The 144,179-nt window shown below is 33.5% G+C and overlaps 12 protein-coding genes, 1 long non-coding RNA gene and 1 pseudogene across 20 annotated transcripts; 10 read left to right on the top strand and 4 right to left on the bottom strand.

The window, feature by feature from the left end:
- Positions 1 to 2,036: 2,036 nt before the first annotated feature.
- On the bottom strand, positions 2,037 to 3,272 carry LOC150032777 (uncharacterized). The gene is made up of 3 exons (XM_090307016.1): positions 3,058 to 3,272; positions 2,776 to 2,917; positions 2,037 to 2,108 (listed from the first exon to the last, which is right to left on the bottom strand). The coding sequence occupies exons 1-3, from the start codon at positions 3,270 to 3,272 to the stop codon at positions 2,037 to 2,039; spliced, it is 429 nt and encodes a 142-aa protein (XP_090163142.1).
- An 11,244-nt stretch (positions 3,273 to 14,516) lies between these two features.
- LOC150032778 (uncharacterized) lies at positions 14,517 to 15,506 on the top strand (annotated as a pseudogene).
- Positions 15,507 to 18,398: 2,892 nt separating this feature from the next.
- Positions 18,399 to 20,800, bottom strand: LOC120089929 (uncharacterized). Its single transcript, XM_039047373.2, has 3 exons — positions 20,530 to 20,800; positions 20,007 to 20,428; positions 18,399 to 18,987 (listed from the first exon to the last, which is right to left on the bottom strand). The coding sequence occupies exons 1-3, from the start codon at positions 20,692 to 20,694 to the stop codon at positions 18,546 to 18,548; spliced, it is 1,029 nt and encodes a 342-aa protein (XP_038903301.1). The 5' UTR covers positions 20,695 to 20,800; the 3' UTR covers positions 18,399 to 18,545.
- A 1,688-nt stretch (positions 20,801 to 22,488) lies between these two features.
- On the top strand, positions 22,489 to 23,082 carry LOC150032779 (uncharacterized). Its single transcript, XM_090307017.1, has one exon. The coding sequence runs from the start codon at positions 22,489 to 22,491 to the stop codon at positions 23,080 to 23,082; it is 594 nt and encodes a 197-aa protein (XP_090163143.1).
- Positions 23,083 to 36,281: 13,199 nt separating this feature from the next.
- LOC120090130 (uncharacterized) lies at positions 36,282 to 39,187 on the top strand. The gene is made up of 3 exons (XR_016524302.1): positions 36,282 to 36,417; positions 36,599 to 36,806; positions 38,908 to 39,187. It is a non-coding gene; the product is annotated as an uncharacterized LOC120090130 (long non-coding RNA).
- Positions 39,188 to 49,532: 10,345 nt separating this feature from the next.
- Positions 49,533 to 52,012, top strand: LOC120090176 (uncharacterized). 2 transcript variants are annotated; one of them, XM_090307673.1, is made up of 7 exons: positions 49,586 to 49,914; positions 50,022 to 50,169; positions 50,512 to 50,640; positions 50,735 to 50,855; positions 50,938 to 51,019; positions 51,364 to 51,517; positions 51,610 to 52,012. In XM_090307673.1, exons 2-7 carry the CDS (start codon positions 50,164 to 50,166, stop codon positions 51,724 to 51,726), a joined length of 609 nt encoding a protein of 202 aa, XP_090163799.1. In that variant the 5' UTR covers positions 49,586 to 49,914; positions 50,022 to 50,163; the 3' UTR covers positions 51,727 to 52,012. The 2 variants fall into 2 exon arrangements, with proteins under 2 accessions (XP_038903627.1, XP_090163799.1); XM_039047699.2 differs by having other exon boundaries at positions 49,533 to 50,169.
- Positions 52,013 to 52,066: 54 nt separating this feature from the next.
- On the top strand, positions 52,067 to 55,755 carry LOC120090177 (Rhodanese/Cell cycle control phosphatase superfamily protein). Its single transcript, XM_039047700.2, has 2 exons — positions 52,067 to 52,786; positions 54,184 to 55,755. Exons 1-2 carry the CDS (start codon positions 52,341 to 52,343, stop codon positions 54,383 to 54,385), a joined length of 648 nt encoding a protein of 215 aa, XP_038903628.1. The 5' UTR covers positions 52,067 to 52,340; the 3' UTR covers positions 54,386 to 55,755.
- Positions 54,438 to 56,155, bottom strand: LOC120090175 (putative pyridoxal 5'-phosphate synthase subunit PDX1). Its single transcript, XM_039047698.2, has one exon. It carries the CDS (start codon positions 55,634 to 55,636, stop codon positions 54,710 to 54,712), a length of 927 nt encoding a protein of 308 aa, XP_038903626.1. The 5' UTR covers positions 55,637 to 56,155; the 3' UTR covers positions 54,438 to 54,709.
- Positions 56,156 to 70,817: 14,662 nt separating this feature from the next.
- LOC120090044 (GDSL esterase/lipase WDL1-like) lies at positions 70,818 to 75,785 on the bottom strand. Of its 2 annotated transcripts, XM_090307675.1 has the most exons (9): positions 75,646 to 75,785; positions 75,388 to 75,538; positions 74,794 to 74,871; positions 74,231 to 74,371; positions 74,068 to 74,144; positions 73,827 to 73,973; positions 73,577 to 73,729; positions 71,318 to 71,362; positions 70,968 to 71,187 (listed from the first exon to the last, which is right to left on the bottom strand). In XM_090307675.1, the coding sequence occupies exons 2-8, from the start codon at positions 75,496 to 75,498 to the stop codon at positions 71,344 to 71,346; spliced, it is 726 nt and encodes a 241-aa protein (XP_090163801.1). In that variant the 5' UTR covers positions 75,499 to 75,538; positions 75,646 to 75,785; the 3' UTR covers positions 70,968 to 71,187; positions 71,318 to 71,343. The 2 variants fall into 2 exon arrangements, with proteins under 2 accessions (XP_090163800.1, XP_090163801.1); XM_090307674.1 differs by lacking the exon at positions 71,318 to 71,362 and having other exon boundaries at positions 70,818 to 71,187.
- A 20,289-nt stretch (positions 75,786 to 96,074) lies between these two features.
- Positions 96,075 to 115,238, top strand: LOC120091046 (vacuolar cation/proton exchanger 3-like). 3 transcript variants are annotated; one of them, XM_039048849.2, is made up of 12 exons: positions 96,075 to 96,585; positions 96,708 to 96,775; positions 96,926 to 96,954; positions 99,207 to 99,403; positions 108,988 to 109,200; positions 109,273 to 109,401; positions 110,684 to 110,800; positions 111,610 to 111,663; positions 111,821 to 111,937; positions 112,917 to 112,998; positions 113,105 to 113,180; positions 115,161 to 115,238. In XM_039048849.2, the coding sequence occupies exons 1-11, from the start codon at positions 96,328 to 96,330 to the stop codon at positions 113,146 to 113,148; spliced, it is 1,308 nt and encodes a 435-aa protein (XP_038904777.1). In that variant the 5' UTR covers positions 96,075 to 96,327; the 3' UTR covers positions 113,149 to 113,180; positions 115,161 to 115,238. The 3 variants fall into 3 exon arrangements, with proteins under 3 accessions (XP_038904777.1, XP_038904775.1, XP_038904774.1); XM_039048847.2 differs by lacking the exon at positions 115,161 to 115,238 and having other exon boundaries at positions 113,105 to 113,341; XM_039048846.2 differs by lacking the exons at positions 112,917 to 112,998; positions 115,161 to 115,238 and having other exon boundaries at positions 113,105 to 113,341.
- On the top strand, positions 115,169 to 123,395 carry LOC120091047 (putative envelope ADP,ATP carrier protein, chloroplastic). 3 transcript variants are annotated; one of them, XR_016524482.1, is made up of 12 exons: positions 115,169 to 115,304; positions 115,404 to 115,770; positions 116,101 to 116,157; positions 116,592 to 116,654; positions 116,844 to 116,900; positions 116,982 to 117,065; positions 117,318 to 117,386; positions 117,487 to 117,599; positions 117,683 to 117,852; positions 118,605 to 118,683; positions 119,959 to 120,130; positions 123,017 to 123,395. XR_016524482.1 is itself a non-coding variant. In XM_039048851.2 (11 exons), exons 1-11 carry the CDS (start codon positions 115,267 to 115,269, stop codon positions 123,129 to 123,131), a joined length of 1,212 nt encoding a protein of 403 aa, XP_038904779.1. In that variant the 5' UTR covers positions 115,169 to 115,266; the 3' UTR covers positions 123,132 to 123,395. The 3 variants fall into 3 exon arrangements, 1 of the variants encoding a protein (XP_038904779.1); XM_039048851.2 differs by lacking the exon at positions 119,959 to 120,130; XR_016524483.1 differs by lacking the exon at positions 115,169 to 115,304 and having other exon boundaries at positions 115,311 to 115,770.
- Positions 123,396 to 123,524: 129 nt separating this feature from the next.
- On the top strand, positions 123,525 to 128,432 carry LOC120091048 (uncharacterized). The gene is made up of 2 exons (XM_039048852.2): positions 123,525 to 123,662; positions 125,813 to 128,432. Exon 2 carries the CDS (start codon positions 125,857 to 125,859, stop codon positions 126,481 to 126,483), a length of 627 nt encoding a protein of 208 aa, XP_038904780.1. The 5' UTR covers positions 123,525 to 123,662; positions 125,813 to 125,856; the 3' UTR covers positions 126,484 to 128,432.
- Positions 127,095 to 127,910, top strand: LOC150032780 (uncharacterized). The gene is made up of 2 exons (XM_090307018.1): positions 127,095 to 127,486; positions 127,646 to 127,910. Exons 1-2 carry the CDS (start codon positions 127,095 to 127,097, stop codon positions 127,908 to 127,910), a joined length of 657 nt encoding a protein of 218 aa, XP_090163144.1.
- Positions 128,433 to 133,647: 5,215 nt separating the features above from the next.
- On the top strand, positions 133,648 to 135,087 carry LOC150032781 (uncharacterized). Of its 2 annotated transcripts, none has more exons than XM_090306851.1 (3): positions 133,648 to 133,780; positions 133,860 to 134,009; positions 134,087 to 134,517. In XM_090306851.1, the coding sequence occupies exons 2-3, from the start codon at positions 133,965 to 133,967 to the stop codon at positions 134,369 to 134,371; spliced, it is 330 nt and encodes a 109-aa protein (XP_090162977.1). In that variant the 5' UTR covers positions 133,648 to 133,780; positions 133,860 to 133,964; the 3' UTR covers positions 134,372 to 134,517. The 2 variants fall into 2 exon arrangements, with proteins under 2 accessions (XP_090162977.1, XP_090162976.1); XM_090306850.1 differs by lacking the exon at positions 133,648 to 133,780 and adding an exon at positions 134,763 to 135,087 and having other exon boundaries at positions 133,870 to 134,009; positions 134,087 to 134,687.
- The last annotated feature ends 9,092 nt before the right edge of the window (positions 135,088 to 144,179 follow it).

The raw sequence follows: 144,179 nt of genomic DNA on the forward strand, positions 1-144,179 counted from the left end.
CACTGCATTGCAACTCTGCTTGTTGCTCGTGTACCTCCGTTATTCACTGGCAGAAAAAGTTATGTTGATGAGAAGAAGAGAACGCATATCAGCAAGGTCAACAGCTAAGGTGGCAATGGTGGGTTTTGCCTACGATATTTCACCATCAGTGTTTTGGGGTTGGGCAAAAGTGCCTTCACCCAAATCATATGGGTCGTTAACATGCGGTGGTGGAGGGAAAAATTGCGATGAAGATGAAGGGGAGGAGGGTGCTACTGGATATGTGTTGGGTGAAGCAGAAGCGAGCACGAGGTTAGTAAAATGTTCGAGGAGTTAGGAGAGGGGTTCTATAGGAGGGCTTGGAGGACGAATCACTAAAGGTAAGGGGTCCAAGGGTTCTTGATCTTACGGTGATGGCTCTTGGACTTTTTCCTTGCCTTTGTCAACCTTGCGTTGTTTCTTGGGCTTTGGTTGCTGCGGCAAATTTAAATCGATGATGGGCCTTTTCAGTGGAAGCTTGGGGCAGTGGGGGGAATCTTTGAGAAGCATTCTCAAAATCTTGACGTTGATGAGGCCATGGACTTCTGGCATTGGTTCTTCCTCAATACCTACACCCAATGAGAGACATAAGCTTGAAACTATCCAACGGAAGAAATACAGGCCTCTTATATGCCCCACACAACCTCGAATCTGCCTTGCGATCAACTGGCCCACATCTATTGGAATGCCATGTGTGATGCAGTATGCGTCCATGACTCTATCCCTTGAAACTATTTTGTCATGAGAAGTCGGGATCAGTCGCCGTTTCACCAAATACACCCAAAGCTGCGCCTCCGGAAGCAGTTTATTGGATGCAAGGGTTCTGATGCCTTTCATAGATACCGGCCACTAAGTGCCCGAATGCGTTAATATCTTCAACACATCTTCCATCTGTTCTTCTGTGGGATCATCAATGATTTTATTACCCGACGCCTCTGGGATGTCCTTCATTTGATATAACTCATTGATGTCCTTTGCGCTGAAAGGCACTAGCTCTCCTTTCATGGTCACTGCATATTTGGTGCCATGAAGTCTTCCATTATAGAAAGCTCGCACTACCGTTGGGATTACAATGGATGGGCACTGGCAGAATATTTCCCATCCATGTTCCAGTACAACACTTGTGATTAAGTCCGGTAGTGGCATTGGCGCAGGGAAGAATCCCATCTCCATCATCATGTCGTCAGTTTCTTTCTTCTTGGATGGGCATCCTTTGGCCAACGCAGGCTCACTGATTTTCGCTATTGCTTTGCCCTTTTCTTTTGTCAATGCAAGTCAGGATCTTTGTTTTTATTTCCTTTCCCTTTCCTTGCACTGTTCTTCCTTCTCCCACTCCGCAATTTCATTGCTTTTCTTTTCTCGAATGTGCTGAACATTTGCTCTACGCCTCTTCTCCTTCTCTTCCTTCTTCTTCTTTTCTTCCTCTTCTTCCTCTCTCATTTCTCTTTCAAATTGCTCTGAGGCCAACAATATGCGCTGTTCTTCCTCGAGCCTTATTCTCTCCTCTTCTGTCGAGATTGCGTTGTTGCAGCGCACTTCTTCATCGTGTAATTTTCTTCTTGAATCGCCTTTTGCGATGATTTGTTGTGCCCGCAACATCTTCTCTTGTTTTTCTTCTTCCTCTTTTATTCTCCTTTCCTTCTCTTCTACTGCACTTTGTAAAATTAGGGGGTCGATTGTTGACCCTTGCGGCGCATTCTTCAGTAGTAAGATTACCTCGAAACCAAATCTAACAAAATTAATCCACACCCTCCTTTAACTTAGTAAAATTCTTGAATCACACCCTGAATCAATAATTAAAATTAAGCCCGACATTTAGGACTAAATTTCAAATATGAAAATACCTCAAACTCCACAAAACAACTTACCCAAAATATGTACTGAACCAGAAATTTGTTCTAAGTTTAGCACGGAGATATCAATCTATTCATAATCCACAATTAGGAATTTAAACCAAATTTCCAGCATATTAACCCATTCCAAAGAGCTTCAAGTTCACATTACTTACCAATTACGCTTCAAAATGCCCTAGAGCCAAACTCTAATCTTACTGGACAGCAGTTCCTGGCCCCTTGAAACTTCAATCCAGGCTTCACAACATAATCAGTATAAGTAAATTAAATCAAAACACAATGGGTGGCCAAACCCGTTCAAGAAAAACATAAACTTTAGATCTTACCCTAGATTCCAAGTTTCTGGCGAAAACCCCACAGAATGGCGGCGGAGGAAGAACAAATTGAAGGGGGGGTGCCGGCGGGTGCGTGAGAGAAAAAGGGGGTGGGGTTTGACTTTTTATAAAAAAAAAAACAATAATAGTAATAATAGTAATAAAACAATAAAGGAAATAAATATAATTACATTTAATTCCTTTCCGTTTTATACTATTAAATTCCTTTCCGTTTCAAAAGAAAATTAATTCCTGCCATTTTAATTTTCAAATTGAATGATTTCACCAACAATTAAATTTCCGCACTTACACTTAAAGTCCAAAATTCCAAAAATGCCCTCCAAGTAATAACAATTACTAAAAAATCCAAAGAATAAAGTTACTGAAATTACATTATTACTAAAAAAATATGCGCGGTGTTACATTCTTCCCTCCTCAAAGAACTTTCGTCCTCGAAAGTTCATTCTTAAAAAAAAAAAAAAAAAAAAAAAAAAAAAAAAAAAAAAAAAAAAAAACTCCAGGTACTGGGACTTCATCTCATCCTCTCGCTCCCAAGTAGCCTCCTTGAACTGGTGATTCTGCCATAGAACTTTCACAAAAGCAATTTCCCAGTGGCACAATGTTTTTATCTCTCTGATGAGGATCTCTATAGGCTTCTCCTCATAGCTCAAGTTGTCATTCAACTGTAAGGGCTCGTAATCAACTACATAGGACGAGTCTGTTACATACTTCCTTAGATCGAAACATGGAAGACATTATGAACAGAAGACAGTGCTGGGGGCAATGCCAAACGGTAAGCTATAGGGCCAACTCATTCCAGGACCTCGAAAGGTCCAATTAATCTCGGACTCAACTTTCCCTTCCTACCAAACCTCAGAATACCTTTCATAGGTGTCGCCTTTAAGAACACTTTATCACTAGTCTCAAATTCCAGGTCCTTACGTCTCACATTGGCATAGCATTTTTGTCTGCTCTGAGCTGTTTGCATACGAGCCCTGATCTTCTGTGTTGCCTCATTTGTGGTCTGCACTAGCTCAGTTCCTAGCAACTTTCTCTCTCCTACTTCATCCCAACAAGCAGGAGACATACAACTCCTTATATAAGGCCTCCAATGGCGACATGCTAATACTAGTATGGTGATTATTAATATAAGCAAACTTCATGAGATGCAAATGAGAGTCCCAACTCCTTGAAAACTCTACCCACAAGCACATAACATATTCTCCATTTTTTGGTTCAAACACTTTATTTGACCATCAATCTGTGGGTGGAAAGCTGTAATAAATTCTGACTGAGTATCCAATACCTTCTGAGAGACTCTTCCAAAAAAATGGATATAAAATGTGGGTCGTCGTTTGACATAACTGAAACTAGTATAAAAAGAGGTGTGTCAATCCCCTTCCATATATAACTATGAAACTTAAGATGCCAAAAACCAACAATACTTTAACACGTTCAAGCTGAGAACTATGAAAACTATCGTGAGCTTAAGAAAGTCTTATCCACTAAAAACATATATCTGAGCTTACCATTCTGTCACAGGGAAAACATCATATGTGTAGTGGAGAAACTGGTCATGCTATATAATGCATCATCTGACGATACGTACCAAAACAAATCTGCTCAACTGAATACTTCTTCTACTCTAAAAGCACCGACTGTGATGTCTCTGCTAGGGTCTACATGTCTGAGAATAACTCTGTCTAATTAGATCTCACATTCAAGAGAAACTCATCATGAGGCTCTATACTGTCATGGGCTGTAAAACTTGATTGAGTCGATCCTCATATTATCCTTTAGCCTTAAAACAATCACATATCAGTACTTAGACCCTACTGCGGATGAGTCTAAAATTCCCTCTGAAAATGAGGTTTTGAAATCCTTAGAAGCTAAAGCATCAGTCAATTGATAACACATTTCCATAATATTGTAATAACCGTAATTGATCCCTAAAGTTAGTTTTTACGATAAAACCTTCTTGATTCATAAGTCCTAGCTTGGATTACTCGTACTCTCTAACGCTAGTTAACTCATTGCCCATGCAAGAGAATACATACTATCTTGTAATGCTCCAAACCTACTTTTAGTAACTTCTTACTATCAACTCAACTTTATTACCAATCTATCCCTTATGCCAATGGTGATATTGGAAGATCCAACTTACTTACTTTTGTGCATATACCACTTTTGTCTACCTCGAGCTAGATTAATTTCCTCTTTCAATCAAATTGATGGTCTTACTAGTTCATGTTTCGAACTTGCACACTACATCAAAATCCCTTAAATCTTACTAATGCCCTCAATGGTTTACCTCTTAACTAATGAAACCTCAACATACCATGTCATTAGTTCTTGAACATCTATTGTTACTAGTAACTCCATTTTAGCTTATCCCTTCTCAAACTTTTATTTTGGTAATAGATTCTTATGTTAAAAAAAAAGTTCCATACCGATCACCTATGTAAGATATCTTTCTATCCAACTCATATTCTCCTAAAGTTCCACATAATAATGAGATATTTTTCTTTTAAACCGAAACAAATTCCTTGTAACCCCTCATATCATACCTCCAAACCATACATAACTAGGAGTTTTGAACATATTAAATTCCTTTCTTTTTCCAAAAGAGTAAACTTTCTTGGATATTTTTTTTTTCACTTTCCAAGTGGAACATAATCTCTTTACTAAAGTATATTTACTTAACTCCTCCATAAGTCTTATCTCTCTTACTAGGAATTTTCATCATGTAGAATTCTCCTTTGCCTATTTTCATGCTTTTAAACTCCAAAAGACTTTCGTTTGTTCAAATTTGTCCAACTTTAATCTCCTCATCACAATAAGGCTATGGATTTAATTAATCTAGGTACTCTAAAATAATCCTTCAACCGAAACAAATAACACTTTGCTTTATCCCCTTTAAGTTTAAACTCATGTCCAACTATTTTGGCTTCCTTTAATGACATCAACTTAGCTAGATATTCCAAAAGAATCCTTCATATCACTACACATATTTTACCTAATCCATCAAGTCGTAGTATTACCAAAGTGATTATCTTATTAATTCTTTCCAAAATTCCTCTCAAAATGTTTGGTTTTAATATCTCAGAACCTTTAATAAATTCATAATCTCTTCTTTTTCTCCTTCTTATCCATAAAACAACTTTTAACCTTATAATTGTGTATGTGGCCTATGAAGAAATTTATTTATACCGCCTCTAATTGCATCACAAAACAACACTAGTTCTTAATGAATTATCGTCAAGACAATTTCATTCCTGGACTTAAACATATACATACCTATATTTCTAAACTGTCATAACTCAACATAGTTTCATCAACCTTTAACATTGTTGAACTGAGGTATATATTTGTTCGTTTCTAACATGATCTCCATGAGATTAACTAGTGCCAAATGACCTCATAATTTATTCTATTTTTTTTCTCCTTTTGTAGTGTCGTACCTGATAATCCTCTTATAATAACTTCTAACAAGTCACTGGCCTAGCATTAGAACATAACTGGTGCATTTAAGCTAAACAAATATTTTAATGCACAACTATCATAAAACTTGTAAATGATAAGACATACCTGGCGATGACGAGGAATCCATTCATGGGCCACAGGGACAATCTGGACTTACATAGTAAGTCAGTCTACAAAACCCAAAACATGGTCTCTGATACCAACTGTAATGACCCAACCCCCTAGGACTTAAGTTAGGTCGTTACTAAACACATGCATGCATGGAACTCAAAACGACACTCGGTTATGGTGAAATAAATGCTAATTAAATAAGGTAAGTTCAAAAGACTTTCATTAAATTCAAATACTAAAACAATAGTAGGGTACCCATAAATCATAAAGAACAATAAATAAGTCTGAAAGACAATTCTTAAAAGTAATTTTTAAACACCAAAACTAAAAGTTAAGAGAAACATGAAAAGAACTTTAAAACTCATGATGCGAAAGCATAAAAACTAGTCCCAATGGCTCAATCATGAATTCTGTTTGTCCATCATCGATGCATCTAGAAGAAATTGAAGGGGGGTGCTAGCAGGTGCGTGAGGAAGAAAAGGGGGGTGGGGTTTGACTTTTTATAAAAAATAAAAAAAAACAATAATAATAGTAATAGTAATAAAACAAGAAAGGAAATAAATATAATTACATTTAATTCCTTTCCGTTTTATACTATTAAATTCCTTTACGTTTCAAAAGAAAATTAATTCCTGCCATTAATTTTCAAATTGAATAATTTCATGCCAACAATTAAATTCCCGCACTTACACTTGAAGTCCAAAATTCCAAAAATACCCTCCAACTAATAACAATTACTGAAATTCCAAATAATAAAGTTACTGAAATTACATTATTACTAAAAAATGTGCGAGGTGTTACATTTTTCCCTCCTCAAAGAACTTTCGTCCTCGAAAGTTCATTCTTGAAAAAAAAAACTCCGGGGGTATTACAGCGGTAGTAAAAACAAATAAAGTGGATAGTGTTTTGATTGAGAATTTTCCTATGCGACGGAGTTGAACGCAGGGTTGATGAAAGCGTAGAGTTACAATGAGTATGCGATGAAGAGGTTGAGAAGGGGTTTAGCTAACATTTCCTAAGATTGTGCGCAAGTTATGCGATCATGCTACACACAAATATTAGTACTACATTTCTCAATGCAGAATGCCATTATTCCTCTTTCTAGGACGCATGCGATATGTATATGAAACAGTCGATAGGACTTATTTCTAAGCCTCTACTCTTGTCTATGCGATAATGAATGATGCACACATAAAACAAGGTGACCGCATACAATCATTCCTATTTCTAGGGTGCATGCGATGTGTAAATAGCAATAGAACTTATGTCTAAGTCTCTATTTCTTGCTTATGCGATTCTAATCTGACTCTCTCAAGTTTAGATTCTAATCTGACTCTTTCAAGCCTACATTCTATCTTTAGACCACTCTCTCAAGTATGTCCAAATGATGAATGATGCATACATAAGACAAGATGATCACATAAAATGTTAATCTTAAGTCATGCTAGCTAAGTACTTCTCAACCCATTCAGAAATTTAGCTACTCATGCATGGTATGGAGAGATTGAACATAGATTGAAATGAGATTTCCATTTTCTATAAATAAAGTACTGAATACAAAATATCAAATGGATTTTAGAGATAAGAAGCCCGATAAGCAATGTCTTGCTTCCCATAGCCTTTTACACTACCCTTTTTCACTCCAACTTTGTTCTAGATGTGTATTCTTGCTCTCGCAAGTGTTGGCCCTCTCTCTCTTGTAACACTTTTTGGAAGTCTCTCGATCTGTCCGGGAATGATCTCTCGGCTTTCTCGTCTCCTTGCTCTTCTCCGTCCTCTAAGTATATGTATGAGTATGTGCACAAACAGACTAACTGATTCTCTAACTCGTTAAGCTCCTTTTACACTGGTGGCCTTCGGTATTTATAGATTTCAAGGTGAAGTAGCCTTTATTTATAGATTTCAAGGTGAAGTAGCCTTTATTTATAGATTTCAAGGTGAAGTAGCCTTTCTTGCTAATGATTGCAATGATGGGCGGCATTAATTCTCCTGCTCTGATGCGCCGATTAATGGTCACCAAAAGTTGAGTGTACTTGCTACAGTGTGGCTTTTAACGGCTTGTCAACAAAATTCGGAATCGACCGTTATTAGCTTTTCGTCCCATCATAATTTATTATGTTGTCATCTTGATGTGAGATCTTTATGTGGCCGCCTTTTAAAGAATCTTCTCACAATCGCATGACTTGCGATCGCAATCTTCAAACGTGCTGCCGCATTGTGCCTTTGGATTGCAATTTCATATGCGCCATCGCATTGTACCTGCACAAAAGTAGGTAAATTAACTACTTTTATGCGATGAACACTTGCGATCGCAATTCCTTTTAGTTTAGCACTTTTGGACATGATATTGCCTATTTTACCATCGCATTATCTCAATATTTTACTTATTTGAGCTGTAATAACTTGTATTTCTACTAGTTATCAATGATCCACTTGTATATCACATATATATGCTTAAGTTTACATAAGATACCCATGGAGCTTTGTTTATTGGATATGAATAAATACCAAAATGAAATAACGGTTATTTTATTCATAAAACTGAAAGATCTCATATCTAAGAGTTCCATGAGCACGTTCGGATTGCTCCGATCTCACCGTGACCGAAATAGAACAATATACATTCAACATATAGTTATGCAATCAAAACTTAATTAACGGCATGCTATGAACAAGATAATAAAAAGGGTGAGAGTTTCATACCAGTTGAAGACCGTCTTTGAAACTCCAGAACTCACCGCAACGGAAAACTCCACGTGATCTACCAACGCCCAGCAGTAGTGTCAATAATTGCAGCACGAACGACAACGAACACAAACTTCGTGGGGACGACACCACCACTAAAGAGCCCTGGGTATTATCGGAGTGAAAACCCAAAGGGTGGGCTTTGGTGAATTTGGTAGAGGAAGGAGGAAACACGAATCGTGTAGGCGATAAGCAAGTGGGAGGGAAAAAGCCACTATCGCATAGCAGAAATGCTTATCGTTTAGGAGGAGCTACACGATCATATAGGATTTACTGAACGAACTTTTAGAAAAAAGTACACGATCATTTAGTAAAATTGGCACACTATACGATTGTTTAGAGAAGCTATCTGATCGTGTAGGAAATAACGTGTGATCTTTTAGGCGCGCGAAGGACGATCGTTTAGGCGGAGAGTGTTATTGTATAGGCTCTCGAGCGATCGTTTACTTTCACCAACGCGCACTTCCGAATTCTCTTCGAGCGATCTGACGACGAACGATCAAAATGAAAACCTTTTTCATGTTAATTCATCGGTTACATTAACCGACGCTCCCCACTAACCCATGTTCGAATTGACAAGAGGAAGTTCGATTATATTATATATAATCGAACTTCCTCTTGTCAATTTGAACATTTCAAATTAACCCAAATACTGGTTCTTGACTTTGTCCAAACTACCCAGGGGACTTTATCCAAGCTACGTGAATAGCTTACTATACTTTTAGCCATGAGATCCACCTTCCGTCAACTATCAGGCATTCCACTAAAGACTAACAGTTGAACGCTTCTTACCATAAATATATTTATGTGTCCATCGGATATAACCAATCATGAGTATGATGACCCTTTACAGATGCTCGTAAGTACAGTTGGGCCATATTACCGTTTTGCCCCTGTAGTTACATCTCACTCCTTAAGTACCACTGATTTCTCTAATGAATAATACAACATAGTCCAACTATGTGTGAACACCTCTCGAGCCAAGAGAAGGTGTGTGGCACCACATCGTTCAAGCCCCGGAATCAGCCTTTAAGGGAGCTATCTATCTACTTACCCCTGCCTTGGGGAATAAGTGAATTCCATCTTGTGTAGCTGAGTTCCCAGCTCCCAAATCAGACAAATCCCCAAAATGGTAGGTTTGAATCGGCGAACTGGCCACTCACACCCATACAAATCAAAGGACCGCCCTCAATGGCAGGAGTTCCCAACTCACTCAGGATTGAGGTCATGTTATCTATGATCATCCTAGTAAAGCGAAGTCACTGTTATGAACGGTGCTATATAACGAGACGTTAACACTTCGTGGTCAGGTCTTATACAAACTCTTTGTATAGGGCGCCCCCGCTCGCATGTCCCCAACACAAATGATCAGGATCAGACCATCTGTGACAAGTCACAACACTTTTGATTATTCCACAAAGCAGACCGCATCCGTAGCGTTACCAGGATAAGGTTTCCCTCCTATATCCATATACTACAGACCATTTTGGTTATCACTCAAGACATGATCCACTTGTATGTCACCACATACATGTTTGAGTCACATATAGATAACCAAGGATTTTGTGTTTATTGGTTTTTGGTAAAGCAAATAAAACAAGTAACTAAGAAAAATACAAGATGTGAAGTAAATATCATATATTAACAACACAATCATTCGTACAAACTGTTTACAAACTACAGGACACGAGACTTTAGGGCATCAACCCCAACAATCTCCCACTTGTCCTAAAGCGAAGTGGGGTGTACAAAAAACTAGTACAAAACAATAAACTAGGGCATAAAAGCCCAGTACAATAAAATCTCCCGCCTGCCCTAGTCCAACCGCGGGTGATCCTGTAGACCCATGCTCCGTAGGTGACTCTAACACACCATAGCCGTGAGAGTCTTCATAAACGGGTCAGCAACATTAAAATGGCCTGGGTTAGACTGATACCAACTGACTCATCTCCTCAACCTCTTGAGGCGTCTTAGGACACATTTCCTTAGACAAAGTGACTCCATGGCTCCATGCCTAAATGGTAGTAGGCACCTCCTAGAGTCCTGCATCTAGTACTTGAGCAACATCTTGTCAATGTACGATGCTTGAGACAGTGCTAGCACTTTGTTCTTACGATCCCGAAAAATCTGTATATCTAGAACAAACTGAGCCTCTACCAAATCTTTCATTTGGAATTAGGTCGCTAGCCAGTTCTTAACTGCAGTCAATAGACCTACATCATTCCCAATGAGTAAGATATTGTCCACATACAACACTAAGAAGACTACTGAAGCGTTGATGATCTTCTTGTAAACACAAAGTTCATCAACGTCGCCATCCCGGTCAACATGCTCCATTGCCTTCTTATAAGACAACGGATCCTTAACGTCGCCATCTGCTACCATAGCAAGGATTTCCGTGAAATCCAGATAGCGAACGGGTGGGTTCGCAACTTCCCACTACGTCGAGGTTCCCTCAACTCTTGAGGTGGAACCAACCTACTGGATGAATTCCCATCAACAACTCTTGTTGATGTAGCAGGCTCTTTAACAACTCTTGTTGAAGTTTCAGTAGTTTCATTGGAAAGCTCACGCAACACGACTTTGCTTTGTGGACTGTGCTCCCTTATATGATCCTCCTCCAGAAAAGTAGCATTTATTGAAACAAACACCCTATTTTTCGTCAGATCATAAAAATAGCCCCCTCGTGTACCTTTGGGGTAGCCTACAAAGAGGCATAACCTCGACCGTGGTTCCAACTTCTTGGGATTAGTCTTAAGCACATGTGCAGGGCAACCCCAAATGCGGAAGTGATGTAAACTAGCTTTACGCCCATTCCACAACTCTAGAGGTGTGCTTGCAACACTCTTGGAGGGAATACAGTTGAGTATATATACTGCAGTATCCACTGCAAAACCCTAAAACGAGTCCAGTAAGGAAGTGTAACTCATCATCGAGCGAACCATGTCTAACAAGGTCCTATTTATCCTCTCCGATACACCATTCTGCTGAGGTGTACCCAGCGCTGAGAATTGGAAAACGATTCCATATTCTATCAAATTGTCCTGGAATACAGAGTCCAAAAACTCTCCACCTCGATCCAATCGAAGTGTTTTAATCCGTCTATCTAATGCGTTTTCAACTTCAGCCTTGAACTCTTTGAACTTTTCAAAGGATTCAGACTTCCGTTGCATAAGATAAACATACCCGTACCTGGAGTAAACATCAGTAAAATTGATAAAATACTCATAGCCACCTCGGGCTTGCACATTCATAGGACCACAAAGGTTAGAATGTACTAACTCAAGAGGCTCCTTGACTCTATAACCTTTTCCAGTAAAAGGTCGTTTAGTCATCTTACCTTCAAGGCAAGATTCGCACACTAGTAATAAATTTTCTTTTAGCTCACTTAGAAGTCCATTCTTCACCAATCTCTCAATCCTATTAAGATTGATGTGCCCTAAACGAAGATGCAAAAGATGGGATTTTTTTTTTTTTTTTTTTGGAGAAATTCGTCGACGTTTTGATTGAGTTACGACAGTTCTGAACAATTCAGTATTATGGAGGGAATTAATGGCTAACGGCCTTAGCACATATAAATTCGATTCCATATTTGCTGTGCAAATAAAAATACCATCTTTATGAATAAACGCTTTATTCACATTAAACGAGATAGTATATTTATATTGCAATAAACACTTTACAGAAATAAGGTTCCTCTTTAGTTCAGAAACAATATATACATTATTTAAAACAAGAAACCTATTCTGTAAAGCTAACTGGAGTCCTCTCACTGCCACAGCTGAGACGACGTGCCCGGTGCCTACTCGCATCGTCATCTCACCAGTCTTCAGCTGTCATCCTCCAACCACAATTGGAACATTCTATTCTCTAGGGTTGAGAATATGGCAAGAGAGGGGAAACGTTTTCTTCTCTGAAAAGAAAAAAGAAAAAAAACCAACAACAACAACAACTTCAGAGAGTATTATAGGGTGTGTTTTTTTATCCTACAAAAATGGAAGAAGATGACTAGCCTTGATTCTCCATCATCCACTGCATGTAAAGTGCTGGGAGAATTAAGAGGACGAGGGGTAACTCCCTTCCTTTAATTAAATTAAATTAAATTAATAATAATACATACGTACGTACATACATACATACATACATACATATATACATACATACATACATATATATATATATATATATATATATATATATATATATATATATATATTGTATATAATCAAATATAACATATAATCTAATAACCTATAGTTTTATTTTCTCTCAACAATATATGTCATTTAATATAGATTATATTTATACTAAAATCTATTATATGAATCTCATCCATATAATTAATATTCGAATCATATTCAAATATTTAATTCCTTTCAACTATTTATGGCATTTAATATAAATCATATTTATATTAAATTTAATTATATGAATCTCATTCATATAATTAGTATTTGAATCATATTCAAATTCCTCTCAAAATGTTTTATATTAAAATGTATCAAATACATTGTATTAATTATATCAAATATAATTAATTCCCTCACTTAATTTGAACACTTCAAATTAATTCAAAATTAATTCTCAATTAAATCTTTGTTGAGCTACAGAGGGGATCTGTAGATTGAAGCTCTAATGGTACTTGGATAATTAATTAAACTCTCTAATTAAATTATCCAACTTCCATTAACTGTCAGTCACTCCACTAAAAACCTACAGTTGCACTCTTCGCACTACAGATATATTTCTGTGTCCATTGGATATAACCAATCGACAGTGCGATGACCCTTCACAAATTGCTCGTACGTACAGTTGGATCAAAATTACTGTTTTGCCCCTGTAGTTACATCTAACTTCTTAAGAACCACTGGTTCCTCTAATGAACAATAAGTCATAGTTCAACTATGACCAAGTCCCTCTCGAGCCAAGAGAGGGTGTGGCCACATTGTTCAAGCCCCGGAATTAGCTCTTAAGAGAGCAATTTATCTACTTACCCCAACATCAGGGAAGAAGTGAATTTCGTCTTGTGTAGTTGTGTTCCCAGCTCCCCAATTAGATGAATCCCCGAAATGGTAGGCTTATTGAGTTGGTAATTTGACCACACTCACCCATACAAATCAAAGAACTGCCTTCATGAGCAGGAGTTTACAGCTCACTCAGGATCAAGTCATGTCATCTATGGTCATCCTGGTAAAACGTAAGTCTCTACTATTAACGGTGTCATACAATGAGACTAACCCTTTCGTGGTCTGGTCTTGTACAAACTCTTTGTATAGGATACCCCCGCTCACATGTCTCCACATGAATGATCAAAATCAAGTCATTTGTAACACTTGACAACACTTGTAACGTCTACGAAGCGGGTCGTAACTGTAGTGTCACCAAGATAAGGTACCCAATCTTATCCATCTACTATAGACCGTTTAGGTTATTATTTAAATCAAATCCACTTGTATGTCTCTACATAGTTGTTTAAATTACATAAAATAACCTAGGATCTTAGTTTATTGGATTGAGTGTATGCTCATAAAATAACAATTATTTTATTAATAACAATTTGTTTATACAATGTTTACAAACTACAAGAGTACGAGAGATTTTGGATACCAATCCCAATAGCCTTCTGCACAGTCTTATCAATAGGGATGACTAACAATGAACTGACCGAGGATTTGGGTGAGGTGGATTCAAACTTTGTTACAACTGGGGAGATGAGATCAATTATATTGAAAGTTCAAATGAATGGACCTAACAGAGGGATGAATTGGCGCAACAGATGTTTACTGAATGGAAGTTGCTTAACGTGTAGTGCCTTTATGATTCTTTAATCAATTAGAACGCTTATTTTCTTTGTTGTGTATTGTGAAATGACTTCATTCGGAACTCTCTTATATCATTATGTTTACTATATTTTGTACTTCACTTTACCCATATGTTTCATATTTTTGTTTATTGTTTAATTATATTAAAATGTGTACGTGTATATATTATAATGTCAAGTTCCTCAAGAGTCTCGAAGCACACTTGGACTAAAGTGGACAAAGTAGAACTGGTTGAGTGCTTAGTGGCGTTGGTCGCATTTGGTGGATGGAGATCAAACAATTGGATGTTTCGACCTGGGTACTTGGCATAACTACAACGTATGATGGCTGAGAAGTTGTCCGGCTGTAATATCCAAGGAGCTCTATATATTTTCGAATCAAATCCATGAAAAAAAAAATTACCAAGCGATCGTATAAATGAGAGGACCGGATTGTAGTGGATTCAGCTGGAATGAGGAATTCCAATGCATCACTACAGAGCAGAAGTTATTCTATGGATGGTTGAAGGTGCAATTTGTCTAAATTGATTTATAAATATTGATAACCTAATTATAACATCCACTTTACCCTTCATGCAGAGTCATCCTACAGCAAAAGGGCTTCTACAGAAGTTGTTCCCATACTATGATTATCTAGCCTATATCTTCAGTAAGGATCGAGCTACGGGAGGATGCTCAGAGACCTTTGCAGACGTCGAGTCTAACGTGCTAAACCATATGAATAATGGTATTCCTATTCATGAATCATAGGATCCGAACATCCCCACAATGTCTAGTTGGGGAATGGACATGTCACAGGATGACATGCATGGAACATGTACTGGTCGAAGCACTGAAGAAGGAAATGCTTCGAGAGGACGTAAGAGGAAGCGAAGTGGGAATCAATATGAAACGGCAGAGATTGTTAGGAATGCAATGGAATTTGCAAATGACCAATTGAAGGCAATTGCAGAATGGCCAAAAGAGAAGCGTGCAACCAAGGTCGAGCTGCGTGTGGAAGTCGTAAACCAACTCCAAGATATTCCTGAATTGCATAACTGATTGAGGGTGAAGTTTATGCAAATCATACTCCAAAGTATGCAAGATACAAAGAGCTTCTTATCCATTCTCACAGCCCTGAAGTTGGACTATTGCAACCTCTTCCTTCAAGAGAATGTTTGATCAACCCATGTTTTGGACTCCTTTTCGATAATGAATAATGATTACTTTATTTCAATTATCATTTAAGTTTGTAGTAGATTTGGTATGAAATCTTCCTAGTCATTTAAATCATGCAATCATGAGTTAGTTATTTTGTTTTACATTTTTTTTTACCTCCAAAAAAGAGAGTTTTATATATGAAACACATGAATTGCATCCAAAAGTTTTTTTTTTTTTTTTTTTTTTTTTGCCATGTTAACTAAGGTACTTCCCAAAATGACAAAAAATGGTGTTTAGCTTTTAACATAAATTAAAATCAAATTAATTTTGTATAAATTGGTGGAACATATAGTTTTAATTATATTTTCAAAATATGATATTTCATATGCATAATTATTAGTATTATAAAATATGGTAGTAGAAAAAGTTATACATGGTCTAAAATAATCTACATTCAAATTACAGACTGTTATAATTCATACTATAATAATCTGCACTGAAAGCACCGACTATTATAACACAGGTTACAATACTCTGCACCCCAAACGCAAACTACAATACCCTGCACCCAAAACACAAACTACAATACTTTGCACCCCAAACGCATACTATTATAAACCAGACCATAATAGTCTGCACCTCAAACACAGATTATAATAATACACAATTTATTATAACCCACAAATTATAATAATACACAATTTATTATAACCCACAAATTATAATAACACATACTCTGCGCCCTGAACGCCCCTAATTTTTACCACTTTTTTAACTCTTGTATTTTCTATCTTTAATTTAAATCATTATTTTTCTTTATTTCCGTAAGTATCTGAGCAACCTTACACTTACCTCAGGGACAACTCAACTTACCTTACAATATTTGGATGTCAACAAAACTCGTAAAATAATAAATCTTACATACCTGACCACCAGAGATTAAATTTAAATCATTATCGATTATATATATATATATTTGAGAGACTTTCGTTGTAGGATTAACTAGAAAAAAAATATATATTCTTCATATATTTGGTAATTAAACTTTAATACTTAAGAGGATTTTTTTTTCCTTAAACCGTAAGTGTTTTTCAAATTTTATTTAATAGTCAATTTTGTATGATGATTGAGTTTAATTTTGTCCAAATCTCAATTTCTTTTGGTAGAATCATTCAGTTTGGAAGATTTTACCTACTATTTGATAAAACTTGTCAGTGAATTTGAAACTAATCAAATGGAGTCGAAAGCCTAAAGATAAAAGTGTATACGTAGAAGCTCAGTAATTTATTTGTATTATATCTTTGAATGTCCAAACCGATTTATATGTAATTCGACTAATCTTAATTGTATGGCTCTACAATATTTAGTTGTCACTATGAAAAATTAAATCTTAGTTAGGCTATTATCTTTTTTCTTGAGGTAAAAAGATTCAAATTCTAGTATCTCACTCCTTAGAAAATAATAATTTATTTTTAAAAAATGCATTTTTATTGGGGTCGTCTGTTTTCACTTTTCCCCTTTATTTTTCCTATTTCTTGAGCTTGTGGCAGCTTCATTTTCACCCGAAATTGGGAAATATCAATGCAAAATGAATTAACAAAAGTAGGATTTTAAGAACGTAGCCTATCGCCATACGAGGACATGAAAGCCCACCACAAAACTAAGAGTACATCATTATATAGTATACATATACATAGGAGTGTATTAATAATACAAGTGTAGTAGTAAAATCAAATATAACTTAATTAACAAAGAATGTATTAGTAACCACAAGTGGGGGTGTGCAGCTGTCTGTCAAAGTCAGTTTTCACACCAAATCACCACTAAACCGACTATGGTCAGTGTAGTAAATATTCAAACCAACTTTGACCGTCGAGGAATGCAAACCGACCATTGATCGTTTTATCAATTTTATTCTTTAATTCTTTTTTAAAAAAGTTGTCGATTTAGAACCAAACGAGACATTCCTTTTCTCTAATCAACCACCTTTGATTTGATCGATTTTCATTGGTCAACTCAGTTTTCGATCTACAATGCTCATCCCTAACCACGAGATTTATGCTTCGGATCCCCTACTCCTATTTATACTAAAAAAATATACCTATAAATAAATAAATATATATATATATATATATGGAAATATAGGGGATCATAAGGTGAGGATGCAATAGATATGTGTGTATATATATATATTTGGATGAGGGAGGGAGAAAGAAAAGAAAAAAATTATTAGAATATGTAATTTTATTTTATCATCAAAATAAAAAATAATAAAAATAGATAACAAAGAAAGAAATTTGGAGGTGAAAGTATGTCTGTAGGCTTAATTTTCAAATTACCAAATAAAACTTTAATATTTCAATTTTCCACGCACCCCTAGAACATACCATAGCATAGGACCAGACCCACTTTAACATATTAATTTTAGTGACAAAAGACCTACCAAAGGCTAAATTATAAAATATACCTCTAAATTTTACCATTTGTTTAAAAAATATCTCATGTTTTTTAAAGTTGTAATATGAGCATGACCTTTCATAAAGGTTTCAAAACTATTCTAGAAATAGAAATTCTTTAGAATTTCAAATGAAAATTAAGTTTGAATCAATGTCATGATGACCAAGAATAGTGTGGTGTGGTGATTCAAATTTCTGTGATAGTTTTTGAAACATTTGTGAAAGGTTAAAGAAATATTTTAGAAATAAATGGCAGGATCCAAGAGTATAAAAAAATGAAAAACCACAACAGATGATGTAGCATCTTCCACGTCATGAATGTCTACATCCACTAATGATCGCTACCAGAAGCGATGTTTGTGTTGGTTAGGAGGGGACATGGAAGTATTATAGTAATTTTCCAGCTACACCACCCACCACTTTGAGATATGACAATTACTCAGATTGAGAACTTGCATTTAAGAAGAAATGAAACATTCAATTTCAAGCTCCTAAACTCAGCATCTGATTCATTTATTAAATCCAACAAAACAAGAATTTACTTCTTAAAATACCCTATAGCAAGGAAATAATATATACGACAAATAGAATGAGTTACCATCTTTTATGAAGAGGTTAATAACTGATTGATCCCCATTCTTTGCTCTGACGTTAGTTTGATGGGGAACATAATGTTGAATTTGATTCTCAAATTCCCTTTTCTTGAAGGCTCCTTGGGGATTGGCATCCCTTCTCCCATGACAACTTCTTCATAACTGGGCCCGACGATCGAATCGATTGGAATCGTCAGGTCTCGACCAATAAGAGTTGTTAGATGCACAGTGTATCCTGTTAGAGCTTCGACCAGAGTGATATCTTGGGTGACAATAAGATCGTTGCCATCCCTTTTGAAAACTCTATGAGGTATTTCATCAAGAGTAAGCACAAGCTGCGAGGGTATTACTCTTGATTGCGGATCTCCTATTTGTGGAAAAGTAATTTTAGTTCCCTTCTTCCATCCAGGCTTGATGTCTACTGTGACAAGTTTCTCCACTGTAGTTGGTCTCCTGTACATAGCAGCATCTTAAAATTATAGCAAACACAATATTTAAGCTGTTGCTAATTATCGAATAATTTATAATTATGAACAGTGAAACCTCCTTCCTAATTGATACAAAGAGAGGTTACCAAGTTTGCACAAATACGTTGCCAGTCAAGAAATTTAGGACTTTTCCTATTCCCAAAAGGTCCTTGCGTTTTTCTAATTTCAAAAAGTCCAAACAGCAGGGGGGCCTTAAGCCACTAGGCCATATCAATTTCAAACAGAAGCTAAGTTTAAATTGAAGAAAGGAATTTAGGCTGCTTTCAGAACAGATAGCCTCCAAGGAGAAAGCAAAGAATATTGTTTGCGCTTAGCCAAATTCCGTGAAAGTTATATCCCAAAACCAAGGGGCCAACTTCGAGAGAAAAGGAAGATGGTCTTCAGTCTCTACTTCAGCTTTGCACATGATAGGGCATTGGGAGACAATTTAGTAAGTTAGTATATGTTGGAATTCTCTTTTGGATACTAGAGTTGTTTTTACTCCAATCAGAAGCTCCCAGACAAAAACTTTTAACTTTCTTGGAAATCTTTCCTAACCAATTCACACAAGCTCGGAGAAAATTTTCAGAAGCAACGAAAAAGAAGGCATTAGAAGTGGCTTCCATTTTCATGTTAGGCAAGTAAGTCCGTGTTTAATATTTTATCTAATGAATAGTAGAAGGTTATGCATTCAAAGTTCTCAAATAAGTGATTTAAGCACTTTGAAATCATTGACAAGGCCGTGGACCTACAAACAGAAGCAGGGGAACAACAACGACGACTCACCTTTTCTCATTATCAAGATTCATAATATCATTTACACCATAAGAGAAGTAACTAGAAACACGTATAGAATGACAAGAATAGAATCCTAATCACAAGAAAACAGAAATAGCATCACAATAAAGTCAATCTTAATCTAAAACTGGGGAATTGGGTTTAATCAGACTACAAATAAATGAAAACTCAGAAAAGTCTAACTAAATAAATCTTGTAGAGACTAACCCACTATTATCGATGGCATCCCAAGCAATCTTCATCTTCTTCACGCAACCCATGTATAATTCTTCCAAACTACACAGCAAAGTCCTCTCTATTGTAGCACCTTTCCTCATATAATTGGAGCCCGTACCAACTCCATTACTAACGGAAGCAGGTATATTATCACCAAACCAACCACTTGAAAGGCTATAAGCAGCAGCACGAGGATCAGGCATGTGTCCCATCCCACCAAAAGGGTTCGGAAAACCGAACAACTCCATAAATAAATCATTGGAACTTTTCGCGTTAAAGCAAAACCTAGTCGACGAAGCATGACTTGTACGGCTACTGCAAGAACCACTTGGCGATGGTGTTTCCATCTTCATGTTCAAACCCTCCTCTCCTAACTGATCATACACAACTCGTCTTCGAGGATCACTCAAAACCTAATTACAGACGCAATTAGTAGTATTCAATATGATCATGAAGTGGAATTGAGATGAATGCCAAATTAATATAGAAATCGAAGAAGAATAGTGTATCTTACATCATAAGCCTCAGAAATTTTCTTGAATTTGGCTTCGGCGTCAGTTTTGTTTTCAGGATTCTTATCCGGATGCCACTTCATGGCGAGCTTTCTGTACGCCTTCTTCAAGTCATCGTCATTGGCATTAGGATCAACCTGAAGAATCTTGTAGTAATTAACGCCCATTCCTCCGTCGTCTTCCTCTGTTTTCTCTCGCCTGGACTACGGCTCTGTAATTTGGTACACAACCCCCTGCTCAGGAGTTGCAAACACCTTGAATGGTAATTGGAATATCTATATATATGCATGTTGTAGGACAATTATACAAAATACACAATGTTTTGAAAAATAGCCTTCAAGATTAGGTTTTTGAAAACAATACCCCTTTCTTAAACTTTTTATTTAAAAAAAAAGTCAGAAATCTGAAACAGAAATTGATGATGAAATTGAAGATTTTGTTAGAGAATATAACATATGTTTAGTAGAGTTATTATTCAATACTACTATTCTTTTGACATAAAGTATTAAATGCTACTAGATATTGATTTTGCGAATTGATTTTTTATTTGTAAAGGTTAAAAAAATAAAGAAAAATCAATTCTTGATTTCACTAAAATCATGAATAACCAATTTTACAAATGGTTGAGATTCTCTCACAACTACTTTACATCTAATTACTTCCAAAAACACATTGAACCAATAAATGTGTAGTATTTCTAACTAATATAGTATACATATTAATTTAAAACTTCATAAAATATATTTTATGCATGATTTAGTTGTAAAAACTAAAATCTTAAATTAGTTAAAAATATATTTTGTTTTTAAACCAATCAAACTGCATTGTTTAATGAATCAGATTTAGATAATTTGTTCATCATAGTCAAAATTAATTAAAATATTAAAATTTAATTTCTCGATATTAGAATTGATGGAAACAAATTTTATTTAAATTTTGATAAAAGATCATTGTAATCTAGCTCTAGTAGTATAGTACAACTAATAATTAATAATAATAATAATAATAATAATTCAGAGGAGGAAGGAAGAAAAAAGAACTATGACTTAACTCGGGTTAAACAACTATCCACGCTAAATTAATAATTTAATAACATCAAGTTCAACAACTCTGCAACCAATCATATGCACATTCCATACACGAGTTTTATAATTTTAAATTAAACTTTACTTTCCATACTTGTTTGACAATTTCTTTTTTCCCAATTTCTGTTCTTTATTCTTTATTTATGGATTTTTTTTATTTTGAAAATTAGAAATAAGAATATGTTTGATAACTATTCTCGATTTTTATTTTTTGAAAAAAGAAACCAAACCGAAACAAAAACTTGTTAAATAACTATTTCTTGTTTTCGTTTTTGGTTTCCTTTTTTATTTCATTTTTCAAAGTAATAATATATATTAAAAGAAGATATGTTGTATATTAAATATCGAAAAATAAATTATTAAAAGTTTACCATCTTATAGAAACTATTAGAAATTAGTTTATATTCTGTTATAAATTTTGTTATAAGGGTAGTTAAATGGGTCACTGTTGTAAATATGCCTATTTATAGGCCTCTTTTGATTAATAAATGCATATAGCATATTTATTTACTTTGCTTTAATATGGTATCAGAGCAAATTAAAACTTTTTTTTTTTACTTTTCGTTTTCCCTCCATCCAGCCACTCTTTTTCCGTGACTTTTCATCTTCAGAAGACCTTTTTGTTTTCCCTCCATCCGGCCGCCGCTCCTCGTGATTTTTCCTTCTTCTTCTTCATCTGAAACGACGATTATGACTAGATCCGACAACCCAACCTCATCCGAAAACTCCAACTCCATGGAGAATGTTCGAGCTTCCCCATCTTCCATTCTTGAATAATATCAGAACCCTTATTTTCTTCATCCCTCAGACAGCACCAGCCTTGTGCTCGTTTCCAATCTTCTTACGGAATCGAATTACGACTCATGGAGTCAGGCGATGAAGATCGGGCTCACTGTCAAGAATAAACTCGGCTTCATCAATGGTGAAATCCCTCGATCTTCCGGTGAGTTACTTAGTTCTTGGATCATATGTAATGGTGTTGTCACCGCGTGGATTCTTAACTCTCTTTCCAAAGAGATTTCTGCTAGCATCAACTTCTTCGATTCCGCTCAAGAAATTTGGGCTGATCTGCAAGAACGGTACCAGCGTAAAAATCGACCAAGAGTCTTCCAACTACGCTGTGAAATTTCCAACTTATCCCAAAATCAAGATTCTGTCACCACATACTATGCCAAGCTGAAAACGTTGTGGAATGAACTCATCTCCTACCACCCATCTTGTTCTTGCGGAAAATGCGCTTGTGGTAGTGTCAAGAACCTACAGACTTACTTCCAAACAGAGTATGTTATGGCTTTTCTCATGGGTTTAAACGATTCATCTGCTTCTATCAGATCTCAGTTGTTACTAATGGAACCAGAACCATCAATCAATCGGGCCTTCTCTCTAGTTGCACAGGAGATTGACCAGAAAGCTTATTCTTCATCCTTTGGCAATCCGATATCTTCATCTAATGCACTGCCCTCCTTGTGAAAAATGGTTCTTCTGCTTCCCACCAGCCTGCTTCAAGTAATTCTCGCAACACCAATCAAAACAAAAAGAAGGATAGACCGATCTGCACCCACTGCAATATTCAAGGGCATACTGTTGATCATTGTTACAAACTCTATGGATATCCACCAGGGCACAAGCTTTACAAACCTCCCGAATCAGCAAGAGCAGATCATTTTGATTCTCTATCCTCTTTAACATCTGAACAATGCCAAGGCTTATTGGCTATGCTCTAGTCTCATCTCAACAAGTCCAAAACAGCCAGATTCTATCACTCCTACAGCTCACGTTGCAGGTATTTGTTCCCTTTCTGATATATCTTCTAATCAGTGGATACTTGATTCTGGTGCATCAGCTCATATCTGTCACAATAAGGTCCTATTCACTACTCTAAGACAAATTAAACCGACAACTGTTACTTTCCTAATCAGTCTCAGCTTCTGGTTGAATTTGTTAAGGATATTCAAGTCAGTATAGATATCATGCTACAGAATGTGCTATATATATCATATTTCTGTTTCAACTTAATTTTCATAAGCTCTTTAACTTCCTATCTACCCGTCATGGTCACATTTTTTTAGTGATTTTTGCCTCATTCAGGACAAGTATTCTTTGAAGAAGATTGGCAAGGCTAACAAATGGAATGGATTATACTTATTGCAAGCATCAGTTGATAAGTCCTTACATTCATTTTCACATACTACAGAACTTGTATGTTCTTCCACTACTACATTCTCTGCTTCTACTTGGCATAATCGGCTTGGACATCCATCATATAAACATCTTAGTTTCCTAAAAGACATTTTACATGTAGACATGGATAGTACTTGTAATAAATGCATGATTTGTCCTCTAGCAAAACAAAAACGACTGTCTTTTCAAAGCCATAATAGACTTGTTGCTCATGTTTTTTATTTTATACATTGTGATATTTGGGGCCCTTACAATGAACCTACTCATGTTGGATATCGTTACTTTTTAACACTAGTTGATGATTATTCTCGGTACACTTGGGTTTTTTTTTATGAAGAACAAAAGTGAAGCTATTACTATTATCCCTCGTTTCTTTCAGTTGATTGAAACTCAATATGGTCTTTCCATGAAAGCTTTTCGATCGAATAATGCATCAGAACTGGCATTTACTGATTTTTTTTGCTGCCAAAGGTGTTCTCCATCAGTTTTCTTGTGTTGAACGGCCTCAACAAAATTCGGTAGTAGAAAGAAAACATCAACATTTGTTAAATGTCGCATGATCTCTGTTATTTCAAGCTAGGTTACCTATCTTGTTTTGGGGAGAGTGCATATTGACCGCCTCTTATTTGATCAACCGCATTCCATCTCATATTTTGTCCTGGAAAACACCTTACTATCGTTTGAATGATGAACATTATGACTATACTTCACTACGAACTTTTGGTTGTCTTTGTTTTGCCTCTACTTTGCCTTCTCACAGGACTAAGTTTCAGCCTCGGGCCATTGCCTCTGTTTTTTGGGATATCCCACTGTATCAAGGGCTATCGCTTATATGACATTGAAAAGAAGTAGTTCTTTATTTCAAGGGATGTTGTGTTTCATGAAGACATATTCCCTTTTCATCAAATCAGTTCTCAAGTAGAGGTACTTGACCCTTTTCCTGATCTAGTTTTACCATTATCACTTTCATTTTCAGGTGATTTATCCAGCAGTGAAGCCTCTTCATCATCTGCTTCTGCTACTCTTGAGATTTCTGACCAGCCTACTTCACATGACGTTTCTAAACCTACTGTTCCCTTTGTTCCCTTTGCACCTACTGATGATGATGATGCAGTCACTGATCAGACCCATCTGTCTTTACTTGACAATTCTTCTCACTATCGCTGCTCTACAAGGACGACTAAACCACCTTCATATCTCAGGGACTATCATTGCAACCTCCTTTTACACAATCATTCTCAGCAGACAGTTACTAAGTATCCTTTGCATGCTGTTTTATCTTATGACAAACTGAATCCTATCTACAAGATGTTTGCCCTCAATATCTCAGCCCACATGAGCCTCAGTTTTATCACCAGGCTGTCCTTCATGAATATTGGCACCAAGCTATGGAAGATGAACTTCTAGCAATGGAAGCCAATCGTACTTGGTCTGTTGTGCCCTTACCTCAAAGCCAACACTCTATTGGATGCAAATGGATATACAAAATCAAGTATCGTGCAGATGGGACCATTGACCGCTACAAGGCACGGTTAGTAGCCAAGGGATACACGCAGCAAGAAGTCCTCGAATACATTGAGACATTTTCTCCTGTTGCCAAGCTTGTTACTGTCAAAGTCCTTCTTACTCTTGTTGTCTCAAAATGTTGGTCTCTACTTCAACTATATGTTAATAATGCTTTCTTACATGGTGATCTAGTCGAAGAGGTATACATGGATCTACCCTTGGGTTACAAGCACAATATTGTTCACAAACAGGGGGAACATCTTGTTTGTCACTTGCATAAATCCATATATGGCCTTAAGCAAGCATCACGCCAATGGTTTGACAAGTTCTCGAAGGCACTCTTTTACTTGGGATTTTCTCAGTCCAAGTCCGATTACTCCTTATTCACTCGAGGTTCTACTCAATCCTTTGTTGCTTTGCTTGTTTATGTTGATGACATAGTCATTACCGGTGCTTCTTTACTTGTGCTAGATGAGATCAAAGATCATCTGCACGAGGCCTTCAAGCTCAAAGACTTAGGGTCTCTTCGGTATTTCTTGGGCCTTGAAATTGCAAGATCGTCTCAGGGTATTCTTCTATCACAACGAAATTATACATTGCAGCTCCTAGAAGATCATGGTTTGTTGGCTTGTAAACCAGTTCCTCTACCTCTTGATCCGGCTTTAAAGCTCCAATTTGATATTGGTACCCTCCTTCCTGATGCAACATTGTATCGGAGACTCATTGGAAGACTGCTATACTTGACTATTTCTCGGTCCAACATAGCTTTTCATGTCCATAAGCTCAGTCAGTTTGTTGCTCAACCTAGACAGCCTTATCTTGATGCTGCTATGTCCTTACTTAAGTATTTGAAAGCTTCTTTGGGCCAAGGTATTCTGCTACAACATGTCCATACATTCCAATTGAAGGCGTATTCTGATGCTTATTGGGGATCTTGTCCTGATTCAAGGAAGTCTATAACCGGTTTCTGCATCTTCTTGGGTGATTCCATAATTAGTTGGAAGGCTAAGAAGCAGTCTACGATATCCCGTTCTTCTGCCGAAGCTGAATACCAAGCTTTAGCTGCTACTACAAGTGAATTGCTATGGGTTGAACAACTTCTTCACGAGCTTTCAGTACCTCTTATTCATCCCTATTTAATCTACTGTGATAATGAAGCTATTGTCCATATTGCTGAAAATCCGGTTTTTCATGAAAGGACGAAGCACATTGAAATTGATTGCCATTTTGTCCGAGATCACATTGTTTGTGGCAATGTCAAACTTCTTCCCATCCGGTCTCACTTGCAACTTGCTGATATCTTCACCAAGGCTTTGTCCAAAACTTTGTTTTCCTCCTTACTATCCAAGATGGGTATTCTTGATATAACCACACCATCTTGAGGGGAGTATTAGAAATTAGTTTATATTCTGTTATAAGTTTTGTTATAAGGGTAGTTAAATGGTTAGTCACGGTTGTAAATATGCCTATTTATAGGCCTCTTTTGGTTAAAAATGCATATAGCAGATTTATTTACTCTGCTTTAATAGAAATAAGTCTCAATGCACAACTAAAAACAAAAATAAAGATATATTTAGTTGTCCAAATTTGATCGGCAATGTCATCTTTCACTTGATTTATTGTTTTAAATAGTTTTGACACACATCTAACCAAAATTTAAAATTCAAAAGTTAAAAAAAAATATATTAAAATTTACGAATTCAAAATTTAAAATAATATACAAATCTAGATATTATAAAATTTATAGTCCAATATTAAAACAATACATAAATAAAGGAAAGTTAATAATTAATAATATTTAAGGAAAATAATAATATTTCAAAGCTTGTCATATGCATAAAAAATAATATATTTTATTACAATAAAGTTTAAAATTAAGAAAATATAATGGAAACCTACCCATGAAAATAAGATTTTAGGGTTTCTCAACTAGATAGATAATTTATTAATTTAAAATTAAAATAATAATAATAATATAATATAAAATAAACTAAGAGAGTAATATATATATATATATATAAAGAAAGATCACAATTTTTTTAAGAAAATAGAAAAAGTTGTTTTTGAATTAAGTTAAATATTCAAACTAATAAAAATCAGAAAATCAGAAAATCACTTAATTTGATCCGTTTCAAAATTATAATTTAGATTTATTTTTTATTAGTATATTATAGAGTTACTATCGAATTCTAAATTCTTATAATTATTTATTGTTTTTAATCTTTAAAAGATATCATCGGCTTTACCTTTTTTCCTACCTACTAAATTAAATAAAGTTTTTTAAAAATTATGTTATGGATTTTTTTAAAAATCACATTTATTCTCTAATTCATGTTAAATAAAATGAGAAAATTTAAAAAAACTAGATTTATCTCTATCTCATGTTATTTAAAACCTATCTTAAATTCACATTAAAAGAAAATATGTGTTTTGAACAAAAATATCGTATTATCTAAAAGCCTTTCATTCAAAATAAATGATAATAGATTTTCAAGGAAAAAAAAATCTCATTTTATCTCAAATTCATCTTAAACGAATATTTGTTTTAAAAAAACACAATTTATCTAAAATCTACACTAGAAGAAAAAAGTTTTAAATGATAAAATCCATTTTATCTAATATTATTATAAAAGAATGATCCACGTTAAATACAAAATATTTTTTTTAAATATCATTATATCTAATAATTTTGAGATTTGATTTAATTTTCTCCAGAAATGAATTAAATTGTGCTCACAACTTCCTAAGTATCTCCTTTTCTTTTTTTTCTTATGTTTATATTTCATTGTCGCTTTTTTCTTTTATAGCTCCATGTTTTTTTTTATTTTGTTTGAGATATCTACACCAACCTGATCTCGTAGAATTCTTTTTTAATATTATATTATCGACTTTGTTTTCTTTTTTCTTTTTTTTTTCCATACCTATAATTAGACATTGTCTCCATTTTTTTTTTTATATTTGTGGTGTACCAGTCTATATATATATATATATATATAAATAATAGCTCGGGAAAAGAGATTTAGATTGAATAATCTGTTTAATTTTTATTTAAAAAAAAAGTGAACTCAAAATAGTAGTTAAAGATATAGTAGAAATATGTTTATTTAATTTTTTTATATAAATGTAAATATTATTAATTGGTTTGTTTTAAAAATTTTTGGGAAGACATCATTGGATAGTTTTCTTTCTCATTAAATACTTAAGTTTACTTTATTATATTTTATATCTATAAGACTTTTATTTCAACTTATGCATATGAATTTCATTTTCGACATTATGAAACACATGCAACAAACGTAATTCCAACTAGTATACAAAAAAAAACATATATAAATAAATAAATAAAGGTAAAATTGTCCAAAATCATCACTAAAAGTCTTCTTTCAAAAAATAAAATTTAAATAGATTTATGAAATATATGGTCCAATGATGATTTTTCATGCAAAAATCTCATTTTATAGTTATTTAAATTTTCCTTTTTTTAAAAAATAAAATAAATAGTTGGCTATTGTTTTATCTAAAAATTGGACTCAAATTTACTTTTTCAATCCTCATTACTATTTACGTTGTTAATATAGTAATAATAATAATAATATTGATACCAAAAAAATACATGCAACGGAAGTTTTTAATAACTATAGGGTATACAATGTTGGTTTTCAAACAAAAAAACGGATCTTTAATGTTAGTTTTCTAGACTTATCTATAATGTCGGTTTTAAAGCGACATTGTAAGTGACCCTCTCTTTTGAATCCCAACCTTTTTTAAACTTCATTTTCTATTTCCCTCCCTTCCTATTTTCATTTTCCTCTCAAATTTTATTTTTTCCCTTTATTTGTTTAGTTGGTTTTTGTTTTTATTGTTTAAAAGAAAAAAAGAAAAGAAGAAAGGAAAAGTATTAAATAAAGAAAGAAAGAAGAAGAAGGAAAAAAAAAACCTTAAGTCTCTCCTCTTCCTCTCCCAATCGTCTCTCTCTTTCTCGTTCAGCAACCAGCCGAGCCACTTTCTTCCAATATCGTGAATTCCAATCCATTCGGCAGCTCTTCCTTGCACAGCTTCTTCTTCGACCAGCAAAGAGATAGTGTATTCAGGTGAGTGTAACCACCGGCGGCGATGCTTCCCTCCATGAACAACACCCACGGCTCCGAAAACCATAGCAGCACACAGGAGCCAAGAAAGCACCGGTGTTCTTCTTCCCCAGTGACTTGCGTGGCAAGATCCGACCTTTTGAGTATTCTGATAAGGGTCGTTATTTATAATTATACATTTACATTCAAAACATTTTGACCATTGAAGAAAATAAATTTTCATTAAAATAATAAAGACACTTTTCCAAAATAAATAACAAATAAGAAAAACCTTTGTTTGAACCCCTAAAATAATGAAGAAAAAAAATAACTTAAACAAATAAAATTTTGACCAACATCGAGTATCAAATCAAAACTTTTAAATAGCTTGAAAACATAAACTGAGCAGAAGCGATTCACATGTCCCATATGGCACGATTACAGGTCCTCTCGTCACCCGCCCGTTCCTATCCTTACTCGTCAAACATGAAACTAGACCCGTCGGTCCTCCAAAATAAAACATGCATCAAGGCGAGACGGTAAACTACCCTATTGGCTTATTCATGCATCACATAAATGATTAGAGATTCGAACATGCTCATAATACTTATAACTATCATGCAACAAGTATATCACAAAGACAAAATCAAACTTCTAAAGTCCACTAATTAATTTTGTAAATCTAATCTAAGCCGTCTGTCAGGAAGGCACCGATAATAGTACCACTTACCTCAACTTGGTCACAAAAGTCCACGCAAAACCTTTGGAAAACCTGAATCAACCCAAAGTTATGGCTTGATCCAAGACAAATTCCAAAACTTAGATTCAATTAGTCAATCTGATCAAGAATTAAATCCGAAATCAATAACTTAATTTTCCTACTATTACTCTCCATCCAAAAGAATAACCAACCAACAACTTAACCAAAACTTACTGATCTTTATCAATTTTCAGCAAAACGAAAAATGGTCTCTAGCTTGATGGTCAATGCTTCAAAACTTCCAAATCTTGAATCTAAATTTCACACCAAAGAGAAATTACTAATTTAACCCAAAATCAAATGGGTGAATTTCACCTCTAAATTATAAGGAAAATAAGTCTTACTCAAGGTTTTTCTCAAGATTCCGGCAAAGATCTGGTAGCTGATGGCACGGCTCGTGGCTACTATAGATAGGCAGCGGCGGTTTCTATCGGACGGCATAAATTGTTTAGGCTAGCAGTTGGTAGTGAGGGTCTTGCATGAGGAGGGTTTGCGAGAGTGAGAGAGAAGTGGAATTTCTAGTTTTATAGGTTTTATTCAGCAGTGATTACGAACAAACCATAGTATCAAACAACGATCCAACCGTTCAAAATGAAACTGAATATGTCTCAAATCGACTGACCAAATTTGAGCACGATCCAACGGTTCAAACTACAACAATCGATAATTTTGTAGAATCTGTCGCTAAAAAATCGAATTGTTTTCTCCCCAATTTTTTTGCTTTTTTCACCCTCATTTAATTTCGAAAAAATCTCCATTCTTCTTATTTTTTTTTATTTCAAATTTTAGAAAGATAAATAAAATATTTTAATTCTTCCGAATATTTAAATCAATTCAAAACTACATGAAATTAATTATCTCTTAATATTTTTTTTTAAGTTGCCCTAACATCCAAAATCAAAGGGAAGCAAAATTCAATATTTTCAAGATAATTAGTTCGAATATCTAATCAATTAAATTCAATTTAAACAATAAAAGTTTTTCAATTATTTCAATTTAATCCCAATTTTTCAAATGAAAGGAAAATTTAAAGTCAATAATTTTAGATAATTAACTTAAATTTTCCTGAAATTCAGGATGTTACGTTCTTCCCTCTTCCTTAAGAGACTTTCGTCCTCGAAAGTTCAAGTCCTTAAAGGCTCGTGATACTTAGTTCTTGTCTCATCCTCATGTTTCCAAATCACTTCTTCAGACTGATAATTCTACCAAAGAACTTTTAATTAGCACTAACTCCACGTTCTAGAAAGTCTTCACCTCCTACCATGAATTGTATAACTTATCCGAGACAATATCATGTTACTCTTTAATCTTAAAACAAACACATGTCACCATTTAGACCCTCCTATGCACGAGTCTGAAAATCTCACTTAAATGAAGCTTTTGAAGTCCCGATATACTATAGAGCATTTGTCATTCCAAAATACATCACCATAACCTCATGATAGTTGTAACCATTACCTGATGTCAGTTTCTAAGATAAAGACCTTCATGATTGCATACATCTATATTGAGAATGTTCACACTCCATAGAGTAGGTCACCTCACTGTCCATGCAACAGAAAACATATCTATCCTAGCATCTCAAGTCCAGGATTCAGAATTCGAATTTGGCACCTAATTGCCTTGACAATTCTCTGCAACCGAGATATGTTATCATATTGAATCCGTAATAGTTGATACAAAGTCGCGTGAATCATCTTTCTTTCCTAATAAACAAAGCTGATGTGCTCCAAGGCAAAACATTAAGGCACATATGAAACACTTTGCTAAATGGTTCTTGTATCAGTGACTTAGGCTATTCCAACTCTACTAGAGTCCTTCTATGAGCAGTCTTAAGGATAGAAGTTGCTCTCAACTCAAGTTCATCTCTAGTGCTAGGGGTCATTCTGAGAGATCAAATTTACTCAACCGTAATACTCATATAGCTTGTTTCTTACTTGGAACTAGATTACTTTCACCTTTAAATCAAATCGATAGCTTCATTAATTCCTTGTTCTAGATACTCGTGTCCACAATCAAAACCTCTAAACCTTACTAATACCTTTGAACATCTTCCCCCCTCTTTAATGAGGCTTTACCCCTTCCATTTCCATAGTTTCTAGCAATTATTGTTACTAAACATCCTTTCATAAAACGTTATTTCCTCCGACTCCACTATAATTTGAAGAGGATTGCTAAGCACTCTTCCAATGCGTGATAGTCTAGCTTAATCAAATTCTCATACTAAAATTGTGTTCCATGACCAATAGCTTAGACAGGATATCTATTCAACCAACAAATACTAAGAGCCATAGTTCCAAATAGTAACGAGATTGTTCATACCAACTCTAAAGGTTCTAAACATATATTTCCTATCTTGGACACCAAATCAAACATTTGTTCTTAATCTCAAATCATTAATTCTCGTTACCTTCTCAAAACAATAAAATATTTCTTAAATCATTTCATCTTCCCTTATCTTTTCCAAGACCAATAAATCCAGGAGGCTCTTTTTCACCTTCCTAGTGAAATATATATGTACCAAAATATGTGACTGTTCGAATCCCCTTTCATAGTCTAAAATCCAACAAACTAAGCAAGCTATATTTTTTTTTTTTCGAATAATGCCTACTACAGTCCAAAGTTCCAAATGGTAATAAGAGATTCCTAATTTACATTAAAACCAATGCCTTATATCCACCCATGTCATGTTTTAAAATCCAAACCATACTTAACTATTTGGGAGTCCTGAACACATTAATTTCCATTTACCTCTCCAAATTATAAAGTTAAAAAAAAAAACTTTCCTTAATTACTTACTTTTCTTTATATTTATCCTTGCTTAACCCAACTTGAAGGTGCACTTTTCACTTCAAGAGTGAAGCATAATCCCTAAACCAAGACATATGACCCTTTATAACTTTTCCATTAATCTAAAATTCCATTCCAAACTTTGAACTATAGTAGGGTATCCCCACAAGATAACATTGCTTTTAAACTTCAAAACGTTTATCCTTCCTCTTGGTATGGTTAATTAAACTTGAACCTTTTCATTGCAACAAACACATAGTTCAAAACCAAACATCTTAAGAATTTTTCAATCCAACAACTCGTTTTCTCCCATCTAAAGGCAATTATAATCTCAACCATCTTGTCATTCCTTGACCAATTCATTTTACCTAGGTCTTGTAAAGAATTCCTCATACTATCGCTTTATGCTCCTTCTAGTAATTCTTCTTCTTTTTAGGCACGTTACATAAAGAACCAAAACACCATACATTACTCGCTCCACCAACATCGATACCATGAAATTGATCATGACCTATTAATCCTCTCAAAATTTTTCTTGGGACATTTTGACTTTAATATTTAGTAATCATTAATAGAATTTATAGTGTCTTCTTCACCTCTTTCTTACTTTATAAAGAAACTTTAATCTCGTAACTAAGAATGTGTGCCTTGTGATAAAATTCCTTGTAGCACCACTAGTTTTATTCTCGTAATGCAAAACTTAATATTATTCCTCAGTGAATGTCCAATTCACCTACCTTATTCTATAGCTTAACCAAATACATCCATTTCTTTCTTTCACGTCATAGGTGCAAAACATTTCATAGTTCTATTAGGTTTCAATATCCCTGAACAGAAATATATGTCCATTTCTAACAGTCCTTCCATGAATTAAACTAATGCCAAATGGCCTTATTACGATCCTTCTTTCTTTCTATAATACCAAAACAAAATAGTCATCTCATATTAACTTCTTTCCGGTCGTTAAACTAGCAATGAAAATCAGTCAATACATAAAGCTTAGACATGAAGGCTTTTAAACACATTTTCTATAAAATATTTAATGAAAGAGCATGCCTGGCGAGGGCGAAGGATCCGTGAATAACCATAAGGGACACAAAACCAAGACTTACATCATAAGTCAGTCTACAGAACCTGAAACTTAGGCTCTGATATCAACTGTAACGACCCGACCTTTTGAGTACTCTGATAAGGGCCGTTACTCATAATTACACATTTGCATTCAAAACATTTTGACCATTGAGGAAAATAAATTTTCATTAAAATAATAAAGTCAGTTTTCCAAAATAAATAACAAATAAGAAAAACCTTTGTTCGGGGCCCCTAAAATAATGAAGAAAAAATAACTTAAACAAATAAAATTTCGACCAACATCGAGTTTCAAATCAAAACTTTTAAATAGCTTGAAAACGTAAACTGAGCAGAAGCGATTCACATGTCCCATATGACACGATCACAGGTCCCTCTCGTCACCCGCTTGTCCGTTCCTATCCTTACCTGAAAAACATAAATTAAGAAAGGTTGAGTATAAAATACTCAGTAAGTGATCCCATTATCGGGATCAGGCTATGCATCCACGAGAGAGAATGATGGGCTCGTGGCTCAAACAACTACATCTGTCTTAAATGATGAAAAGAAACCAAAGGACGTACTGTCTTACCTTGACAAGCATGTCTAGCGGCCTGTAGGTACACCGTCAAACATGAAAAATAACATGAACGTGAACCTGTCGATTCACACATGTCTAGCGGCCTGTAGGCATACCGTCAAACATGGAAAAATAACATGAACGTGAACCTGTCGACTCACACATGTCTAGCAGCCCGTAGGCACACCGTCAAACATGAAAAATAACATGAACATGAACCTGTCGACTCACACATGTCTAGCGGAACGTAGGCACACCGTCAAACATGAAAAATAACATGAACGTGAACCTGTCGACTCACGCATGTCTAACGGCCCATAGGCACATCGTCAAACATGAAAATAACATGAACGTGAACCTGTCGACTCACGCATGTCTAGCAGCCCATAGGCACACCGTCAAACATGAAACTAGACTCGTCGGTCCTCTGAAATAAAACATTCGTCAAGGCGAGACGAAAACTACCCTATTGGTCTATTCATGCATCACATACATAATTTCAGTACTGATTAGAAATTCAAACATGCTCATAATACTTATAACTATCATGCAACAAGTATATCATAAAGACAAAATCATGATTCTAAAGTCCATTAATTAAATTTGTAAATCTAATCTAGATCGCCTAGCACGAAGGCACCGGTAATAGTACCACTTACCTCAACTTGGTCACAAAATTTCACGCAAATAATTCCTTAAAACCTTTGGAAAACTTAAATCAACCCAAAGTTGTGGCTTGATCCAAGACAAATTCCAAAATTTGATTCAATTAGCCAATTTGATCAAGAATTAAATCCAAAATCAATAACTTAATTTTCCCACTATTACTCTCCATCCAAAAGAATAACCAACCAACAACTTACCCAAAACTTACCGATCTTTACCAATTTTCTACAAAACGAAAAATGGTCTCTAGCTTGATGTTCAATACCTCAAAACTTCCAAAACTTGAATCTAAGTTTCACACCAAAGAGAGGTTACTAATTTAACCCAAAATCAAATGGCCAAATTATAAGGAAAATAAGTCTTACCCAAGGTATTTCTCAAGATTCCAGCAAAGATCGGACAAGTGGCGGCTGATGGCACGTCGGCTCATGGCTACCATAGATAGGCAGCGGATGTTGCTGTCGAACGACATAAATTGTTTAGGCTAGCGGCTGGTAGTGAGGGTCTTGCATGAGGAGGGTTTGTGAGAGTGAGAGAGAAGGGAAATTTCTAGTTTTACAGATTTTATTTAGCAGCGATTACGAACAAACCAGAGCTTCAAACATCGATCCAATCGTTCAAAATGAAACTCTATATGTCTCGAACTTCAAAATCCGGCAAGTAACAATTTTGTGGGAAACTGTCGTTGAAAAACGGAATTGCTTCTCCCAAGTTTTAGCATTTTTTCACTCTCATTTAATTTCGAAAAAATCTAAGTTCTTCTTCTTCTTTTTCTTTCAAATTTTAGAAAGATAAATAAAATATTTTATCATAATATCTCCAAAGATTTTATTAAATTAATAAATCGATTAACTTTTCAAATTATTTTAATTTAGGCTTTAAAAACCAAAATTGAATGGCATAAGATCTATCAATTTAATACAAATTAAATTCTTTCAAATATTTAAATCAATTCAAAACCACATAAAATTAATTATCTCTTAATATTTTTTTTAAGTTGACCCTAACATCCAAATATTCAATATTTTCAAAATAATTAGTTCGAATATTTAATGAACTAAATTTTTTTTAATTTATAATTAATTTAAATTTTCGCAGGTTACAGCAAGAGCTGCAAAACCCATGGATTTTCCTCTAGTGAAACGCATTCCAACAGATTGAAGCAACTTTTTCCCTCTTTTGACAAGGTTCGACACGCATCCGGTCTTTAAGCTCATACACTCCATGTTTAGTTTTCGATTTATCTTTTAGGGTTGTTTCGTCCATTCTTCCTTTTCCCCTTTCATCTTCTTCTTGAATTTTTGCAATAACAACACAATCAAAGACCTATAATGGAGTAAAAAGGGAGTTGAGTTTCATAAATCTTAGGTCTCAACTGCTAGTGGAAATCCCAGGCTGAAATCGAACTAGAGGCATCAGAACTGCCATAGCCACGAAGGCTTGGCACTACGATGCAGTACCCAGGTGATTTCAAGGCCAAAATTTGATGGCACCATGGATCTGTAGCTGGAGCTGGAGCTTAACGTGGGTTTGCCGAATTGATATCTAGAAGTATGAAACTGTCGGCATAGACTTGGTATTGTTTTATATCTTTTACAACTCAATTATCATTCTTTTTCTTATTTTCTAATATTTGTGCTAAAATTGAAAAACTTGAATAAAAAATTGTTCTTTCACATATTTTCTTTTATACTGACCTATACTGAGTGGCGTTTGGCGCCTAAAGTTGAGTTAAGCTGGTAATTATCATAGGATGAGAGTAATTGGAGTTGATGCGAATAACGAAGTGAAAAATGTGAAGTAGTGCGAATAACGAAGTAATAAATCTCTTTAATAATTGGTGAACCAAACGATGGGTCACTCAACCCATTCCAATTTGGTTGGCCAAACACCTGTAATAGTTTACCAATCCTAACCAACCAAAGATGATGGATCGATACATACTACTGATAGTAACCGAGCGAAATAAGATGAGTTTTGGGGATCATTAGAAGAATATCATATATATAACATTCGGTTGAAACATGGATTCCTTGAAGAAAAACACGTCCAGCCGAACTTTATTTAAATCAAAGATTCCTATTAAAAGATTAATTAGATCGTTAATACCTCTACCTTATTCTAATTCCATTTGTGTATTCTTCTTTTTATTTTTTGATCTGTCTTTTGTTAACATTCAGTTTCAGCTCTGTTTTACATTATCTTTCCTTTGAGTTTTTCTTTATTTTTCCAGCTTCTTATTTACATTAATTGATGAGTGTCTAACCAAGACAAAACTACTCAAGTGTGGCATTTTGGTCACCAGTACAAATTTGAAGAATAATAATAGAAGGGATGGGATCTTGATTTCATGATACTGATAAACTACATTTGGTATTTATACAATGGTATCAAGCCTTAAGCCCTTTATTGAGCACAACATAGTTAACTAACAAAAATGAGAGAATACTATTGATTGAAATAAATAAGAACAAAACCAAAGCACTTTTTCAGGTGGAATGGAACTGATTTCTTTTTTACCTGATATTGTTCTTCCTTCATTTCCTTGTTGCCTTTCCTGTGAACACTAGTGTTTTGATGATGGTTTTTCAAACGTTTTTGCCTTTTACCTTTGATTATTGAAGTAGAGATGGGTTTATCTAGATGCTATTGGTTTTTATCTTGTACCATATTCAAGAAGAATTGGCCTGCTTCCTGTACCTGCAATTTTGGAAGTTGCTTATTTCATGATTTTAGAATCTTCTCTTCAATGGGAAGATTTGTTCTTTTTTGGTCTGGAATTAGAGTGTAATGGCTGTGAAAAGTTCTATTGTTGTGAAGTATCACTATTTTATTCTTCTTTCATGGCTTTCGGTGTGCAATGTTAAGTATCTGTTTACTTTCTTATGATTTTTATAGCTACTAGAATTCTTTGTTTGACGTGGATGCCATTGTTCGAGTTCTTGAAATCTTGGGATACAAAGTCATGGGAAAAACACAAATTTGAATGAAGTTGTTTATTCTGTAACTTTTCAATTGTTGGTTTCAAGTGTGTTAAAAAGATCACGAAGTTGTTGGATGCTTTATTACTAAGATTTGATCTTTTTAGTGAAATTAAAATTTCGATGTTAAAAGTAACTTGCTAAGGTCAATGAAGCTTCAAAAGAAGAGTTTCCAAGCATCTAAGAGGCTGGATATTCACTCTCTCTTTCTATAAATGAATTGCTATGACTATCCTGTCGTTATGATAGTCATAAATTTGTTATTGCTCAGTTTAGTTGTATCCTGCTGTTTGTTTTTTGCCTATTCTTGTTGATGGATTTTACTAGAGAGTTTAGGTGATGTGGTTTTTTTTTTTCTTATACTCAGAATTGAATTCTATTACGTTCATCTTCTAAAGAGAGAGGTATAAAATGGAGGAAAGAGCTTGATAACTAGATTTGTTGGAAGCTCTATTGATCATTTCTTTGTGAATAAGCTTGGATGCTTAGATTGCGATGTACTTGTTTTAAGGCTCTAAATGGTTGTAGACATACTATTAAATTTTTATCGACATGTCAATATTTTCATTGATATTTTCATGTTTTCATGAGTTTGATATTGACATGAGAGATGAATAATTAATTGAACTTTTGCAGTGATGTTTACTTTTTAAATGTAGTTTTTGATATGTTAAGAAAATGCATGTTGTTTTGCAGGAAAAACTTTCAGATTGACAAGATTTTGTTGGTATGACGAGATTTAGCTGCATGATTATTTTAGTTTAGTTGCGCTATTGTTTTTGTTTTGTTCTTTTTTTTTTTTTTTTTTTTTTTTTTTTTATGTATCTATATGATCCTCCAAGGTGAACCAACTTTCTAGATCTTTAGACTTTAGAGCTTTATGTATATATTTGTCAATATAACTTGTTGATAGGTTAGTTAAACAATTTGTCACTTTCTTTGTTGTGAATGAGTTAATTTTTATGTTCGTTTAAAATTAAGTTGTATATATAATAGCAATTAAGATATTATTTTGTGCATATACCGATAAAAGAAAAATGTTATTGATTTGCACGTGCGTAAACAAAAAAAGTGTATATGTATTTTTATTTTTTCAATAGCAAAATCATGCCAAACATTTAATAATGGATATTTATTGATAAAAAGTAAGTGAAAAATCGATATTAAAGATAATGTTCAGTGCTGGTTGAAAATCGACATTGAAGATATTATTCAATGTTGGTTAAAAACTGACATTGAAGATAATTGGCATTTAAATCTTGATCATTTATAATGTCGGTTTAGAACCGACATTAAAGATCTTTTATAATACGATCTTCGATGTTGAATTTCAATCGACATTGTACCCTTATATTGTCGGTTCTTCAATGTTGGTTGAAAACTAACATTGAAGATTATTGACATTGAAATCTTGATCATCTATAATGTCGTTGTTCGCACGAGATTTCAAGAGAAATTTATTTCGTGGAACTTGAATTTTGTATTTATATTAATTATGTGGAAGTGAGTACAATTTCTAATATATAATATTTTGATACTTTCAAAATAAATTATAATCTTTGAGTTGGTTGATAATAAATGATCGGTCTTTGGACTTTGATCATCTGGATGATCAACCTTTGGGCTTGAAGATCTTTTGGAGGATCGGCTTTTGGGCTTGATGATCTTCTTGGAGGATCGGTTTTTGGGTTTGATGATCTTCTTGGATGATCGGCCTTTGGGCTTGATGATCTTGTTGATCTTCTTGGAGGATCGGTTTTTGGGTTTGATGATCTTCTTGAACAATCGGCCTTTGGGCTTGTTGATCTTCTTGGAGGATCGGTTTTTTGGTTTGATGATCTTCTTGGACGATCGGCCTTTTGACTTGTTATCTTCTTGGACGATCGGCCTTTGGGCTTGATAATCTTCTTAGCCGATTGTGATTGGCCTTGTTTCGTAGAGTTGATGTTGAGATTGATTTGATGTGATGTAACATCCCCAATTTCAGGAAAATTTAAGTTAATTATCTAAAATTATTGAGTTTAAATTTTCCTTTTATTTGGAATGTAACGACCCGATCCCCTAGGACTTAAGTTAGGCCGTTACTAAATACATGCATGCATGGAACTTTAAATAAGGTAAGTGCAAAAGGCTTTCATTAAATTCAAATATTAACAACAATGGGTACCCATAAATCATAAATGATAATAAATAAGTCTGAAAACGATTTTTAATAGTAAGTTTCAAACATCAAAATTGACAATTAAGAAAAACATAAAAAGAAATCTAAATCTCATGAGCGGAAACATAAAACTAGTTCTAGTGGCTCGATCACGAATTCCGCTTATCCATCGTCAGTGCATCTCTACCCTTACTTGAAACAACAACATAAGAAAGAATAAGTATAAAATACTCAATAAGTAACCCCAATATGTCCTCTAGATGCCTACCTCTGATGGAACATATAAACTGTCCTAGTCCTCATGGGACACATACATACATGAAAAATCGAGTTCTATCCTACTGTAGCTAAATATGCCCATTACCGGTGAATCTCGAAGGAAACATAAACTGGTGAATTCTGAAGGAAACACAATATCTGGTGAATCCCGAAGGAAACACAAACTGGTGAATCCCGAAAGAAACACAAACTGATGAATCCCGAAAGAAACACAATATCTGGTGAATCCTAAAGGAAACACAATATCTGGTGAATGTCGAAGGAAACACAAACTGGTGAATCCCGAAGGAAACACAAACTGGTGGGCATTCTAACTAATCAGTAAAATCACTATCACAATCTCGACATCACAATCTCAACATGGTTCTATAACGTACATATACATCTCATCATCATGATTCTACAATATACATATAAATTTCTTCATCATAGCTTTACAACATATGTATGCATCTCATCCTCCTCAGATTCAGCAGGATCTCCAATAAAAACAATATATTCAAATCATACTAGTATTCAAACATCTCTATGCGCAACTAGCCTTTTAAACTCTCATATCAGCTAGGCGTACATAAACATCAAATTATCAATATATTCTCAGTAAATCATATTTGTCAATTCCTGACTCCAGTCATTTCAAACCTCAGTCAATGAAAGTAGACATAAATATCATGCTAACTAATAATCCTCAATAAATCATAATTATCATTGTCGGGCACTAGGGTTGTTCCAATAGTAAGATTACTTACCTCAGCTTAGTAAAAAACGCAAAACAAAATCTCATTAAAACTTTAACACAATTGAATCAACCTAAAGTTGTGGCTTGGTCCAAGACAAATTCCAATACTCGATTTAATTAGCCAATCAATCTTCACCAATTTTCTGCAAAACAAAATGGTATCTAGCTTGATGGTCAATACCTTAAAACTTCCAAACCTTGAATCCAAGGTTTTCCTCAAAATTCCGGCAAAGATCGGGGCAATGGCGGCCGATGGCGTGTCGACTTGTGGCTGCCATAGATAGGTAGCGTGTGTTGCTGTCGGACGGCATAAATTGTTTAGGCTAGCGGCTGGTAGTGAGGGTCTTGCATGAGGATGGTTAGCGAGGGTGGGAGAGAAGGGGAATTTCTAGTTTATAGATTTTATTCAGCAGCGATTACGAACAAACTAGAGCTTCAAACAACGATCCAACCGTTCAAAATGAAACTCTATATGTCTCGAACAGACTGACCAAATTTGAGCACGATCCAACAGTTCAAACTCTAGCAATCGACAATTTTGTGGAAGCTATCACTAAAAAACCAATTGCTTTCTCCCCAACTTTTTATCTATTTTCACTCTCATTTAATTTCGAAAAAAATCTCAATTCTTTTATTTTTTCCAAATTTTACAAAGATAAATAAAATATTTTATCACAATATTTCCAAAATCTCCAAAGATTCTATTAAATTTAGAAATCAGTTAACTTTTCAAATTATTTTAATTTAGGCTTCAAAAACCAAAATTAAAGGGCATAAGATACATCAATTTGATACAAATTAAATCCTTCTAAATATTTAAATCAATTCAAAACTACATGAAATTAATTATCTCTTTTAATTTTTTTTTTAAGTTGGCCCTAAAATCCAAAATGAAAGGAAGCAAAATTCAATATTTTCAAGATAATCAGTTCGAATGTCTAATCAATTAAATTTAATTTAACCAATAAAAGTTTTTCAATTATTTTAATTTAACCCTAATTTTCCAAATGAAAGAGAAATTTAAACTCAATAATTTTAGAAAATTAACTTAAATTTTCCTGAAATTCGGGATGTTATATGAAAAATGGGGATTAAATTGAAATAATGAAAAACTTTTATTGGTTAAATTTAATAGAATCTTTGGAGATTTTGGAGATATTGTGATGGTGATGCATGGACAGGGAGGTGATCCACTCTATGGAGTGTGAATATTCTCAATATAGATGTATGCAATCATGAAGGTCTTTATCTTAGAAACTGGCATCAAGTAATAGTTACAGCTATTATGAGGTTGTGGTAATGTATTTTGGAATGACAAATGCTCTACCGTATATGGGGACTTCAAGAGCCTCATTTAAGTGAGATTTTCAGACTCATGTATAGGAGGGTTTAAATGGTGATATGTGTTTGTTTTAAGATTAAAGAGTAACATGATATTGTCTCAGATAAGTTATATAATTCATGGTAGGAGGTGAAGACTTTCTGAAACTTGGAGATAGTGCTAGTTAGAAGTTTTTTGGCAGAATTATCGGTTTGAAGAAGCGATTTGGAAATATGAAGATGAGACAAGAACTAAGTATCACGAGCCTTTATGGACTTGAACTTTCGAGAATGAAAGTCTCCTAAGGAGGAAAGAATGTAACCTCCCCAATTTCAGGAAAATTTAAGTTAATTATCTAAAATTATTGAATTTAAATTTTTCCTTTCATCTAGAAAATTGGGATTAAATTGAAATAATTGAAAAACTTTTATTGGTTAAATTGAATTTAATTGATTAGATATTCGAACTGATTATCTTGAAAATATTGAATTTGCTTCCCTTTTTATTTTTGATTTTAGGGCCAATTAAAAAAAATTAAAAGAGATAATTAATTTCATGTGGTTTAGAATTGATTTAAATATCTGAAATAATTTAATTTGTATAAAATTGGGATCTTATGCCCTTTAATTTTGGTTTTTGAAGCTTAAATTAAAATAATTTGAAAAGTTAATTGTTTTCTAAATTTAATAAAATATTTGGAGATTTTAAAGATATTGTGATCAAATATTTTATTTATCTGTTGAAAATTTGAAAACAAAATAAAAGAATTGAGATTTTTTTTTTTAAATTAAATGAGAGTGAAAAGAGGCCAAAAATTGGGGAGAAAGTAATTCGGTTTTTCAGCGACAGCTTTCACAAAATTATCAATTTCTGGAGTTTGAACCGTTGGATCGTGCTCAAGTTTGGTCAATCTGTTCGAGACATATAGAGTTTCATTTTGAACGGTTGGGTTGTTGTTTGAAGCTCTGGTTTGTTCGTAATCATTGCTGAATAAAATCTGTAAAACTAGAAATCCCCTTGTCTCTCACTCTCGCAAACCCTCCTCATGCAAGACCCTCACTACCAACCGCTAGTCTAAACAATTTATGTCGTCCAACAGCAACACCCGCTGCCTATCTATGGTAGCCACGAGCTGACGCACCGCCACTTGCCCGATCTTTGCCGGAATCTTGAGAAAAACCTTGGGTAAAACTTATTTTACTTATAATTTGGGAGGTGAAATTCACCCATTTGATTTTGGGTTAAATTACTAACCTCTCTTTGGTGTGAAAATTAGATTCAAGATTTGGAAGTTTTGAGGCATTGACCATCAAGCTAGAGACCATTTTTCATTTTGCAGAAGTAAGTTTATTGATTTTGGATTTAATTTTTGATCAGATTGACTAATTGAATCAAGTTTTGGAATTTGTCTTGGATCAAGCCGCAACTTTAGGTTGATTCAAGTGTGCTAAAGAAGTTTTAAGGAGATTTTGTTTTACGTTTTTACCAAGTTAAGGTAAGTGGTACTATTATCGGTGCCTTTGTGGCAGGCGGCTTAGTCTAGAATTATAAAGTTAATTAATGGACTCTTGAAGCATGATTTTGTCTTCGTGATATACTTGTCTGTGCGTTATCTTGGGTGCCTTTGCTATCGAGTAGGTTAAAGGCTGGGGACTGTGCCCCGTTGATTCATAAGATTACTACGAGGATTAGAAGTTAGGTTGCAAGATCTCTCTCTTTTTCGGGGTGCATGCAGTTAATCCAGTCAGTGTTGCAGAGTTTTCAGGTTTACTGGTCTAGCATTTTTGTGTTGCCTGTTTTTGTTGGTCATAAGGTGGATCGTATCTTACGGGTGTACTTGTGGCGTGGGTGGGCTGATGGTAGAGAGGGTGTGTATGTTGCTTGATGAGGTTTGTTTGCCAAAATCTGAAGCAAGTTTGGGGTTACGGTAGGGAGATCCTCTATTTCTATTTTTGTTTATTCTGGTTATGGAGGTCTTATCCTGTATGTTGAACAATCCTCCTCCCTCCTTTGTGTTTCATCATAGGTGTGAGAAGGTGAGGCTGACTCACTTGTTGTTTGCGGATGACATCATGACTTTTTGTGCAGTTGATTATGCCTCGTTGACTTCTGTGAATTAGGTGTTAAATCAGTTTGTAGGGTTTTCTGGGTTGGTGGCTAATGTTGGGAAGAACTTTATGTTTGTGGATGATGTTTCTGGTGATGTTGTGAGGGACCTGGCTAGAAGTATGGGGTTTGCCCTAGGGTCATTACCTGTGCATTATCTTGGGTTGCCTTTGTTGTCGGGTAGGTTAAATGCTGGGGATTGTGCCCCGTTAATTCAGAAGATTACTACAAGGATTTAGAGTTGGGCTACGAACTCTCTCTTTTTTGGGGCGCATGCAGTTAGTCCAGTTAGTGTTGCAGAGTTTCCAGGTTTATTGGTCTAGCGTTTTTGTGTTGCCTGTTTCTGTTGGTCAGGAGGTGGATCGTATCTCGGGCGTACTTGTGGCGTGGGCGGGCTAATGGTAGAGGGGGTGTGTGACAACCCCACCTCCTAAGACTACTAAAAAGGGGATCGCTACTGCATGTATACATAAATATTCCCATTGAGAAAAATAAAGTAAATTAAAATAGAATAATCATGATTTTTGAACTGCTTTAGGTATATAAGAAAATGTTCTGACATTATCTCAAGATCTTAAATCGTTCAACCCGGGCATCCTTTTTAACAAGAAATAAATTATATAAAAAAAAATTATAATAAAACCATGAATGTAATAAAAACAAAACATGAGAAAATATAAAGGGTCAAATGCATAAGCGAATTCTGGTTCCTTTGGCACTGTCACAGATTCCTCTTGTCAGTCGCCCGAGTGTCCTTGCCTTTACCTGAAGAAAAAAAATAAAGATAAAGGTTGAGTATAAAATACTCAGTAAGTGATCCCATTACCGGAATCAGACTATGCATCCACAAGGAGAGAAAGATAGCCCGTGGCTCATAGCTACATCGGTTTTGGATGATGAAAGGAAAATCAAAAGACGTACTATCTTGCCTTGAAATGCATGTCTAGCGGCCCGTTGGCACACCGTCAAACATGAAAATAACATGAACGTGAACCTGTTGACTCACGCATGTCTAGCGGCCCGTAGGCACACCGTCAAACATGGAAATAACATGAACGTAAACCTATCAGCTCATGCATGTCTCGCGGCCCGTAGGTTTGCCGTCAAAACATGAAAATAACATGAACGTAAACCTGTCGGCTCACGCATGTCTAGCGGCCCGTAGGCATGCCGTCAAACATGAAACATGAAAAAGTAACATCAACGTAAACCTGTCGGCTCACGCATGTCTAACGACCCGTAGGCACACCGTTAAACATGGAAAAATAACATGAACTTGAACTTGTCGGTGCACACATGTCTAGCGGCCCGTAGGCACACCGTCAAACATGAAACTAGACCCGTAGGTCATCTGAAATAAAATATGCGTCAAGGCAAGACAGTAAACCGCTCTACTGGTCTATTCATGCATCACATACATAATATCAATACTGATTAAAAAATTCGAACATGCCCATAATACTTATAACTGTCATGCAACAAACAAAACATAATGACAAAAAAAAAAATCATGCTCAAGAGTCCACTAAGTAACTTTATGGGTCTAGTCTTGGTTTCCTGGCACGAAGGCACCGGTAATAGTATCACTTACCTCAACTTGATCTCAAAAGTCTGCACAAATAAATCCTTAATAGCTATTGGATAAAATTCAAATGAACCCTAAGACATTAACCACAAGTTTAGTTTAGCAACTATGGCCTAGGAAGTTTGTCAAAAATTAAGTAAGTCCTCAGGGTCCAAGTCCAAAGGATAACCAACCAACCTACACAAAACTTACCCAATCCAAAATTCTCCGTCGAAAAGAATAGTCTCTTCTTTGATAGCAATGCCCCAAAATCTTCCAAAACCAAATCCTAAATGTCGACACAAAGGATAATAACTAAAATTGTTTCCAACACAAAGTGACACTCCAAAAATCTCAAACACCAACCCTTACCCAAAATAAACCAACTCTTACCCAACTCAAAAAGGCAGTGGCGGACGAATGGCGTCGACTTGGCTGGGCGCGGTGGCTTGCGGTCAACCCAATGATCCAGGCAGCGGCGAACGATCGGCGCTCTGTCGTTGTGACGGGACGGCGCTGGGGCTGGCGAGGCGGCGAAGCAGCGGCAACTGCTAGGGTTTGTAAAGGAACGGAAGAAGAAGAATAAGAGAAGAAAAAAAAGGACAGGCACGTGCATGGGCTTGAGGAGAGAGAGAAAATTTGTTTTCTTTTTTCTTTTTCCTTTTCTTCTTTTTTTTTAACCTTTCCACAAGTATATATAAAAAAACTAAACTTCTTCCTTTTTCCTTTAATAAACAAATTCCTTAATCATTTTTCAAAATATATATACTTATATATTTTTTTCTTTTAAAAAAATCCAATAAACACATTTAATTATCTCCATAGATAATAAAATCTCCAAATGCAAGCCAAAATAAAACTCAATTAATTCCAAATAATTAAATTATATTTTAGCTCAGCCAAAAAAAACATAAATCTCATATAATTTATCCAAGTAGCCAACATAAAAAAAAAACTTAATTACAAAATAAATCAAGATGTTACAGGGTGTGCATGTTGCTTGGGATGAGGTTTATTTTCCGAAATCTAAAAGAGGGGTTTTGGTATACACCATACATCTTCCTAGAATGTGGTAGCTATTTTGAAACTGATTGCTGGTGCAGTCTGGATCTTTGTGGGTTGCTTAGATGGAGCTTCGGGGGCGATCTCTATGGCAATTCGCTCAGAGTTGGGTGGTCATGGGGTCTAAGGGTGATATTATGTTGTCAGGATTGACTTAAGCCGCTTGTCAGGATGTAGGTTGGTAATGGAAGGAGATGTTTTGCTTGGTGGGATTTGTGGTTGCCTATGAGGTCTATTTTGGAGAATTATGGGGAAGGGGTGGTCTATGATGTTGCGAGCTGTCATGAGGCTAGACTCTCATATTTCTTATCCGATGATGGTTGTTGACATCGGCCTTTGTTATCTTGAGAATTATATGATTTGTGGGGTTTGGTTCAGATGTGGTTCCGAGGGTGGGTGAGGAGGGTTGTTGGGTTTGGGTTCCGAGTGGTAATGATCATTTCACTATTGCCAGTGCATGGGAGAGTTTATGTCCTAAGAGTCTTAGGGTGGCTTGGGCTTGTCTGGTTTGGTCTGGGGGTAATATTCCAAGGCATTCATTTTGTGCCTGGTTGGCGGTGAAGGATAGGTTAGGCACTCGGGATTGGTTGAGGAGATGAGATAAGTCGGTGGATAATTCTTGTCTGCTCTATTTGAGTGAGGTTGAGTCAAAGAATCATCTGTTCTTTGACTGTGTGTTTGGGCGTGAAATTTGAGAGGGTTTGGTGCACTTATTGGGTTCGTCTCATCGTGTTGTTGGGGTAAGATGTGGAGTTGAGTTAGGTGTGTCAGGTGGGATCTGGTAAAGGTGTGAGAAGTAAGTTATATAGAGTCTTCTGCAGTATGTTAATTTACTATATTTGGCAGGAGAGGAACCATCGGTTACATGATAGTCAGCCGAGATTGGCATCTACTGTGTTTCAGCTTATTGTCTCTATGGTTTGTGCACATGCTGCTTCGTGGCGGATTGATTTTCATGGATTTATCTAACTTGTCTGATTTCTTCGTTTTTTATTTGGATGTTTACTTCTGTATGTCCAATTTCTGAGGTCCCCAGGTTGTGGGGTGTTTTTTGTTCTTCTGGATGTTTTATTATTTGTTCGTATTGTCATTTTTGTTAGTTTTGTTGTTCCGCCATTGTGCGTCTTTGTAGGTGCTCTTTTTGCTCTGATGCCTTAATCTCAAGTTGTGGGATCTCTCTTGTTGTTGTATAATAATATTACCTATTCAAAAAATAAATTAATTAATTAACAAATGATTCAAGGAAAACAAAGTTATAAATCATGTTTTCATACATGTGTTTGATAGTAGATTCATAATTTAAATTTTAATTTAAACAATTTTTCAAAATGTGTTTGATAATATATTTCTACACTATAAAACTAATTATAGTTACTCACTAAATATTAGGTTAAATTTAAATTATTACTAATTAGTTTATATACTTGTTTTATGTTAGAAAATTTGCACAAGTATAATTTTATAATATCATATAATATATTATATATTTTAATTTAACAAAAAATAATTGAATTTAAAACATGAAATACTATATTTCCTAATGTTTTTATCTTTTTTAGTATAATTATGTATTTTAAAATATTGAAATGTATATATAATGAAAATGCAAAAATGTATCACATAATCGGAAAACCGTTTTCGAAAACCCAATTCAAACGGCCAAATGCACATCCACTAAATTTAGTAAATTTCAAAACATAAAATATAATGAGTTGTCTACTAAATACGTCATAAATATTTCAAATTTTTGAAATAACAATGAAAATGTTTAATTAGTCCAAAATGAGAGTAAATGCTATTATCGAAATAATTCAAAATCTAAAATATTTATAACATTTATGTTGCAAAAAGAATTTTCGGTGTAAGAATCTACCATAGCAACTCTAACTTCATCTTTTTTCTGGTTAATTGCTCTCAGTTTTAAAACTCAAAAAACATAATAAAAATAAGCAAATGGCTGGAATTACAATTCAACTAAGATACCAAATCCAAGTAAAATAAAACAAATTTTAGAATTATTTTATTTTACTTTATTTAAATTTAGTTGACGGCGATGTGTTGGGGGCTAGTTCATGAACCATAAATACTATTTTAATAATAATATTATTTAATATTTAATATCAATAAATTGGAATAAATCACAGCTATCTTTGGCTAGAACAAAAGGATAATTATTAATTAAGTCATTTTAAGAAAGGAAAAGTAAGAAGTAGGCCTTCAAGACGGACCAAGGCGGCAAAAAGCCACCGGCCACCATCACCGCCATAACTCCGTCGGCCACAGAATTTTCCAACTGCTTTATCGCATTTTTAATCCTTGTCGATTGTTGAAAATGATTGAGAGAGAGAAGCAGAATTGTGTATTCTTCCTGTAGAATTGAGTCAATTTTGGGGATCTCTCTGTTTCTAAGATTCACGGTGGATATGGCGCAGATAGGTCAAACGGAGGTCTGTACGCCGAGGTCTCTGCAAGTATGGCAAGCTTTCATGGATTGGCTCTCTTTCTTTTTTCATATAATTGTTCAGATCGTGCGCGGTGCTCCTTCTTTGCCTCAGATTTTGTCCTACGTCGGTTTCAGATTTCCTCTTCTTCCCTCATCTGCGCCCTCTTTTAAACCCTTGCCTGCTGCTGAGCTTCCTCTTCATCAGTTTTCAGCAAAGAAACTTAGCTCTCTAAGTGATGTGGATGGTGGCGGAAGTCAAGATCGCCCTCTCGAAAAAATGACGGTAATGTTCGTCGCGTTTTCTTCTTTCCTTCTATATTTTTGAAAAACATCTGAGGCTAAATCGATGATTGAGGACATAGTAAAAGCAGTCGACACTAGGAACTGGCTCTATTTCAGCTTGCGATTGTCTGATTTTCTGGTAGTTTAAGTTTTTTGTACGTGATTTCATTTTTTAGCTGTTATCATGTTGAATTGAATTCTCATTTCCGTTGGTAATGGACTTTTACCGTATTTGTTTTAGCTATCATTACTATCTTTATTCGGAGACCTATTGGTATAATGTTGAAAATGAATCAAGGTTACTATACAGTTTTTGCATTTAATGCTTCAATTGCTCATTCAGGTGGTTCTTGATTTAGATGAAACCTTGGTTTGTGCTTATGAAACTTCCAGTTTGCCAGCCGTTTTTCGCACTCAAGCAACAGAAGCTGGCTTGAATTGGTTTGAGCTGGAATGTGTATCCTCGGACAAGGTACCTCTAGAGATTTCTCTTTCAAGCCTACAGTATTTCTAAGCTTTCTTTGAAATATATATTTTATCGATTAACTTTGGTGGCCCTATTGAAGGAAATTGAAGGAAAGCCAAAGATTAGTTATGTAACCGTATTCGAACGTCCTGGATTGCATGAGTTCTTGAGCCAGGCTGCTGAATTTGCTGAACTTATTTTATTCACTGCTGGTCTTGAAGGTATGGCATTGATTTATCAGTATCTTTTGCAACTTTTCTCTGGCTATTTTATTGTCATATCTGGTCTCTTGCAAATGTACAGGTTATGCTAAACCACTGGTCGACAGAATAGATACAGAGGGAAGATTTAGCCTTCGACTTTATCGACCATCAACAGTTAGCACGTAAGTGTTTCTTCTTATTTGCAGGAATAATATCTTCGGCATAATATAGTTTACTTCTATTGAGTTTGGAATCTGAGATTACTCTTTGACTGGAATAGAGCTCAATTGAGCAAGCATTTCCTTTGATGACAGATTTTATGTTTTAAGGCATTGTACATGTTTTTGGCTTTAGGTTCAAAGACTACATATTTGGGTTCAAAATTTATTGATTCTTGGCAGCATCTTTTTCATCCGTTCTGGCTGTTAAATATAGAGTTAGGATATGGAAATAATGACTATCTATTTAGAACTTTAAGGTTCTTTTTTTCTTTCTCAATTTTTAAATATGTATCTTTAAATTGCAGAGAATACAGAGAACACGTAAAAGATCTAACCTGTATACAGAGAGATCTCTCACGAATTGTTATTATCGACAACAACCCTTTTAGTTTCTTGCTGCAACCAATGAATGGAATCCCATGCCTTCCATTCTCTCCAGCACAGCCTTCTGATAATCAGGTAGAAACTTCTCTTCCAATAACAACTTTCTTAACATAATTATGGATGGTCCATTAGATACTCACTTACCCTCTGTTATGTGCCTTCTTCAGCTTTTAGAGGTCCTCCTCCCCCTCCTCAAACACCTCGCCCTGGAAAAAGACGTCAGACCTATTCTATATGAAAAATTTCACATGCCTGAATGGTTTCAGATTCATGGAATTTCTTAGTTTGAGAAGTACAAGACAGATAGTAGCTACATGTCGAATGGAGCATGCTATAAACTATAAAGTCAGTCTGCACATTCTTTCCATTTAGAACTTTAGGAGATGGAGTAAGAAGAAACTCCAGATATGTCCACAAATGTATGTAATATCCACCTTAGGTCACTGTATTGATTCAGCAAGACTGCAATCATTGAAAGAGGTGTACTCTTAAATCTTAAATTCTTTTGTATAATTACACTTCAGGACATCATAAGGAAATCAGATGTTTTTGTAGAATTTTGTTACCCAAGCGTGAGTGTTCGGTTTTAGCTTAAAATGAGCTCCTTTGGAAACTTAATACCATATTCCTCTCTACTTCATAGTTTCTTTCTGTATAGGAAGAGCTTCAGATATTGTAAAACCGAAGACCAAATTACAAGTTCTCCTGGGCTTCTTCGTGGAAAGAAGAAGGCCCATAAATGGTTTTCATGGAGGAAAACAAGGGCCTGTTTGTTTGGTATCTTTTTAAACAGAACAGAAGTGACAGCGATGACACATTTTGATGAGTAACAGAGAAGTTGCCATTTGGCATTGGATAAGTTGAGAGACAGTTCGAGACTACTGTAAGGAGGGAAGCCATGGCGGTGCAGCTCAGCCATCTTTATGGTGTACCGATAAGGCAAAGACCACCACCGCCACTCACCGGCCAGAGGACCACCGTTTCTCTGGTGAGAGCCGTTGCTAAAAATGCTCAGGAGCTGCTGAAATCCGGCGAGGTTGAGGCAATTAGGCCAAAGGAAGCAGCAACGGCCATAGATTCCGAGGGGTATAGACTATTGGACATAAGGCCGGCATGGGAGTGGGAGAAAGCTAGAGTGAAAGGATCAGTTCATGTGGCGCTGTTTGTGAAGGACGAGGATTATGGTCTTATTGGTCTTTTGAAGAAATGGGTGCATTTTGGTTACATTGGACTTTGGACTGGCCAATACTTGACGACCTTGAATCCTGATTTTATTGGTGAAGTGGAGGCGGCTGTTCCTGATAAGAACACCAAGCTTCTTGTGGCTTGTGGGGAAGGGCTAAGGTGAGATTTTTATCTTTCTTTTTGCAATTCAGTTCACTTTTAGCGGTGGCTTTCTTGTGGCTGCCAATATTTCTTCGGCTAATTCCTTTCTTATCGAGTATCCACTCAATCGTCGGTACCCTTTTTTATTCTTTCTATCTTCATCTTTATGGAAGATTTGATTTTTTTTTTTTTCTTCCCCCTTTCCTGTTGATTTTGTTTTTGCTGATATGAATCTAGAGCTGAAAGAGGTGTTTAGGAAGTCGAGTTAAGTTATGAAGTTTGGAGTTAACACATTGGAGTAAGAATATTTGAGGTCTTACGTTATAAGATGGAGTTGCAACCAAACTTGAGTTATTTAATACCCCATCAATGTTCAATTTTGATTTTGTAGAAAGAAAACTTAGAAAAGTTGCTTTTGAAATTATAAAGTTGAATAACAATAGAACGCTATTTTCCCTTTAATTCATAATTTCAAAATGTATTCAATCCGGTCTTTGAAGTTTTCTTATTCTTTCTAATAGATTATTAAACTTTAGAAAATGTCTAATAAATTATTAAAAAAATTAATTTTATAACTTCAATGTCCTTGAACGGAATTTTTGTATTTATTAAATTCTGGACCTATTTGACGTTTTTAATATTCACTCGACCTATGCTTCACTTTTTAGAGTCTGTATGATAGATCAATTATAAGCTATATAGTTAGCAATCTATTTTATGTTTTCATATTGCCTTTAAATACATTATTAATTAAAATAATATTAAATAAAAACATCGAGAAATATCATACTTCATGAAAAATTATAGCATGTATTAAGTAACATTATGAAGTATATAATCCTAAAAGCATGTTAATAAGTTAATTAACAACTTATTGAGTGGTAACTTTAATTAATTTCATGGTTTATAAATTTAAACACATTTTAAATTTGCTAATGCAAAACTACCTTATTTTCAACTTTCTATTTGGCATCATCTTCTAGGTCTTCTTCGGCCTGGAATAATACCTCTCTGAAGGAGAGTGTTTGGTTTATTTCGTTTGTTTAATTTTTTTTTTTTTTTTAAAAAAAAAAAAAAAACTTTCAATTTGGAAAGATACCATTGATTTTTATTAGAAATTAAATATCTCACGAATCTCAAAGATATAATAAAGTTGAAACTTAGATCCAAAATTCAACTAAATTTGAAAAGTTGAAAAACTAATTAGATGTTGGTTAAAGCTCCAGGACCAAATGTCAGCCAAATGAACTGATAATATCGTAATCCAGGGGTTGGAGTATAGAAATGGTCCAAAATTCTTCTTGCCCACTGCACATTTTACTTTCCATATAGACATCAAACCATGTAAATATTTAACCAAAAGGTGAATCCTTGTCTTCTTGGCTTTATCTTTCACTTGTGCTTTCCAAGCTCAGGTCTTTGATCGCAGTATCAAAGTTATACAACGAAGGTTACAAGAACTTGAGGTGGCTGGCCGGAGGCTTCAATCGTTCCGATGAGAGCGACTTCCTGGCTGTTGAAGGGCCTGAGAAACTACAATACGCAACAATCGGAGGAGTTTCTTACTACTTCCTCCAATTGCTTATCCTGTTGCAAGCTGTGGGCAAAAACAGCTGATTCCATTTTTTACATTGTTTGTATCGAAACTAAATAGCTTGAAGCAAGTTAATGGATTAAATGGACAGATTGTTGTAATAATCTTGAGAAATCCAATACATTCAAAGGTGTGAAAACTCCACCACAAATGAAACACAAAGGATTTTAAAGTAACATTATAGTTCAAGATGTTCAAGGAGGAATGAAGATGGATTTGAAAGCAATTCAATCCAAACAGGAAATCAAATTCCTTATAGCTATATATGTTTAGACGTAAATTGCTAGAAACTATAGTTTCCCAGATCCAAAGAAAAGGGATTCGAAATTGTTATACCAGAAGATGGTTTATTCCGATCTATTGGCGAACCTTTCAACCTTTTCGTTCAAGTTCAGTCCGACCATGGCCTCGCCGAGCCCACAGCTCACTTCCGCCAGCACCTCCGGATCGTTGTAATGAGTAACGGCCTGAACAATCGCTCTGGCTCGCCTTGCCGGGTCGCCGCTCTTGAACACACCGGAGCCGACGAACACGCCATCGCAACCGAGCTGCATCATCAGCGCTGCATCCGCGGGCGTCGCTACACCACCGGCGGCAAATTGAACCACCGGAAGCCTCCCGAGCTGCTTCGTCTGCAGAACCAAATCGTACGGCGCAGCGATCTTCTTCGCGAAAGTAAAGACCTCGTCGTCGTCCATGTTCCTCAACAACCTGATATCGCCCATCACGGACCGCACGTGCCGCACCGCCTCAATGATATTGCCGGTACCGGCCTCGCCCTTGGTTCTGATCATCGCCGCCCCTTCACGAATACGTCGCAGCGCCTCACCGAGGTTACGGCAGCCACAGACAAAAGGAATGCGGAAATTGTGCTTGTTGATGTGGTTTTCTTCATCAGCTAGAGTAAGAACTTCGCTCTCATCCACATAGTCGATACCAATGGCTTCGAGAATCTGAGCTTCAACGAAATGACCGATTCGAGCCTTCGCCATGACCGGAATCGTGACGGCTTGTTTGATTTCCTTGATGAGTTGAGGGTCACTCATTCTGGCGACGCCGCCTTGGGCTCGGATATCTGCAGGAACTCTTTCAAGAGCCATGACGGCGCAAGCTCCGGCCTCTTCAGCGACACGAGCTTGCTCGGCGTTGACGACGTCCATTATTACGCCGCCGCGGAGCATTTGAGCCAATCCAACTTTCACAGAAAAGGGGGATTGCTTCGTCTCAGTGAGAGCTCCGTTCCCGTACACCGCTACAACACCGGATCCTGCCATTTTCGCCGGAAAATGAAACGAAGAATAAGGCGGCGTATGAGAAGAGACGGGTGAAGAATCCGCCGCAGTGAAGAAGAAAAAGAAGAAGAAGAAGAAGAAGAAGAAGAAGAAGAAGTGACGAGAAATGGAGGCAGAGAACGGTGATTTAAGTAAAGGATGTTCTCGAATGATCTTATCGAGAAGAGAAGCGTAGGCCACACGTCAAGCCTACGCGCGTGGAATAGATGGAAGTGGGTCCATCGAGTCGTCAATCGTTGAAAAAAGTATTCAAATCCAACGGTTGTAAAGAAGACATCAGGGAGCGTTACAATGGACGTGGTTTCCATGTTTATTAGTTCCAATTGAAGCCACGAATTTTGATGCCTGAAGCCCTCGGTTTGCGCACTTTGAGCTTTGATACGTGGCAACCGCTGGTTCGTTAGGTTCTTTTTACTTAATTCTTTTTCTTTTATTTATTTATTTTTTAAAATTACATAAATAAGATGATTTTATCACAATAATATCTATAAGGTAAGTTTTGCTCGATGAACCGGACTTTTTTTTTTAGGCTATTTATAAAAGAGAAATCATTTTAAATAATGAAATTTTTAAATATAATAAAATGACAGAATAGAAAATTTTAATATTTTATTTTGTTTATAAATAAATTAGATATTTGGATCCTTTTAGAAAAAGATATTTCCAAATTATTTATATAAATATTGTAGTTTTAAAGTTCTTCAGAACAAATATTTTAAGGAAAAGATTGCGTTGTTCAACATTCCACTTGTTTTAAAACTAAACCCGATCATTCTAAATTTAACCCTTCCCATTTTAACCAACCATTTTAAATTAACGATTACACTCCTTATTCTAAATTTAACAACTTATTTCTCACTTCAATTAACAATACCTTTTTTCACTCCAACTAACAATACCTTTTCTCATTCCAACTAAATTTAGAATGAGTGGGTGTAAAAGAAAAGAAAAAAAAAATAGCACACTAAAGTACTCTCCAAATTTATTTGATTTCAACCATACTCAGAGTAGGGGTGTTTAAATAACTAACAACCCGAACAACCTAAACTACCCAATCCAAAATATAACGATTTTATTGTTAGGTGGGGTTGAGTTGAATTTTTCTATTTTAATTGGATTGTGGGTTGGCTAAAAAAAATATGGGTTGATCCAACCCAACCCGATATATATATATATATATATATATATATAATATATATATATATTCCCCTTTATTTAAAGTTTGATTTCTTTGTATTGATTAATTTTTGAATTTTTAATATTTTTCTTTTAAAATTGTTATGATATTTGTCTTTATTTAAAGTTTACAATAAATATCATAGATATTTGGTATTTAGCATCTTAATTTTATGAAATTTTAGTTATTAGTCATGTGTTTGTATATAAATTTACATATTTTTTATTAAAAAGAAAAAATAAGTTATAACCCAACAATCCAACCCAACCCGGTCAACCCGGATTGGGTTGGAAACTTTATTTGGGTCATTTAGGTTGCCAATCAAACGAACTTGAATTTTTGGGTTGATCCAAAAAATACTTTCAACCCAATCCATGTACACTCCTAACTCAAAGTATGGTACAATTTGTAAGCAACTGTTAGGGTTGGCAAAATTTTTCCAGGGGGACCCACCAATCGAGGTGGGAAATCCCCGGTTTGACTGGAATGGGTCAAATCAGGGACGGGATGGTGTCTCCACCCCCAACCCTACCTCGATTAGGTTTTTAAATATTTTTTTTATATATATAATTAGATTTTTAAATATTTTCTCTCACTCCATATATATATATCAGGTATTTAACTTTATACATTTAGCTTCGTTTTTAATTTAGCCCAACTAAATGTCCAAGCCCAAATCAAAAAAAGTCTCGTAGGAAAATAAAAGGGAAAACGGGGAATGAGTCGAACCCATTTCCTCGATGGGGAATCTTCATCCCCGTCTCCGCCTTGAAATGGTGGGGATGGGGGCAGGAATGGGGATAAAATCCCCCATCGGAAACGGGGATAGGGAACGCTCCCCCGCCCGGCCCAGCCCCGTTGCCAACCCTAGCAACCGCGATGTATGTGGATCAAATTCCTGTGATCCTTATTGTACTAAAATAATCCGACGCAATAGTGTTAGGATGAAACAAAAAATAAACCAGTGAACCAATTTTTCAAAACTTATTAGGTTCATAGGATGATATGATCAACATTTGTTAGTTTTGAAATCTTTGAAACCAAACATTAGTAGAGAGTGAACAAGAAAACTTATTATGATTTTCATTTTTCTTAAAGAAACATTTTAATTCCTACTAAAAACTACAAAAGTTGTTTTTTAAAAATTATACAATAGAAAATAGGTTAAAAAACATATAGACCTTAAAGTGAAAGTAGTGTTTATAAACTTGATATTCCAAAACCAAATTTTTATAAAATGGAATCCAAAATATTATCAAACGAAACAAATTTGAAAATAAAATGTTGTGAAAAAATAAAAGTACACTTTAAAAGAACCAAAATCTTTGCCAAAATTGTAGGCTATATCAATTATGTCATGTGTATGTACTTGACCATACTTTATTATTATTATTATGAAAAAAACTTTGGTCCTTTTTTTCATTATAACAAATGGACGATTAATACAACACAAGAAACCAAAAAGGAATTGCAAACCAATTCTCATACTCCTTTTAATGAATGTTTCGCATGATTTTTCTTTTTTGGCTTTATATTAATTTATCATTCTTTCTTATCCAACTTGTTGTTGCACTTTTATTTATTTTGGCTATATTCTTGTTCTTTAGTTTCTTCGTCGTTTTTACTGGTTGTATTTCTCTGGTTTTGTTCCAACTCAAGAATAGTTTCTCATACTCACATGTATGACAAATAATAGAATGAAATAAAACAAAAATTGAGATATATTTAACCCAAAACGTGGATGAAAAAACGAATCTGACTTTCTCATTTAAAAACGATAAATTTGTTTGTAGAAATAACATGACCTACAAAATAAATAAAGAATTACACACTAATGTGGCACATATTGCATGTAGGATCTGATGCTTAAGTAGTAGAGAAGTGTGAAGGCTTAGAGTTTTTAAGATGGAAAATGAACTTACTTTCATTATTATATTGATGTATTTATAGGAATACTTCCAAATAGAGTTTTGGAGGTAAATCATGATATAACTGTTCAACTAATCAATTCGGACATGTGAAGTAGGGGTGTACATAGTACACGTTGGAAGATTTTTGTGGACCAACCCAAAAAACGGGTTGGCTAATAATGAACACTATTAGTTCTTTTTTGGAGGGTCAACCCAACCCAAAATTTTCGGATTGGGTCGGGTTGGGTTACCTTTTTTTTTAATTTGACTTTTTTTTTAACTTATATATATTCGGGTCGAGTCGGGCCGGTTTGACCCGACCCTGAAATGGGGTAACCCCAGACCCAACTCGAATTTAATATTTTTTAACATTTTAAACCAAACCCAACCCAAAATAAAATCTAACCCAATCCAACCCTTGCGGTTTGGGTTGGATAGTCCGGGTTGGTCGGGTTATCAGGTTTTTTGAACACCCCTAATGTGAAGGGCATCATCCCATTAGACATTTTTCTAAGGTGTTGTTTTTGGTGAGAGCATGTGTGGCCAATGGGTATTTTCAAAGGCTCGGCTAAGGTTGGGTAGGTTGGCTTGGACCAATGCTCAAGTCAACCCTCTCTTTTATGCCTATTCTGGTTGTTATTTTTTGTTCCGATCTTGTTATTATTATCTTCTTCTTTTTTTGTCATATTTTATGTCAATAATGCCCTTTGGTCCAAATTTTACACTATTGTTAATAACAAAATTTGACAAAGATAACTTAGTTGACCTTTACGTGCTACCGTTGGTGAATTTGTATTTTGGGGAAGAGGTCGCCTGCAAATAGGGGTGTTCGTGGGTTGCGTTGGGTTGGGTTGAAGAACTTTTTAGACTCAACCCAATTGTTCGAGTTGTAAATTTCTTCAATCTAAATAACCCTCATTAAAAGATGAACTCAACCCAACCCAACCATGAAACATTTGAGTTGGGTTGGGTTGGTTCGGGTTACTCGAGTCATTTATTTAAAAAAAAAAAATTATAACAGGAAGTAAAATTTTAATACGTAAAAATTCGATTTAACTATTTTCATATATAAATTAAAATTAACAACTCAATTTCAATTTATATAATGTATAATATTTTTTCTAAGTGAAAAAAAAAACTATTTTTAAGAGTTGTTGAAGAATAAATTATCTAAAAAATTGATAAAATTAAAGAAAACTAAAATAAATATATGTATCTAATTGTACATGAGCAAAAAAAAAAAAAAGTTAGTAATAAGTTCCGGTTGGTTTGGGTTATTTTAGATGACCCATGAACCAACACAACCCATAAAATTTTCATTTATTTGAACTCAACCCAAACCAAAAGAGTTCATAACCTAACCCAAACCGAGCGGGGTTTGGGTTGGGTTGATCGATTTTTCAGGTCATCGAGTTTTTTGAACACCTCTACCTGCAAAACAATCAGAATAACACAGTGGTGTGATGCTTACGATAAACATTTAATGTTAAAGTTAATTTTCAGCATAATGGTGAGAGCAAGCTATTTATAAAAGAAAAAGAACTTATTTGGTATGGAACTACCATGTTTTATATAGTGAAACTAAACATGGAGGGTTTTTTCCATCATTTTAGAAAAAGGATTCAAAATTCCTTTTATCTTTCTAGAAATATGCTCTTGAGGGCTGGATCAGGCCACACAGGAGCAAATGGGGGCACTTCGAGAATTGGCTCCAAAGAACGAAGCAAATTTTCCTCTACTCAACCTTCGAGCCTGAGGCAGACCAATTGTGCCAAGTGAACTAATTGTTTTCCTCCCTCTTCTTCGGCATCCATCCACAAGAAAAGAAGTGATTGGTTGGCCTTGGCTTCAGCCTCCAAGGTCGAGGCAGGTAGAGTTGGCAAAACCCTCCGAATCGGGTCCCTGCTCCGATCAGGACGAAAAATCTCTAGTTTGACCAGGGATATGGGTCAAACTAGGAATTAAAGTGAATGAAACAATTTGCTGTGAAAGCGCATGAACATTGTACAATTAAAATACAATTTGGAAAAAAAAAAAAAAAAAAACTCTAAAATACAGAGAAACAAAAATGCTAATTTACAAGATAAACATTAAATTTCTAAATATACTTTTTACAAAGGTTTAAAGAAAAGAAAATTCACCCTTGATATTTTACTTCTTCACATTATTCCCCTCCACATATCACAAACCCATCTTTGCACGAACAACGGAAATGCTCCCAAATCACGACTGCAGTAAGTAGGAACACCACCACTCGAGCATCTTGTTATTCTCAAGAAACAAGGAACAACGGATGTATGGACTTCATAACATTTTTGGGAGAGAGAGTGTAAAAGTAGCGAGAATTCTTTTTGGATAGATTTTTTTTAGAGAAATTTTCTTCTTTTCACGTGATATTCCACTCCATGTCTATATTCTCAATCCATACTAATAGGATGAGAGAGGGGATGAGAATTACTCTAATTCTTATCCATATGATGAAGAATAACCTTCGGTGAGGAGTTATTAATTTTATATTGTATTATATAATATAATATAATATAATATAGTAAGGTATATTATATAATAGATCACATAATATGTTTTTTAATCATATTAAAATGCACACATCTCTTATAATCTATAGTTTTAATATGAATCGTATTCACATTAATTTTAACTTACAATATTTGTATAAATCTTATTCATATAAATAATATTTGAATTTTATTCAAATATTTATCTTTTTAATTATAAATATTTAAAATTAATTATATATTATGATGTATTAATATACATTACACTTTATTATTAAGGGAAATTCTTATAAATAGAAAAATTCATAAAATATTTCCATTTTATAGCAAAAAAATTCAAAAAGTGCTTATACTTTTGGAACTTTTTGCTATAAAGTGTAAATATTTTTAAATACTTTTTTATATTTAAAAATACCTCTTATATTAATCATATTAATATAATTAATAATTTAAATTTATTTAAATAATTTGAACAATTCAAATTATTTCAAAAACAATTATTCCTTATTTTTATCCTTGATAAGCTAACAACGAAATCTTATGGACCTGTAGATTAGAAGCTCAAATGATACAAAATCAATCAATTCGACTCTTTAATTAGATTAATCAACATTCATTATCTACTGGTTACTCCATTAAAGACCGACAGCTACACTCTTTGTATTGTAGATATATTTTTGTATCCATAGATATGACCAATTAACAGTAAGTCGGCCATTCACGAATTGTTCATAATTGCATTTGAGTCAAATCACCATTTTACCCCTTTAATTACATCTAACTTCTTAAGTATCGTTAATCCCTCTAATGATCAAACTATAAAATAACCCCTATTAAGAGAGGGTAAGGCTCGTTGTTCAAGACCCGGATTCAACTATTAAGAGAGCAATTAAAGACGGGAAGGAGTAAATTCCATCTTGTATAGTTGTGTTCTCAACTCCCTACTTGGACAAATCTCCAAAATGGTAGGCTTATTGAGTTGACAAAACTGGCCACTCTCACCCATATAAATCAAAAGATTTCCCTCATAGACAGGAGTTCACAACTCACTCGGAATTAAGGTCAAGTCACCTATGGTCATCCTAATGAAATGTTAGTCTCTTCAAGTATCAGTGTTACAAAGGAAAACCAATCATTTCGCGATTCAGTCTTATATAAACTCTTTATATGGGATACCCTCACTCACATGTCTCTATATGGACGATATGGATCAAATCGTTTGTAATACTTACAACTGTAATAATGTAACACTTACAAAGTAGACCGTATCCGTGGTGTTATCAGGATAAGACATTCAACTTTATCCATATACTGTAGACTTTTTAGGATATTACTTGAACATCCGTCTACTATATATTGTTCAAGCTACATTAAATAATATTGGATCTCAGTTTATTGAATTGAGTTAATGCAGTCTAAATGTCGAATAAAATATTTCTTATTTTATTAAATAAATCATTTATATTTACCAAAAATAAACTATGAGATCTATGAGATTTAGGATGCTAACTCCAACCTAAAATAGGATCCTCAGATGGGGACGGATGCTAAATCCAACAAATACTTACAACGCTAAATCCAATATATATACAGACACACACATTTATATATTAAATATATTTTATTTATATAAAGTTTTAAGAAATTTGGAAAAAAATTGTTGTTCTTTTAAATTATGTATTAAATTTTCCTTTTTTTAGTTATTTTACTTACTGTGATGTAAATGTAATATAGCTTTTATAATTTATAATATTTTATTTTTAAAATTAATTTTTAACTTTCTTTTAATAAAAAATTATTTTTATATTCAACCAATATGTGAGATTAATAAGGTAGGTACAATTTTTTAAAACAATTTATTCAAGTAGTGTTTTCCAATATTTGAGGATGGGTACCTGCGGGGGAATCCCTGTTCCCGTTCTGGACTTCAATTTTTCTCGCGGGGATGGAGATGGAAACCTCCAGCCCCCGTTGCCAACCCTAGAGGCGGGCCTATTGGGCCATGGCCAAATTTCTTCAATCACTCTTCATTGGCAATTCTCTTTTGGCATGTTTCTTGCTTATCTCGATCCATTAAAGATGACATAACTTTTTCAATTTTACATTCATATTTAACTTTTTTTCTCATGTCCAAAATTATCCATAATAACTATTAAAAAAATTAAAAATTTAAAAAAGAATATAGAAATGTGATTGACTCATCACTTTTTCAATGAATGAATTAGAGGAAAGCAAATGAGGAGAAAGATAAAGTGAATGGATAATTTTTACTAGTTTTATGCAGTAATTAAATAGCTACGAAATTATTGGTAGGTTTTATTTTATCAAGCATTTTCCATCACGGTTTTTATACTCACGTGACTGCCCACTTTGGAAAGTGTATTGAGATACTACAAAACAAACAAACAACAAATTAACAATATTCTCATCACCATTCTCATCTTTGGAAAGTGTACTACCAAAATTGTATTTTTCATAACATCAAATTATCATATTTTTGTGGTTATTTTAGGCATAATAATTGAACGTACCTAATACTGCAAATATAACTCAATCAACGTAAAATATATACCTTTGACAAATAAATTAGAAATTAAGATCTCTCACATTACGTATTGTTTTAAAAAAGAAACAAAAACTTTATAAAATTTTGGACCAATCACAAGTCACCACGTCGTTTGCTAAATTAATGACGAATTTCTAAATCATTAACTTTGGGTCCAATCAATTAGAAGTTGACACATGTTCCGAGTTGAATTGAAGACCAGTTTCGATGATGTCACGCGGTTGAATCAGATGAGATTAAGTTGGCCCAATTTGATATTATTATTTGTTGAATTGGACCTAGGCCCATGGACCAACTAAGCCCACGAAGCCCGCCTGAGAACTCTATAAATAAAGAAGTTCTCTTCATTTGTAGAGGAAGCATTTTCTACATTCAGATGACCAGAGAGAATTCATCTTCTATTAGACTTCTACTTCTGTTTTTCTTCTCCAAGTCAAGTACATTCATCCAACTGAGGGAGAATCAGATGATCAAGTATCCAACTGAGGGAGAATCAGATGATCAAGTATTAGAGATCAAATCTCATCAAATCAACTTCAACATCAACACGGAGTTTAACTTCACGAAACACATTTCTCCGGAAATCTCGTGTGAACAACGATATTAAATGTCAATGTAAGTATAGTTCAACAATTAAGACGTCAACTTTTCATCCTAGGTCAATAAAGTTCAAATTCTCGTTTTTACCAAAGATATTTATATTCCCGATCCCTTTAAAAAAGTATCAATTGAGATCATTATTAGCAATTCGAGCATTACTTGAGGTTAGGATATTTTTACTCCCCTCTAGGAGATTGTATGTTTTTTCAAAAGAAGAAAATGGATCTTTACTTCTGAATCAATAACAACTCAAATAAAGTTTTATTTAAAGTTCTGAAAAATAAATAAATACATAATGAAAATAATGTTGTTTTGGAACAGTGTATTATTATTGGAATAATATTTATCTCCCCATGTGTCGATAAGAATTTACAACCCATCAAATTTTGATGTATTTGGAGCATTGAGTTATTTATGAAATTTAAAATTAATATGTTGGAGTTAGAAAAATTGTGTTTGAAATTTAAAATTATAAGATGAAATTTTTTTGAAATAGGTGTAAAATAGAGGAAAAAAAAAAAAAAAAGAGAGTTAAAAAAGAGAGAATTTTCTTTTCAAAGAATAAATAACTTTGAGAAAACTATATTTTAAATTTTCGAACTTTTTAGAAAGGGTGCATTTGATGCTTAAGTTTTCAAAAGGCATATTTTTAGTATTCGAGTTTTTAAGAATATGTTTGAAATATATCTGAACTAATTATTTTTACTATTTTAAAATAAGTATATAACATTCTGAATTAGAAAATAATTTAAAAGAGAACAAATAATTTTTTTAATTATTTTTAATTTAAATTATTATTTTTTTAAAGTTACTATGAAGGCTTTATAAACTTATTTCTAAACAAAATTTAATGCCCCTTAGAATTCGATGATTGATTAAAATTGTACATTCAAAAAAATTGAAAAACAAACACATTTTTTAAAACTCAAAATGTAACATTTTCAAATAACTTCCAAAACTTTAATCTTCACCGTAAAAAATTTTGGCATAATTACGCATCATTCTTATTATGGTATGTGTAGATGAATAAAAAGGTTGCCTTATTAAGAAGTTAGAATAAATAAAGTTTGTTTTTTTAAAAATAAAAAATAAAAAAAAAATAAAGTCTTTCCTTTCGAAAAAATAATAAATATTTATATACATTAATTTAAGGCAGAATAGAAGAAACTGGACAACGAGGAAACTGTATTTCATTTTCAACTTTCTTGTGTGCTTAATAGTTTTAAATTTCAAGTTACTTTTAATTTCTAAATTTTTATATAACTAATAATTTAGTCTCTAAATTTTAGTTTTTAACGATTTAGTTCCTATACTTTTAATTTTGCAACAATTTAATATTTAAACTTTACTATGTAACAATCTAATCCTTAAACTTTAAATTTGTAACGATTCAGTTCCTATGGTAGAAAGTTTAATTAGATTTCATGCATAAATAAACTGTTAAACTAATTAGAGACTTAATATTTTTACAAAATACAAAGTTTACATCATAGAGTATTAAAAATCGACATCTAATTTTGATAAGTTTTTTATGTTAGAGACTAAATTGTTACAATGTCGAAAGTACAATGACCAAATTGTTACAAGATTGAAAGTATAAGGACCGAATCATTAGAAACCAATGCTCAGAGACTATTGTTACTTTTACGAAAGTTCATGAACCAAAAGTATTTTCTAACCTAATATTTATTACTTTAAAACTTTATGGCTATGAGTATTTTCTCATTGGCGATTAATTATTATAGTAATCATTTTAAATAATAAAACTACTTAAAATATTTTCAAGTACAACAAAATGTCATTGTCCATTAATAATAGACCGCGATAAACATTTATATAAACTATCAAATAGCTGTCTATCGTGGTCTGTCGCAGTCTATCACTTGTAGATGATAATATTTTGTTATATTTATAAATAAGTTGGTTCATTTATTTTTTTTAATTTAAAAGCAGCTATAATATCTAGGGGTGTACATCAAACCGACTGAATTAAGGTCGATTGGTCGGTTGGTTTTTTATTTTCCTGAAAGAAAAAAAAAAAGGTAAAAACCGACCGATCGACCGACGTATATATATAATATATATATATAAAAAAAGTAAATCCATTACCACCCACCCAAGTCCACTATTTTAGTATTGATTTATTAAAGAGGAAATTAGAAAGCTATTTTTAAAATCTTAAAAGAAAAAAGAGCACATATTTTGTGTTAATTTGTCATCCAAGTAAAATAAGGTATCTTATTAAATAAATATAAATTAAATGGAATGAAATTTATCCTTGGAAATTGATTTTTTAAAAAAGAATTATTATTGGTTGGGATGAAGCAAATGCAGTGTGCCTCTCATTCCCAATCTTCCATGACAGTCTTTCCTCTCCACAATAACAAACCCGAAAAGTGAAAGAGAGAGACGTCTTCAACTTGGTTTTGCCTCATCATTTTCTTTTCTTTTCTTTTTTTTTTCTTCTTTTAAATATATATTTTTTAGTTATTTTGTTCCATTACGAGTTGTTGCACAAAATTTTAGGTTTGGTCCAAAAACACCTACTTTTGATTTTTGTCTGATAGATATTATATTAAAAAATTAAAATGAATTGATTTATTAAATTTTATATTGATTTTTATTAAAAATTGGAATTTAATGTGTAATGAAACCCTAAAGCTTGAGTTTCGCGTCTAGTAGTTTTATCATTATAATATATATATATATATATATATATATATATATATATATATATATATTGTAGATTAAAGATCTATTAGTACAAAAATTGAAAATTCAATGATGTATTGAAAATAAATGTGAAAGTTTTTAGACCCATGGAATACTTTTTAAGTTAAGAGAGCTATTCGATACAAAATTACTAGTTCAAAATAGATATTTTTAAAGTTTAAATACTAAATAAGCATAAATTTGAATGTTTAGATCTGTTTAACAATGATTTAGGCTCCGTCTGGTAACCATTTGATTTTTTGTTTTTGTTTTGGAAATTTGAGCTTATTTCATTTGCATCTTTTTAAAGTACAATGATTGAATTTATAGCCAAATTCAAAAAACAAAAATAAATTTTTAAAACTATTTTTTTTAGTTTTCAAATTTTTGCTTGATTTTTTAAACCATTGATAAAAAAGAGATAACAAATGAAAAAATTTGGAAGTAAAAGTACAATCTATAAGCTTAATTTTAAAAAAATATTACCAAATGTAACCTTAGTTTTTAGTTTGTTTTTTAAATTTAAGTTTGTTTCTTCACAAATTTCTTAATATGGTTTTCACTTATCTTGAAAAAAACATTTGAATTTTTGGTCAAGTTAAACAAAAGATACATAAAAAAATTTTAAACTATTTTTCTTGGTTTTCAAAGTTTATTTTTTTTAAATATTAATAGAAAGTGGATAGAAAAAAACATAAAACTTATAAGTGAAAATAGTGTTTATAAATTTATTTTTCATATATATATAAACAAAATAATTATCAAACAAATCCTTGAAATTTATTAAATATTGACTTAAAAATTTGTTTATTTTTTAAAAAATTGTTATTTATTAATATTTTTACTATAAATTTTGAAAATATATTCCCATATTACATTTTATTACATGAAAATTATTGTTATTATTTAATTAAATTCGATAAAAATTAACCTTCTTTCAATAAATAAAAAAATCAAATAAAACTTAAAAGTATATAAACTAAAATAATATTTTAAAGTTATTATATTAATGAGATCTTTTTAAATATAGAAAATATTTAAAAAATATATTTATATTTTATAAAAAAAAAATCTAAAAGTATTTTGTGTTTTGAAAAGTCTAATTTTTTTTTTAAACAAATTCTATTTATAAGAATTTTCCTATTTATTTAATACTCGCTGGAGTCTGAAATGCCATCAATTACGTCACTTTCCGTTTGTTTCTACTTTAGTTTCTTTATTTATTGGGGGGTTTGATTCGTCGTACAATTTAGTCAAAGATTATCAAAAAAAAATATTAATTAGTCAACCCCTAAAGTTAAAAAGCATCTTTTCCCTTCTTATTTAATTGTTTTTCAGTCTACTTTTTTAAAATAAAAAATAAAATGAATTGAATTCACTAGTTTGTAATCTTTTTGTATTAGTCCTTGGAAAAAAAAAAGAAGAAAAGGATCTTTTTGTATAAAAATTTAATTAAGCGCATGGTTAGGTTAGTCATTGCCGGCTTCCCCTTTTCCACGTGGCAGATTTATATTTGTTTTAAAGCGAAAGTGTTTTTAATAACAAAAATTAAAACAATACTTTAGATGGAAGTAGGGATGTCCATTTATCCCGCGGACCGTTGCCCCATGGGACCCACTCCCAACAAGGTGGAAAATCCCCGATTAGACGAAAAATGGGAGAGGAAACGGGAATAATTTTTTTCCTGTTGGCTAAACGGAAACCGGAACGAAGATTATATTTTCCGTCTCCGTCCCCACCCTAATGAATATATTACATAATAATAATAATAATAATAATAATAATAATGATAATAATGATAATAATAATGAGTTTATAATAATAATTATTATTAATTTATCTATATACTTTTTACAAAAAAAAAATGTGGCGTAAAAAGTTAGTTATTTTCTAATTTTCATTTCAACTTTTTTGTACTTTAATACATTTCTAAATTATTTTAATATTTAAGACTTTTTATCTTAAGTCATAAATGTTGTAATATTTAAATGGAAAACTTGACTATGATAGTGTAATATTTAAATGTTAACTTTTAGAAATTATAGGATTAAATTATATTTTTACACATATAATAGTATTATTTTTATAATGATTTTTTATATTATTTTCTTTGAATGAAAAATCTATTGGAAATAAATCATTTAATATATATAATTTTATTTGGTTGAGAATAAACAAAATTGTTAAAAATGAATATATTAAAAAAAAACAAACGGAAAAATTTTTCCTATGGGGACCGGGAATGGGGACGTCCCCATCCCTATCCCGCCCATGGACATCTCTAAATGGGAGGTTCAAACTCTTACTTTTTTCTTTTTCAAGTGAGGATATCTAGTTTATGACAACTAAACTATTCTTATGTTAGTTTTTTTTTTAATTTAATTAGTAGGAAAAACAATTAATCGAACATTTCTCCCATCGAATAAACACTAGAAACATATATATTTTTTTTATAAATATCTTAAAAGCTTAAAAAAAAAACTACTTATAAGTTTTATATTAAATTATAAGTTTAGTTTTTTAAACTTTTAAAAGTGTTTAACAGGTTCTTACACTTTTAATTTTTTGTGTTGATGGATCTTTAATAGATTTAATTTTTAAAAAAATTAATTGTTATATTAAATATAAATATAAATTTTATGTCTAATGAAACTAACTCGATGAATGAGAATAAATCCTGGAATTATTCTTTGGATAAACGGCTAGATTTTGGTCTTATACATCATTCCTATTTGATTCGTGGGTTAAACCTTAAAGGGTGGTGGTGTCTTTCATTAGAAGGGCCAAGTATGTATCAAAATGGAAGTGGAGTTATGTGTAGATATGTAAATGTGGAATATCTTGGTTTAAAATTTTAAATTAAGTAAAAAAAAAGATAGTCTTATGTAACGATTTTCTTTCTATTGAAAAAAATAGGTTTATTCATGTAACAAGGAAAAGGTTACTCGTTCCTTTATCAATAAAATATATAGCCATACAAAAAGAGATTGAGTGGAATATAATTGACTATGTGATAAAGTTCTAAAAACACCAGTTTCTTCTATATTTTGGACCTTAGCTCAATGGAACAATATACTACTGTTAAAATATGGAAGAATTGAAATCTCAAATAAAAAAAATTACACATGGATGGTATGAAATGTCTAAAAAAAAATTATTGAATGCGGACTACCAGAGTTATTACTAATTACATAATTCATTAATGAAAGATGTAAATAAAGTCAACACATACTAGATGAAATGATTATTATCTATTACAATAACGAATAATTGGTTTAACTGAATACCTAAACAAAATAGATGGATCCCTCCTTCATCCTAGGTCAATTGATCTTCTCCAATGAAAGATTTCTATATAGATAATATACATTTCAATTTTTTAAGCCTAATATCAATCGTTATGTGAATTTAAAATTTAGTAAAGTTCAAAATTTTAGTCTGACTTTTAAAATAGAACTTGAGTACATTTAAATATAATTTGAAAAATTTGAGCCGGGACACCCACGAACATATTAGAAAGAATTAATTGAAAAAAGGAAAAACTAAAACTAAAACTATAGATCTAAAACACTTTTTGAAGTATATAAAGTTTCAAAATTTCTTGGGAGGGGGGGGGCTAATAAATAAAATAGATCGATAGTTTGACATAGTTCAACTGATTAAAGTATTATCACATCGATCATAAAAAAGATAACTTGATAAATAAAAGTAAAGGTATTTCTTGTAGTACACAAATAAAGATGTTTAATATTCAAATTGCATAGTTTTGGCATACACTCACACGCACGCCAGGCACAAACAATGACACAACATTTACCTACTTACTAAGTAGTTTTTCGTTTTTTTTTTCACCTTTTTTTTTTTTTTTTTTTTTTTATAGTAAAGAAAAACTAAATCTCAAATGAGACTTGACACTACACAATGGGCTATTTCGATCAATAAAGAAGCCCAACAAACTATAGGTATGGGCTGAGCCAAACAAATGAGCCTATTACTGTAGCAGGTTGGGATCCAAAAGTAGTTGCGGAGGCCCATTTATATTCTTTTTATTCCTGCATTTACACGTCATCATTTCAAGAGTGAGAAGCTATGTCAAAACATGCATTATTTACTATCAATTTTAATTTAGTAAAAAAAAAAAATCGGATAGGCCAAAGTAAATTCAACTCAATGATAATTCACCTCCTTCCTCCTTAAAGGTGGGGGATTCAATCTCTCATCCTATAGCTGTTACTTAAAAAACATAAATGTTAGATAGAAAGATTTGGACTCATATACATTTTGAGCTATGTTTTTACATCTTTGTGTGGGTTTCTATTCTAGGATAAATTGCTTTCAAATTTTAAATTTGAAATGGGTTAAATTATAAGTTAGTACAAGGCTCTTCTAGTTTGTTTCATTTAGTATCTAGTATATGAAGTTTTAATTATAAGTCTAAAAGATCTATAATATATTTGAAAATTTTAAAAAACAATTGATTTATTACGTATGAATTTTAATTTTATATATAATGAAATGATATCTTTCAATCTTGTGTTGAGTACATTCATTGATTTTTTTTAAGGAAAAGAAAACTATCAAGTAGATCGACCTATTAGCCAAAAAAATCTATCAAACACAAAATTAAAAGTCTAATGACTTATTAAACACTTTAAAAAATTGCATTGCAGATTTTGGACATAAACGTAAAAGAATCTAGTTTTAAAAGGTTTTTAAAATCTAAAGAGGGACTTTAGTACAAAAATGAATTTTCTTTCTAGTCAATTTAAAGTTCCAGTTTATATTTAGAAAATACATCAAACCAATGTTACAGTCAAATTTTAGTATTTAAAGTGAAATAGAGAGAAGGCAGTGGCTTACAAGGCAGAAACAAAATGATACGGCATATGTTTCTTTAAAAAAGATGATAAGTCAGATGATAAAGTATTATTATTATTGATCAAAATGTGAAATGTTTGAATTTTCTTCCTCACATGCTATCGTAATAAAAGAAAAAGAAAAAACAAGGAACAAAATAAAACCAAAGGTTAAATTGTAATCTCTCACTACAATTTATGTAGGATCAATTAATTCGTAAAAAAAAATTAAATACAAGAGTAAAAATATTGAGCCAAAAAGAGGATGACTCAATCGACATCGAGTACATTATCAACCTCGACATCAAAGGTTTGATCTTCCACCCCATCTATTGTAAAAAAAAAATGTCATCATATCCACTTGATTTAGCAATTAATGTAATCAACAATTTAGTCTCCACACTTCACCAAATTAATATAATGATTTGGTATGTTTATTTCTAATTTTGTACGATTTAATATCAAAATTTTAAAACATATTAACTTAATCTATGTAATTTAAAATTTGTAACAATCAACTTCCTATAGAAAAAAAAAAAGAGTGAAATATCAATTATTATTACGTAACAGTGTAGCCCTCATAATAAATAAACACGCTTGGTTCGTAAATAATATATCAATCTAGATACGTAAGATTCTCCATTAAATTCTTACAAGTTTTTTTTTGGGCAGAGACAAAATGACTATAAATTTTAAACAATAGAAATTTAACTGTTACCAAAGTTCAGGTAGATTGAATCATTATTTCAGTTAATTAAAATATGGGGATACAATATTTCCTTTAAAACGTATTTCCAATGACGTGAAGTTAATATAATCAAAGTCAGGAACCTTTTCACTTCCAAAGTTTTAATTAGTTTTCTTTTCTTATTATTTAATTCTTTTTCTTTTCCGAAAAAAAGAAGGTTTATTATAGAGGTGATCATTTAAATCGAAAAAATAAAATTGAATTGAATCGAATAATACTAGAAACCGAATTATGCAATTCGGTGCGATTTGGTATAATTTCCAAACCAATTTAGCGGTTCGGTTCAGTTTCAAAACTGAAAACCAAATTGAAACCGAATCGAACCGCTTTCTAAATATATATGTATATATATATTTCATCAGATACAATAATAACAAGACTAGTCCCAAATTTTAACCAGAAACCAATATGCACACTTTTACAAGTGATTGAGAGATCCATTTCCACAAGTGAAAGTCAATACATACAATACATTTAATCATGAATTCAAATAAATGGCAAAAATATGGATAAATTGCAACTACCACAATGCAAAAACCACAATGAAAATATGGTGGTAGTTACAATTATATCCTCAAATTTTTCATTGTAAAAATTGAGCCCTCAAAATCATATAGGTGTCATCAAAATTGACCTCTCAAACTTACAAAATGGTAGAAATTATAACAATTGTTTGTATAAGTTTGGAGTTCCAACTTTTATCATTTAGGGGTCAAATTTCTAAGTTTGAGAGTCTAGTTTTAACATGTGTAGAAGTTTGAGGGTCCAATTTTTACATTTGAAAGTTTGAAGTGTAATTTAAAATAATTCACAGGATGTAAAAGAGGAACCAATTACCATTGCCTTTCAGGGGATAATTTAGTTGGACTACCAAATTCAATTGGCAATTCTTTCCAGTGCAAACTTGGCTCCCAATCTGCCTCTTCCAAAACCTTCAAAATTTCCTCTGCAACTATCTGACTTCCTTCTGCTGTTAAATGAATCCCATCTCTGAAATTAACAACAAACAACAGATTCAATCTCCATTGAAAAAGACCAAAGATTCATAAGCCATTTAATGCTATATGAACTAGTTACTATTACTAACGTGAAGCAAGAAGTGAGCCAGTCATCTCTTTTCTGAATTGCAGACCAAACATCTATGCATTTCACGTCAATCTTCTTACAAAGTTCTTTACAGGCCTCGGCATATTTACGACAGGACTCCAACGTTCGACATTCAGCGTGCTCCTCACTGGTTCAATCAGGAAACAAAATAACATTTTCCGGTTGAAACAAAACAAGGGGAGAAACAGACAGCATAGCATGTTCATAATCAATATAAGCACCTCAGTTTTTCTTTAATTAGAGCATAGCTCACGGGCGGAGCTGTGAGGAAGATGACTCGGGTTTTCTCTGAGAGGCTCTGATGAATGTTTGAGACAAATAAGCAAAAGAAAAAAAGAAAGCTCATTGATGCAAAAATTAAGAGTGTATGTGTTAGCAATTCACCTTGAGATGAATGGCTATCTTCTTCATGTTCTCAACATATTCAGGAAGTGGCACAAAAGAGGTCTGGGAAGAAGGGAAAGGAAGCACAGCATCATTGCCACCAAAGTAGACTATCACTAACGAAGGTTGAATGGCACTGTCCTGAGTGGCAACATATCTTAAAAAACATTAGCTTCAATGTATCCACCCAACTAGAGCCTATTTGGATTGACTAGAGAAAAAATATTTTTCGAAAGTCGATTTTATTTGAACTCCTTTTGAATGGTTGAGATTGTTGAAACATGTTTTGTTAAGAATGTTTATGTACAAAAAACATCAACATGATCTTGAGTTTAGATTTTGATTTAGCATAGTATCAAAACAAAAGGTAGTGTATTTAAATTTTGGTATTTTCACTTCAAAACATTATTCAACAGTGAATATGAACTACTATTCAAGGTGACTGTCATAAATAGGCAAATATTCATTTTAAGACATTTTGCAAAAAAAAGCTATTCAGTTAGTTTACTGTATCCTCGAATTAAAGCTTGAGAAACATTATGAGAACAATAACAGCAGTGTACCTTTGGAAAGACATGATGCAGAACCCGTAGAGCCTGTCTAGAATTCCAACCACTATATCCGCGTAGCAAGATATCTGCCTGTGGAGTTGCAAAGAAACTTAGGAAACCAATAAACATACATGATCCCACACATTAAGCTCTTAGAACGGATCAAAATCACTCCAAAACACTCATTTAATTGTTAAAAACCCAATTTTAATGATATGAAAATCAGGTTTTAAATGATTTTGAATGATTAAATTCATATTTTAGAGTGATTTTGAATATTACCAAAAAAAAAAAAAAGTGATTCTAACCATTCTAAGATCAATATCAAACATACCCTTAGTCTATTTTGGTCCTGTATTATCAAAATAGTAGCCACTCTAAGTATATATACTAAAATTGACAGAACACTAAGTACAGTACATGAAGTGAAGATTTAAACCAAATTCATAAACGAAATTCCAACGAAGAAACCGTTGGTGGATGGTACTCCTCAACCACACCATTTTCGATAAACAAACTTAATTGAAACAAGAAGAACTCGATCGAGAATAAGCATGAAAACAAGAAATAACTAAGAATCTTGAGAAAGAGACTAAGAAGAAATACCTTACGGGCGTATAAATCAGCAAGAATCGAACCCCATCCGCCATCGCCAAAGCTCAATTGAACGATGGAAGAACCAAATAGCACAAAAAGAGGTCTCGCCGGCCCTACCATTTTCGCAAATCCAGGCCCGACTGAAGCAAACGATGATTAACTAAAAATTAAGCATAAAGAAAAATCAATAGTAATTCAATACAGAAATATAAGAAATAAGGCTAATCGAATAGAGATTATTAGAGATCAGAGAAATGAATCAAATACTGTTGATCTGACTCCAACGATACGCCTTTATCCACTGCTGTAGAAGAAAATAGTCTCTCACAGCTTCAATTCTCGTTTGTTTGGTGGACCCTAGTAGATTCATTCCCCACCCAATTTATAGCAAAATTATTCAACCAAATGTCACAATATGACTGCTTCTTAGTATTTGTTGGATTAGTTTCCAAAAATGTGTATGTTTTTCCGGGCGTTGCTTATTATAGTCCATGTAGAGGATAAATTAGAAAGTAATCAACGGAAAGATTTCAAATAGTTTTACTTTACATAATTGTAGGTTATAAATAGTTGCAAACGCTATCATTATACTTAGAGCCCTAAATATGAAGTTGAACTATAATAATCTACTCCACCAACTTCAAGTTGAGGTGACAAAAATGGTAATCTTTCTTTTCAGGTATAGACTGTAGGTTCCTCTTTCGACGAACCCTCAATGAAAGGGATTAGGCAATACCATAGTATAACTTCTTTCTTTTAGTCTCCAGCTCGTACAGATAAATAGTGAAGAGGATAACTGGGAAGAATTCTCTCACCTATTCTTCGAATTAATGTTTTTGTCACCTAAGTCTTTCGAGTGCTTTCCTTGTCTGTCATTTTTGTCTGGTTGGTTTTTCTGTTCTCACATATGAAAGGGGCTGTATAAGTCTTGATCATGTGGTTGGGGTATCAATCTGTAGTTACTGTATATGCGACTGAAACACCCAGGTATATCTGCTATGTATGGCTCATTGGCTAAGGCTGGCTTAAATGGGCTTGACTTAGATGACTTAATAGATGACTTAATCTGCATAATCTACTGAATCTAGTTAATAGATGGTTAATCTACGTAATCTACTTAATATAGATGTATTTATATGCTTATTTATAGCAGTTGAATATGATGCTATGGAGGTTGTAAATTTAGTTAACAACTGTTTGTCGAACTTATTCTAAGTGAAGCATGCAGTTGATGAAACTAGTGTTTGGCTAGGCAGTTGGAAATTGTATTCGTCTCTTTCTTGTCCTCGTGTTCAAAATTTGGTTGCTCACTCTATTGGTTGTTGCTACTCGTTTTTTTTTTCCAAACAAAAAATCAAGTAACTTAAATAACTACTATTAAAAATCTTTGATTTAAAGAGTTAAATTTCTCACTAATTTTAATTGACAATTTAAAAATCATTCAAATTTTCTAAACAGAATAATTACCTAATAAATTATACATATATATATATATATAATCTAAATTTAAATGTTTAACTCAAACATATTCATTACGTCAGTATTAAACAATAAAACCTAAATTTTAAACATAATACTTATATTAAGGTGTAAAAAAAGTCGAAAAACCAAACCAATCCAAACCGATCCAATGATTTGGTTTGATATTTTATACTTATAAAATTGGATATATTGGTTTGTATTTGGAGAACGCAAAAAAATATTGGTTTGAATCAATTTTCGATTTGAAAAATCAATCAAAACCGAACCAAACCTATGTACCCTTAAGAATAAACTCTAACATAATTTGTCTTTTAGTATTTTAATTATTATGGTGCACAAATATTTGTTGTTTAGAAAAAAAAAAAAAAAAGACCGATTATTATTTGTATGTTTTATTTTATTTAAAAGAGTACTAAAAAAAAAACAAAAATGAAAATTTTCAATCTATAAGAAAAAAGAAATAGACCAAATTCTAATTTAAAATTAACAAAAGGAACCATTCAAAACAAAGTAGAAGTAAAAATAAAAATTTGACAAAAAAAAAAAAAGAGAATATACCAAAAATCAAGAACCAAACCAAATAAAAATCAACCCATTAGTTTTATTCTTTATTGGATATCGGATTCGGGTTTTTTTTTTAATAAAAAAAAAAAACCATTCGTTTGGCTTGGTTCTTGGTTAGCCTCAAAATCGACAAAACTTAACTAACTACCACCCCTAGCCTACATCATAATAATAATAATAATTATACTAAATTAAAAAGGGTCAAACAAGGTAGGGATAAAGATTAATGGATCCATGTTTAGCTTATAGGAAAATTTTTCCCATTTCCTCTCCTATTTTCAATTCCCACCAAAAGGGGAATCTCCATCCTGTTAAAAGTTGGCTCTTGTGGGCAAAATATGAACACTTCTAATCACGATAAGTGGAGAATCAGACCATAGTCTTTTTAGAAAGGTAATTGGGTGTCTTATCCATACACACTTGCCTTTCAAAATTGTATTTAATAGGTGAATTTGAAATTTATATTTTATATAATGTTGAACAATTCAAACCGTTAAAGTGAGTAAAGCTTAGCGATAATGAACATGTACTACCTTCCTTAAAATTTGAGATTCAAATCCTCCATACTCCAATTTGTTATGCTACACTACAAGAATTTTGGCCTTTAATGTCGGTTGAAAAAAGTGAAATCGGATGTATAATGTCAGTTTTGTTTTTTTTTTTAAAAAAACACAGATCTTTAATGTCGGTTTTAAACCGACATTGTAGGGGTACCTTTCCGTTTAATTTTTCCCTCTTCACTCTCCCCCTATTTTCTTTTTCCTCTCATTCTTACACTTCCCTCTTCAGACCCTCTTCTTTCTCACTTCTCTCTTCCAAACCCTTGCCAGTGGGTAGCGTAACCCGCGCTGCCGTGCAACCCGTGCAGGTCTGTCGTGGTGTAGAGGCTTCCGTGCAGGTCTATTCATCGTGCAATTCGCGTCGCCGCACCCAGTCGCCCGGATCTGAAGTCCAGATCTGAAATCGCCCGGATCCGTGTGCCACCGTTCGTCGTTTGATCTGAAGTCTAGATCTGAAGTTTGCTGTTCGTCGTTCATCCAGATCAGTATGCTCTTCTTCTCTTTCCTCTCTTAAACTCACAGTAATTTTTTGTTCTTATGTTACGCCTCTCAATTGTTTGTGTAAATGTTTCAATGTTACGCCTCTCAACTTTCCTCTCAGCGCTAAACGATCGTGTAGGTATGCGCGGGCGCTGGACAATCGTGTAGGCGGACGCTAGACGATCGTATAGCAGGTGCGAGGGCGCTAAGCGATAGACTACACGATGGCGCTACGCGATGGGCATGAGCACTAGACGATGAGCAGACATGTTGATCCGTGTGCTGCCATTCATCGTTCGATCTGAAGTTCACCGTTCGTCGTTCGTCCAGATCAGTATGCTCTTCTTCTCTTTCCTCTCTTAAACTCACAACAATTTTTGTTCTTATGTTACGCTTTTCAACTGTTTATGTAAATGTCTCAATGAAAGCCAGCTGCGGTTTCGCTTCAATATGTCTCTCTGCTCTTAGATTTGGGCCTACTTTTTATGTGTCTATGGCCTTTGAAATTCGATTTGATTAATGGTTTTGTTGTATTTGATACATTTGTTGAAGTACTGGCAAGAGACGTTGCCAAGAGTTGCTCCTGCGTTGGGTATGCGTGAGCAAGAGCAGTGAAAGCGAAATGTTGAGTGCAAGGCACTGGGTAGACGATCGTGTAGCAAATGGGTAGCGCTACACGATGAGGTAGGCGATTGTGTAGGTGGGCGCTGGACGATCGTGTAGCAATGCGGGGAGCTAAACGATGAGGTAGACGATCGTATAAAAAATGCGTGGAGCTACGCGATGTGCTAGAAAATCGTGTAGGCGGGCGCTGGATGATCGTATAGCAGATGCGCGGGCGCTAAGTGATAGACTACACAATGGCACTATGTGATAGGCATGAGCACTAGACGATAGCCGTGCTGCGCTAGACGATGAGCAGACGCACTACACGATAGGTGGAATGCTAAGCGATAGGCGATGACATTAAACGATATGCGAATGCGTTAGACGATAACGCGTCAACGCTAAACAATGAAGGTAAACAATGGGCGCAGTAGCTAAACGATAGTCTATGCGCGAGATCGTTTACTAAACGATTGAGCTACACGATGGGCCGCTGGAGCTAAGTGATAGATGCAGGAAATAAACGATTGATTGGCTTAAGAACATGTGCATTATGCTAATTAAATACACTAAAAGAATGTTTGACTCATCGTTTTAATAAGTTTTAGTTGATGACTCACAGTTTTAAAAAGAAGATTCTCTCATTTATTCAACTATTGAGTTTTCTTATTTTGCAGGTGCAACAAATGAGTAAAGATTTGGTATCGCAACCTCTTTATGCTTTTTCTTGGAGAACTCTAGTAAAGAATTTTGCCTTGAATGTACCATTTATATACATTCCCAATAAACACGGTTAGTTGAATATGTATTCTGATCACATTTTCACTTTCAATCCTTTGTCTTAAACCCTTTTTGTTTGTGATTCTTTGAACAACAGTGGTCAAACAAAGATGCCTATAACCAAACACTGCTGAAGCTGAGGGGGTCTATCCAAGAAGAATTATGAAGGGATCCATACTTACCAAGTGGAGAGGGAAAGTAAACTCATAATGTTTGTAAAATCATAACGTTTGTATTACTTGTAATTTGTATTTTCAATGGCTGAATTATTGTACGGCCTTTTGAATTATAATTTTATAGCAGAATTTGTGGATTAAATATAATAGATTTACAATCCATACATAAATAATATGTCATAGCCACAACGTTCGATAATGATGTGTCATGTTATACTTTTTGACCAAAAAAATGGATTCGACAATGGAATTAAAAAAAAAACAGATAGATTTGGGTTTCGGTTAAGAATTAAAAAAAAAAAAAAAAAAAACACAGGCTTTATGTTGGTTGGAAATTTCACTGAAAATCTTTAATGTCGGTTGGAAATTTCACTGAAGGTCTTTAATGTCGGTTGCAGCCGACATTGAAAGCTATGTTATTGAAGCCCTTTAATGTCGGTTTAAAACTGACATTAAAGACAATCGACATTAAAGGGCTTTAATAACACTATCTTCAATGTCGGTTGTCAACCGACATTAAAGCCCTTTAATGTAAAAACATTATGATTTTACAAACATTAAAGCCCAAATTTTTTCTAGTGTAAAAACAGTTCATGAACATTAACGGTATATTTAGATTATTGACTTTCTAAATGCTTAAATAAATGTTTCTGTTTTAACTACTTAGTATTTATAAAATTGATTCAAACATGCTCTAAAAGTGTTTAATAAGTTTTTTTTCCCCTTTTGTGAAGTATAGTTAAAAGAGAAATATTTAGATATTGATTGGACAATACTTATTTTTGTCATGTGACAAATATTTTTATAAATTAATTTTTTCTTTATTATGTAATAGAGGAGAACGACATGAGATAAAGTCGTATCTAATCATCTCGTCAAAATGACTATTCTTGACATGATCGGACAAGATATCAAAATTTATATTCTAAATTTATAGTCATTTTCTTATCCTTATTTGTAACTTAATATTTACGTTTCGAGATATAAAAAAAATCATATTCCATGTTTCTACTCATTATCTATGATGCGGTATTTATAAATACATTAACATTATATAATTTGTCATCTTTAGCATTCGATATATTCATTTTCCACAAAAAAAAAAAAAAAAAAAAAAAGTGCAATATTTACTCCCTAAGAATAGTTCAACTTATTAGATAAAGTATTGATTTTTTTATTGAAAAAAAACGAAGAAAGGAGACATAACATTTAATATTTAAATAAAGACCGTTTATAAAAATTATAATTATCAACTTGAAAATAGTTCAACTTATTAAAACATTATATTAAAGATCAAAGTTCAAACTCTATCTCCTCGTATAGTTGAATTAAAAAACAATAACAGAAAACAATATTGAAAAACTGAATATTAGATAGTAAAATTACTACAAACAAGTACATTTTGAAATCTGTGGAGATGCAAATTAAAAGTTAGTGCATAAATAAAAATAAAAAATTAAGCCTAAAATGAAATAAATCAATAATAACTCTGAGTGTTTAATACTCTTTTTCTTGTACCAAACAACAAATTGCAATTTAAGTTGGAAAATTCCCTTGGTGTGAACTGTGAAGTATTCAAATGCAACCTCGGCAAAAACCAATTGATCTTTTCAAAATATAAAATAAAATGAGTAATTAGTCTCATGGAACTTAAAAGAATAAAGATACATGTCAATTGCGTTGAATTATAAAGTCTTTATTTGCATATGGTTGGTGATATTTTCTTTTCCAAAATATTGATTTATTAATGGTAATTAATAATTTTTCATTTTTTTAAAAACAGAAAATGCTTATAATTTTTTTTTTTATATATATATATAAGACAAAAGTTAGAGTTGACTTTAAAAGCTATAAAGATATTAAAATTTAATATAACATAATTTCGTGTATAGTTTATTAGTTTATAATAGGTTCCAATCCTATTTTAGTCTTTAAACTTTGAATCTTGTTCTACTTTGATCCTTAAATCTTTTTTAAAAAATATTTGTTTAGTCCAACTTTTAAAAAGTATTTATTTTAGTCTTTACTATTAAAATTATGTTAATTCTTCAACAGAAATGTTATGGAGCTTGTATTTTTGGATTATTAAGCTCTAGATGTATTGAACAAGATGAAAATGAAATAAAATGTCAACAACCAACCTGTCAAGATACTAAACAATCAAAATTTTGAACTAAAAATGTCATTTAAATTCTCTGACTTTGCCACCTTCAAAATTGAAACTCTAGATTTGTTAGCGTAGCTAAGTTTTGGTGACCTAGTCATCTCGTCATTTTGTTAAAGAGTTAACAAAAATCTTCATTTATCAAGAACTAAAATAAGGACTTTTTAAAAGTTTAGGGACTAAAATGAATATTTTAAAAGTTTAGGGATCAAAATAAAATAATATTCAAAATTTAGGGACTATAACGAACATTTTTTAAAAGTTCATAGATCAAAATAAGATTTAAACCTTATAATATTGCTCAATTTTTTTGAAAGATTAAAAAGTCTAAATTTGAAAAAGGCAAGTTTATTAGTTTAAAATAGGTTAAATTGTAAATTTGATCCACATTTTTTAGAAAAAAAAATAGAATTAAACCCTATGATTTATAATTAGAGTTTTTATAGTTTCTCATAAATATTCTTTATAAGATTTTATTTCAGAATTTTATCAAACACTATGGGCTATTTATGGGATTGTAGGTAAATTCAAACTTTTAAAATTATAGGAATGAGATCTTTTAACTTTTTCAAATCACGATAATCAAATTTATAATTAAACCTTTTAAAATTTTTCTAATTTTTTTTAAAAAGATTATAGTCTAATTTTGAAAAGGCATGAGACGATAAAATATATAATTTCTATTTTAAATGTCTTAAAAATATGAAGTAAAAAAATAATAAAGGATAAAACTCCGATCCCATAAATAATAGGAGATCTTCAAAAATAAAAAAACTTATAAAAATTATTTACATAAAATAACAAAATTTTAATTGTTAGTGGAGGCGGATAGATCTCTACCATACAATGTGATAGAAACGAATAGAAGTTTATCAATATTTTTTTTTCTATTTTTATAAATAGTTTGACATTTTTTTATCGATGAAAATCTTCTTAATTATTATTATTATTTAAAAAAAAAAAGAAAAAAAAAAGCATCCCTCAGAATTTGTGTTGATAACAAATTCTAAAAAGGAGGGAATCAAAAAAGTGAAATTTTAGAAAGGAACAAAATGGGAATACCCACCACTTGGAAAAAGAAGACATTATTATATAAAAATTTGTGAGTTTATTTTTCTTTTCTTTTTTTTTCATGTTTTTTTAAAGGAAAAAAACAATTTGTGGTTTCTTTTGAAGTGCTAGGAGATTTTTCTTTTCTTTCGACAGAAAGTGCTTGGAGAATTGTGACCATAAGCCTTTCATTCATAAAATAAAACAAATTACCATCGATCATGCCATTCAAATATATTCTAAAAAAACCATGCTAATCAAATTATCAATTGATTGAATGAAATATTTTTATTTGATTTTTTTTAATAATATTGAATTAAATCTCCAACGATATTCACTTATTAATTCGTTAATTCAGACTATGGATAGTCTAAAAATAATCATAGCTTTTGAATTTTAAATAAAATCATCATTTTATGTTATATCAAATAAGATATCACTTTGTATTAAAAAAAATTGAAGCATTTCAAGGATCTATGATGATATAGAAGAAAAAAAAAGTGCGAGAGAAAAATCTTTAGTGAATATTTGCATTTTAGCTTTTTTCTTCAATAAAAATGTGTTTTACTTCAGGGATTGACATTTGAAAATTTTATCAACTTAGTTCTTATACTTCTAACATTTTTTTAATGCAATAAGTATAGGATTGGGGATGAAATTTCTAACATTAAAGAAGTATGTAAATTACAGTTGAAATAAGCTCATTTTGGTTTCTACACATCAACATTAAAATAAGAGTGAATATGTGACAAAATTTAATGAGTATACAACATCTTTAATTTTTTTTCTTTTTTAAAATTATTTTTATGTGTAATAGATATTGTTTTAAAAATATTTTTTTAGTACAACAAGTATGGAATATGGAAATTTAAATCTTCGATAAGAAAATGATTTGTATGTATCAATTACCCCTAAGTTATTTTTTAAGACATTTATTGTTTATTTAAAACAAAATTTGATGAATAAATACTTTATATGAAAATTCAAGTTGTTTCCAAATTATAAAAAAAAAAAAAAAAAAAAAGAACCAACTTATTTATAAATATAGCAATATGCCACTATCTAATTAGTAGTAGATCGTGATAAACATCTATCGGTGTTTAATAGACGTCTATCACAGTCTATCGCCCACTGAAAAATATCTATTCACGGACTATCACTAATAGACAATAACATTTTGCTGTACTTAAAAATATTTGTAGCAGTTCTACTATTTAAAATAACTATCCAAAATTCCAAATTTAAACTACAAATCTCTTGGTCACTAACACATATTACATGGTAGTAAAAATGGTCAATTTTGTGTCAAATAGATATGTACAATTATAATTTAAATAGTGACGAAATAAACATAAAACTCACAATTTAATGGTCAAATCGAGTATAATTCAATTGGCATCCGGACGAAGGTGTTGGTAATCACAAGATGAATGATTTCAGCACTAATTTTTTTAACCTAATTTGAAGGTGGTTGGTAACCGCCGTGGATGGAGGTTGTTCAAGCTTCAACGTGGCGTCCATTGCAAAAATTAAGAGTGGATAACGTATCGTTGAATAATTCAAGGAATCTGAAAAAGAAAAATGCATGGAACACAGATGACAAATGTTTGGACGTTTGGGTCTGGATTTTTGTGTAATTTAAGTGGAAGACCAAATGCATTTAATTTGTTTTTCATTTTTTCAATTATATATTAAAATGGTTTTTTTTTCCCATTTTACACATTTTTATCTAGTAGCATGAATTTTTTAAGTTCTTGTTTTTTCTTTAGATATATAGCATATGACATTGAAATGATATTGTTTGGAACTTATGTGTCGACTTTAACAATATGTTGGATTGAAATTTTTTATTTTATTTTATTTTATGATGGATAGTAATATGTGGTTTAAGTTGAATTTCTAAATTTATAAGTTTTACTGTCATAAAATGGTTAAATACATTGTATCTCTTAATAGCATGCATGCATTAGAAGTCAAATTCTTAAAATAAAAAAAAAAAAAACGAAAAGATTTAGAAAATACATTGTACCTTTTAAGAGCATGTATGCATTTATATCATAATTATTATTATTGTGATAACCGAGGTGAAGTAATATTCTGAAAAAAATTTATAGCGTGTAAATGGTTATAGATATATGAGAGATCATATAAATGAAAAAAAAAAAAAAAAAATTAAGAAAATGTCTCAAGAGTGGATTTAAAACATGCATAATCCACGCGTCTTGCTGTTTTTCTTTTCAATTTAAATAAAATAAAATTGCAATTTTCGTTCTATACTTTACACATATTTTGTTATATATATATATATATGTGTGAAAATTTATATAAATGAATACGTATATGTTAATTTTTGTTGAATTATGATTATTTTGATTACTCTCATGCTAAAATTAAGAAGTTTATGTCAAATCCAACATGATTTAATTGGCATATGAATATACTAGAAACCACAAGATCCATAGTTCGTGTCTCCTTCTCAATTGTACTTAAAAAAAAAAAAGAATTTTATTAATAAATTTATTGAAGAATAATCAAGAGATATTAATCTTACAATTTTAAGATATGTCAAGAACAAAGATGTTCCTCGTTCTGGAGTATGTCATACTCCTTAAAATCAATTCTAAATCGACATTATAACTTAGATTTGCCAGTTTACATTTAATATGTCATACTTCCTAAAACAGACTCAATCAATTTACAACGAAACAAGACCAATATTTGAGTATCAAACACATGGTGAGAACAATTGTTAGGGGTCGTCAAAGTTAAGCTTAAGCCCGTTTGAATGGCCCAGCCCAAGAGACCCTAAGAATCTGCACATTGCCACCGATGATATGCCATACCAACATTTCCCACGCTGACAAATGCCAATGGCATCCATATCCCAAGTGGTATACGCAATGGAACTTATAAATAAACTTGCATCACCATGCAGCTATTTCGTACTTAGTCGACTTAAACACTTCATTCGCTAATATAGGTATCATAGTGTGTGGTTTAATACCATATCGGTATGAGTTTCTTTTGCATATCAATTCATCTACACATGCACACCTCATAGAGCAATTTGCCCAAAAATATGGTTTAACAACAATAATGGGAAGAACTTTCAAATTTTTGGAGAAACTTTCCTTACTTCTATAGCTTTGAAAAAGATAGTGATTTTTTTTTTTCAAATAATGTTATTTTAATAAATAATGACAAAAATATGGTTGAGGGAAAAATAATGACAAAAATAGGGTTAAGGAATCGTGGACTTGATACATAATTTAGTCAAAATCGTGTACTCCATCCACAATTTTAAACTCTGCATGACTACCACATTGAAGACTCCATGTTAAAATTCGTGGACAGGGTCCAAGAGTTCCACATTGTAGATCGTGGATCCTGTCCACAAGTTTCAAAAAAAAAAAAAAAAAACCTCTATTTCACCGTCGCTTCACTCGCTTTATTTTTTTCTAAATGAGGCTTTGGCCGGATAGGATTCTATCGCCCAAAAATACACCCCATTAAAATGAAACCACGAAAAAAACTAAATAAAATTAAAATCTGTAGCTTGTTATTTTTTTGGGTGTGAATTTGAAACGTGATTGTTTAAAAAATTGAATAGAGAGTGGCAGAAATTGTGGCCAACTCCACAAAAATTTCTCTGCTTATATTATTTAACTTTCGTACTTGGTTTTTATTCTCATTTTCTCCCCTCAAAAGCAAAAAATCATTAGGATTTTCTTTTGAGTTTTGCTTGTATCTCTTCAAATTCAGTTATCATTGCCAAAGAGAAATCACCAGAATGTGATGGGAGTAATGATTCAATGAGTTTTCTGTTGTCAATGGGGTATATCCTTGGAATTTTCAATGGGATATATCCTTGGCCAATAGATATCTGAGAACCGTGTCCTGTAAAAACCTCACTTAGAACAGTGAAACGAAGATTTTTCTTTTTTGAAACTTGTGGACTGCGTCCAGTCAGAATTTGAAAAAGAAGATGAATAGGGACAAATTCTCAAGCTGATTTTTCTTATTGAAAGAAGGGCAGAATAAACCCAAATTTATAAAGATTTCCCAAATTAGGGTTACACCAATAATTAAATAATGAAATGAATATGGAAGAATAAAAATAATTGAGAGTGTGTTAAAGGTTGTTGAAATCATAAAGGAAAAGAATAAAGTCTGTTGAAATCAAATCATAACAGAATGTCTGAGCATTTATCAATCCATCGTGGCTCTTTTGTGTGATGTGGCAGTCTCCAATTGATGTGTCTTCTTTGACCCATCCTTGGTGGCAACATCTCTAACATACCCCCTAAAACTTATCGAGAGTTCAACGACTCCAAGTTTGGATCGTAAGCGCGCAGAAAAATTGAGAGTGTGTTAAAGGCTTCGTGAGACAATCAACCAACTGGTCAGAGGATGGTATATACCTGATTTCAAGTTTGACGTTGAGAACCATATCTCCACAAAATGCACATCTATTTCAATGTGTTTAGTCCTAGCATGAAAGACAAGATTATTTGCTAACGCCCCTGCACTAACGTTGTCACAGCAGATGATAGGTTTGTGAGGATAACTGTTGAATTTCAGTGAGAAGTTTCTGAAGCTAAACAATCTCCGAGGCTGTGTGCAAGAACACAATACTCGGACTCTGTGTTGGACCTTGCTATTGTTGTTCGTGTCTTTGAAGACCAAAAGATGAGGTTATTACCAACAAACACACAGTAGGCAACCACCGATTTTCTGTTGTCTATACTTGATGCCCAATCAATATTTGAGAAGGTTGATACTTCAAGGGATGGACTAGGTTGAAATAGTAATCCATAGTGCTTTGTGCCAGTGACATACCGAGTGACTCGTTTCATTGTTTGTCCTAAATCTCGTAGGGTTCTGTAGTTTGTAAACACTTGTATGAACAAACATCCTGTGATTTATAATATATGATATTTTATTCACATCGGTCTATGAAATACTTTATATTTTAGTTGCATTAAGCACAAACCAATAAACTAATTGTTGGGGTTGATGCCCTAAAGTCTCGTATCCTGTAGTTTGTAAATAGTTTGTACGAACGCTTGTGATGTATAATATTTGATATTTTACTTCACTTCTTGATTTTGCTCATCTGAATGTTTTATTTGCTTTACCACAAATCAATAAACCTAAAATCCTTGGTTATTTGTATGTAACTTAAGTATGTATGTGATGACATACAAGTGGATCATGTCTTAAGTGATAACCAAAATGGTCTGTAGTATATGTATATAAGAGGGAAACCTTATCCTAGTAACGCTATGGATGCGGCCCGCTTTATGGAATAGTTATAAGTATTGTGACTTGTCACATATGGTTTGATCCTGATCATTCATGTTGGAGACATGCGAGCGGGGGCATCCTATACAAAGAGTTTGTATAATACCTGACCACGAAGTGTTAACATCTCGTTATATAACATCGTTCATGACAGAGACTTCACTTCACTAGGATGACCATATGATCTCAATCCTGAGTGAGTTGGGAACTTTTGCCATTGAGGGCGATCCTTTGATTTACATGGGTGTGAGTGGCCAGGTCGCCGACTCAAACCTACCACTTTGGGGATTCGTCTGATTTGAGAGATGGGAACTCAGCTACACAAGATGAAATTCACTCCTTCCCCAAAGTAGGGGTAAGTAGATAGATAACTCCCTTAAGGACTGATTCTAGGGCTTGAACGATGTGGCGCCACACATCTTCTCATAGCCCGAGAGGTTTTCACACATAGTTGAACTATGTTGTATTGTTCATTAGAGGGATCAGTGGTACTTAAGGAATGAGATGTAACTATAGGGGCAACACGATAAATTGGCCCAGCTGTACTTATGAGCATCTGTGAAGGGTTATCGTACTTATGATTGGTTATATCCGATGGACACAGAAATATATCTCTGATAAGAAGAGTTCAGTCGTCAGTCTTTAGTGGAATGTCTGGCAGTTAACTAATGGTGGATCTCGTGGTTAAAGAGTTTAATCAGCTATTCATGTACCATTGGAGCTTCGAGCCATAGGTTCATAAGGTCCCCTTGGTAGCTTGGATAAAAGTTGAGAATCAGTTTTTTGGTCAATTTGAAATGTTCAAATTGACAAGAGGGAGTTCGATTATATATGATATAATTGAACTGGTTAATTATATATTATATGATTGAGTAAATGTATGAGACACATTATTTTAGAGGAAATTTAATATAAATATGATTTATATCAAGTAGAGGAGAAAACACTATAGTTGATATATGATCAGTTAGAGGGAGCCATGATTTTCTCTAAGATAGATTTGAGACTAGGTTGTATTTCATGGTCATTTTGAGTTATGAATTTTTGAAGTTAGAATAGAGAATGGGTGAGTAAGCAAACAGCTGTTTGGGAAGATTAAGCAGGCAGCTCACCATAGTGAGTGAGAGTGAGCAAGAGATAAGAGAATGAACGAGAGTGAGAGAGAGATAAGAAAATGAGCGAGAGCGAGAGTAAGTTAAGGAAGAGGAGGATCTCGCTAAGGATGAAAATCTCGCTGGAAAAGTCACAAATCTCGCTAAAAGTCACAAATCTCACTGGAAAAGTCATAAATCTTGCGAGAAGTCACAAGTCTCGCTAGAAATGGTAAATCTCGCTCATGAGGGTGATCTCGCTCATAATGATCATCTTACTAGTAATGTTGTTTTTTTGGTGAAAGTTTCATTAGTAAGTGAGCTACTTAAAGTTTTTTGCTGAGAATTCTAAGGAATCTAACTGAGGATTATGTTCTTTTAGGCTGAGAAGAGCTAAGAGAGGCATAAAACTGTTTAAGAGCCCCAACGAGATGTGGGTGACTATAAATGACTTATAAATGGTTTATAAATGGTTTATAAATATTTTAATAATCCATGCTTTATTGACAGTTACCTTTATGTTGGTTATTTTACAAGAAGTTCCAAGCAACGCATTTATCTAAAGTTTATAAACGCATGCTAGTTACAAAGTTTATGAAATATGCTTTGGTACAATGGTTGAACCATGGTAGTTTTTAAAAGGAGTTTCTATGACATGTTTATGTTACAAGTATTTGTATTTAAAGCATATGTGCTCTTGATGTTGTTGAGCATGCGTTAGCAAATGATGTTCTTGTGAAAACTATGATTTATGAGATTAAGCTTTCAGTAAGCATGTTTTATGAAAATATTTTCTTATCAAGTATTTTCAGCTCAATACTGAAGTACAAGGAGAAGGTATCCGAGTTGTACTATCTAGTTTCAGTTATGTTATGATTCTGGTACTGAAGTACTTAAAGAAGGTATCAGAATAATTCACTCAGTTTAGTGATAAGCAGTAGTACCCTGCCTCAGTTATGATCCTTGACATCAGGATCCAGTTTTCTCTACGTGCACGTATGACAGTTAATCAGTTCAGTAGAATTGAACAAAAGGGTTCTTTCCTGGCATTGGTTGTAAGGTGCTGAACAAAAGGGTTTTCACCCCAGCCCAGGCTTATATTTGAGAGATCGAACAAAAGGGTTCTCTCTTAAACATGATACTCGACGATAAGATTGAACCACGAGGGTTCTTTCTTAACATTGGCTAGAAGATGCTGAACAAAAGGGTTCTCACCCTAGGCCAGGCTAATGTTTGAGAGATTGAACAAAAGGGTTCTCTCTTGAACATGATATCCAACGTTGAGAGATCGAGCAAAAGGGTTCTCTCTCAACCGGAAATCAGTTCAGCTATGTTTTCAGATACAATGGTTTTTAAAGTTTTATGTACACGTTTGCTTGGTATGTTTTAGTTCCATATTATGTTTTCTAGCTTTCAGTTTAAGCATGAGATTTATGTTTTATTAAGTCACTCACTGGGTGAGTAGCTCATTCTTTCAAATGTTTTTCTTTTCCCAGATAGTGGTCATCTCCCCAGAGGTTAGTTGTCATCCTGCTCTGCCACTCAAGGACTCCAGTTAAAAGTCCAAAGTCTAGAGAGAAGTTTTAGGTGTTTACTCTGTAAATGTCTGTACATATGTGTTACTCATATTAGGGACTAGTAAAGTATATTGGGACCGCTAAACTCTGTATGTGTTAATATGATGTAATTATGTTGTTGTTGATCCCTAGTGTTATAAGGTTATTTTAAAGTTTCATTAGTTTGGTGAATGTTATATATGTATTCCAGGGATCTAAGTAGGTTAAGGATGTTAGTTAGGCAGTAAGTGCCACAAAAGGGTTGGTACTTACTGTCATCACATTCATTTCTGGATTAAGAAGGGTAATTTGGGAGGGGGTGTGATAGAGGGTTTCGAATGGTGGTGTCATCTCTGGTTGCTTGTTGTTCGTGTGCCGCTGATCTTGTAGACGACCGTGGTGCTGCTAGGCGACTGTTTGTCGAACGAGTTGGAACAAGAGGAGTTCGTTCACGTTGGATCGAGTTCGGTTGAAGAAAGTCTTCAACTGGTACATTTTCTCGGTCTCTTGTTTTTATTTGTTAAAGCATGCCAGTACTTAGTGTTTACAATGCATATCTGTATGTTAGAATGTATATGTGGTAATTCTGTCATAATGAAATCAGAAAGATCTGCTTCCGCTCATAGAAACTCTTATTTAAGAGTTCATTTACTAAGATCCATGATAATCTTGTAACTTAAACATGTATGTGGAGACATACAAGGGGATCGTGTTTTAAGTGATAACCTAAATGGTCTGTAGTATATGGATAAAATTGGATACCCTATCCTGATGACACTACGAGTATGACCCGCTTTGTAGGTGTTATAAATGTTGTAAAGTGTTACAGATGATCTGATCCTGATCATTCGTGTATTCGGCATGTGAGTGAGGATATTCTATACAAAGGAGTTTGTATAAGACTGGATCACGAAATGTTTAGTCTCGTTATATAACGTCGTGCATAATTGAGACTTTCATTTCACTAGGATGACCATAGGTAACATGACCTTAATCTTAAGTGAGTTGTGGACTCCTGCCTATGACGACGGTCCTTTGATTTGCATGGATGAGAGTGGCCAGATCGTCGACTCAACAAGCTTATCATTTTGGGGATTCGTTCGATTGGGGAGCTGGGAACTCAACTACACAAGATGGAATTCACTCCTTCCCCGAAGTAGGGGTAAGTAGATAAATTACTCCCTTAAGGGCTGATTCCGGATCTTGAACAATGTGACGACACACCCTTCTCTTGGCCCGAGAGGGTTTTAGTCATAGTGGGACTATGATCTATTGTTCATTAGACGAATCGGTGGTACTTAAGAAGTTAGATGTAACTACAGAGGCAAAACGATAATTTGGTCCAGCTATACTTACGAGCGATTTGTGAAGGGTCATCGCACTGTTGATTAGTTATATTTAACGGACACAGAAATATATATGTAGTGCGAAGAGTGCAGCTGTCGGTTTTTAGTTAAGTGCCCGACAGAAATATATTTGTTAACTACCAGACACTTCATTAAAGACTGATAGTTGCACTCTTCTTACCACATATATATTTTTGTGTCCACTGAATATAACCAATCAACAGTACGATAACCCTTCACAAATTTTCGTAAGTACAACTGGGCCAATTTACCGTTTTGTCCTTGTAGTTACATCTAACTTCTTAAGTACCACCGATCTCTCTAATTAACAATACAACATAGTCCTACTATGTGTGGACACCTCTCGGGCAATGAGAAGGTGTGTGGCGCCACATCATTCAAACCCTGGAATCAGCCCTTAAGGGAGTAATTTATCTACTTACCCCTGCTTCAAGGAAGGAGTGAATTCCATCTTGTGTAGTTGAGTTCCCAACTCCCAAATCAGACGAATCCCAAAGTGGTAGGTTTGAGTCGGCGATCTGGTCACTCACACCCATACAAATCAAATGATCGCCCTCAGAAGCAGGAGTTCCCAACCCACTCATGATTGAGGTCATGTTACCTATGGTTATCCTAGTGAAGTGAATTCTCTGTCATGAACGACGTTATATAACGAGATTATAACACTTCGTGGTCCGGTCTTATACAAACTCTTTGTATAGGACGCCCCCGCTCGCATGTCCCTAACATGAATGATCAGGATCATACCATCTATGACAAGTCACAACACTTGTAACTATTTCACAAAGCGGGCCGCATCCATAGTGTTACTAGGATAAGGTTTCCCTCCTATATCCATATACTACAGACCATTTTGGTTAGCATTTAAGATATGATCCACCTGTATGTCTCCACATACATGCTTAAGTTACACACGACAACCAGGGATCTTAGTTTATTGGTTTGTGGTAAAGTAATCAAAACATCCAATGTTCCATAGAGAAAAGTGAAGAAAATTTCATATATTATTACATCGCAAATGTTTTTTCAATAATGTGTTTACAAACTACAGGACCCAATGAGAATTTGGGGTATCATCCCCAATAGTGGTGCCCTAGGAGTGTCCTCGTTCAGATGGGTTTTGTGCAGTTGGTCAATATCAAGGTGAACTTCAGAAGTGGATAGGGTCATTTTAGTTTTTGCCTCAATCGGATTTTTTCCCTTTGTATTGACTGCTTGGGGCGGAACTCTATGGCCTAAAATGGCGGGTCACATTTACGAGAAATTGTTAAGCAAGTTAATGATTTATTGACCAAATCAATGATGGCTAGTCGTTATAGGAGTAAGAGTTGTTCTGGTATTGATGGCTGGTTGAGAATATCTCAATTTAGAGGAGGGATAAATTGAATACCCTACAAAGCGGGTCATACTTATAGTGTCACCAGGATAAGGTACCCAACCTTATTCATATACTACAGACCATTTAGGTTATCACTTAAACATGATCCACCTGTATGTCTCTACAAACATGTTCAAGTTACAACGATAATCTCTGATGTTAGTTTATTGATTTATGGTTAATGCAATTAAAATATCACATATTTTATAGACAAAGTAAATAAAAATATCATATATTATTAATCACATAAGAGTTTGTTCATACAAAGATTACAAACTATAAAACCCTACGAGATTTAGGGCATCGACCCCAACAATATCTACTCTTAATTTTGTACATACTCTAAGGTAAAATGACAATGTTCCAAAGTATATTGACAATGTTTCAAGATATATTGACATACATATCAGAACATCAGGGGAATATAGTACCATCACTAGTGATACCTAAGTGTATACATAAATAACTGATATATAAACCAAATAAATAATAAAATATATTACATTAAAACAAATAATACTCAAAATAAACCATGGTATATATTCCATAATATTAAAAACCAAACATGAAAAATGAAGAGACGCTAGAAACCGTGAAATGAAAAATAAAATAATGCATTTTTTCTCTCCATCTGAAAATGGAAAAAATATATTAAACGCGTTCTCTCTCTCCAAATAAAAATGAAAAAAATCATATTAAATTCATTTTCTCCTTCTATAATAAATGTATTTCTTTTTCTATCATTAAGAGAACTTCAAAAATAGAAAAATAAAGGTGGTCGTTAATGAAAAAGTATAATTACAAAATTAAATAGAATGAAAAACAAAATTAGAAAAAAATAGGAAAAGGATAGTTTGCTCCGAGATAATACTAAAAGTATTTATTGAAAAAAATTCAAAACTAAAAGACATTTTTTAAATTATATGGCAGAGATGGTTTTTTTTATGTAAAAACCGCAAAGTATAATAACGACATCCATTTTAAAATGCTGATGGGCCATGGGCTTGTGGGCCCATCCAAACATAGTGCCCCACTTAAAGAGGTGGTCGCACTTTGGATGCTCTTGGGGCGATCCCATCCTGTCGTCCACTTTAAAATGCACAACTTTTCATCTCAATCATATGTTAAAAATAAAAATTAAAAATTAAAAATAAAACTAATTATAAGTACTCCTTACATATATGTGTGCGGTATATACGTATACATATACATATGATGAAATTCGATTAAAAAAATTCATTTGACCTTTATGTGTCACTAACGGTGAATTTATAATTTAGGAGAAGAAAACACACGTAAAACAACATTAATAATACACTGATGTTGTGTTTGTCACAAAACTCTTTGGTCAATTGTTAGCAATTGTCATAATAAGTTTTTAGAGGGTGATATCAACTTGAAGTTATTATATGAAGCCTAGAGTCTCATTTATCCTATTATGAATTAGACTCCAGAATGTTGAATCGGTTATGTACAAGGAAACCAACTGGAGCGGATTGGTCCTAAGGCTAAACCCCAAAAGATGGTTGGTTGGATTGCCCTTGGAGACAAGAAGTCGAGATGAGTCTTTTTGGCTAATGGCCAAATCTCGTCCCCCACTCTAAAATACTATCACACATGGGCCTACTTTATTGATGAGGAGAATTATTATATTAATTAGTATATTCAAGTTTAATATTTGTTTAGTTGTTAATTTTGATTAATGAGTGCTTAATTAGTTATTTTTGTAATGCTACAAATAGTCATCTTAGGGTTGTAATAGAGAGATTTTGATCTTCATTTTAATATAGAATTTTATTTATTTATTACGAGAGTGTTCTCTCTTTAGGGATTGATTTCCCTCACTTGACCATAGATTTAGTCTAAATATCTATTATGGTACATCATTTATGAATCGTCTTGGATCTATTTGGGATTAGATAATTTTACCGATTTGTCTTCAATCTTTTGACTTACCTATAATAATAATTATACATTCTATGTTTTGTACCAATTCAATAGAGAAGACTACAATTACTGATCTAAACCGCTAATATTTGTTTAATTTGTTTATTTCAATATTTTCATTGTAAGCTATCAACAATATTCTATAATTCGAAATTCAAAAAGACTGATGTGTTGAAAGCTTTAAATTTCCCAGAAGTTTACACGTTTCTCCAACAAAATAACAATAACAATAATTGTTGTTATTATTATCAGCATCAATCATCATTATTATAATAATTGAAAAAAAGAAGAAAAAACAAAATAAATAAAAGGAAAATGAATGGTAAACGATTCCCATCATATATATATATATATATATATATATATATATAAAGGAAAAAGAAAAAGAAAAAGAAAAACAGAAGGGTTCCATTTCACAGAGCTTGATTGGGTTGGTGTGTGTTGATGGATTTTGAACCAGGAACGTCGATCTTGCAAAACGGCGCCGTCAAGGGCTCGCTAAGGCACGCTCGGACGGCTCATAACATGTCGTCGTCGTCGCTGCGTAAAAAGTCCGATTTGACCCTCGTCCCCAAGGTACGATTCGGTTGCCTCAGGCAGTTGCTTGTAAATCTTCAGGAGGTCATTTTTGGAACAAGGATTTGGATTCTTTTTCCGGCGGTGCCGTTGGCTGTTTTGGCTGACTCGTTCGGCTTCCCGAGAGTAAGTGCCATATCTTCAAATTATTTTTAAGATGTTCAAAATTCATAGCATCAATGTTTTAATTTATTGTAAATTATTTAGAAAGCGAAAATGATTGGTTATGTGATTGCTTGAAATTACAGCCGTGGGTTTTCGTTCTAAGCTTACTGGGCCTTGCTCCACTTGCTGAACGCCTCAGCTTTCTCACCGAGTAAGCCTGAAAGTCTCCTTTTTTTTTTTTTTTTTTTTTTTTTTTTACCCTTAAAAAAATAAAAATAAAAATAAAAATAAATGTGAAATCAATCAAATCAATATTAAAAGTTAATTAATTTTCACGTACATGGATAATATATTATTGCAGACAAATCTCATACTTCACCGGCCATACAGGTAATTTTCCTCCTTAATCATAGCCCCTGGGATTAGCTATTAATTGTTAAGTTCTTTCCTTAAAAAAAAAAATGCAATTAAGCTTTTCAAGTTGTATTAATTTGGATCAGATTTGAAAAATAAAAAATAAAAAATAAACCCATTTTATCCAGATTTCTTATCATAATTTGCATATTTTTTAGATATAGTCCTTAAATTATTAGCCAAATTACAAAAATAAAGACAACTTTTTAAAGTTATTTTTTTTTTTTAGTTTTTATAATTTGACTTGATTTTTTAAATCATTAATAAAAAGTAGATAGCGGAACAAGAAATTTGGAGATAAAATAGTGTTCATAGGCTTAATTTTAAAAAACAAAAATAAAGAAACAAAATGATACCAAATCGAATTCTACAATTTTTTTTTTTTAGGTAAAATTAATGAGTTTATGACGAATTTTACATTTTTTGGGGGTTAAAATTTATTATTGCAACACTTATGTTAGTTAAGTGTCAAAATTGATTAAATTAATTTGAAAATGGATGTTTTTCTTTTGCTCTCTCTTTTTTAATGATCTTTTTCTATTTTCTCTCTCTTTTCTGAAATATTTTAATTTTTATGATTATGGTTACTAAAAGGCTCTTTGGTAGGCAATCTGAAAATAAAATTTTGAAAACAAAAAATTCAAAGAAAACGTAGTTGTATTTCATGTTTTCAGATATACATTTGGTAGCAGATTGAGAAATTAAATTTCAATTTAATACTTTTTCAAAATGTATTTGAAAATATATTTAGCTACTCACTACATACTAGATTGAATATAAACCACTACTAATTAATTTATGAACTTTTTTATGTTAAAATTTTTGTATAATTATTATTTTATAACATCATATTATAATAATATATTACATATTATAATTTAACAAAAAATAATTGAATCTATAACATGAAATAATATATTTGTTATTGATTTTATCATTTTTAATATAATTATGGGTTTTAAAATCTTAAATTCAAAATATGAATAGAATGAAACATAAAAAATAAATAAAAAAAGGTTTTATTTCCAAGAGTTTTCAAAAACAGAATTTAGACGACTAACCAAATATAAATTCACTCAAATCAATAAATCTCAAAACATAAAATAGAATTTGAGTTACCTACTAAAGAGACCTTAACTTACTCTAATTAATCTCATTTTACTCGATAAAAAAGTTCAATTAAAGTTACTTTTGTCATTCTGTCAAATCAGTTAACTCTAATTATTAAATTTCATTTTCGTTAGTAAAAATAATAATCACGTTGGCATCTGAACATTGTGCCACACGTGATAACAAACCCTATTAAAGTACAATTAAGAACCCTAAAAAAATCACCAAATTATTTAACTTTATAGTCTATTTAGTTTACTTTTATCGTTTATCATTATTTTAATTTTGTCGTTTTCGCTCGATCAGGATTAAAGAATATACCACAGATGGATATATGATTGTAACTCACATTTAAATTAATTTATTTAGCTCCCTCACTAATTATTTGATTTTTAATTTTTTATTTCTAAAATTCAATTTATTGATTTACTTGTTTTATTGCATATCTTTGGGATATTTTCAAAACTCAAGAAAATTTTTAAAAATTTAAATGTAGTTTTTAACAACTTGTTTTTTTTAGAACTTTACTAAAAATCCGAAATGTTTTTAAGTAAAGATTAAAGTCATAGGGTTGGAAAATTGTAAGGAAAAAAAAACCCTAAATAACTAGTTATCGAAAGAAATCCTACTTCTTAGTTCTTATCAATTATATAAAATAATAGGTTAAATTTTAATTAAAATACTTTTTTCATGAAATTCAAATATTCTATTGTTAATTTAAACACAAAATATCATATTAAATTTATATATAATAATGTAAATATAAGTAAGATCACCCAATTTTGAAAATTTTAATACTATCGTTCAACTAAAGTTATTTCATTCCATACAATAGAAGGATTTTGTTTAAACAAAGTTAATTGGATGTGGTTTAAAATTTTAGAGTAATTATATCCAAAGGTAAAATTGTTGAAAATATTTTCAAGTATAATAAAATATCACTGTCTATATGTGATAGATCACGATAGACATCTATCATTGATACTGATAGATGTTAATAGACCGATCATAGTCTATCACGTCTATCACTGTTAGGCAGTAACATTTTACTATATTTGTATATAAATTATTTCATTTATTTTTATTTGAAATAACGTCTATTATTAAATTGTTATTAGTTGGTGGGTTGCTAAATGCGACATGTGGCAATGCCACGGAGCTAATCGTAGCAGTATTTGCACTAAGCAAGGATAAGATTAAGTTGGTGAAGTATTCTCTTTTGGGATCCGTTCTCTCAAACCTCCTTCTTGTTCTTGGAACCTCACTCTTCTTTGGTGGCATCGTCAATCTTAAGAAAGAACAAACCTACGACGGAGTAAGTTCATATCTTAATCTTTCCCCCAAAACAGAAAATAATCTTATGTTAATTCATCAATTGCGATTTAATAAGTATATCACTAATTAAAAGTATATTCTAATTAACGGTGATATCTACATGAATCATAATTAATTGTCCACTTAAGCATGTCCAACTAAATATAATGTATCATCAATTAAAAGGTTAGATATTTGATTTTTTCACACCACATTTGTTTTGACATCGACTAATATGTTAGATATTTGATTTTTTCATACTACATTTGTTTTGAAATTATTGATGTCAAATTATTGACAAAAATAGTAAAAAGGAAAAAAAAAACCAATTATAAACATTGATTTTTATCAGCATCTACCAGTGAAAAACTTTTATCATTTTTTATCATTGATAAATACATATTAAAATTTTACTATTTTAAATAAATAATTTCCTTATTTTTTTATTTTTGGAAATATCCCTTTTGAATAAAACATATAAATCATTTGTTACGCAAAATTTCTTCAACGACAGCAATTTCTAAAATGATAATTTAACTTTTATCTTAAATAATGAGAATGTCTAGTCGCCATTACTTGTTAATAAGAATGTCATATTTGTCATTATCTTTTTAAAAAACAACATATTTGCAAGTTTTTTTTCTTTTAATATAATAAGTTGCTGAATTGAACATGGCAATTTAAAAAAATATATACAAAATTGACCTTTAACTTAAGATAATACTAATAATATATCGATTTGATATCGATTAACAGTATCGCCAATTAAACTAATACATTGATCCATTACCATTTAATACTACATCACTAATTAAAAGTATATACTAATTAACTATTATATTTTTACGTAGCATTGCTGACGTGGCTTCTATCTATATACCGATTAACTATATATATATTGGATGACATATTCCACTATATTGACAATTTATTTTTTATTACATTACTTTCATATTTTATATTTATATTTATCATATTAGAAATATAGGTATGTTGGACAACAATTTGGTTTTTAAAATTTAAGCCAATAAATATTTTTTTTACTGAAAATTTTTCATAGATAGAAAAAATGTCAAACTATTTATAAAAATAATAATAATAAAAAAACAGGTAGACTTGTATCAGTGTCTATAACATAGTATCAACGATTGGCTTCTATCAGTTTCTATCACTTATAGATACTGATATATTTCTATCAGCCTCTCTTTTCCACTAGTCGTAATCCAAGTGGGACTTTGTTTGAGGGTGAGACAACGACTTTCTGCCGCTTCATCTCTTTCTTTCATTCTTTTGAAGAAATCTCCCTTTAGAATGAAAGCTCATCTGGTCTCCTTTGGTTGAGATATATAGAGATCTATATATTGATCGTATTTTCGCTCGTATCTTTGCTCATGAGTTTCATACGTCGATAGTACATTAATTTGGTTGTAAATTGGCTCCAATATTCTTTCCATGTTGGATTGGGTAGGAGATAAGGAACCTTCGTCTCTTTCATAATGAATATCTGGAATCGATCTATCAAAATTCACAGACGTTCTCATTGACCTAGATCTGGGAATAGATTTAGAAGTGTTGCTAATTGGCTATGTCTCGGAAGAAATGCTTGGCCTACTACTCATAATTTCTTGAATTATGGGATATCTTGGTTCTGAATAGAACTAAACTTCAACATCCCCATTATGGTGCTCAGTGATCGTAGCATCCTCACTTTGCTTTGTAACAAGAGTATTTGCTCATAGAATTCTCCAAACTGGATTTTGCGTGAGTTCACTCCATTGTAGAAGCTTTGGGACAGTCATAGAGGATTTATCTATATTGACTTCCATAAGCATGGTGCTTCCCTTAGGAGATATTCCTAAAGCTCTCGGTAATACATTTGTATACATTAGTTTAAAGTAAATACGATAGAAACCGGAAAATGGCAGGGATCCGTCTTTTAACTTGAGGCCTTGAGAATGGACATCGAGACTAAGGGCATCTCGGAGATTTGTGTCTTGAAGAGAAATGGTAAATCCCGGTTTGCATGTGAAGTAACCCGGACCTCTTTCAAGGTTTGATTGGACGATTCCTAGAATAGAATGTGAGAATCGAAGATGTCGTTTATCTCTGAGGGCAAGATAGACTGGAACGTCTAATCTTTCTCTGAATATAGGTTTAAGGGCAACTTGAACACATCTAATGTGTAGATATTTGAATCTATCTATAGCTTGCTCTATAGATTCTCTTGGAAGAAGGCTGATTTTGGTAAATTCATCCTTCATTGCGAGATTTTTCTCGGTAATGACAATGACGTCAGTTTGAGAGAAATTGAAGTTGTTGATCTTGTAAATCAATCTTGGATCCAGCTTAGGAATGGTCCAATTTTTGAGGTGGTCTTCAACCTTAGCAATTTCTGCTTCGGTTGTATTGTATTTTTGAATGATACTTAGCGGATCATCAATAGTTTGAGGTTCTTTTGATTGTGAGGAAGAGGTAGTATTATCGAGAATCATCTGGGAGCGAGAGATTTTAGAGAGTATTTTAGATAACATGGCGGGAGAGAGAGCAAACTTTGGGAGTTTTGAAGAAATCTGTCAAAACTTTCTTCAAAAGTGTGACAAAAGTAATGATATTAAGCTAACATTAAAACAAATTAGAATCTTCAATCGATCGATCTTTAATCTTTGTAAGACTTAAACAAATACATCACATTTTGTGGTAATTTGTATTCTGCCATCAAGTTTAACCACGCCTTCTTTCGGATAGAATACAAATTAATCACTAAATATGATATACCTTCTAGCCTTTCAAGGATAAGAGAGACTTCTGATTCAAATTTCTTGGAATGTTAGTTTAAGATCATGACTAAAAGTTATACCTTTGAAGACAATCTTAACTTTCATGCTTCATTTCCCCCAGGGATCTAGAGAGAGAGACTACTCCATAGAGAGAGAAATAGAAGAAAAGTTGAGCTTCAAGGCTCTGAAACCATTAAGGGTCGAGATCGAGTGCTACTTATAGAATTGTTATTAGGCCTTTTGCCTACTAACAATTCCGATAAGATTTTGACACGCGTCCCAACAAATAAAGGTTACATGATTGAAAAATTCCAAATGTGGCTGACATGACAGGACCCCTGACTGGTAAAATATCTTTTGAAATTTTTTGTTAGAATTTCCAACTAGGACCATACGGAACATACTAAGTGGTGGGAAAAATTTGATTACTCCCACCTATAAGCGTCAAAGTTGAAAGATTGGTTCATAGTCAACATTCATCTACAGGATCTATCTCGCCGGGAAGATGAACAATTTATTTTGATAAAAAATTCAATTATGAGTTCTCTAGTTGGAGCAGGATCACATGCTGATTTTACTTCAGTCCTCAATACAGTCGTCAGGAAATTAGCAGACTATGATGAAACTCAAGAAGATGCAAATTCTTTTGCATCTGTAAATAATGAAGTCAAATACGACGAAAATTACTACGACCCCTTCGTCGATTACGACATCAATGACCCGTTTTTAGACTCACAGCTAAATTAGTCTAAAAATGGTTACTCAAATTATTATTTAAATTTAAATTTATGTAAATTATTCAAATCGCTTTTGTACATAGGTGTGAAATCAGTCTGAAATTATCATCGTTGTGTATAAAGTCTTACATTTGAGACAGAGATGATGGAGATAGTATGTTCCTGGATTGGACTAACCAACCATCGACCACAACGGTTAGCTGAAGATTGGAAAGCTCGGACAAATCACTCTATGAGAAATGACTATAATATCCCATTAACTCATAAGGATTATGTTGGGCAGTCAAAGTAAGCGGGGTAGCCGAAGAAGTAAGACCCTGGATCATAGTTCCAAAAGAGTTGATACGGTAGATATATGTAATAGTCGTTCCAATCCAGGCCATTCAAGAGAAAATGGGTGACATCATCAATAGTTATCACTTGAAGATCTTATCAGGCGTGCTTGAAGATATTGCAAACATATCCCATCTATCTATATTGCTTTTTTGTTTGTATTATTACTTTACTATTTGTATTATTGCTTTAAGATAAGATAAGGTCAAGTGGGGTCCTGCCCCACCGACAAAATCTTATCGTAATCTTTTCTTTTCAAAAAGAAAGATTCCAAAAGATATTTTGTCAGTTAGAGGTCCTGTCCTATCATTGTCATATCCGAGAAAAATCTCGCAATGAAGGATGAGTTTACCAAAATCAGCCTTCTTCCAAGAGAATCTATAGAGCAAGCTATAGATAGATTCAAATATCTACACGTCAGATGTGTTCAAGTTGCCCTTAAACCTCTATTCAGAGAAGGATTAGATGTTCTAGTCTATCTTGCCCTCAGAGATAAACGGCATCTTCGATTCTCACACTCTATTCTAGGAATCGTCCAATCAAACCTTGAAAGAGGTTCAGTTTACTTCACATGCAAACTGGGATTTACTATTTCTCTTCAAGACGCAAATCGCCGAGATGCCCTTAGTCTTGATGTCCATTCTTAAGGCCTCAAGTTAAAAGACGTATCCCTGCCGTTTTCCGTCTACTATCGTATTTACTTCAAACTAATGCATACAAATGTATCGCCAAGAGCTTTAGGAATATCTCCTAAGGAAAGCACCATGCTTATGGAAGTCAATATAGAGAAATCCTCTATGACTTTTCTAAAGCTCTACAATGAAGTGAACTCACGCAAAATCTAGTTTGGAGAATTCTCGGAGCAAATACTCCTGTTACAAAGTAAAGTGAGGATGCTACGATCACTGAGCGCCATAATGGGGATGTTGAAGTTCAGTTCTATTCAGAACCAAGATATCCCAGAATTCAAGAAATTATGAGTAGTAGGCCAAGCATTTCTTCCGAGACACGGCCAACTAACAACACTTCCAGATCTATTCCCAGATCTAGGTCAATGAGAATGTCCGTGGATTTTGATAGATCGACTCCAGATATTTATTATGAAAGAGACAAAGGTTCCTTATCTCCTACCCAATCCGACATGGAAAGAAGATCGGAGCCAATTTACAACCAAATTAATGTACTATCGACGTATGAAACTCATGAGCAAAGATACGAGCGAAAGTATAGTCAATATATAGATCTCTATATATCTCAACCAAAGGAGACCAGAGGAGCTTTCATTCTAAAGGGAGATTTCTTCAAAAGAATGAAAGAAATAGATGAAGCGGCAGAACGTCGCTGTCTCACCCTCAAACAAAGTTCCACTTGGAGTACGACTAGTGGAAAAGAGATAGCTGCAGATTATCCTCCTAAGGAAGAATCCTATTTTCCTCACTCGGTAATCCCAGCCATCAAGATGGTATCCTCTTCGTATAAAACCATCGATGAAGAAAAGGTCTCGAAGGTTGGAGTACGAGAAATTAAAAACATCCAGCATCAACTGAAGTATTCAAACAAGATGTTTACAACCCTCTCTCAGACAATTGAGAAAATAAAGGATCAAAAAGCTGCCCCAAGTATGAGCCTTAAGGGCATACCAAAGATTGATCCAAACCGACCAATCTTCCAACCAAATACCGTTTCCATTGAAGACCTGAAAGAAAATCTAGAGGAACTTCTAGCTGAGATTAATAAGAAATTATCGGTATTCAAGATTGACAAAGGAGAAGCAGATTCTTCAAATAAGACTAAAGTCTCCAAAGCTGTTAATATGATAAGAGAGTCCAAAGATACTTCTACATCTTATACAAAAATCCTTCCCGTGGTCTCTTATAGCACGGAAATGAAGAATCATTATGCAAAGTCCTCTCCTTCAGATCTAGGATGGGATGATTTTCGTCCATATCAAAAGACCTATGATGGAACCTCTGTTATAAGTTGGAATATTGACAGATGTTCTGATCAACAAATGATGAATATTTTTCAACAAATGCTTCTAGCTGCTGTCGCATATAGCACTAGAAAGACTTTCTTAAGCACAACTCACATTCTGGTTTCAGGATTCACAGGAAATCTGAGGAGCTGGTGGCATAATGAACTTTCTAAACAAGAAAGGCAGACTACCTAACCACCACAAAAACGGTTATGGTAAAATAAGAAGGAAATCTAGGAGTAGGAATAGCCCAAATGGAGATAATGCAAAATGAACCAGATATGGTTAACTCATCAGTATACACTGCAATTAAGCATTTTGTAGGACGAACGGTTATCTACAGTAGTCAAGCCACTGAAACACTTCTCAAGATGCGCTGCAGGAAGATGAGTGATTTCAAATGGTATAAAGACGTTTTTATGGCATGTCTTTACAACCTTACATCTTGTGGAGACGAAATCTGGAAACGAAAGTTTGTAGAAGGATTATCTCCTTATATTGCTGAAATTTTTTATCAGAAGATGTCTGAAATCTTCAAAGGAAATCAAATCAACTGGAATTCTCTCACTTACGAAGACATTACCAGTAACATTCAAGCCTTATGCTTAAGTCTTTGTAAAGACAACAAGAATAATCAAAGAATCATAAAAAATGCAAATTATTGAAAGGAACTAGGGACTTTCTGTAAACAACACGGTGTTGAACAAAATCTACCGCCTTCAAAGAAAAAGAAGAAATTTTCAAAGAAACCTTACAGCAAAGGACGAAGAGCAAAAGACGAGGGAAAACCTCGAAAGAGGAAATACTACAATAGAAACAAGAAGTATTCCAAGAAGAAAGGAACCACTTGTTTTCGATGCAATAAACAGGGACACTATGCTAACAAATGCCCCTTGATAAAGAAGATCAACAATCTAGAGATTGACAACGACCTAAAATAATCTCTTCTCTTTGCCATCCGATCTAAAGATGAAACCTCTATTTCAGAAGAATTATCTTCCGAGTGAATAATCAATGAAGTTATTGGAGATTCCTCCTTTGAAGGATACTCTTCCGATTCCTCTCAATTTTCAGAATAAGTTGTCCCTTGCACGGGATGTATCAATGTTCTAACAAGAGGTCAGGAACACTTACTTAATCTGATAGAAGAGCTCTCCGATGAAATATCTCAGAAAACGGTCCTCATAAAACTCCAGGAGTCTCTAGAAGGACAAAGTTCGAAGCCTCAAGTCTTGGAACCAATTGAATATTCCTTTCAGGAAATACTCAATCGGGTCAATAATGAATCATTCCAAGAACCCGCAAAAGCTTCTGACCTCCACATGGAAGTTAAGAAACTCAAAAGGGAAGTTGCAATCAATAAGCAACAACTATCAATTCTGGAAAATGCATTCAGTAATTTACAACAGCAGTTCGCAAACGTAATTCCTCCAGGAGAAACTTCAGGAGTTCAAAATTATGATATAGAAGGAATCAACTATATCAGTAAAGTCTACAATAAAAAATGGTTATCTAAGGTCACTATTAAGATCGAGGATTTCAAGTTCAAAGCAGTTGCCTTATTGGATTATGGAGCAGACCAAAACGTCATCCAAGAAGGATTAATACCATTAAGGTATTTTTAAAAAACAATGGAAGTTTTGAGAGGAGCCAACAACGAGAAACTTCAAATCAATTATAAATTTCCAAAAGTGCATATTCGCAAAGGAGATGTGTGTTTCGTCAACACCTTTCTTTTAGTCAAAGACTTATCAGAGGAAGTTATCTTGGGAACACCCTTCCTTACTCAATTATACCATTTTCATGTTTTTTAGAAAGGATTATCATCTCAGAAATTTGGAAAAGTAATGACTTCTGAGTTCTATCATCCGATAACTCTTAAGTACATTTCAAATATTGAAGAAGAAATCCAGCAGTTTATCAATAGGATTTCTAAGAAAAAAAGCAAATCAAGTTCCTTCAAGATGACATTCAAAACAAGAAGGTTGCTGACCAAATTTCCACAAAGGCCAGACCCATTCAAATGTCAAAAGACCTGATCAAAATCTGCAAAGCAGAAATTGATGAGCTCCTCCGAAAAGGGCTTATTAGCCCATCAAAAAGCCCATGGTCATGTGCGGCCTTCTACGTCAATAATCAAGCCGAGAAGGAACGAGGAGTTCCAAGATTGGTAATCAACTATGAGCCCCTTAACAAGGCTCTCAAATGGATTAGGTATCCAATTCCTAATCGACAAGATTTATTAAAAAGAATAACCTCAACCAAGGTTTTCTCAAAGTTCGATATGGAGTCTGGATTTTGGCAAATCCAAGTGTCTACAAAGGACAGATATAAAACAGCTTTCAACGTCCCCTTCAAGCACTTGCCAGTGTTTTTCAACATCATTAAGACAAATGGTTTTGTGGTATCTTTACCAAAGATCAAATTATTTCAAACAAAAATTAGATTTCTTGGTTATGATATTAATCAAGGAATAATCAAATCAATCTAACGATCGCTAGACTTCGTGGATAAGTTTTCATACACTATTCGAGACAAGACACAGCTCCAGCAGGTGTATTTATTGGAGACTTTATTAAAGACCTTTGTATCATCTGTCTCCCCCTTTATGACATATTGAAAAAGAATCCAAAACTATGGACGGACGAGTATACTCGAGCAGTCCAATCAATAAAAGCTTTAGCAAAAGGCATCCCATGCTTATCGCTAATGGATGAAAAGGCTTATCCAATTGTGGAAACCGATGCATCTAATATTGGTTACGGCGGCATCCTCAAGCAAGAAATTAACGGAAAAGAAATAGTAGTCCGTTATTATTCTGGAGTCTGGAACGTTACTCAAAAGAACTATTCCGCTATGAAAAAGGAGATTCTCGCAATAGTAAATTGCTTTCAAAAGTTCCAAGGAGACCTTATCAACAAAGATTTTCTGGTGAGAACAGATTCAAAGGCCAGTAAATACATCTTTGAAAAAAGATGTGAAGAATCTTGTGTCAGAGCAAATCTTTGCAAGGTGGCAGACGATCTTATCCTGCTTCGATTTCAAAATTGAGCCTATAAAAGGCACATAAAACTCTCTTGCAGACTACCTAAGCAGAGAACACCTTTCAAGCAAAAATCTTCCTAAGAAAGAAAGACATCTCCGTCATAAATTCCTAGAAGCCCATGGAACCCTTCGGCCGTCCTCGGCCACCAAGGCGGCCTCCGCCGTCGTAGAGTATCCAAGTTAGCCCTTCCAAGGCTAGTAGTTCAAAGGGCAAACAATCTGTATTTCAATCTTCTGCACCATCTCCCACGAGTGCAGTTAACTACGCCATGGACACCGACTTTGAAGTCGTGTCTAGAAGGCGTCAAGGCTGTGCCTAAAAGACACTTTCAATATAGTCAGACTCCTTATATCAGTGTCTATCACATAGCATCAATGATTATCTTCTATCAATTTTTATCACTTATGGACACTGATATGCTTCTATCAGCCTCTATAAAAAAAAAATTAAATTTTGTTATCTTGTGTAAATAATTTTTTTAATTTTTTATTTTTGAAAATCTCTCTCTTTTATCTGTAATTTTTTCCTTAATTTTTAATCTTGTACCAATATTTTAAAAATTCAAGGCAAATTTTGAAAAATAAAAAATAATTTAAAATATTTAGTTCTTTTTTCAAAATTTGACATGGAATTCAACTCAAAGATGCAAGCAGGATCGTAGTCTTTTTATTTATTTATGTATTATTATTATTATTATTATTCTAAAAATATTTATAGAGACAAGCTGAAGTGAACTCGCACATGCTGTTGTTGGCGCTTTTGTGCCACTCTCTCCCGATGTTGTTCCCTTACGCTGGAGGATCGGCTGACGTGGCCGAAGGTAGTGTGCTGCGATTGTCTAGAGCTGGTAGTATAATAATGTTGCTGGCTTATGTCGCTTACTTGATCTTTCACCTCTGGAATCATCGCCGATTATTTGAAGAAGACAAGGTGTATAACTAACCAACCAAATTCAAAATGATCGGTGATTTTTTTTTAAATTGATTTAAATGGCATTGTCAGGAACTTGACGAATACGACGACGTTGTGGAAGAAGGTCCAGTGATAGGAAAATGGAGCGCAATGGCGTGGTTGGTGGTTGTTACCCTTCTCATTGCTTTGTTGTCTGAGTACGTGGTGACTACGATTGAGGTAATTTAGGTTCGATTTGATAATCATTTAAGTTTATCGAATTATTATTATTTTAAATTTTAATTTTTAAAAATTAAATGTATTTTATCTTATATATTTATTTAACTAATAATATTTTCAAAACCAATCCAAATTTTAAAATTAAAAAAAATGTTGTTTTTAAAATAATTTACATACAAATTCGAAGGTCTTTTCCCCTAAAGTGTGAAAATCATATCGAGAAAGTAAACCAATCATTATAAAATGTGATTTTAGTTTTGTTTTTTGTTTTCAAAAATTAAACTTATAAACATTTTTCTAGTCATAAAATTTTATTTTTGATAAGTTATTCAATTTCTATTATTATTTTAAAAAGTCAAATTAACAAGTTTTGAAATCTACATATATAATATATTAAAATAAATAAAAAACATAAAACTAATAACAAAATGGTTAGAAGATGATGCGTTAAATTTTGATTTGCCACTCGAAATTGGACAATGATTGGGTGCCATTTTGCTCTCATGCCCTAATGTAGTAAAAATAATTTTTTTAAAAAAATTGACACGTGACAATTCAGACTGCACCGAAATTTCTTTTAGACAAATATTCAACTATTTCATTCTTTTTTTTAACATAGCCTCGATTTTCTTTCAGTACTAGCCTCTAAATCTTGCTAGTATTGTTTGGTTAAATATAGAAAATTAATTTATTAAAAAATATAGGAAATTAATTATGAGTTCAATCTCATATAGAAAAAACATTTTAATAATAACAACAACTACTTGTGAGGTCTAAGACCAACTAAATTAAATTTTGAATTAGACAATTACAAATATAGCAAATCGGTTTAAAATATTTATAAATACAGTATAATGCAAAAGAATTCGCAAATATAACAAGATATAAATTTTACTTTTGAAGTTCATCAATGATGGACCATATCATTAGGTAGGAGTCTATCGATGATAGATTTTACTATATTTATAATATTTGAAAAATGTTGCTATACACTTAATTATTATCTCTAAAAATACTACCCTATGTAACTACTCAATTCAAAATCTATCAAAATGAGACAAATTTAAAAATATGGAAGTTTTAAATCATGTCTGGTTCTCAAAATAAGATAAAATAAATAATGCTTAACCTGCCAACTATAGGATCAATTTGTAACTTAACCAAAGTAATACATATTTCAATTTCATGGACTAGTGAAATTATCGTATTAATTAGCATTTTATTTTTTAAAAACTATAAATTGAGATGAAGTATTTTGAAATATATTAATTACATGAATTAGGATGCATCAGAAACTTGGGGTTTATCTGTTGCGTTCCTTAGCATAATCTTGCTACCAATGATTGGAAATGCAGCCGAGCATGCAGGAGCTGTCATTTTTGCTTACAAGAACAAGTTGGTAAGCCCTTTGATATAATTTTAGGTTACAAAATACTCTCTCCCTATACTGAAATATTTAATTACTTCGAACAATTTAGCCATGAAGATCAATATATAGCAATTCATCTTGTCCCTATCATACGACTATATTGAGATTTAATAATTTTTTTTATACATTTACTTTAATAAACTGATTAGAGACTAAGTTTGTTTATAAGAGATTAATTTGTTAAGTAAATCTATAACAAAAATTGACACTTAATTTTGATTTTTTTTTACCACAATAATGATTAACTTGTTACAAATTATACGAAATATATTGTTACATGCTAAATCTTACGATTAGATTGTTACAAATTCAAAGTATATTCTTGAAATTGAAATTTATAGACAAAAGTTATATATATTTTTTGTTAAAGTATCACTTTGGTCCTTGTACTTTGAAATTTGTTCAATTTTAGTTTATATACTTCTACTAAATCTTAAATTTAGTTCCTAGAGATTATTTTTTTTTTATTGAAATTAATTAAATAATTATAATATTTTTCATGCCAATAAACACAATATGTGAACGTGTTTTCAAAATTTATAATGAAATGCTAATAAAAAATAAAAAGTAATGAAAAAATATAATCACAATAAACTGGTAACAATAACTAAAAGTTAAAATTTATTAAAAGTATACGGAGTAAAATTGAATAAATTAAAAAATATATAGAGATCAAAAATGATATTTTTTTTATTATTATTATTTTTACATAATTTCCATATTCATTTTTTTTTCTTTTTCAAAAACGATTTTTCTTACATTCTGATAGTAAATTGCAGGATATAACTTTAGGTGTTGCTTTAGGATCTGCAACTCAAATAGCAATGTTTGTGGTAAGAAATTTAATTTGTGTTCATTTTGGTAGCGTTAAATTAATATTACTATTATTTTATATCTTGGTTCTTAAATAAATTAATTGTTTTTTTCGGTGTTGTTGTTGTTGTTGTTGTTTTTTTTTTTTTTTTTTTTGAAAAAAACTTATAATTTCAGGTTCCTTTATGTGTAATTGTTGCTTGGGTTATGGGAATGAATATGGATCTTAATTTTAATATCCTCGAAACTGCCTCTCTTGCTCTTTCAATATTGGCTTCCTCATCCATTTTACAGGTATACCCTTACTGAAAAAAAAAACTCTAGATTATGTTTTTGCCTCTTTTTTTTTTTTTTTTTTTTTTTTTTTAATTTTTTAGTATAACAAATCAGGTACGTTGATTAAATCTCTAATCACAAGAGATATAGTACATATCAATTACTATTGAATTACACTCACTTTTAACTTTTATTATTTTATTACTTATTTAGTTCTTTATTTATTTTAGGTTAAAAAAACACTTATGGTCCCTAAATTTTCATGAAAGTATGGGTTTTGATTTGTAACAATTTAGTCCCTATACTTTCAACATTTTAATAATTCAGTCCCTATACTTTAGTATATAATAATTTTGTCTTCGTACTTTCAAATTTGTAACAATTTAGTCTCTAACATTAAAAAAATCATCAAAATTAGATATCAAGCTTTATTACTTTTACTATGTAGACTTTGTATTATATAAAATGTTGAGTCTCTAATTTATTTACCAGTTTATTTATGCACAAAATTTCATTAACTCTTAACACTAATTTCTATAATAGGGACTAAATTATTACACATTTTAAAGTATAAGGACTAAATTGTTACATAGTAAAGTTCAGGAACTAAATTATTACACAATTGAAAGTAAAGAGGTTAAATCATTACAAACCAAAATTCAAGGACTAAATTATTATTTTTATAAAAATTTAGAGATTAAAAATGATTTTTAACCTTTATTTTATTTTTTAATTCATAGATTTATCTTAGGGATACGATTAAAAGTTAGTGTGACATTAGATAAAAGTTTCAAATTTATATCGAATAATCAATTAACTTTTAATAATTTGAAATTGTTAGAGATTTATTTTGAAAAAAAAAATCATATCTTTAATTTATTTAAGAAAACTTTTTGGTATTTTTATCATATTCGTGGAAGTTTGTATCTTTAAGTTGGAAAAATATAGAATATATTGTTTATAATTGAACTAATTTTATAGTTCCCATTGAATATAGGATGGCACTTCTCACTATATGAAGGGATTGATTCTCCTCCTCTTCTATATTGTTATTGCAACATGTTTCTTCTTAACTAATGGTGCATTCTTCAAACCACACTCTATGATATTTGGACTTTAAAACAAAATTAATTAATTAATGTTATTGTATATTCTTTTAATTCGTAATATTTTATTATTTTGTAGATGAGGTTACTCTCAACAATTTTGGGTTGTCGAGATCCAACTAAAGTGACAATAGTAATTTTCAATATATTCCAAGGTTGGTATTTTCATAAAAATATTTTGTTTGGTCTTGGTGATTATCTCAAGTGAATGTAGTATATAGATGCATTTTGTATCTATTCTTTTTAAATAATTGTTTTGTACAAAATTTCAAGAATTTTGAACTATAATCTACTTCTTCTTAGTAGTCTTACTATATTTCATAGTAGTACTAGTTTGAACAATTTAGATTTTTTTTGGGTCCATTAAGCATCTCGACTAAAATATGAAAATTTTCTAACTTTATGATATAATAGATGGCTATCTAAACATAATTTAGTGGATAAGATACTGATTATCAATCTCAAATATGATTATTTGATCTCCACTCTTACAATTGTTAAACTATCTTTTCAATTTAGTTAGAAAACTTTATTTTAACAACGTTTGCATCATCATCTAATTTTTAAACGAAAAAAATATTCAATATATGGTGACCTTACTAACTAATGAATATAAATGCTAAAACTTGCATGTCCCAAATAATAATGAAATAGATTTGAGGAACAAATTTTGTCCTATACGATTTTATGCAATCTATATCCATTAAATTTGTCTTCATTTCATGTTCTTGAAGCGGAAAGAAAGGAAAAAGGTTTTAAAAACATGTTTTGTCCTAAAACTTTAATAGAAATCATAATTTAAGCCCATCAATTTTAGTTGGTAAGAATTAAATTTTTGTGGGTTGACGTTCATAACAATCTAATAATCCATTATATTTTGTAACTATTTAATCTCTATCATAAAAAATCAATTCTAAATTAAGTATCAACTATTATTATGTAATAGTATAGTTTTTATTATTTATAAAAAAACGATTCCTAATTAATTTATCAACCTACATGTATAAGAAATTTCATTAAATATTGTCATACTTTATATAATAACTACTAAATTGTTATAAATTGCAAAATACAATTATTCATTACTTATTAAATTTCAAAGACTAAATTATATAAATTTGAAAATATAAAGATTAAATTGTTATAATAACAATTAGAAAACTAAGACTTCGTTTGGGATTGTTGTAACTTTTAAAATAATTGCTAGTAGTTGGATTTTTAAAAAAACCAACCGTGAAAAGAAGTAAAACATTGTTTGATAAATTTCAACTTGAACTTGAAAAAATAGATTAAAATGTTTGGTAAATGAATATATTTAGTAAATAAATATAAAAACATCTTATTTGAGATATAATAACTAAAATAGACTTATAATCATTTTTTTTTATAATTTATAATTTATAAATACTCAATATGTTAAATTTTGTTTGACGTACATTAATATTTAAATATTAAAAAAATAGTTTTATTTTTAAAAGATCAATATGATATATTTTTTTAAAACAAATTGATGCACTAAACTGTAAAAAATAGAAATAGATTTGATTATGTGAAAAATAAATAAATATATATAATAAATATTCCTTTTAAAATATAAAATATAAAATTAAATATTAATTAAAAATTACCACCTGATTTTAAGAGAATTGGTGCACGTAAAATTAATGTTTTTAAAAGTAATTTTAATAAATTGGATTTAAATCTGTTTTATTATTATTTTTAAGGGGGTGTTTGGTATGTGATAAAAGTAGAGAGTTGAGTTGAGTTGGTAATTATTATCTGGAGAGTTAAATTGTCTTTATTTTGCAAAGTTGAGTTGAGTTGGTAATTATTGTCCATGTTTATTGTGCAGAGTTAAGTTGGAAAATATATTGATTTTTAAGGTTAGTTTTGAAGGAATAAAAAAAGGAGTTTTGAGGGATAAAAAAGAGTTTTAATAACCCATAGATTTTCTTTATGGGCTTAACAAACATGAATAATAAATACTCACCCAACTCAACTCAACTCAACTCATACCCATTTATCAAATACCCACTTTTTGACACCACTAACCAATGCCGAACGTAGCTCAAATTGTTATCATAAAGGTTGGAGACGAAAAATGTTGTTTAACCTAGGATAAAATTCCGAGCCAGGCCATTTTATTCGGGCCGAGAGAGAAGCAAAACTGGGCCCGATAAATATTGGGCCAAAGCCCAAGAAGTTGCAGGACCGACGTCAACGAAAATATCTGGCTGCCAAATGGGATCTCACCTGTCAGCCGTCGATTTCAGATTCAGGTATTTGCTTCCATTCCCTTGGGTTTTTGGTTGGTGGTTACTCTGGTTTTCTTGCCTATCTCCCTGCCTTGTAAGCCATTCAGACTCAGTTCCGTTCAGTACTATGCCGGAAGAAAAGAAGCCAGTAATTGTGTGGCGGAACATCGGAAAACTTGAAGCCTCTGATCATCGAGTCTTCAACACTATTGACTGTGAACCATTCTGGAATAGCAACAAGCTATTTGGCACCAGTGGTGGTAGTGGCAGTGAAGGCGATGACACTCGCTGTAAATTTGCCTGCATTACTGTTGTAGAAAAGAGAAATCGGAAGGAGTTCCTGCCGACGGCGGCTCAGTTGCTTAAGCATCCATTATCAATTCTTGCTTTGGTGCACAGAGAAGCAACGCTCTTCGCCGCTGGCGCCGTATCGGGGGCAGCCGCTAAGACCGCGACAGCTCCGCTTGAGCGAATCAAGCTTCTTATGCAGGTTATAGCCTCGCTATTTGATTCCAGCAGTTTCGTTTTTTTTAAGACAATTGAATTTGATTCTTATAGCAGAGTAGCATTTTTTTTAGCTAGGTTTTTCGGAAACAGTCTCCAATTTATTGGAAGAGTTAAATGCGGAAATCTCTTAGATAACCTAGATTCTATGGCCACTGGAATTTTAGTTTTCGGTGCTCCAGTGTGCATCTGCAAGTTCATTTTAGGAGCAATGCATATCTGGATCTCCTTACTTGTCTTAAGCATACGTTATATTAAGAGAGGTCTTGCTAATTCATTTAACTTGTGTCGTACTCTGAAATTCTCCCGTTTGCAGACTCATGGAGCAAGAATTGCGCAAGAAGAAGCTAAGAAGTCTATTGGTTTTATCGAGGTATGATAAGAACTGGAAGCACCTTAATTGGTACTTAAAACATTATATTTTTTGCGTGGATGATTCCTGGTGCTCATCAATACGCCAAGGTGTGAGCAAATTGTATGGTATGTTTTTAGTATCTTCAATATTTTTTAGCTACAAATTTTGATAGCTATTGTTGCTTAGAGATCTTAAATTTATGCATGGTTTTAGGTCGAAGGTGTGGTAAACTTAGATAAAAAGAAATTTATATACGAGATAAGACGGAAGAGAGCGGTGGAAAGGAATTTGGTTTTGAATATTTAATGTGATGTAATGAGGCCGAACATTTTGATGAGAATGTTAGTTAACTATTAATCTAACAAACTCTACGAGCTCTAGTTGTTTTGTATCAACTCTAAATCACTCTGTTATTTGTGTTCAATGATGGCTTCTGCGTGGACTAATTACAGGCAATAAGAACCATAATAAAGGTGGAAGGAGTTAAAGGACTTTGGAAAGGCAACTTTCCTCAGGTTGTTATTTTCAGTTAAATTCATATTTCTTTTATACTTTTTAATTAATTTTATTCTTTTAGTGTTTTCAGTGAGCTTTATCAGCTCTAGAACAATTATTCCTTCTGGCTTTATTAATAAGTCAAGCATAATCTTGCTTTCCTGATGTATTGCTGATTCGCTAGTTGTGGTTTCTCTTCAATGTTCCAGGTTATACGCATCATACCATATAGTGCTATCCAACTCTTTGCCTATGAAAATTATAAGGTAAAGTTTGTATTTCAAGGTGAATCTTAAATAAAATTTAAAAGTATAGTGAAACTCAATCATATATACATGAATTTATAGAACTTTTTCAGGGGAGAAGATGGTGAACTTTCTGTGATTGGAAGACTTGCTGCTGGTGCTTGTGCTGGCATGACATCCACCTTCGTAAGCATGCCATATCTAATTTGTTAATTGTTTGTTTTCTAAATTTTAATTTTCAAGGCTGCAATTTATCTTTCTATGTTATGACGTTAGCCTAGTGAAGTATGTAATTTTCATACTCCTCTTCTTCAATTGAATATCTTCCTTGAAGATTTTCGGAAAAAAGAAGAGAGGGTTCAGATATAATGACTTTTCAAGTTTGGCTTCCTGACTGACCTTTCTTGTGTGCATGATTGACCATTGTTATCTTTATAGATGACATATCCATTAGATGTTTTGAGGTTACGCATGGCAGTTGACCCTGGGTTTCGAACGGCATCTGAGGTTGCTGACTTGCCCTTCTATATCTGAAAAATAGTCTATTCTATTGTGTATGGCTGAAAGATTCTTCGTAAGCAAATAATGAATAATTTTTGGTTTCTAGATTGCCTTAAGTATGCTACGAGAGGAAGGCATTACATCTTACTACAGTGGTCTTGGACCATCCCTTTTTGGCATAGCTCCTTACATTGCCGTGAACTTTTGCATTTTTGACTTGTAGGCGCTCATTGGTTCTTTCTTGTATTATATTCAATGAAAATGAATATCTTTTTCCTTAATGATATTTTTGTGTATACAAGGGTAAAAAAATCTTTGCCTGAGGAAGCTCAAAGGAGAACTGAAACATCTATATTCACAGCCTTGCTTTCGGCTTCCCTAGCAACACTCATGTGCTATCCTTTGGACACTGTGAGAAGACAGATGCAAATGAAGGGTACACCTTACAAGACAGTTTTCGATGCTTTTGCAGGTAATTGTATTAGTTGTTATAAGTTTGAAGTAAATTTATAAACTATGAAGGGTGGCAATGATATTTATTAGGAATTTAGGAGTGAAATCAGGGGAGGTTTGGAAACTAAAACGCTCTGTCATACAAAATTTATGTGTGTGGCCTTGGTCAACGTCCAAAGTGTATTCTGTTCTCATTGCCGATGAATTGCGTTCATGGTTTCCATATAACAGATGTTCTTATATTTTGACTAAGGGGCTGTTTGGGGGCCCAATATGAGATGGTATATCCCCACATCTTATATCATCTCAGTGTTTGGAGGTCCATTATCCTATCTCACCGATTTTAATTGTTTGTGGACCCATTTTCGGAACGTGTTTGTATTTCACTGTCATTTTCCTTCCGTGTATCGTATATCATCTCAATGCTTGAACATGTTCGATTATATTCGATTAGAACCTTCCAAACATCAGAACTCATCACATCTTATATCATCCCAGCGTCCCAAACAGCCCTAAGAAACCACTTTTATCTATTGGCAGTATGCGGAATATTCTATTAGAAGCCTACTTATGGTAGTATAGATGGAAGCCAGATTTGTTTTGTTACAGTACGGGGATTAAATTTAATTGAGGAATTTGGCATTTTTGTTCGTTTATGTAATTGTAGTTTAACCCCAGCAATAAAAAAAAAATCAAGCAAAAGGAGGAGAAAAAGTTTGCAGAGGTGTAGTTTAGGAATCATTATCTCAATTGAATTGATGTTTGATGCAGGTATATGGGCTGGTGATGGATTTATTGGATTCTACAGGGGTTTACTGCCCAACTTCTTGAAGAATTTACCTAGCAGCAGGTTTATTTCATATCCTTACAACCATTTTTTAAAGAAATATCTCTCTCTCTCTCTATATATATATATATGGTGCTGATTCATGCGTTGGTTTATATTTGAAAAACTTGCCATTATTTCAATTATTTCAAGAATGTAAAACGGACTTCGATTTTTTTCTTGAATGTACAAAATTGTTGTCTTTGTTTAAGAGTAGTTTGCCGTAAATATACAGGGTATAATCCATTCTATTTTCCAGGATCAGTTCCTATTCATAGGATTTTGGGTTGCTTAGAGCATGTTTGGTAGGCAATCAGAAAATAGAATTTTGAAAATAAGGAATTTAAATAAAACAGAATTGTATTTCATATTTTAAATATGTGTTTGGTAATAGATTCAGAAATTAGATTTCAATTTAATAATTTTTCATAATGTATTTGAAAATATATATAGCCACTCACTTTATGAACTTTTTTTATGTTAATTTTTTGTATAATTATTATTGTTGAAAATAAGGGGCTTTGTTGATAGTTTATAGCCCCAAGAGTATTTTATTCTACTCTAGGTTTATTTCTTTTTTTATTTTAGGATTTGCTAGAGCCTATAAATATGACTTCAATTGTAACTTTCATTCTGGGTTAAAAATAATAAAAGAGACTCTCTATCGTAGTTTTTTCTCCTTATTCTAGGGTTTTCTACGTAAACTTTGTGTTTTCTATTTTCTATCTTTTAACAATTATTTTGTAACATCATATTGTAATATGTAATATATTATATATTATAATTTAACAAAAACAATTGAGTCTATAACATAAAATGGTATATTTGTTATTGTTTTTATTATTTTTAATATAATTCTGCATTTTAAAGTCTTGAATTCAAAATCTGGATAGATTGAAAACATAAAAAAGTTGTTTTTCAGAATTTGTATGGTTTGGATCACAGAATTCGAAAACAATTTTCAAAAACAAAATGAAAATATATAAGATGAAAATATGGTAAAATGAGGTGGAGGCGGACATGCGGCCATGGACGACATGCCTTGTACAAGCATGATCGTGACATTTTCCCCCACTCAATTGGTTGATGTCCTCGTCAACCGACTCTACTCGAACTCAACAAATTGTTGAGCAGTTGCCTTGAGGTCTTCTACACGCTCCAAACGAACTTTTCTGTCTTGGAGGCTTTTCCATCTTTCCAAGAACTCTTCCAAACCTTGTCTTGGTCTTTTAACTTTGTTGCTTCTTATAGTAAATCTTTTATTGACTTCTTCTCCTGTCGTTCTCTTCGTTGTGGCAGGCAGATATGTCACCACATTACATCGCTCATTGGCATGGTCGGGGTGATAGGATTTCAATCTACTTACGTGGATGATAGGATGAATCTCCATCCACGACGATAATTGCACCCGACAAGAGGCTTTCCTAACCTTTTCGATGACTTCCACCGGTCCTCTATAGTTGCTCACAAGGTAACGTTCTCTTGGGTTTTGCAATTGAAATTGTTCTGGATGCAATCTTACTCGAACTTTGTCACTTAGTAAGAAATCTCGACGTCTGGGCTTCCTTTTCCTCCTCTTTGGAGGCAGGGACTTGTGTAAACTGTCTCACTCGACAATGTGACAATTTTCCAATACACACAAAATGTCGTGGGTAAGGTCCCTCTCTAACTAGAAGGTCGAGATCATCTTTATTCCATTCGATTTTTTGATGCCAGCATGCACAACGGTGGGCGTAGACCCTGTGATCATTAAGCATTTGGCGAGGGGTATCAGTATTACTTTGTGCTCAAGCAAAAATTTCATCCCAAACACCAAGTTAAAGTCGTCCATTTTAATGATCACGAAATCGGCAAGGTCACTCCAATCCTCCAAATTTACGATTGTTCTCTTTACCATTTCTGTAATAGGCAAGGCCGTAAAGTTTACTGCTTTCATTTTTCTTGCGCCTCTTTCCCAACAGGGATTCAACCGTTTGGCTTCTATTTCGGACATAAAATTATGGGTGACTCCGGAGTTGACCATGGTACTCTTGGGTGACCTATGGTTGACCCAAGCATCTACATACATCAATTCGCCCTTTTGGGGTTCCTTTGTTTCTCCAATATTCCTCTTTAGGGTAGCTAAGAATCCTAAGGCCCCAACTCGTGGGGTTTCATCTTCCTCTGCTTGTATGTTCTCGTTCTCTGTAAGAACAACCTTGCCTTTCGAGTTCGAGGCTAATGAGGCTTGGAAGGCATTAAAGGTTGCTCATTTTAGACACTCGCTTGTCATGTGCTGCCCCTTGCATATATAACAAAATGGGGGCCGATAAAAGTTTTGTTGATTTGGCCCTTACCACGTATTTCCAGTTTTCTGTTGGAGTGGTCTGTCATCCCCACTAGCGTCTTTGTCGTCTCCCCCATTATTTCTCGATGGGATTGAACAGTTGCTTTTACTCCCTCTAGTTGGGAATCTCGAGTGTTGCCTAATCTCTTGAGATTCGTCAGTTAAGTCAAATAGTCGTTCGGTCACTGCATATGCGGCTGGGAGATCGTATACTCTCTATTTATATAATTTTGTTTTTGCGCATGGTTTCAGACCTTCGACAAAATAGAAAACTTTGTCTTTTTTTGGGACATATCTCGTATGTCCATCATCAGTCCGGAAAATTGATTCACATAGTCCCTAATAGTGCCAGTATGTGACAATTCTCGTAGCTTACGTCTTGCCAAGATTTCAACATTTTCAGGGAAGAACTAAGAACGCAACTCCTATTTCAGTCTCTCCCACGTGTTGATGGTGCACCGATCCTCTTGTATGTCCAGGAAATGGGACCTCCACCATAACTTGGCATCCTCTACTAGATGCATCATCGCCAAAGTGATCTTTGACTCTTCAGTAGCTGTGTTCGTAGTTCTGAAATACTGCTCCATATCAAAGATAAAATTTGCATCATGAGCCCCACAAAAGGACTTAGGTTCGGGTACTTTTACCTTGTTGAATTGGACTACACCCCCAATTGGGGTCTGTTTCCCACCGCTCTCATTGTGAGGTTAACTCTTGTATTGATGTCCGCTTTCTCAGCCCGAACGACATCGAGAGTGGCTTGAAAGTCTTCAGATAACTCCGTCACCATCTAAATTATCGCCTTCTGCGAGCTGTCTAGTTCTTCGACACGTTCTTCCATAGGGGCAACGGAGCCCGACAGGCCATCTCCACGCTCGAAATTACTAGTTCTCATAGCCTTTGCTTTTAGGGTCTCAACCCTTGTTAATAATTCCTTGACGGGCATCCCGTTCAAGTGGCCAACCACCGTGTCGATTTTCTTAGCCTCGTTAGAGACTTCTTGTAACCGAGTTTCTAAGAACCGAGCGTGATTGGGGACTTCTATTAGATAGAACATTTGCTCTTCTATCTCGATCAAGCGGTCAACATGAGACTTGCCCAACTATTTTGTAGCAGACATGATCACAGTTTCTTAACTTCATGAGCCGAATTGTCTCTGATACCAACTGTCACAATCACACCATTGTAAGAGTCTCAAGGTGATTGTGCGGCACTTGTTCTCGCCCTCGAACAAGTCAGCCAATCCCAAACCGAATAGCCGATGGCACAATGGGCGTTTCTCATAACCTCCACCCCTGTTCTTGAGAGAATGTTTTAGAAAACGGGTTTTAGAGAAAAAAGGTTTTCGCAAACATTTGAAAGCATGATTTGAGCAAAGAAAGATTGTAGTAGACTAAAAAGCAATAAGCAACAACGACTTTATAGCATACCACACTGGGTATAATGACATGATGATCAGGCTTACTCCCATATAGTGCATTCTGAATAAAAAGACATGTGCCACCATTGCATATGGAAGTGGGCGAGCGGTCATACATTAAGAAAAGCACATAAAAAGTAAACTAACTAGCAAAATGAAATACATAAAGATGAAATTATGGTAAAAAGAGGTGGAGACTAACATGCGGCTATGGATAATATGCCCTGGACAAGCATGACCGTGACACCTACCAAATGGACCCTTAAATTTCCTTGCTTATTGGCTTGGCTCGAGGCCTATGATTATTGACTAGAAGTATACTTGGTTAGACTCCCAAACCTTCAATCTAACTCACAAAAAGAACGTCATAACTTCATATATTAATTTAAAATTGTGATCTCAATAAACTAATCATGTTAAATATAGCTAGGTTTCCCTTTGATTGGAACACGTCAATGGATAGAACACCAAAACCCAAATTTAATATTGAAAATAAAGATAATACAATAAACATTGAATTTAACTAACATTATAATTCTCAACCTTCTTTCTTCAATGACATTGTTTCCGTCCTTGTTCTTGGGTAACGTCCTTCCTTTCTTTTGCTGCAGCATCAAGCTTACCACATATGACTTTGTCAAGCGTCTTATTGAGACCAGTGAAAATGAGTACCGAAGAATCATCGAGGAAAATCGTGAAAAACATAACCAAAAGTTCATTGATTAAATTTTCCTGAATATTTATTCTTACCACATGGTTCTTCTCCATCTTCACCCATCATGTTTTCGTTGCGGATCGATGGAAAGACAGAACTAGAAGGTTCAGAATTAGGTATGATTTTTGTGTAGAGGTTTGCAAAATTGAAATAAATAAAGCATATTTATCTATCCAAAAAATGTAAGCTGACTTGGTGGACTTGAATTCTACCACAGACCCCATGTAAAACAATTGTGCCATAATTTAAATAGAGACATTGTATGATGTGTGTAATCTTTTTGGAACTGCATGTGGTATTGTCGGGATTTCCTTCGTGTTTGGTGAAGCGAAAAATGGGTAAGAAAGTTCTTGAAAAATTGTGTTCATGTTTGATAATGTTGCTAACTTCTAAGTCATCTGATAGTCCGGTATTTAGGAGGTTGAAATTTTGTAGAGAGCTGATGGGGATACCAACCTTTGTTCTTGTGTTCTCTCCTCTGCTCATGGGTTTTCCTCTTTCTGTTGCTGGCTCTCTCTACCCTGACATAATTCTCGGCCCAGGTACATATATCATCCATCAGGAAACTATTTTTATTATGGAAGTACTTGTTTCTGTTATTTTTAGTACCCCACGGAAAAAGTAGAGCTCAACTTTGCATGCTGATTGCCATCTTTAGATGACCCGTAAGATAGTCGAAAAATAATTAGCAAACACTTTGACAAGATGTTCCATTTTTCCATAGAAATATATTCACTCAAAAAGGTCACTATAAGAAGTTAATCGTACATGAGAAGATTGATTATGTAGAAAAAAGAAAATGGATTCGTTGGTAGATGCCATGAATTTCATTTGTCCAGCGTCTTTAAATAAACATGTTTATTTTGTAGGAACGCTTTTGCAAATATCTTAGAGTACTTGGATATATGACTTTAATTTACATAATATTCCAAAAAAGTTCTTAGGACTATTGATTAATTTAATATAATTTGAATTTATATAACATATTTGTTTTTATGAATTTAAATTTATTTTAAATTAATATACCTTATATTATTTTTCTTGACAAAATAATTGATATTAATTTAAATTTAAATTTAAATATCTTGAAAAAAAATAAAAATAACTACCATTTGAAACAACTACTTTCATTGAGAAAAAAATGAAAAAAATATAAGGATATAGAAAAATCAAGTCTACATGATATTGCCTAGAGAATAATTACAAAACTCCACTAGAGAAAGGGTTACCAACTAAGTAAGATATTGCCTAGAGAATAATTACAAAAAGTCTTCGAAACCAAAGCCCAAAGAGAAACATGGAACCTCACAAGAATCCTTATCTGCACCTCAAAACACTTTATTGTTCCTCTTCTTCCAAAGATCCCACAACAAAGCACACACCCTTGCGAGCCGACCTTTCTCTTTGAAAGGCAGATGGAGGAGGAACTCTTTGGTCATCAAACGAATATACTTTTGGCGAGCAAACACACTCAAACTCTTGAAAAAATAATTTCACACCAATCTCGCAAACTGACACTCCCAGAGAAGGAGATCCATGTTTTTCACCGCTTTCTGACAAATGATACAATAGAAAGAACCCATCAACGAGGGCATATTTCTCGAGAACCTATCCATCATGATCACATGGTCGAGTAGAACTTGCCAAGAAAATAACTTTAACTTTTTTTTTTGAATCCTAAACCTCCACAAAACATAAAAAATTGACTCAATGACAGGAAAGGGTTTTAATAAGAGATCCTAAAGGAAGACTTGCAAGTGAAGCTCTCTAAGGGACTATGACTCCAAAAACAACTACCATATAAGTAGTAGTGTGCACGGTTTGGTTCGATCCACTTTTGGGTCGAACCATGGACCAAACTGAAAAGTTTGATTTTTTAATATTGCTAGATAGCAAAAACGGGAGTTGTTTCAGATTCAACTTTTGAATCAAACTATCCATCTTGGGTCTGATTTAGTTCAATTTGGTTATAATTGGGATTTTCAATCTTTTTCATTGAACAAAGAACAAAACTCTTTCTCTTCCTTTCTCTCTCTCTTTTTTTGGGAAATTTGTACGGATGACCCAAAAATTGGGCCCAAAATGTCAAATGACCAATTTTTAAAAAATAATGTTAATTGACCCTCTGCTGATATCATCGTCATACCAAATTACGTAAATTGCCCTTACACCAGCCTCACGAGGTAAATCTCGCTCTCGTCTGATTAAACACTCTCGCTCTTCTTGAAATTCCCTGGTTTGATGTGATTGCTCGTCAGTGTACTGTTGATTTGACAATTTTCACGACGGAAGCCTCAAATTAAATCAATAATACCTAAACACAATACAATGGTGATTTCTTTAAACTTTAAACTCCATTTCAAAGGTGATTACTTCTCTAGTTTTCGATGGTGTTTTGTTGAATGGAGATTTTTCGAACGAGGATTTCCAAGATGAGACTTTCTCAGAAAGGAATAGCTTTTTCAGAAAGGTGAATTATTTTGAGTCTGTTTAATTATTTTCGATGTGTTATTTCTGGAAATGCAACATTACGAAATTTTGTATTGGGAGAGAGTAAGAAAGAGGAAGAGTAAGATAGAGAGCGAGATTACGAGAGAGAACGAGATTTTGAGAGAGCGAGATTTTGAGAGAGAGCGAGAGTACACTTCAATTGCTTGTACAGCTTAATGACAAATGTTCTCTTGCTTTGTAGGATGACAGAAAAGTGTATATTTATTCGATTTGGAGGTGATTGGGATGAGAATGAAAGTTCGTACATTGAAGACAATTGAAAGGAATCATTGTGCTTATACATTGAATTATGAAGAACTTAAATCTCACATTTACAGGGCTACAAAAGTCAGTTCTTCAGAGTTTGATCTTATCCTGAAAGTTAAATATAATCTTGAATTTGAAGCCCCTCCACAATGGATAATGGATGATGATGATGTTCACTTCCTTCTTTTACGAGAAGAGCTTAGTAGACTTCAGATAGCTGTAACATTGAAGTCTAAACAGGACGAAAGGGTTGGAATGGGGTTTGGAAATGTGAGTTATGATGATACGGCTGCGGACAGACAATACAATGAATCATATCAGTTTTGTCAAGAAGAGGATGATATTCCATTGTCTACCAACATTGATATTCCATTGTCTATCAACATTGTACCATCAACATTCGATTATATGGATTGTGGTCCTTCAGTGGATGTGGATGTGAATGAGCAACCAGCAGGATTGAATGAAATGGATCGTGATCATGGAGATGTACGTCGTTCTACAGCAGCTTCAGTGGTTCCACCATTTGTGTCTTCAAGTCATAGGACAGAGTTGATTATGCCTGGCACCTCTTCATCTGGGACAGAGGACATTGAAGTTGGTTAACTATTTTGAGCAAAAAGGACTTGAAAATGAGATTATCTATTCGTCTATCAACAAAAATTTTGAATTTAAGGTCAGGAAATCAACCAAATCTTTGTTCACTGTCAAATGCATTGGGGAGACATGTAAGTGAAGCCTTCGTGCAGTCAAAATGGAAGAGTCTGGTATATTCAAGATCACAAAGTACTGCTGTTTGCACACATGTTCTATAGGAATTTTGAATCACGACCATAAACAAACAACTGCTACGGTTGTTGGTCAGCTCATCAAAGATAAGTTCACAGGCATAGGATGTATTTATAAACCTTGTCATATTGTTGAGGATATGAGGAGAGATTATGGTGTGAACATAAGTTATGATAAAGCGTGGCATGCAAGGAAAACTGTGTATGATCTCACTAGAGGTACTCCAGAATACTCATACTCCATACTACATGCTTATGGAGAAGCGCTAAAAATAAAGAATCCGGGTACAGTTTTTGAGATCGAACTTGAAGATGATGTGCATTTCAAGTATATGTTTATGACATTAAGGTCTTGTATTAGAGGTTTTGCAAGTTGTCGGCCTTATTATTGTTGATAGGTCACACTTGAAAGGAAAATACGAAGACACTATGTTGGTTGCGGTTTCTATGGACGAGAACAATCAATTATATTCACTAACATATGCAATATTGGACAATGAAACTGATCGATCATGGAAATGGTTTATGTCAAACTTGAAATGCAGTATCGGAGAACCCGATAATCTGGTGTTTGTGTCTGATTGGATAGTATCTATCGGTAATATTATTTATGCAATTTTTCCCACAACATTTCATGGATTGTGCACATGGTATATAGAACAGAATCTGGTTACAAACTTTACGGATAACACGGTTGTTGGGATATTTAGAGATGCAACAAAGACATTTCGCATGACAGAGTTCCAAACAAAATTAGACGAACTCCGCAGTTTTAGAGACGGTGCTGTCACGAAATATTTGGAAGACATCGGTCTTCAAAGGTGGGCATGGGTTTACCAAATAGAATGAAAATATGATAACATGACATCCAACAGTGCAGAGTGTTTAGATTCCTTAACTAAAGAGTATCGACTAATGCCCATAGTATGCTTGATTGAACATGTTAGAGAAATGTTCCAATCGTGGTTCTATGAACGTAGGAATTACTGGGCATCTCGAACGACATTGCACTCTGACTACTGTGAACCCCGATTGGCAAGTGAAGCTGATAAGGGCAGACGATATCGGGTGGAGCTTATTGATTGTTATCGGGTACACGTGCGAGATAATCGATTGGACGGTATTGTCAATCTTCACACGAAGGAATGCACGTGTAAGGAATTCGACTCACATGGTATCCCGTGTTCCCATGCAATTGTTGCTGCCAAGGAAAGAAATATACCCATCCACAGTCTTTGCAATTGATTTTATACAGTGGACTTTCTAATGACTGCGTATGCGGAGCCTATAAATTCACTTGGCCACATATCTGAATGGAAAAGACCTTCTGGATACGTAGAAAAGATTATCCTTCCTCCGAAGTTTATGCCACAAGCCGGACGATAGAGAGTGAGAAGAATACCATCTAGAGGAGAATTTTCGCAGACAAATAAAATGTGGTCGATGTGGGAATTATAGGCATAACCACCAAAATTGTACTGAACCGCTTACAACCGTGCGACATGCTGAAAATGCCAGAGACTGAGACACAAACACCCCTCATCCAGTTTAGTTATAAATACCATTGATCATTTTTTCATACGTCATGCTTGTAACATACTTCATACTTTTTCATACTTGTAACATACTTCATACTTTTTCATACTTCATACTTGTACCACTTCATACTTCATACTTTCATCTTGTAAACAAAAAACAATAACAAGCTGGAGTATTTATATAATAGCAATATTCATACTCTCTCCATCTTCATACTCGTAACAAAAATGGATAACTTCATACTCTCTCAATCTTCATACTTGTAACAAAAAACAATAACTTCATACTCTCTCAATCTTCATACTTGTAACAAAAATGGATAACTTCATATTCTCTCAATCTCACTCTTTCTCACAATCTCGCTCTCTCTGAACATCTCGCTCTCCATGAATCTCGCACTCTCGCACAATCTCGCTCTCTTTGAACATTTCAGATGGGGTAAATTGTTTACCATATCACGTGTCGTTGGTTGCGTGATCGCGTAGGCGCTGGAGGTAGGTGATTGTAGTGGGAGCATGTGATGCTCGTCGTTTAGTAGAAGGCGCGTGCTAGACGATCGCGTAGTTAGCAAGCTTCATCGCTTAGGCGATGGTGCTTCGCGACATCGTAGTCGCTTAGACGATCGCGGAAGGCAAGCGTTGTGCGGAGCGCGCTAAATGATCGTGTACTTCAGGCTTCATCACTTAGTAAAGGTACACGATCGTGCACTAATAACTAAACGATCGTTTAGATTTGTCTAGACAATCGTATAGTAAAGCTAAACAATCGTTTAACTCTAGGAGCGCTGGTAAGCGATATAGCAAAGAGTTTGTTTTATCGTCTAGATGATCGTGGGGTGTTTTAATGCAATTTTACCCGGTTCATCAACTTTTATTGCTTATACATGTGATGTATGGTACTTATATGCCAAAGTGTTTGTCATATAGTTAAAAATCTCTCACTCTCTTAATCTCGCTCTCTCAATCTTTGAACTTTGAACTTTGAACCATATAATGTTCTAAGCCCAATTATGCATGTTCTGATAAAATTCTAATATTGAACTTACATAAAAAATACATGTTCAATTATACAATGAAAAGAGCAGTAGCTCCATTATACATAAAAAATGCATGTTCTGATAAAATTATGATATTGAACTTTGAACTTTCATAAAAAATATATGTTCAATTATACAATGAATGTTTTTACATACATAAAAAATAAATGAATATTTTTACATACATAAAAAATAAATGAATGTTTTTACATACATAAAAAATAAATGAATGTTTTTACATACATAAAAAAAATGAATGTTTTTACTTATATAAAAAAAATGAATCTTTTTACATATATATATATAAAAAAATGAATGTTTTTACATACATAAAAAATACAATAAAAAAATACATGTTCTATACATATAAAAAATATAGAGTGTTTGCTCATAGTTGACATGCTAATTGCATCCTATATTCACTCATCTTCTCCTGAGTGATTACAAATGGATCAGCACCAGTCACCTGGTGTTCCAGTAGTTTGATTGCGAAGATGCCACAATCAAGCGATCCGTGTTATATGTCGAAGTTCATAGGTCGCACAATTTTCCAACGGGCTGTGAATAGATCCGACTTTGAACAATCCACGTCACAGTAGTGAAGTAAAGATGATACTGTGACCGTCAATGGCTCTAGCCAATTCACCAGCTTTGTCATTGATGTATGACGGAAGTGAATCGAACACGAATATGTGGCCTCTATTAATGTCCATTGCAAAGACCATCCAGTGGTCACTGATATTCATCGCCGTATAAACGAAATCCACATCTGCCCATTTGACATCGAATTTACCGGTGACGTAGTCTTTATACGTGTCTTCATCTTCCCATGCTAGGGCAGCCTCTAGAAGTGACTTATTCTTTATAAGTTTAAATACCTCGCCACGAGTATTAAGGTGACTCTCTCAAATAAAATGAGAAGTTAAGTAAAGAAGTAAAGACCAGGAAACTTAACGAAATGAGAAATTAAGAAACGAAATATCAAAATTTACCGATACACTAATTGACAAGATGGTGAACTTGTGCATGCACATGTCGAGTCGGGTATAAAATTTATCTTTCATAAAATAAAATAAAGTATTTATGGTTTACACGAAAAATTAATATGTCAGTAAAAGTACAAGATAGCCAACATGTAAAGACGTAAAGACTAAGACACTTACATCGCACTCGACCAATGAATTCAGGGTAATCAATTCCTTGAAGAATTGGTTGGCGAGTGGTTTAAAGGAGTTCTCTCGAACCTCGTTTTTCGTATTGTCATCCGAGATCCAACCCATCATTTCTGTAAGGATATTGTGTGGAACATCGTGTGCTACGTTATATGTGACGATCAATCTGGATATTGATGTAGCTACACCTGGGAGAGGATGTTTAACCACACTTTTCTTCTTTACTTAGGCTAGGGATGTATATTTATCAACAGATTTTCTCTTACGACTAACTCTTCGAGATTCCTACATAAACAGATAACAAAACATTACTCATCAAGAAATATAAATATATAAACAAAGATTACTGATCAATAAATTACTCACCAGTAGAACTCCTTCTGTGGTCGTAACAATCCCAGAAGTGTCAGAATTTGGGATGCCAGACATGTCAACCTCTGTATGTGGCATGGTGAATAAGGCAGACATGTCGGGCTCTGTTTGTGGGACGTTGGCCTGTATAGGTTCGACGTCAATTGGTGATGTCGTGGCAGTGGTGGTATCGGGCTGTACAGGGGGTGTGGGAGTATGTGAAGTAGTGGTATCGAGCTGTAGAGGGGGGATAGGGATATGAGTGTCAGAGGCAGTCGCAGTCGTATCAGGATCCCGAGATGGGATGTGTGACCTGGTCGTCTCCTCATTCACCGTGGAACCGTTTAGTTAGTAAAGTAAAATGATGAGTTCACGAACACGTAAAAACTAAACATATAAGACATAAAATGATGCAAACCTTGCACATAGACTGCAACAATGACAGGATGGCCGACAATTGCCCTTTCATATCAGTCATGTTTTCCTCCATATTAGATACACAACTATCTAAACCTGATATACGACCATTCAACCTCAATAGTGAGCTGTTAATGGACCACAGGTACGAATAAATAGACTCGTCGGGATTGGCTTCCTCCCTACGGCGGGCAGCACGCTCAGGACACTCCTCATCCACAGGTCGCTCTCTGTCGGAGTCCGCAAGATAGACATCAAGTTGGTTCAATCGTCCTTCTCGCGTACGTCCCCCATCATATCATGGAACATATCATCACTAAGTGTGTATGTCCCTCCTTCCACACTTCCATATTCAGCATCCTCGTGCTCAGAATGCTCAGGTTCATCCCCTCCCTCCACCCTGACAACTTTATCATTGTCATCTCCATGATGATCATCACCGTCACTTTCACTTTCAAGACTACCCCCCTCACTAATCGACCTATTGCCACTTTCATAACTGTCATCATTCGCACCTAGCACAAATGTAGGTCGTCGTTCCACTGGGGTATCCCGAAACTCCCTTTCAGCATCTGACATGACAGTTCCCTCTTTAACCTTTATCTGCATTAACAACCCAGTAAACTGGTTAGTGTCAATTTAACAACTAGATAAACATATTATGCATAGAGTAAACGTACATTGTTAGACTCGAATCTCTCTCTCTTTCTCGAGTACTTTGAAGGACATTGAATGGGAGCATGACCATCATAATATGCGGGGCAAAGCCACCTTGCTCCTTCGCTCCGCAATGTTCCTAGCTATCGATGAAGCTAGGATCTTATACGTCCATACCTAAATAAAATTTAAAATATATTAAGAACAATAGTAATGTTAGATCAAACAACACGATTATTATGTTAATCAAATTTACCTGGAACGCTTGTGGAAATCCACGTAAGGAGTACTTCACAATGTAGTTTTTATTTGCTTTGACCCTCGTCTTGTATAGACTGCTCTTATCATTTAACGCAGTCTTTAGGGCATCCAATGTCCTCTCCCAAATAATGGTACCCCAATCAAGACTATTGTAGTACTCCAAGTTTTGAACGTCCTTGAAACGTTTGAGGTTGATTGCATTTTTCTGTTTGTTTTTCCCCATCATTACGACCTCAATATAGTAAACTAGGTTGATCTTCACAGTATCATCATCATTTTCAAACTCTAAGTCCTTGTATTTCTCTTCAAGTTGACGGAGGTGTAAAGTGTCCTTCGTCACTCGATTACCAAAATACTTGATAGCAAGTTCATATGAAGACTGTTGGTTCCGATCAACTCGTGTTGGAGATTGCCACAAACCAGTCATCAACATAAAGTCATCCTTCGAAAAAGTCACGAACCTTCCCATAGACAAAGAATGACATTGAGTCTGATCCTGTCCTCTTCACTTCTTTAAGAAACATGTGATGGATAATGGGGCTGTTAAACACCATGGCAACGTCTACAAATCGTCCAAAAATTGTTCTCTTGAACATGTCCAACTGCGTTGGCGTGAGCTTCTCTTTTACAATCTTGTTTGCATTAGCAATGTGGGCCAAGCTGGTTACTTGATCGGGAAATCGGTCGGCTTCGGCTATTCTGAAACGTGTAGTCATCTTAAATCACTCCTGCATGAAATAAAAATTCAATCAGTAAACTCCTTTAGAAAAAAAATGTAAAATAACATTCTGTTTAAATCTCGCTGGATTCGCTCTCGCTAGACCCGCTCCAGCGAGAGCGATTTTAGCGAGAGCCACACTAGCGAGAGCGAATCCAGCGAAATTTAAGCAGAATGTTGTTTTATATTTTTTTTTTCTAAAGGAGTTTACTGATTGAATTTTTATTTCATGCAGGAGTGATTTAAGATGACTACACGTTTCAGAATAGTCGAAGCCGACTGATTTCCCGATCAAGTAACTAGCTTGGCCCACATTGCTAATGCAAACAAGATTGTGAAAGAGAAGCTCACGCCAACACAGTTGGACATGTTCAAGAGAACAGTTTTTGGGCGATTTATAGACGTTGTCATGGTGTTTAATAGCCCAATTATCCATCACATGTTTCTTAAAAAAGTGAAGAGGACAGGATCAGACTCAATGTCATTCTCCGTCTATGAGAAGGTTGTCACTTTTTCGAAGGATGACTTTATGTTGATGACTGGTTTGTGGCAATCTCAGACACGAGTTGATAGGAATCAACAGTCCTTATATGAACTTGCTATCAAGTATTTTGGTAATCGAGTGACGAAGGACACTTTACACCTCCGTCAACTTGAAGAAAAATACAAGGACTTAGAATTTGAAAATATGATGATGCTGTGAAGATCAACCTAGTTTACTATATTGAGGTCGCAATCATGGGGAAAAACAAACAGAAAAATGCAATCGACCTTAAACGTTTCAAGAACGTTCAAAACTTGGAGTACTACAATAGTCTTGATTGAGGTACCATTATTTGGAGAGGACATTGGATGCCCTAAAGACTACGTTGAATGATAAGAGTAGTCTATATAAGACGAGGTCAAAGCAAATAAAAACTATGTTGTGAAGTACTCCTTACGTGGATTTCCACAAGCGTTCCAGGTAAATTTGATTAACATAATAATCGTGTTGTTTGATCTAACATTACTATTGTTCTTAATATATTTTAAATTTTATTTAGGTATGGACGTATGAGATCCTAGCTTCATCGATAGCTGAGAACATTGCAGAGCAAAGGAGCAAGGTGGCTTTGCCCCGCATATAACGATGGTCATGCTCCCACTCAATGTCCTTCAAAGTACTCGAGAGAGAGAGATTCGAGTCTAACAATGTACGTTTACTCTATGCATAATATGTTTATTGGGTTGTTAAATTGACACTAACCAGTTTACTGGGTTGTTAATGCAGATAAAGGTTAAAGAGGGAACTGTCATGTCAAATGCTGAAAGGGAGTTTCGGGATACCCCAGTGGAACGACGACCTACATTTGTGCTAGGTGCGGATGATGACAGTTATGAAAGTGGCAATAGGTCGATTAGTGAGGGGGGTAGTTCTGAAAGTGAAAGTGACGGTGATGATCATCATGGAGATGACAATGATGAAGTTGTCAGGGTGGAGGGAGGGGATGAACCTAAGCATTCTGAGCACGAGGATGTTAAATATGGAAGGGTGGAAGGAGGGACATACACCTAGTGATGATATGTTCCATGATATGATGGGGGACGTACGCGAGGAGGACGAGTTGAACCAACTTGATGTTTATCTTGCGGACTCCAGTAGAGAGCGACTTGTGGATGAGGAGTGTCCTGAGTGTGCTGCCCGCCGCAGGGAGGGAGCCAATTTCGATGAGTCTATTTATTCGTACCTGCTGTCCATTGACAGCTCACTATCGAGGTTGGATGGTCGTATATCGGGTTTAAATAGTCGTGTATCCAGTATGGAGGAAAACATGACTAACATGAAAGGTCAATTGTCGGCCATCCTATCATTGTTGCAGTCTATGTGCAAGGTTTGTATCATTTTTTCTTTATATGTTTAGTTTTTACGTGTTCGTGAACTTATCATTTTACTTTACTAATTTTAGGGTTCCACGGTGAATGAGGAGACGACTAGGTCACCCACTCCATCTCGAGATCCCAATACGACTGTGACTGCCTCTGACACTCCCATCTCCATCCCCCCCTCTACAGCCCAAGACCACCACTTTACCTACTCTCACCCCCCCTGTACAGCTCGATACCACCACTGCCATGATATCACCAATTGACGTCGAACCTATACAGGCCGACGTCCCACAAACAGAGGCCGACATGTCTACCTTACTCACCATGCCATATACAGAGGCTGACATGTCTGGCATCCCAGAGGTCGACACTTCTGGGATTGTTACGACCACAGAAGGAATTCTACTGGAGTGTAATTTATTGCTCAGTAATCTTTGTTTATATTTTTATATTTCTTGATGAGTAATGTTTTGTTATATGTTTATGTAGGAATTTCGAAGAGTTAGTCGTAAGAGAAAACCTGTTGATAAATATACACCCCCAGCCCAAGTAAAGAAGAAAAGTGTGGTTAAACATCCTCTCCCAGGTGTAGCTATATCAATATCCAAATCGATCGTCACATATAACGTAGCACACGATGTTCCACACAATATCTTTAAAGAAATGATGGGTTGGATCTCGGACGACAATACGGACAACGAGGTTCGAGAGAACTCCTTTAAACCACTCACTAATCAATTCTTCAAGGAATTGATTACCCCCGAATTCGTTGGTCGAGTGCGATGTAAGTGTCCCAGTCTTTACGTCTTTACATGTTGGCTATCTTGTACTTTTACTGACATTAATTTTTCGTGCAGACCATAAATACTTTATTTTATTTTATGAAAAATAAATTTTATACCCGACCTGACATGAGCATGCACAAGTTCACCATCTTGTCAATTGGTGTAACGGTAAATTTTGATATTTCGTTTCTTAACTCCTCATTTCGTTAAATTTCCTGGTCTTTACTTCTTATTTTATTTGAGGGAGTCACCTTAATACTCGTGGCGGGGTATTTAAACGAATAAAGAATAAGTCACTTCTGGAGGCTGCCCTAGAATGGGATGATGAAGACACGTATAAGGACTACGTCACCGGTAAATTCAATGTCAAATGTGCAGATGTGGATTTCGTTTATATGGCGATGAAAATCAGTGACCACTGGATGGTCCTTGCAATGGACATTAACAAAGGTCACATATTCGCGTTCGATTCACTTCCGTCATACACACCAATGACAAAGCTGGTGAATTGGCTAGAGCCATTGACGGTCACAGTACCATCCCTACTTCACTATTGTGATGTGGATCGTTCAAAGTCAGACCTATCCACAACCTGTTGGAAAATCTTGCGACCTATAAACGTTGACATACAACACGGGTCGCTTGATTGTGGCATCTTCGCAATCAAACTACTGGAACACCTGGTGATTGGTGCTGATCCATCCGTAATCACTCAGAAAAAGATGAGTGAATATAGGATGCAGTTAGCGTGTCAACTATGGGAAAACGCTCCATATTTTTTATATGTATAGAACATGTATTTTTTTATGTATGTAAAAACATTCATATATTTTTTATGTATGTAAAAACATTCATTGTATAATTGAACATATATTTTTTTATGAAAGTTCAAAGTTCAATATCATAATTTTATCAGAACATGCATTTTTTATGTATAATGGAGCTACTGCTCTTTTCATTGTATAATTGAACATGTATTTTTTATGTAAGTTTAAAGTTCAAAGTTAAATATTATAATTTTATCAGAACATACATAATTGAACTTAGAACATTATATGATTCAGGATTCAAAGTTCAAATATTGAGAGAGTAAGATTAAGAGAGAGCGAGATTTTTAACTATATGACAAACACTTTGGCATATAAGTACCATACATCACATGTATAAGCAATATGAGTTGATGAACCGGGTAAAATTGCCTTAAAACACCCCACGATCGTCTAGACGATAAAACAACTCTTTGCTCTATCGCTTATTAGCGCTCCCAGAGTTAAACGATCGTTTAGCTTTACTATACGATCGTCTAGACAAATCCAAACGATCGTTTAGTTATTAGTGTACGACCGTGTACCTTTACTAAATGATGAAGCCTGAAGTACATGATCGTTTAGCGCGATCCGCATAACGTTTGCCTTTCGCGATCGTCTAAGCGACTACGGTGTTGCAAAGCACAATCGCCTAAGCGATGAAGCTTGCTAACTACGCGATCGTCTAGTGCATGCCTTCTACTAAACGACGAGCATCGCATGCTCCCACTATGATCACTTACCTCCACTGCCTACGCGATCGCGCAACCAACGCCACGCGATTTGGTAAACGATTTACCCCATCCGAGATGTTCAGAGAGAGCGAGATTGTAAGAGAGAGCGAGATTCATGGAGAGTGAGAGAGGGCGAGATTGAGAGAGAGAGTATGAAGTTATCCATTTTTGTTACAAGTATGAAGATTGAGAGAGTATAAAGTTATTGTTTTTTGTTACAAGTATGAAGATTGAGAGAGTACGAAGTTATCCCTTTTTGTTACAAGTATGAAGATTGAGAGAGTATGAAGTTATCCATTTTTGTTACGAGTATGAAGATGGAGAGAGTATGAATATTGCTATTATATAAATACTCCAGCTTGTTATTGTTTTTTGTTTACAAGATGAAAGTATGAAGTATGAAGTGGTACAAGTATGAAGTATGAAAAAGTATGAAGTATGTTACAAGTTACAAGCATGACGTATGAAAAAATGATCAATGGCATTTATAACTAAACTGGATGAGGGGTGTTTGTGTCTCGGTCTCTGGCATTTTCAGCACGTCGCACGGTTGTAAGCGATTCAGTACAATTTTGGCGATTATGCCTATAATTCCCACATCGACCACATTTCATTTGTCTACGAAAATTCTCCTCTGGATGGTATTCTTCTCACTCTCTATCGCCCGGCTTGTGGCATAAACTTCGGAGGAATGATAATCTTTTCTATGTATCCAGAAGGTCTTTTCCATTCAGATATGTGGCCAAGTGGATTTATAGGCTCCGCATACGCAGTCATTAGAAAGTTCACTGTATAAAATCGACTACAAAGACGGTGGATAAGCACAAGTATATTTCTTTCCTTGGCAGCAACAATTGCATAGGAACACGGGATACCAAGTGAGTCGAATTCCTTACACGTGCATTCCTTCGTGTGAAGATTGACAATACTGTCCAATCGATTATCTCGCACGTGTACCCGATAACAATCAATAAGCTCCACCCGATATCGTCTGCCCTTATTGGCTTCACTTGCCAATTAGGTTTCACAGTAGTCGGAGTGCAATTTCGTTCGAGATGCCCAGTAATTCCTCCGTTCGTAGAACCACGATTGGAGCATTCCTCTCACATGTTCAATCAAACATACTATGGGCATTAGTCGATACTTTTTAGTTAAGGAATTGAAACACTATGTACTATTGGATGCCATGTTATCATATCTTCGTTCTATTTGGTAAACCCGTGCCTACCTTTGAAGACCGATGTATTCCAAATATTTCGTGACAGTACCGTCTCTAAAACTGCGGAGTTCATCTCATTTTGTCTGGAACTCTGTCATGCGAAATGCCCTTGTTGCATCTCTAAATATCCCAACAACGTGCTATCTTTAAAGTTTGTAACCAGATTCTGTTCTATATGCCTTGTGCACAATCCATGAAATTCTGTGGGAAAAAATGCACGAATAACATTGCCGATAGATACCATCCAATCAGACACAAACACCAGATTATCGGGTTCTACGATACTGCATTTCAAGTTTGACATAAACTATTTTCATGATCAATCGGTTTCATTGTCCAATATTACATATGCTAGTGGATATAGTCGATTGTTCTCGTCCATAGAAACCATAACCAACATAGTGTCTTTGTATTTTCCTTTCAAGTGCGACCCATCAACAATAATACAAGGCCGACAGCTTGCAAAACTTCTAATACATGGCCCTAATGCCATAAATATATACTTCACCTCATCTTGAAGTTTGATCTTAAAGATTGTACCCGGATTCTCTATTTTTAGCGCTTCTCTATAAGCATGTAGTATGAAGTATGAGTATTCTAGAGTACTTTAGTGAGATCATACGCGGCTTCCATGCATGCCACACTTTATCATAATTTATGCTCACACCATAATCTCTCCTCATATCCTCAACAATATGACAAGGTTTATAAATACGTCCTATGCCCATGAACTTATCTTCGATGAGCTGACCAACAACCGTAGCTGTTACTTGTCTATGATCGTGATTCAAAATTCCTATGGAACATGTGTGCGAACTGCAGTACTTTGTGATCTTGAATATATCAGACCCTTCCATTTTGACTGCACGAAGGCTCCACTTACATGTCTTCCCAATGCATTTGATAGTGAACAGAGATTTGGTTGATTTCCCGACCTTAAATTCAAAATTTTTGTTGATGGACAGAATAGATAATCTCATTTTCAAGTTCTTTTTGCTCAAAAATAGTTGACCAACTTCAACGTCCTCTATCCCAAATGAAGATGTGTCAGGCATAATCAACTCTGTTCTATGATTTGAAGACACAGATGGTGGAACCATTGAAGCTGCTGTAGAATGACGTACATCTCCATGATCACGATCCATTTCATTCAATCCTGCTGGTTGTTCATTCACATCTACATCCACTGAAGGACCACGATCCATATAATCGAATGTTGATGGTACAATGTTGGTAGACAATGGAATATCAGTGCTGGTAGACAATAGAATATCATCCTCTTCCCGACGAAACTGATATGATTCCTTGTATTGTCTGTCCACATCCGTATCATCATAACTCACATTTTCAAACCTCATTTCAACTCTTTCGTCCTGTTTAGACTTCCAAACCCCATTATCATCATCCATTATGCATTGTGGAGGGGCTATTCAAGATTATATTTAACTTTCAGTATAATATCAAACTCTGAAGAGCTGACTTTTGTAGCCCTGTAAATGCGAGATTTAAGTTCTTCATAATTCAATGAGGCACAACGATTCCTTTCAACTGTCCCCCAATATACGAACTTTCATTCTCATCCCAATCACCTCCAAATCGAATAAATACACTTTTTTGTCATCCTACAAAGCAAGAGAACATTTGTCATTAAGCTGTACAAGCAATTGAAGTGTACTCTCGGTCTTTCTATCACACTCTCGCTCAAAATCTCGCTCTTTCTATCACACTCTCGCTCAAAATCTCGCTCTCTCTCTCTCAATCTCGCTCTCGCTCAAAATCTCTTTCCCTCGTAATCTCGCTCTCTCTCTTACTCTTCCTCTTTCTTACTCTCTCCCAATACAAAATTTTGTAATGCTACCTTTCCAGAAATAACACATAAAAAACAATTAAACAGACTCAAAATAATTCACCTTTTTGAAAAAGTTGTTCCTTTCTGAAAAAGCCTCGCCTTGGAAATCCCCGTTCGAAAAATCTCCGTTCAACAAAACACTGTCGAAAACCAGAGAAGTAATCACATTTGAAATGGAGTTTATAATTTAAAGAAATCACCATTGTATTGTGTTTAGGTATTATTGATATGATTTGAGGCTTCCGTCGTGAAAATTGTCAAACCAACAGTACACTGACAAGCAATCACATCAATCCAGGGAATTTCAAGCGAGAGCGAGAGCTTTTAATCAGACGAGAGTAAAATTTACCTCGTGAGGCCAGCCAGTGTAAGGGCAATTTATGTAATTTGGTATGGCGATGATGTCAACAGAGGGTCAATTGACATTATTTTTTAAAAATGGGTCATTCGACATTTTTGTCTCAATTTTTGGGTCATACGTACAAATTTTCCAATAGTTTTTAGTTTTGGTGGGTTTTCAGTAAAAAGGTAAGACGAAGAAGTTAGGGTAATTTACGTAATTTGGTATGTCATCAGAGGGTCATTTGACCTTTTGGGCCCAATTTTTGGGTCATCCGTACAATTTTTTTTTTTTTTTTTTTTCCATTTTACCTACTGAACAGGGAAGAAAAATGGAAGAGCAATAGAAAGAATAACATAACTCATTAAAAAAAAAAAACAAATTGAAGAAATGAAGAAGTAGGAAAATAAAAAATATTCAAAGGTGAAAGAAAAAGAAACAAGAAAGAAAGAAAATAATCATACAACGTCGGCGAGGAAGCGAACAAGGAAAAGAGGAAGAAGCTTGTGGCAATGAACTTAGGAGGAATGAATTGCAGGGTTGGAGAGGCAGCCGCATCCAAGTCCAAACAATGTCTTACCTTTTATACTTGGGGCTGATTTGAGCTTGGACCTTCACCTTTTAGGATGGACTGAGCTGGCCCAATGATGAGGGTGAGCTTCATCTTTGAGGTTAGGGTTTTAATATTTTCAAAATAATAATAACAACAAATCTAAAATGGGCTATTAAATAGCAAATCTTGAATGGACCTTAGGGTTGGGCTAATGAGCTTAACTTGCATATAAACAAATAATATACATATATTGGTTCGATTTTCATCAGTTTTAAAGGATTGTGAACCAAGGAATGAATTGAACCATTTGATTTTCTCGACTCTTGAATCGAGGACTCAATCTTTTATGAAAAAATTGGACAAAATCAATTGGTTTGGTTTAGTTCAATTGGATTTATTCCAATTTTTGCACAACCTTATATATAATCAAGAAAATGATTTATATAAGAAAAAATTGGTAAAAAAGTAAAAAGAGGATTTTCTCGACATGAGAATCTCTTGAAAGTCTACGTTTTAGGATGACATCCAATACTCTTGAAATGCCACGACATCCTAGAGCATCCCATGCATCTCCAAATTCTTGTGCATCTTACATTACTGTGAAACAAAATGTATATCCAGATGTTCATTTTATAGAAATTCAAGATTCTCACAAAATAAACTTCTCAATACTTTGTCTACCCTTCCTAACCCCCTTTATTAATAACTTTAGAAATGTCCAACAAATTTTTTAAATATTTATTTGGTCCTTGTACTTTCAATTTTAGTTCATTTTAGTCATCCAAATGATCATTTTGGTCAATGTACTTCAAACTTTGGTTTATTCCGATCCTTCAACTTTTAAAATTTTCATCTTAATCTATGTACTTTAAAAAAAATGATCATTTTAGTTCTTTTAAAAGTAGAAGAATCGAAGTTGAAAGCACAATGACCAAAATGAATAAAATGTGAAAGTACTAGTTCTAAAACAAATTAAAATCGGTCATATAGAGATCAAACTAACATTTAAATCATCTAAAATCTCAGTTGTATGTCTAATCAAATCTTCGACTCGTGAGATTTGTCCGACAATATAGGTAACCCAGGAATTCCTTGAAATCTCTTCCTTCTAGATGACCCTTGATATTTCAGTATTAAATTTGTATGCCTAAACGTTCGGTTTATCTATAATTGACGACTAGACCTAGTGGTTGCTTTTTAAACTAGAAGAACAATAATTGTTGCGGTCGTTAAATTGAAGTCTTTGCTTCCTTTTTCTTCTCAAAACTGCCGTAGATTTTGCGCTAAATTATATCACTTTTTCCCCTTTTTTGGAGAATAAATATATATATATATATATATTTTAAAGGATTTGGAGAATAAATATTAAACGTGAGCGTCCTATTTTACATTTTTTAAAATTAAAAAAAAAATGTATAAAGCAATAATTAAGTGGAGGTTAGTGAGGGCAGACCCTCAATAATTTTAATTCTCATTCATTGTATCTTCACGAACAAGAGCTGAAACTATAGGATATTTTAAGGGAAATTTGCTATGGAGGGTAACATTCAAAATATATAATTAAAGCGTGTCTTTAAAACATGAAATATTGTAGATATGATTAAATTTTTCAAACTTAAATTTTTGTTTATACTGTATTTTAATTTTTAATTTTTAATAAATTTATATTTTTTAGTATATCAGTCAATTAATATACTACATTTAAAGGATATCAGTTGTGTATTTTTTATTGATTTGTATACATTTTTTTTTGTTTTTTTTGTTTTTTTTCCGAAATATGAGTTATTACTCATTTTAATTTTTGTATTTACTACAATTTTTTTTCTCTCTATATAGTTTTTTTCCTTTTATGTGATGTTTCTTTCGTTTTTAAGTACAAATGTATAATCGGCCAGGGAAATTCAACTTAAAAAGCTCACTGACACTCAATTTAGTATATTCATTTTAGTAATTTGGGCGTGTTTTGAAATAATTAAAGGAAAAAGTATTTTACAAAAAAATCACTTCCATGATTTTTTTTAGCACTTAAATAACTAGTCATTTTCAACCGTATATCAATAATATATCAAATGTATCAAGTATATCAGACATATATTAATAGTGTATCAAGTGTATATCAATAATGTATCAAGTGTATCATATTTATTGAGTTTGTTTTTCTTTTTTTAATGTTATTTTTACAAAAATAATAAATTCGACTATGGACCTGATTTTTTAAACTGATTTTATAAAATCTGTCCAGAGCCGAGTGTTTTCTGGCCATTTATCTCGGTTCGAAACATTTTTTTTTTTTAAGATTTTAACTTTTTGATGCTATGAACTTTTCCTCTTTGGAGTTATTATTATTATTATTATTATTATTATTATTATTATTATTATAATAGATTTTTCTCAAACATTTTGAAAATATTCTCGTAACTTTAGGACCAAGTTCAGAATCTCCCTCCTAACTTTCTATTATGTTATGATAAAGTACTATTGTTGTAATGGTTTGTCCATTATGCTTTAGCTTTTACATTCACGGACAGGTAAAAGGCTATTCGGTAAAATCTATTATGTTACGATAAAGTATTATGTTTCACAGCTGCCTGGATTCTACTTTTACTATTGTTTTAAAATGTAATTGTTATTCACTACATTTTAAGTTAAATATAAATAATTATTCCTTAATTTATTAACATGTTTTAGTTTTTCTAAAAAAAATGCAATTATTATTTTGTAATATTGTATAATTTATTATAAATTATCTAGTACATATTTTAGTTATAAAAAATGAATTGAGTTGAGTTTAGGATAATTGTTTTAAATGGTAAAATTGTTAAAAATAAGGGTTGTTTTTAAATATAGAAAAATGAACCAAAATATTTATAAAAATATAAAAAAATTTAGAAGTATCAATAATAGATGTTGATAGACACAGATAGATTCAGTGACATTGATAGATACTAATAGACTAATAAAGTCTATCAATGTCTATCATTGATAATTAAAAAAATTTGATATATATTGTAAATATTTTCAACAGTTTTACCATTTGAAATAATTTCTCTAAAAATAATTTCAAGTACTGTCTATAAGATAGACCGCGATAGATTTGAAAACAACCCTGAATTTATAATATAAAATACTATATTTCTAAACTTTGTATTTTAAAAAATATAATTTTGTAAATAATTTGGATACTTTGAAAATATAAGAGTGTTATTTTAAA

This window comes from Benincasa hispida, chromosome 11 (genome assembly GCF_027475165.1).
Source record: "Benincasa hispida cultivar pf3 chromosome 11, pf3_genome.v1.1, whole genome shotgun sequence".
NCBI lineage: Eukaryota > Viridiplantae > Streptophyta > Magnoliopsida > Cucurbitales > Cucurbitaceae > Benincasa > Benincasa hispida.

What these genes read in the sequence shown, in the direction of transcription:
- LOC120090176 (XM_039047699.2), top strand. Translation starts at nt 49,867, where the DNA reads ATGGCGCAGATAGGTCAAACGGAGGTCTGTACGCCGAGGTCTCTGCAA. An exon ending in AATGTGTATCCTCGGACAAG is followed by an intron (nt 50,641 to 50,734) that starts GTACCTCTAGAG and finishes GCCCTATTGAAG; the next exon opens with GAAATTGAAGGAAAGCCAAA. An exon ending in CGACCATCAACAGTTAGCAC is followed by an intron (nt 51,020 to 51,363) that starts GTAAGTGTTTCT and finishes TTTAAATTGCAG; the next exon opens with AGAATACAGAGAACACGTAA.
- LOC120090177 (XM_039047700.2), top strand. Translation starts at nt 52,341, where the DNA reads ATGGCGGTGCAGCTCAGCCATCTTTATGGTGTACCGATAAGGCAAAGA. An exon ending in GCTTGTGGGGAAGGGCTAAG is followed by an intron (nt 52,787 to 54,183) that starts GTGAGATTTTTA and finishes TTCCAAGCTCAG; the next exon opens with GTCTTTGATCGCAGTATCAA.
- LOC150032780 (XM_090307018.1), top strand. Translation starts at nt 127,095, where the DNA reads ATGTTGGTTGCGGTTTCTATGGACGAGAACAATCAATTATATTCACTA. An exon ending in GAAGACATCGGTCTTCAAAG is followed by an intron (nt 127,487 to 127,645) that starts GTGGGCATGGGT and finishes CTATGAACGTAG; the next exon opens with GAATTACTGGGCATCTCGAA.
- LOC120090175 (XM_039047698.2), bottom strand. Translation starts at nt 55,636, where the DNA reads ATGGCAGGATCCGGTGTTGTAGCGGTGTACGGGAACGGAGCTCTCACT.
- LOC120089929 (XM_039047373.2), bottom strand. Translation starts at nt 20,694, where the DNA reads ATGGGCGTTAATTACTACAAGATTCTTCAGGTTGATCCTAATGCCAAT. An exon ending in AAATTTCTGAGGCTTATGAT is followed by an intron (nt 20,429 to 20,529) that starts GTAAGATACACT and finishes GTCTGTAATTAG; the next exon opens with GTTTTGAGTGATCCTCGAAG. An exon ending in GATGCCATCGATAATAGTGG is followed by an intron (nt 18,988 to 20,006) that starts GTTAGTCTCTAC and finishes TGCTATGTACAG; the next exon opens with GAGACCAACTACAGTGGAGA.
- LOC120091046 (XM_039048846.2), top strand. Translation starts at nt 96,328, where the DNA reads ATGGATTTTGAACCAGGAACGTCGATCTTGCAAAACGGCGCCGTCAAG. An exon ending in CGCCTCAGCTTTCTCACCGA is followed by an intron (nt 96,776 to 96,925) that starts GTAAGCCTGAAA and finishes ATATTATTGCAG; the next exon opens with ACAAATCTCATACTTCACCG. An exon ending in GATTATTTGAAGAAGACAAG is followed by an intron (nt 109,201 to 109,272) that starts GTGTATAACTAA and finishes TGGCATTGTCAG; the next exon opens with GAACTTGACGAATACGACGA.
- LOC150032781 (XM_090306850.1), top strand. Translation starts at nt 134,181, where the DNA reads ATGATGACAGTTATGAAAGTGGCAATAGGTCGATTAGTGAGGGGGGTA. An exon ending in TGTTGCAGTCTATGTGCAAG is followed by an intron (nt 134,688 to 134,762) that starts GTTTGTATCATT and finishes TACTAATTTTAG; the next exon opens with GGTTCCACGGTGAATGAGGA.
- LOC120090044 (XM_090307674.1), bottom strand. Translation starts at nt 75,498, where the DNA reads ATGGTAGGGCCGGCGAGACCTCTTTTTGTGCTATTTGGTTCTTCCATC. An exon ending in AGATAGCCATTCATCTCAAG is followed by an intron (nt 74,145 to 74,230) that starts GTGAATTGCTAA and finishes AACATTCATCAG; the next exon opens with AGCCTCTCAGAGAAAACCCG. An exon ending in CTAATTAAAGAAAAACTGAG is followed by an intron (nt 73,974 to 74,067) that starts GTGCTTATATTG and finishes TGATTGAACCAG; the next exon opens with TGAGGAGCACGCTGAATGTC.
- LOC150032779 (XM_090307017.1), top strand. Translation starts at nt 22,489, where the DNA reads ATGAAGATCGGGCTCACTGTCAAGAATAAACTCGGCTTCATCAATGGT.
- LOC150032777 (XM_090307016.1), bottom strand. Translation starts at nt 3,272, where the DNA reads ATGTCTCCTGCTTGTTGGGATGAAGTAGGAGAGAGAAAGTTGCTAGGA. An exon ending in CCTATGAAAGGTATTCTGAG is followed by an intron (nt 2,918 to 3,057) that starts GTTTGGTAGGAA and finishes TTTCGATCTAAG; the next exon opens with GAAGTATGTAACAGACTCGT. An exon ending in GGGAAATTGCTTTTGTGAAA is followed by an intron (nt 2,109 to 2,775) that starts GTTCTATGGCAG and finishes TATGTTGTGAAG; the next exon opens with CCTGGATTGAAGTTTCAAGG.
- LOC120091047 (XM_039048851.2), top strand. Translation starts at nt 115,267, where the DNA reads ATGGGATCTCACCTGTCAGCCGTCGATTTCAGATTCAG. An exon ending in CTGGCATGACATCCACCTTC is followed by an intron (nt 117,066 to 117,317) that starts GTAAGCATGCCA and finishes TTATCTTTATAG; the next exon opens with ATGACATATCCATTAGATGT. An exon ending in AACTTTTGCATTTTTGACTT is followed by an intron (nt 117,600 to 117,682) that starts GTAGGCGCTCAT and finishes TGTGTATACAAG; the next exon opens with GGTAAAAAAATCTTTGCCTG.
- LOC120091048 (XM_039048852.2), top strand. Translation starts at nt 125,857, where the DNA reads ATGAGAATGAAAGTTCGTACATTGAAGACAATTGAAAGGAATCATTGT.